This window comes from Tachyglossus aculeatus, chromosome 10 (assembly GCF_015852505.1).
Source record: "Tachyglossus aculeatus isolate mTacAcu1 chromosome 10, mTacAcu1.pri, whole genome shotgun sequence".
Classification (NCBI taxonomy): Eukaryota; Metazoa; Chordata; class Mammalia; order Monotremata; family Tachyglossidae; genus Tachyglossus; species Tachyglossus aculeatus.
In genome coordinates this window covers 17,448,024-17,577,500 of record NC_052075.1, presented here as the reverse complement: position 1 = coordinate 17,577,500, position 129,477 = coordinate 17,448,024, and the positions used below count along the sequence as shown (strand labels likewise).

Here is a 129,477-nt window from a genome sequence, read left to right as displayed (position 1 = left end):
TATATGTATATATATTTGTACGTATTTATGACTCTATTCAACCTGTATATATGTATATATGTTTGTACGTATTGATTATCTATTTTATTTGTACATATTTACTTTATTTTGTTAATATGCTTTGTTGTCTGAAGGGGGAGAAATCAGTGGCTGCCTGTCAATATGTATATATGTTTGTACATATTTATGACTCTATTTTATTTGTACATATTTATTCTATTTATTTTATTTGTTTTATATGTTTTGTTGTCTGAAGGGGGAGAAATCAGTGGCCGCCTGTCAACCTGTATATATGTATATATGTTTGTACGTATTTATGACTCTATTCAACCTGTATATATGTATATATGTATGTATTTATTGCTCTATTTATCTATTTTATTTGCGCATATTTATTCTATTTATGTTATTTTGTTAATATGTTTTGTTGTCTGAAGGGAGAGAAATCAGTGGCTGCCTGTCAACCTGTATATATGTATATATGTTTGCACGTATTTATGACTCTATTTTATTTGTGCATATTTATTCTATTTATTTTATTTGGTTAATATGTTTTGTTTTGTTGCCTGTCTCCCCCTTCTAGACTGTGAGCCCGCTGTCGGGTAGGGACCGTCTCTATATGGTGCCAACTTGGACTTCCCAAGCGCTTAGTCCAGTGCTCTGCACACAGTAAGTGCTCAATATATATGATTGAATGAAGGAACCTACGAATCTATGTTTATATGCTTGTACATATTTGTTACTCTATTTTATTTGTACATATTTATTCTATTTATTTTATTTGGTTAATATGTTTTGTTGCCTGTCTCCCCCTTCTAGACTGGGAGCCTGCTGTTGGGTAGGGACCGTCTCTATATGTTGCCGACTCGTACCTCCCAACGCTTAGTACAGTGCTCTGCACACAGTAAGCGCTCAATAAAGACGATTGAATGAGTGAATTGAGCGCTCACTGTATGCAGAGCACTGTCATAAGCTCTTGGGAGAGTACAAAAATAACAGAATTGGGAAGCACGTTCCCTGCCCACAATGAGCTTACAGTTTGGAGGAGGAGACAGACATTAATATAAATAATTACGGATATATATGTAAGTGCTGTGAGGCTGAGGGAGGCATGGATAAAGGGTAAAAATCCGCTTGGGAGAATACAAAAATAACAGAATTGGGATCACGTTCCCTGCCCACAGTGAGCTTACAGTTTGGAGGAGGAGACAGACATTAATATAAATAATTACGGATATATATGTAAGTGCTGTGAGGCTGAGGGAGGCGTGGATAAATGGTAAAAATCCAAGTACAAAGGTGAAGCAGAAGGGAGTGGGAGAAGAGCAAATAAGGGCTTAGTCGTGGGAGGAGGAGACGTGTTTTTAATAATAAGGCTTGTGGACTCAACTCTGTTATAGCGTACTCTCCCAAGTGCTTAGTACAGTGCTCTGCACACAGTTAGAGCTCGATAATAATTATAATAATGGCATTTGTTAAGTGCTTACTATGAGCAAAGCACTGTTCTATTCTGTTCTATATATTCTATTCTATTTATTTTATTTTGTTAATACGTTTTGTTTGGTTTTGTTCTCTGTCTCCCCCTTCTAGACTGTGAGCCCACTGTTGGGTAGGGACTGTCTCTATATGTTGCCAACTTGTACTTCCCAAGCGCTTAGTACAGTGCTCTGCACACAGTAAGCGCTCAATAAATACGACTGACTGATTGCTTGATGAGTAGCATGATGATACATGATACATTGCTGGATGATACATGAATGAGATGGATGGGTGTAAATAAAGTGCTAAGGGCCGCAATTTGTTGGTCATTCATTCAATCAATCGTATTTCTAGACTGTGAGCCAGTTGTGGGTGGGAATTGCCTCTCTTTGTTGCTGAAATGTACCTTCCAAGGGCTTAGTACAGCGCTCTGCACATGGTAAGCGTTCAGTAAATATGATTGAATGAAAGGATGAATTTATTGAGCGCTTAAGGTGTGCAAATCACTGTACTAGCACTTGGGTGAGTACCATGATGTTGGGATGTTTGGAATATTCTCTGGGGAATATTCCTCCTTCCTCTCCCCCTCCTTCCCTTCCCCACAGCACCTGTATATATGTCTATATGTTTGTGCATATTTATTACTCTATTTATTTCGCTTGTACATATCCATTCTATTTATTTTATTTTGTTAATACGTTTGGTTTTGTCCTCTGTCTCCCCCTTCTAGACTGTGAGCCCACTGTTGGCTAGGGACCGTCCCTATATGTTGCCAACTTGGACTTCCCAAGCGTTTAGTACAGTGCTCTGCACACAGTAAGCGCTCAATAAATACGATTGACTGATTGATTGCTTGATGAGTAGCATGAAATAACCTGATGATACGTGAATGAGATGGATGGGTATAAATAAAGTGCTAAGGGCCGCAATTTGTTGGTCATTCATTCAATCAATCCTATTTCTAGACTGTGAGCCAGTTGTGGGCGGGAATTGCCTCTCTTTGTTGCTGAAATGTACCTTCCAAGGGCTTAGTACAGCGCTGTGCACAAGGTAAGCGTTCAATAAATATGATTGAATGAAAGAATGAATTAATTGAGCGCTTAAGGTGTGCAGAGCACTGTACTAGCACTTGGGAGAGTACCATGATGTTGGGATGTTTGGAATATTCTCTGGGGAATATTCCTCCTTCCTCTCCCCCTCCTTTCCCTCTCCATCCCCCCCACCTTACCTCCTTCCCTTCCCCGCAGCACCTGTATATATGTCTATATGTTTGTACAGATTTATTACTCTATTGATTTATTTTGCTTATACATATCCATTCTATTTATTTTATTTTGTTAATACGTTTGGTTTTGTCCTCTGTCTCCCCCTTCTAGACTGTGAGCCCACTGTTGGGTACCATCTCTATATGTTGCCAACTTGGACTTCCCAAGCTCTTAGTACAGTGCTCAGCACACAGTAAGCGCTCAATAAATACGATTGATTGATTGATTGATTGATCTTCAAAGACCTGAAATTCTACCTTTTTCAGAAGGCCTTTCCATAATTAATTTTTCTGCTTCCCAGGCCGTAGTCTCCTAACTCCAACATCAGCACTTCTGTGTCAATTCTGCTTTTGTGCCATCACGGCCACCTGCAAGACGGCTCTTCGGTAAATACTGACTCAGAGACTTTACTATTTAAACACTTGGATATTTGTTTTCCATTCTCTTCTACCTCTGCCAGTAATAATTTATTTCCCGTCTCAGCTCTTCCCTGGTGGACTGCAACCTCCTTAAGGACGTGGATTGTGCTTTCTGATACAACCGTACTCTCCTAGGCACTTTGCACAGTGTTGTACAGAGTGGAAGCCCAATCAGTGGTATTTACTGAGTGATTAACTGGGTGCACAGCACTGTATTAAATCAATCAATCAATCAATTGTATTTATTGAGTGCTTACTGTGTGCAGAGCACTGTACTAAGCGCTTGGGAAGTACAAGTTGGCAATATATAGAGATGGTCCCTACCCAACAGTGGGCTCACAGTCTAAAAGGGGGAGACAGAGAAGAAAACCAAACATACTAACAAAATAAAATAAATAGAATAGATATGTACAAGTAAAATAGAGTAATAAATATGTACAAACATATATCCATATATACAGGTGCTGTGGGGAAGGGAAGCAGGTAAGATGGGGGGGATGGAGGGGGGGCGAGGGGGAGAGGAAGGAAGGGGCTCAGTCTGGGAAGGCCTCAACTTCCCAAGAATACATACAAATAAAATAAATAAATGCATTCATTCGTTCAATCATATTTATTGGGCGCTTACTGTGTGCAGAGCACCATACTAAGCGCTTGGGAAGTACAAGTTGGCAACATATAGAGACGGTCCCTACCCAACAGCGGGCTTACAGTCTAGAAGGGGGAGACAGACAATGAAACAAAACATATTAACAAAATAAATAGAATAAATATGTACAAATAAAATAAATAAATGCATTCATTCAATCATATTTATTGAGCGCTTAGTGTGTTCAGAGCACTGTACTAAGCGCTTGGGAAGTACAAGTTTATAGTCTATAAATAAATAAATAATTGTTATGTATAACAAGCAGCGTGGCTTAATGGAAAGAGCCCGGGCTTTGGAGTTAGAGGTCATGGGTTCAAATCCCTGCTCCGCCACATGTCTGCTGTGTGACCTTGGGCAAGTCACTTAACTTCTCTGGGCCTCAGTAACCTTGTCTCTAAAACGGGGATGAAGACTGTGAACCCCATGGGGGACAACCTGATCACCTTGTATCCTCCCCCCAGCGTGTAGAACAGTGCTCTGCGCGTAGTAAGCGCTTAACACATGCCATCATTATTATTATTATTGGGAGTCAGAGGTCGTGGGTTCTAATCCCGCCACATGTCTGCTGTGTGACTTTGGGGCACGCAGTGTAAAGTGCAAGTACGCTGGCACCGGTGCAGCATGCTGCAAGTTGCTTGGGTGGTCTTCTCCCACATGAGTGGGAGAACTCCTATGTTGCCAACTTGTACTTCCCAAGTGCTTAGTACAGTGCTCTGCACACAGTAAGTGCTCAATAAATACGATTAAAGCTAGCTCTCTTCCTTCAAGGCCCTACTGAGAGCTCACCTCCTCCAGGAGGCCTTCCCAGACTGAGCCCCTTCCTTCCTCTCCCCCTCGTCCCCCTCTCCATCCCCCTCATCTTACCTCCTTCCCTTCCCCACAGCACCTGTATATATGTATATATGTTTGTACATATTTATTACTCTATTTATTTATTTATTTTACTTGTACATATCTATTCTATTTATTTTATTTTGTTAGTATGGTTTTGTTCTCTGTCTCCCCCTTTTAGACTGTGAGCCCACTGTTTGGTAGGGACTGTCTCTATATGTTGCCAACTTGTACTTCCCAAGCGCTTAGTACAGTGCTCTGCATACAGTAAGCACTCAATAAATACGATTGATTGATTGATTGATTGAATGAGTCAACTTCAGGCAGACTCAACTTCCCAACTCTTTACATTGGACCAGCCAGAGAGAAAAGCCCTAAACCTCATTTGGGTGGGGGATTGTGTCTCCCACACCTACTGCGTTGCTCTCCACCTCACCAGCTGTGCTCAGTAACAACATCCAGGGTTTTTATTTTATTTTTTAACGGCATTTGTTAAGCGCTTACTAGGTGTTTTGTTGTCTGTCTCCCCCTTCTAGACTGTGAGCCCGCTGTTGGGTAGGGACCGTCTCTCTATGTTGCCGACTTGTACTTCCCAAGCGCTCAGTACAGTGCTCTGCACACAGTAAGCGCTCGATAAATACGATTGAATGAATTGAATGAATGTCAAACACTGTTCTAAGCACTGAGGTGAGTATGAGTTAATTTAGATGAGACACAGTCCCTGTCCCTCTCCTCCTTCCCCTCCCCGCGGGCACTTGTATATATATTTGTACAGATTTATTACTCTATTTTACTTTTACATATTTGCTACTCTATTTATTTTGTTAATGAGGTGCATATAGCTTTTATTCTATTTGTTCTGACGATTTTGACAACCCGTCTCCATGTTTTGTTTTATAGTCTGTCTTCCCCTTCTAGACTATGAGCCCGTTATTGGGTAGGGACCGTCTATGTTGCCGACTTGTACTTCCCAAGTGCTCAGTACAGTGCTCTGCACACTATAAGCGCTCATTAAATACGATTGAATGAATTGAATGAATGTCAAACACTGTTCTAAGCACTGAGGTAAGTATGAGTTAATTTAGATGAGACACAGTCCCTGTCCCTCTCCTCCTTCCCCTCCCCACGGGCACCTGTATATATATTTGCACGTATTTATTACTATATTTTACTTGTACATACTTACTACTCTGTTTTGTTAATGAGGTGCATATAGCTTTTATTCTATTTGTTCTGACGATTTTGACACCCGTCTCCATGTTTTGTTTTATAGTCTGTCTTCCCCTTCTAGACTATGAGCCCGTTATTGGGTAGGGACCGTCTATGTTGCCGCCTTGTACTTCCCAAGCGCTCAGTACAGTGCTCTGCACATAGTAAGTGCTCGATAAATGCGATTGAATGAATTGAATGAATGTCAAACACTGTTCTAAGCACTGAGGTAAGTATGAGTTAATTTAGATGAGACACAGTCCCTGTCCCTCTCCTCCTTCCCCTCCCCACGGGCACCTGTATATATATTTGCACGTATTTATTACTATATTTTACTTGTACATACTTACTACTCTGTTTTGTTAATGAGGTGCATATAGCTTTTATTCTATTTGTTCTGACGATTTTGACACCCATCTCCATGTTTTGTTTTATTGTCTGTCTCCCCCTTCCAGACTGTGAGCCCGTTATTGGGTAGGGACCGTCTATGTTGCCGACTTGTACTTCCCAAGCACTCAGTACAGTGCTCTGCACACAGTAAGCGCTCAATAAATACGATTGAATGAACTGAATGAATGTCAAACACTGTTCTAAGCACTGAGGTGAGTATGAGTTAATTCAGATGAGACACAGTCCCTGTCCCTCTCCTCCTTCCCCTCCCCACGGCACTTGTATATATGTTTGTACAGATTTATTACTCTATTTTACTTTTACATATTTACTACTCTATTTTGTTAATGAGGTGCATATAGCTTTTATTCTATTTGTTCTGACGATTTTGACACCCATCTCCATGTTTTGTTTTATTGTCTGTCTCCCCCTTCCAGACTGTGAGCTCGTTATTGGGTAGGGACCGTCTATGTTGCCGCCTTGTACTTCCCAAGCGCTCAGTACAGTGCTCTGCACACAGTAAGCGCTTGATAAATACGATTGAATGAATTGAATGAATGTCAAACACTGTTCTAAGCACTGAGGTGAGTATGAGTTAATTTAGATGAGACACAGGCCCTGTCCCTCTCCTCCTTCCCCTCCCCACGGCACTTGTATATATATTTGTACATATTTATTACTATATTTTACTTGTACATATTTACTACTCTATTTTGTTAATGAGGTGCATATAGCTTTTATTCTATTTGATCTGACGATTTTGACACCCATCTCCATGTTTTGTTTTATTGTCTGTCTTCCCCTTATTGTCTGTCCTCCCCTTATACCATTATTGGGTAGGGACCGTCTATGTTGCCAACTTGGACTTCCCAAGCGCTTAGTACAGTGTTCTGCACACAGTAAGCGCTCAATAAATACGATTGAATGAATGAATGAATGAATGAATGAATGAATGAATGAATGAATGAATGAATGAAAAGCCACCCTGCTTCCTGTCAAGGGCAGTGGGTGTCAGTGCGCATGCGCGGGAGCGCCCGGGTGGAGGGGCGGGGATGGGGGGCGCGCATGTGCAGAAGCGCCGGGGGCGGTAGGGGGCGGTAGGGGACTGTGAGGTGCGCGCATGCGCGGGAACGCCCACGGACTCGGGGGGTTCTGAGAGGCGCGCATGCGACCGGGGAATCGGGGCGGGCTCTGAGAGGTGCGCATGCGCAAGGGCGCCTGGGGGCGCTCGGGGCGGGCTCTGAGAGGTGCGCATGCGCAGGGCCACGTTGGGGCACTCGGGGCGGGCTCTGAGAGATGCGCAAGCGCCCGGGGATTAGGGGCGGGCTAGGAGAGGTGCGTCCGGGAACTAGGGGGCGGGCTATGAGATATGCACATGCGCGGGAGCGCCTGGGGACTCAGGGTGGACTTTGAGGGGTACGCATGCGCCGGACCTCCCGGGGATTCGTGGAGGGCTCTGAGAGGGGCGCATGCGCGGCAGAGCCCCGGGACACGGGGCGGCGAGAAGAGCGCAAGCGCCCGGGGACTAGGGGGGCGGTCTATGAGAGATGCGCATGCGCGGGAGCGCCCGGGGCGGACTTAGAGAGGTGCGCTTGCGCGGCGGCGCCCAGGGACTGGGGGGGTTATACGAGGGGGCTCCCCCTCGTCCCCCTCTCCATCCCCCCCATCGTACCTCCTTTCCTTCCTCACAGCACCTGTATATAGGTATATATGTTTGTACATATTTATTACTCTATTTATTTATTTACTTTACTTCTACATATCTATTCTATTTATTTTATTTTGTTAGTATGTTTGGTTTTGTTCTCTGTCTCCCCCTTTTAGACTGTGAGCCCACCGTTGGGTAGGGACTGTCTCTGTATGTTGCCAACTTGTGCTTCCCAAGCGCTCAGTACAGTGCGCTGCACACAGTAAGCGCTCAGTAAGTACGATTGATTGAGAAGCAGCCTGGCTCAGTGGAAAGAGCCCGTGCTTTGGAGTCAGAGGTCGTGGGTTCAAATCCCGGCTCCGCCACTTGTCAGCTGTGTGACTTTGGGCAAGTCACTTCACTTCTCTGGGCCTCAGTTACCTCACCTGCAAACATGGGGATTAAGACTGTGAGCCCCCCGTGGGACAACCTGATCACCTTGTAACCTCCCCAGCGCTTTGAACAGTGCTTTGCACATAGTAAGCGCTTAACAAATACCATTATTATTATTATTATTATTGATTGCTTGTACATATCTGTCCTATTTATTTTATTTTGTTAGTATGTTTGGTTTTGTTCTCTGTCTCCCCCTTTTAGACTGTGAGCCCACTGTTGGGTAGGGACCGTCTCTATATGTTGCCAATTTGTACTTCCCAAGCGCTTAGTACAGTGCTCTGCACATACATAGTAAGCGCTCAATAAATACGATTGATTGATTGATTCTCCCCCTTTTAGACTGTGAGCCCACTGTCGCGTAGGGACTGTCTCTATATGTTGCCAATTTGTACTTCCCAAGCGCTTAGTACAGTGCTCTGCACATAGTAAGCGCTCAATAAATACGATTGATTGATTCTCCCCCTTTTAGACTGTGAGCCCACTGTTGGGTAGGGACTGTCTCTAGATGTTGCCAACTTGTACTTCCCAAGCGCTTAGTACAGTGCTCTGCACATAGTAAGCGCTCAATAAATACGATTGATGATGATGATGATGATTGAGAAGAGCGCAAGCGCCCTGTGACTAGGGGCTGGTCTTTGAGCGATGCGCATGCGCGGGAGCGCCCAGGGATTCAGGGCGGGCTCTGAGAGGTGCGCATGCGCCCGGGGACTGGGGGCGGCCTATCATCATCATCAATCGTATTCATTGAGCGCTTACTATGTGCAGAGCACTGTACTAAGCGCTTGGGAAGCACAAATCGGCAACACACAGGGACAGTCCCTACCCAACAGTGGGCTCACAGTCTAAAAGGGGGAGACAGAGAACACAACCAAACATACTTTCCCAGACTGAGCCCCTTCCTTCCTCTCCCCCTCGTCCCCCTCTCCATCCTCCCCACCTTACCTCCTTCCCTTCCCCACAGCACCTGTATATATGTATATATGTTTGTACATATTTACTACTCTATTCATTTATTTTACTTGTACATATCTATTCTATTTATTTTATTTTGTTAGTATGTTTGGTTTTGTTCTCCGTCTCCCCCTTTTAGACTGTGAGCCCACTGCTGGGTAGGGACTGTCTCTCTATGTTGCCGACTTGTACTTCCCAAGCGCTTAGTACAGTGCTCTGCACAAAGTAAGCGCTCAATAAATACGATTGATGTTGATGATGATGATACTATGGCCTATGAGGCCACGTGACACACAGCACATATCACAGGCCTATGAGAGATGCGCATGCGCGGGAGCGCCCGGGGATGACTCAGGGGGGTGCGCGTGCGCGGGAGCGTAGGGGCGGGGACACGGGGGGCGGCGCATGCGCAGTCGCCGTGCGCGCCCCCGACGGAGCGGCGGCGTTCGGTTACGCGCCCACATCCGGGTCCCGCCGCCAGCGGTGACGTGGGCGGCGGTGGCGTCGCCCTCAGCCCGGGCGTCCAGTACAGTCCCCCACCACAGCCCGTGGGGTTTTAAAGGCGGGCCTCTTCGGGCGTCTGTCTCTCATTAGGCGCCTACTACGTGCCAGGCACCGTACTAAGCGTCGTGACGGCCTCGTCGGTGGGGACCCCGCCGTCGTCGTCACAGGTGAGGAAACTGAGGCAGGAAGACTGAGGGGGGGCGTTAAACGCTGACTGTGGGCGGACCATTCCTTCAGTCGTATTTATTGAGCGCCTACTCTCTGAGGACCACTGGACTGAACGCTTGGGAAGATCATTCAGTCAGTCAGTCGTATTTACTGAGCGCCTACTGTGTGCAGAGCATTCATTCATTCAATCGTATTGAGCGCCCACTGTGTGCAGAGCACTGGGCTAAGCGCTTGGGAAGATCATTCATTCAATCGTATTGAGCGCCTACTGTGTGCAGAGCAGTGGACTAAGCGCTTGGGAAGATCATTCAGTCATTCAATTGTATTTATTGAGCGCCTACTGTGTGCAGGGCACTGGACTAAGCGCTTGGGAAGATCATTCAGTCATTCAATTGTATTTATTGAGCGCCTACTCTGCAGAGCACTGGACTAAGCGCTTGGGAAGATCATTCATTCATTCAATTGTATTTATTGAGCGCCTACTATGTGCAGAGCGCTGGACTAAGCGCTTGGGAAGATCATTCATTCGTTCAGTCGTATTTATTGAGCGCCTACTGTGTGCAGAGCAGTGGACTAAGCGCTTGGGAAGTTCATTCATTCGTTCAGTCGTATTTATTGAGCGCCTGCTGTGTGTGCAGAGCACTGGACTAAGCGCTTGGGAAGATCATTGATTCATTTAATCGTATTGAGCGCCCACTGTGTGCAGAGCACTGGACTAGGCGCTTGGGAAGATCATTCATCAATTGTATTTAATGAGCGCCTACTGTGTGCAGAGCATTCATTCATTCATTCAATCGTATTGAGCGCCCACTGTGTGCAGAGCACTGGACTAAGCGCTTGGGAAGATCATTCATTCGTTCAGTCGTATTTACTGAGCGCCTTCTGTGTGTGCAGAGCACTGGACTAAGCGCTTGGGAAGATCATTCATCAATTGTATTTATTGAGCGACTACTGTGTGCAGAGCATTCATTCATTCAATCGTATTGAGCGCCTACTGTGTGCAGAGCACTGGACTAAGCGCTTGGGAAGATCATTCGTTCATTCAGTCGTATTTATTGAGCTCCTGCTGTGTGCAGAGCACTGGACTAAGCGCTTGGGAGGATTACTCATTCATTCAGTCGTATTTATTGAGCGCCTACTGTGTGTGCAGAGCATTGGACTAAGTGCTTGGGAAGATCATTCATTCAATCGTATTGAGCGCCTACTGTGTGCAGAGCACTGGACTAAGCGCTTGGGAAGATCATTCAGTCATTCAATTGTATTTATTAAGCGCCTACTCTGTGCAGAGTACTGGACTAAGCGCTTGGGAAGATCATTCGTTCATTCAATCGTATTTATTGAGCGCCTACTCTCTGCAGAGCACTGGACTAAGCGTTTGGGAAGATCATTCATTTAGTCGTATTTATTGAGCACCTACTGTATCAGAGCACTGGACTAAGCGCTTGGGAAGATCATTCGTTCATTCAATCGTATTTATTGAGCGCCTACTGTGTGTGCAGAGTACTGGACTAAGTGCTTGGGAAGATCATTCATTCAGTCGTATTGAGCGTCTACTGTGTCAGAGCACTGGACTAAGCACTTGGGAAGATCATTCATTCGTTCAGTCGTATTTATTGAGCGCCTGCTGTGTGCAGAGCACTGGGCTAAGCGCTTGGGAAGATCATTCATTCGTTCAGTCGTATTTGTTGAGCGCCTACTGTGTGTGCAGAGCACTGGACTAAGCGCTTGGGAAGATCATTCATTCATTTAGTCGTATTTATTGAGCGCCTGCTGTGTGCAGAGCACTGGACTAAGCGCTAGGGAAGATCATTCGTTCCTTTAGTCGTACTTATTGAGCGCCTACTGTGTGCAGAGCACTGGACTAAGCGCTTGGGAAGATCAGTCATTCAATTGTATTTATTGAGCGCCTACTATGTGCAGAGCACTGGACTAAGCGCTAGGGAAGATCATTCGTTCCTTTAGTCGTACTTATTGAGCGCCTACTGTGTGCAGAGCACTGGACTAAGCGCTTGGGAAGATCATTCAGTCAGTCAGTCGTATTTATTGAGCGCCTACTGTGTGCAGAGCATTCATTCATTCAATCGTATTGAGCGCCCACTGTGTGCAGAGCACTGGGCTAAGCGCTTGGGAAGATCATTCATTCATTCAATCGTATTGAGCGCCCACTGTGTGCAGAGCACTGGGCTAAGCGCTTGGGAAGATCATTCATTCATTCAATCGTATTGAGCGCCTACTGTGTGCAGAGCACTGGACTAAGCGCTTGGGAAGATCATTCAGTCATTCAGTTGTTTTTATTGAGCGCCTACTCTGCAGAGCACTGGACTAAGCGCTTGGGAAGATCATTCATTCATTCAATTGTATTTATTGAGCGCCTACTATGTGCAGAGCGCTGGACTAAGCGCTTGGGAAGATCATTCGTTCATTCAGTCGTATTTATTGAGTGCCTACTGTGTGCAGAGCAGTGGACTAAGCGCTAGGGAAGATCATTCATTCCTTTAGTCGTATTTATTGAGCGCCTACTGTGTGCAGAGCACTGGACTAAGCGCTTGGGATGATCAATCATTCAATCGTATTGAGCGCCCACTGTGTGCAGAGCACTGGGCTAAGCGCTTGGGAAGATCATTCGTTCAGTCGTATTTATTGAGCGCCTACTGTGTGTGCAGAGCACTGGACTAAGCGCTTGGGAAGATCATTCATTCATTTAGTCGTATTGAGCGCCTGCTGTGTGCAGAGCACTGGACTAAGTGCTTGGGAAGATCATTCCTTCAATTGTATTGAGCGCCCACTGTGTGCAGAGCACTGGACTAAGCGCTTGGGAAGATCATTCAGTCATTCAATTGTATTTATTGAGCGCCTACTATGTGCAGAGCACTGGACTAAGCGCTTGGGAAGATCATTCGTTCATTCAATCGTATTTATTGAGCGCCTACTGTGTGCAGGGCACTGGACTAAGCGCTTGGGAAGATCATTCATTCGTTCAGTTGTATTTATTGAGCGCCTGCTGTGTGCAGAGCAGTGGACTAAGCGCTTGGGAAGATCATTCATTCGTTCAGTCGTATTTATTGAGCGCCTACTGTGTGTGCAGAGCGCTAGACTAAGCGCTTGGGAAGATCATTCATTCAGTCAGTCGTATTTATTGAGCGCCTACTATGTGCAGAGCACTGTAGTAACACAGTAAGTGCTCATTAAATGCGATGGAATGAGTGAATGCACTGCACACAGTAGGCGCTCAATAAATACGAATGAATGAATGAATGACATTCCCAAGCTTTTAGTCCAGTGCTCTGCACACAGTAGGCGCTCAATACGACAATGAACGAATTATCTTCCAAAGCACTTAGTCCAGTGCTCTGCACTCAGTAGGCGCTCAATAAATATGGCAATGAACGAATGATCCTCCCAAGCACTTAGTCCAGTGCTCTGCACCCAGTAGGCGCTCAATAAATAGGACTGAATGAATGAATGATCTTCCCAAGTGCTTAGTCCAGTGCTCTGCACACAGTATGTACAAATATCACAAGTGCTGTGGGGAAGGGGAGGGGAAGAAGAGCAGAGGAAAAGAGGGAGGCCCAGTCTGGGAAGGCTTCCTGGAGGAGGGCCTTAAATGACTTGGCCAGGGTTACACAGCTGAGAAGTATGTGTATATATATATATATGTATGTGTGTGTGTATATATATATATATATATTTGTACAGATTTATTACTCTATTTTACTTGTAGATATTTACTATTCTATTTATCTTGTTAATGAGGTGCATATAGCTTTTATTCTATTTGTTCTGACGATTTTGACACCCATCTCCGTGTTTTGTTTTATTGTCCGTCTCCCCCTTCTAGACTGTGAGCCCACTGTTGGGTAGGGACCGTCTCTATATGTTGACGACTTGGACTTCCCAAGCGCTTAGTACAGTGCTCTGCACACAGTAAGCGCTCAATAAATGCGATTGAATGAATAATAATAATAATAATGGCATTTATTAAGCGCTTACCATGTGCAAAGCACTGTTCTAGGGGAAGTTACAAGGTGATCAGGTTGTCCCACGGGGGGCTCACGGTCTTAATCCCCATTTTACAGATGAGGGAACTGAGGCCCAGAGAAGTGAAGTGACTTGCCCAAAGTCACACAGCTGACAGTTGGCAGAGTAGGGATTTGAACCCATGGCCTCCGACTCCAAAGCCCGGGCTCTTTCCACTGACCCACGCTGCTTCTCTAATGAATGAATGAAGTGGCGGAGCCGGGATTAGAACCCACGACCTCTGACTCCCAAGCCCGGGCCCTTTCCACGGAGCCAAGCTGCCTCTCAGAGAAGTGACGTGGCTTGCCCAAGGCCACACAGCAGACGAGTGGCAGAGTCAGGATTAGCACCCAGGCCCTCTCGATCCACTAGGCAGCCTCTTTAAGCCCTCACCGTGTGTCAAGCCCCGGAGAAATGTAAATTGATCGGGTTGGACAATCAATCAATCGTATTTATTGAGCGCTTACTGTGTGCAGAGCACTGTACTAAGCAGTCCCCGTCCCCCCCGTGAGCTCACACTGTAATCAATCATTCGGATTAACCGAGTGCTAAACTGTGGGCAGAGCACTGTGCTAAGTGCTGGGGAAAGCACCATACGGCAGAGTAGGAGGAAGTAGGATTTAAGCCCCATTTTACAGTAGAGGAAACTGAAGCCCAGAGAAGTGAAACGACTCGCCCAGGGTCACACAGCAAGCGGTTTGGCCGAGCCGGGAGTAGAACCCAGGACCTTCTGACTGCCGGGCCCGGGCTCTTTCCACAACGCCACACTGGTTTTCAAGGAATCGACAACAGAGAAGAGATCGGGAGAACAGTGCTCTGCACATAGTAAGCGCTCAGTAAATAGGCATGAATTAATTTGCCGCTCAACTCCGGTTCCAGATTGTACTGTGACAGCTTGCAACTGTCTGAGCGGTCGGGTTTAAGATAACAACAACAACAATAATAATAACAATAATAATGCTGGTATTAAGCGCTTACTATGTGCAAAGCACTGTTCTAAGCGCTGCGGGGGATACAAGGTGATCGGGTTGTCCCTAGCTTTTCTGGCCCTCTGCTTACTCCCTGCTTGTGTCTTCTCCCCCTCTTGTGCTCGTTGTGGGCAGGGAATGTGTCCTTCCAACTCCGTTGTCGTCTCTTCTAAGCGCTTAGGACAACGTTCTGCGCGCAGTGAGCGCTCCGTAAATACCATGGATTGCTTGCTCGATTGCGGAGGCCTGCTAGGAGTTGGACACCTCAGCGTGAACCCAACCGTTCCCCGAAAACTGGATTTTATTTGGCATGTGGGGCAAATCTAGCGCCAGGGCTTGAGTTGAGCACAGGTTGTAGCCGCGTTGCCCCTATTATGTTTACTTGCGGAAGATTGATTTCTTAATAATAGTAATAAAATAATAATAATAATAATGGCATTTATTAAACGCTTACTATGTTCAAGGCACTGTTCTAAGCGCTGGCATGAGTAATAACTCAGTCATCATCATCATCAATCGTATTTATTGAGCGCTTACTATGCTGTACTAAGCGCTTGGGAAGTACAAATTGGCAACATATAGAGACAGTCCCTACCCAACATTGGGCTCACAGTCTAAAAGGGGGAGACAGAGAACAAAACCAAACATGCTAACAAAATAAAATAAATAGAATAGATATGTACAAGTAAAATAAATAAGTAAATAGAGTAATAAATATGTACAAACATATCCAAAATTGGCCTGATGTTTTGACTTCAGCTTTCTTGTATGCCGTGCCTTGTAACTGATTTTTTAATCCTTGTCATCTTGCTTCTCCTTCCACCGTGCACTGTAACGGACTTTTTGATCCTTGTTTTGATTCCTAAATCTTCCAGAGTGCACCGTAACTGTGACTTTTTGATCCTGTTGTCTTTCTTCTCCATTTATCTTCCACAATGCACCGGACTTGAGTTTTTCATCCTTGCCATGTTGCTTCTCCTTATATCTTTCACAGTGCACCCTGACTTAACAGGCCGTTGTTGTCCTGCTTCTCCTTATACCTTCCACAAATCTGGCAATACTTTTTTTCCTTCTGTACCACATAAGGAGCAAAATCTTAGCCTTGAATGTCAGAGTATTCTTACAGATTCTCAGAATAATTAAAAAAAACCATGAAATCCCCATTGTAGGTAAAAGAAATATGAAAACTAAATCAGAAAGCTCTTGAAGTGAACGTGAAAGTTCACAAGATCGTGCCAGAGCAGCAGACTTATTGTGAAGTTACTTTCCAGCCGTAGAAGAATGATTCCTGTGGTGCTTTCAAACAGATCGGTAATTTAATGATTGACTTTTCCTTGAATGAAATTTAGGATAATAAGCTCGAGCAAGAGAGGGAAATATGCGGAAAGAGTTCACCCAGTCTCACTGGGCTTTAAATGGATTTTGCGCATCGTAATGTTTTTTTAAATCACAAAGTTGCAGAGCTAGCCAAGTTAGTGGATGTATTTACAATAGTGTAGTGATTGTAATATCGCCAATTTACTTTGGTTTTTAGAGAGTCCTTTGAATAAAAATACTGAAGTGTATGACTTTGGAATTCTGACTCATGAAAGCATAGCCGTAATAACCACTTTAATCTGCTAGAGTTGTCAGAGAATGTTTTAAAGCAAATAATGACCTCAGACCAAAAACCTTGGCTTTCATCTGATCAGAGTTAAGTTTGTTACAGAACAGTAGGAAATATCAGTCTTGCTTTGGAAGATCAGAATTATTAAAAATACTTTGGGGAAATGTTTTATTTATTTTTCATTGGTTTTTCAACCGAGCAACGATATTGAGTACTTGTCCAGAAGACTGCACTAAATGCTTGGGAGAGAACAGCGGAATTAGACGTAATTGCTGGGGATGTGAACTCTAAAATAAATTAGAGGTAGGAGGAAGAAAGAAAATGGGTTAAGGAATAGAAGTATAAAAATGCCCTTGAGTGGCACAGAAGCGCTCAAAAGGCAGTAGGGAAGAGGTAAACTGGGGAGATTCGAAGTTAATCGTGGAAGGCCTCCTGGAGGAGATGTGATTTTAGAAGGGTTTTGAAAACGGGGAGAGCTGTGGTCCCTCGAATTCGAAGGGAGAAGGACTGTGGGCTCATGGGCAGGGAACGCGTCCACCAATTCTGTTCCGTTGTACTCTCTTGAGTGCTCAGTATAGTGCTCTGCACGAAGTGTGCGCAGGTCAATCGTATTTATTGAGCGCTCAACAAATCAATCGTATTTATTGAGCGCTTACTGTGTGCAGAGCACTGTACTAAGCACTTGGGAAGTACAAGTTGGCAACAGGTCGGCAGCAGGAGAGATGAGAATGAGGCACAGAAGTAGGTAAATTTGAAATTACTGGATTGACTGCCTCATTTTTAATTTATAGTGTATTTGTAAGCTTATCAAGCTCAGGGACCATGCCTAACTATGGTTCTTTCAAGTGCATAGTATGGTGCTCTTTCAAGTGCCTATGAAGTATCATCGATGGATTCACACTCTTATAATTATTGCATTTGGGTTCATCAGTTTTCCTTTTCTTTTCCTTCAGATTCTGATGTCCTCGAGGACAGGGTTCATGCCTTAACCTTTTTCCGTACGTCCTCCAAGTCATTTAGAATAGCAGTAGTAGACAGCGGGTGAATCTTATTAATGAATATTCCATTCTGAAGTGGCGATTAATCTTGACTGTTCGAAACCTAGAAATGAGGCTGATGTTAAACTATTTGCTTTCATATATATTGCTTTTTCCTAATTCCCGTTTGCAAATATTTTTGTCTCCCTGAAAACAAGAAGTAAGACTGCTGTTAAACTGTTTGTGCTCATATATATATATATATATATATATATACACGTATATATAATATATATACACGTATATATATATAATATATATATGTATATTCCACTCTAACTGCAGGGGGAAAGACTAGAAATAGGAATATGTATGTATATATACATATATATTCCTGATTCTAGTCTTTCCCCCTGCCATTAGAGGGAAAGCTCTTTGTCGGCTGGGAAAGTGTTTTGTGTCTTGATCTGAGAATTTAATACAGTGTATTTGCCTCAGTAGCTCTGACGTTGCTGCTACTACTACCACCATCACTAGAGCCCTTAATTGGCCCTGTACTTAGAGTATACCATCCATGGGGTTCTCATTTTAGAGAAAGTCGATGACTTTTTTTTCCCCTCATTTTCGTATCGTTTTGGAGAAAGTCGATTTCTCGTTGTTTTTCATTTTCATACTGATTTTTCACTTCCTATTTTGTACGTTTAGCCCTTGGGCGCAGATGCGAGCATCAGTTAAGGTAAAAAGAAGTACAGGGAACCGACGATCACGCTCAACTGCATTCCCTGCCAAGCGCTACAGGTGCAGGGCTACTTATTAGCTTGCAGCCAACCACTATGACCTAAGCCAAGTTAAAGTAATCCGCAAATAACTAGTCAGTTCTCCCATATCACAGGGATGGCATTCTTCCTGTTTTCAAGGAGAACTTGGGTCATAGCGTGTGCTCGCTCGCGCGCACGCGTGCACACACTGATAGCCGCAGGCATTCACGCGTCTGTTTCTCCTGACGTGGCATCACAGTCTAACGAGACGTGGATTAAATGGTTTTTGTTAAGCGCTTACTATGTGCCAGGCACACAGTGTCGGTCACTAAGAATCGATTGATGAGGCAGAGTGGACCATTGTTGTCCTGGCGAGAAGATGAGGGAAGTGGCAGAAAGCTCTTGAACGCATAAAAATTCTTCCTAATAGGTGTTTTAGTATTTTGGAGGGTTTTTTTTTTAGCATTGGAAAGGAATGAAATAATCACATTTTCCAGAAACCTAGGTTTGAGCGACTGAACTATGCGGTAGTAATTAAAAAGTTAATTTTTACTTCTTCGAACCCTTGTGGTGACTTTCAAACTGGTAAATTATGGTTATACAAAGTCTGAGTGGCATATTGGATAAAATATTTATGCAATATATTTATATTAATCTATTTTATCCAGTAATACTCATTGTTAAGTGTCTTCTGTGTGCCAACCACTGTTCTAAGCCCTGGCGTAGATGCAGGGTCATTAGTTCTCGCATGGGGCTGGCAGTCGAAGCAGGAGGGAGAAGAGATGATGAATCCCCATTTTACAGATGAGGGAACTGAGGCACAGAGAAGTTAGGTGATTCACCCGAGGTCACACAGCAGGTAAGTGGTGGAGCTGGGATAAGAACCCAGGTCCTCTGGTTCCCGGGCTCTTTCCAACTTGGCTCCACTGCTTCCATCGATGGGGTTTTTTTTCTCTTTTTACAGATTGCAGTGGGACACAAAGGGAATCAGAGGAGAGGAAATGGAAGCAGTGTGTGTATACAAGTCCGTCTGAGGAATTTGGATAGGATTGGCGGCAGGGAGATGGGATGATAGATAAGGGTCATGCAGTGAGGTCCACAAGAGTATTTTTTGTTTTGTTTTGTTTTTTTCCCTAACATAGAGGAGCCCAGAGCATGTTTAAAGAAGGCTCAGTGGAAAGAGCATGGGCTTGGGAGTCAGATGTAATGGGTTCAAACCCCGGCTCTGCCACTTGTCTGCTGTGTGACTTTGGACAAGTCACTTCACTTCTCTGGGCCTCAGTTCCCTCATTGGTAAAATGGGGATTTAAGACTGTGAGCCCCATGTGGGACAACCTGATCACCTTGTAACTTCCCCAGTGCTTAGAACAGTACATAGTAAGGGCTTAATAAATGCCATTATTATTATTATTATTATTTTTTTTTTTTTTTGTCCGAAGCAAGGAGCCATCTGAATGTGAGTGGTTGAAGATGGGCATCAGGGTAGAGTCAGGATATAGTAGCAATATTGAAAGTGGAGCCCGCACACAGAGTCTGCCCCTTTTCATGGTTGATTGGTTGAAAACCCCAGAAACTTTTTTTGTGGTATTTAAAGTGCTTACTATGTGCCAGGCAGTGGACTGACCCCTGGAGTAAACACAAAGACACGGTCCAGATGTCCCACATGGGGCTCACAGTTTTACAGATGAGGGAACTGAGGCTCGGAGAAATGAAGTGACTTGCCCCAGGTCACACAGCAGACAGTTGGGAGAACCTGAGATTGGAAGCCAGGTCCTTCTGATTCCCAGAGCCGGGTCCTATCCACTGGGCCATGCTGCGTCTTGATTTTTGGGATATTCACGATTTTCGGCCAGGTAGGAATAGAAGCAGGTATCCTCTGGAATCCTTTTGCTTCTCTCCTCTCTCCAGCGTAGTCTCAATCCCCCTTTTACCAATGAGGAAACGGAGGCACAGAGAAGTGAAGTAAGTGCTTAACAAGTAACTCACTCTCTCCCTTCCCTACTTCCCTCTCCCCCACCCCAGCTTGGAAAAGTCCAGTCTGATTGCTTAGGTGCTCAGGCCCCATTGGTGACTTCTGAAAATAAGATGGGATAAAAATGCCAATTTTCTTGGAAAGAGGTGAGAGAAAGTAGGTGTGCCTAGTATCAGCCATTTCAATTATCTGCTGAATCATCATCATCAATCGTATTTATTGAGCGCTTACTGTGTGCAGAGCACTGTACTAAGCGCTTGGGAAGTACAAGTTGGCAACATATAGAGACAGTCTCTACCCAACAGTGGGCTCACAGTCTAAAAGAATGAAACCTTACCGTTATTAGTGATTATTCAGTATACTGTGTCAGTGATACAGTGGCACTTCAAGTCCCTTCAAGGTAATGGAATCATTCAAGACCGGACATTTGATTTTCAACTTCTGCTTCTATTCAGGAGCAATATTGGCCGTCACTTCATCGTTTCATGGAGCTGAAACTGTCCTGTGTTTAGTAACAGCCTCCTTTTAGGGTCTCCCTGGAAATTTGGCTTTTTCTCTGAGAAAGAGGAATCGGTTGAGGTGGAAAGACAACCTCAGCACACAGTTGGTGGTGGGGAGTTCTGAGTTACAATTCAGTTGGGACAACGTGCTGGGATTGAAGAAGCACACGGAACCTGCCGTTCTAGTAGAAAGTGCAGAGGAAGATTGTGTTCCTAGCATGATTGTTAGGCAGAAGAGAGGGTTCAACTTGGGGGCTGTGATTGGGTGTGTTTGAGCAAACTGAAAGCTGACGGATGGTGTTTGGTGGCCAAAAACTGCCAAGCCAGGACTCATTAGGGTTTGTGTAGGGAAATAAATGCCAATCTGGGGTAAATGATAGGTTCCTGAGTCTCGCCCCCAACCCCCCGTGAGCTCCAAGACTGCCTGCCTTCTTTTTTTTTTTTTATGGGAGTTTAAGTGCTTTCGGTGTCAAGCACTATTCTACGGTGTCAAGCACTGTTCTACGTGCTGGAGAAACAGCGTGACCTTGCCGATGGAAGATCATCATCATCAATCGTATTTATTGAGCGCTTACTATGTGCAGAGCACTGTACTAAGCGCTTGGGAAGTACAAATTGGCAACACATAGAGACAGTCCCTACCCAACAGTGGGCTCACAGTCTAAAAGGGGGAGACAGAGAACAAAACCAAACATACTAACAAAATAAAATAAATAGAATAGATATGTACAAATAAAATAAATAAATAAATAAATAGAGTAATAAATATGTACAAACATATATACAGGTGCTGTGGGGAAGGGAAGGAGGTAAGATGGGGGGGATGGAGGGGGGGACGAGGGGGATGGGCCTGGGCGTCAGAAGGACCTAGATTCTAGTGCCGGCTCCACCACTTGTTCGCTGTGTGACCTTAGGCAAGTCATTTCACTTCTCTGGGCATCAGTCACCTCCTCTGTAACAGGGGGATTAAGACTGAGCCCACTGTGGGACAGGGACTGTGTCCAACCTGATGAGCTTGTGTCTACCCCAGCGCTTAGATCAGTGCCTGGCACATAGTAATAATAATAATAATAATAATAATAATAATGGTATTTGTTAAGCGCTTACTATGTGCAAAGCACTGTTCTAAGCGCTGATAGTGATAACAGTACTTGTTAAGCTACTACTATGTGCCAGGCACTGCTGGAAAGAGCCTGGGCTTTGGAGTCAGAGGTCATGGGTTTGAATAATAATAATAATGGTATTTGTTAAGCGCTTACTATGTGTAAAGCACTGTTCTAAGCGCTGAATCCCGGCTCCACCACATGTCTGCTGTGTGACCTTGGGCAAGTCACTTCACTTCTCTTGGCCTCAGTTCCCTCATCCGGAAAATGGGGATTAAGACGATAGTAAGTGCTTAATTAACGTTAAAAAAAAATCCAACAAGATAATCAGGTTGGACAGAGTCCCTGTTCCACATAGGGCTCTCAGTCTTCAGTCGGAGGAAGGAGAATTTAATCCCCATTTTCCAGATGAGGTAATTGAGGTCCACAGAAGTGAAACGACTTGCCCAGGGTAACGCAGCAGACAAGTGGTGAAACCAGGATTAGGACCCGGGACCTCTGACTCCTGGCCCGGGCTCTTCCCACTAGGCCATGCTGCTTCACACCCCATCCTTAAAAAATATATGTACATATCGGCCCTTGGGCGATTTAGCACATCCGAAAGACCTTCTGCAGCGAAGAGTGGAGGAAGGAAAGGAAGTTTTAAAACAGAAATGCAAATGCTTCCACCCACAGCAGCTTCTCTGTGGCCAGGAGGCGAAATCAGGTAACTCTCCCGAGATTAACGGCAAGCACAACCACTGACTGTCCCCGGGGAGGCCCAGAGCCAGTTGAGAGCAGGCAGAAGGAGCCGCGCTTGTATGAGAAGACTGCCGTGGCCTAGCGGATCGGTCTGAAGGACCCGGGTTCTAATCCCGGATCTGCCACTGCCTCCATTTTCTCATCTGTAAAACGGGGATTCAGCGCATAGTAAGCACTTAACAAATACCTGTATTATTATTAGCCTATAATGTAGGGGATCCAGAACTGAGGACTTGCAGGACAACCCCATTTAGGGAAGGAGAGAGGCGAGAGGCGCCCACCACTGAGATGGCAAAGGAGCAGTCGGAAGGGGGAGGAGGAGACTTGGCGCGTGGGACGTCAGCGAAACCGAGGTCTGAAAGTTTGGGGGAGGAGGGAGGGCTCCGGGGAAGAATGGCCCCTTTGCCGACAGCGATCCTGCTCGTTGGCGAACGAACCCCTTAAGGGTCTGCGGCCATAAGAGAAGAGAAGCAGCGTGCTTAAGAGAAGCAGCATGGCTCAGTGGAAAGAGCATGGGCTTTGGAGTCAGTGGTCGTGGGTTCAAATCCCGGCTCCGCCATTTGTCAGCCGTGTGACCTTGGGCAACTCACTTAACTTCTCTGGGCCTCAGTTACCTCATCTGTAAAATGGGGGTTGACTGTGAGCCCCCGGTGGGACAACCTGATCACCTTGTATCCCCCCAGCGCTTAGAACAGTGCTTTGCACATAGTAAGCGCTTAATAAATGCCATTATTATTATTATTATAAAGGCCGATGGAGCGGGCAGGCCTAATGGCTGGGTACGTGGGTCTTCATTTCAAAATGTCCAACCGGGTCCGAGCGGGCAGCGGGGGCCTCCCGACACAGTTCGGATTCAAAGTCTGCCCCCCGGGCGGGCTGCCAGTCAATCATATTTATTGAGCGCTAACCGCGTGCAGAGCACTGACCTAAGCATTTGGAGAGGACAATTTAGCAAATATGCCACCACCACGGCGGGTGCAGCTTTTGCCGAGAACTTCCTCTTTCATAATCTAAAATGTCCTAGGAACCTGAACGAAGCAGCGTGGCCTAGTAGATGGAGCCCCAGCCTGGGAGTGAGAAGGACCTGGGTTCTAAAGCCGGCCCCACCGCTTGTCTGCTCTGTGACCTTGGCCAAGTCACTTCACTTCTTTGGTCCTCAATTCCCTTGTCTGTAAAATGGAGATTGGCACCGTGAGCCCCACGTGGGACAGGGACTGTGTCCAACCTGATTAGCTTGTGTCTGCCCCAGTGCTTAGTACAGTGCCTGGCACAGCGGAAGCACTTAAAAAAGGCCACAAAAACGTCACTTCATTTATCTGTGCTATAGTTCCTTCTCCTATAAAATGGGGATTTGATACCTGTTCTCCCTCCTACTTAGACTGTGAGCCCTGTGTGGAACCTGCTTATCTTGTATCTTCCCCAGCGCCTAGTCCAGAGCCTTAGTAAATGCTTAACAAATACCATTATTATTCTTACAGCGCTTGGAACATAGCAAGCGCATAAAATATACAAACGCCCCAGTTGCGGTTGTGGAAAAGCAAACATTCGTAAGCTTCGCCACTGTGTCACGGTCCGCCTCCTGTACATACAAGGATAGATCATATTAACCTTCTTGCCCCCTGTGTTATTCCCCGAACTAATAATAATAATAATAATGGCATTTATTAAGCGGTTACTATGTGCAAAGCACTGTTCTAAGCGCTGGGTTAGGCTTACTTTGCTCCTTGATTGAAAAGCACATTTTCCCGGAAAGAATAACTTCTAAAGAGTGAAACTGGAAATTGAAATCTCTCTTCCTTAAAGAATTACTGAAAAAGAATGGAATTTTACGCGCCGGGTGTCTTTTCTGAATTTTGGATGCTGTAAATTTACTGCGTACAGAGTACCCTACAAAGTTCTCTAGGTACTTCTGTGTTCTTCATTTTGCTCCCTTCTTGCCAAGGAGATCGTTCTGGTTTGGGTGTTTGCTTGTGTAGAACGGGCGGACCTGGTCTCTCACAATCTTCCTGCTCTTCTTTTTTCCAGGCCTAAGTATAAGCCGTCAAGTTTAAAGACGATCTGGACAATCATGGCAGAAGGCGGCTTTGATCCCTGTGAATGCATCTGTTCCCATGAACACGCGATGAGGAGGCTTATCAATCTGGTAAGGAATACATTTGTACCTGAAGCTCATGGTGGGTCTTCCACCATGTGTTTTTTCTACAGGGCGACGCAGGTTTTCTGGAGGTGTCTAGCGGGAATTTTCAAATAATAATAATAATAATAATAATGGCATTTGTTAAGCGCTCACTGTGTGCAAAGCACTGTTCTAAGTGCTGGGGAGGATACAGGATGATCAGGTTGTCTCACAAATGGAACTAAAGGTTTAGTGCTGACAGTTAAAAAGTCAAAAAGCCCCCCAAAGCGGTTTGTGAACCTCAGTGGTAGTTGCCACCTTCACACTCACCCCTCTGGTCTCTGGGTGATCTATTCTAAGTTCCAGCTCCCACATAGCCAAGGCTGGAGCTGGAGCCTCCTCCTTGCCCAAACTGGGTTCGAATCCCAGCTCCGCCACCTGTCTGCTCCGTGTCCTTGGACAAGTCACTTGACTTTTCTGTGCCTCACTTTCCTCAACTGCCAAAAGGGGATTCAATCCCTGTTCTCCCTCCTGCTTAGACTGTGAGCTCCGTGTGGAATAGGGACTGTGCCCGACCTGGTTAACTTGTATCTACCTCAGCATTTAAGAATCTGATCTCCCATCCTCTTGTCTCGCCCCACTTCAGTCTATACTTCACTCTGCTGCCCGGATTATCTTTGTACAGAAATGTTCTGGGCATGTCACTCCCCTCCTCAAAAATCTCCAGTGGTTGCCCGTCAACCCACGAATCAAGCCACAACTCTTCACTCGCGGCTTCAAGGCTGTCCATCCCCTCGCCCCCTCCTACCTCACCTCCCTTCTCTCCTTCTCCAGCCCATCCCGCACCCCCCGCTCCTCTGCCACTAACCTCCTCACTGTACCTCGTTCTCGCCCGTCCCGCCATCGACCCCTGTCCCCCGTCCTCCCCCTGGCCTGGAAAGCCCTCCCTCCACCCATCCGCCAAGCTAGCTCTCTTCCTCCCTTCAAATCCCTACTGAGAGCTCACCTCCTCCAGGAGGCCTTCCCACCTCCTCCCCATCCCCCGCAGCCCTACCTCCTTCCCCTCCCCACAGCACTTGTATATAATAATAATGGAATTTATTAAGCGCTTACTATGTGCAAAGCACTGTTCTAAGCACTGGGAAGGTTACAAGGTGATCATGTTGTCCCATGGGGGGCTCACAGTCTTAATCCCCATTTTACAGATGAGGTAACTGAGGCACGGAGAAGTTATGGCTCAGAGGAAAGAGCACAGGTTTTGGAGTCAGAGGTCATCCCTACTCTGCCACTTGTCAGCTGTGTGACTTTGGGCAAGTCACTGAACTTCTCTGGGCCTCAGTTCCCTCATCTGGAAAATGGGGATGAAGACTGTGAGCCCCCCGTGGGACAACCTGATCACCTTGTAACCTCCCCAGCTCTAAGAACAGTGCTTTGCACATAGTAAGCGCGTAATAAATGCTGTTATTATTATTATTTTATTAAGTGACTTGCCCAAAGTCACACAGCTGACAATTGGCGGAGCCGGGATTTGAACCCATGACCTCTAACTCCAAAGCCCGTGCTCTTTCCACTGAGCCACGTATATATTTGTACAGATTTACTACTCTGTTTATTTTACTTGTACATATTTACTATTCTATTTATTTTGTTATTGATGTGCATACGGCTATAATTCTGTTTGTTCTGACGATGTTGACACCTGTCTACATGTTTTGTTTTGTTGTCTGGCTCCCCCTTCTAGACTGTGAGCCCACTGTTGGGTAGGGACCGTCTCTACATGTTGCCGACTTGTACTTCCCAAGCGCTTAGTACAGTGCTGTGCACACAGTAAGCGCTCAATAAATATGATTGATTGATTAGTACAGTGCTCAGCACACAGTGAGCACTCAATAAATACGATTGGCTGAATGAACACAAAGAAAGTGCTTAACAAATACCATTAAAAATGCAAAGGAATGATTTACCCGTAGATTTTAATGAACCCTCATGGTCATTAAAACTACCATGAAGTGAGGGATTGGAATTGAGACGGAACCAAAAAAAATTCCAAAAATCTGTTTTAGAGGAAACTGGACTGTAATGCTATACTTAATGATTTGGTTTAGTATCAAACAAATTTGCTCATAAGTGTCAAGGACACCTATTTTTGTGTGTAGAAGTTGTTAATAGCATTTCTTTTGCACCTACTGTGTTGGGTGCACGTACTCGGTGCTTGGGAATATACATTGGGAAGTGAAAAGTTATTCCTGTCCTTGAGGAGCTTAAAAACTCTTTGGAGACAAACCCTAATTCCAAATATACAAGGAGAGTATATCAAATGATAAGAAAAGAAAGTAAATATAATGGCAGTAATAACATGTATATAAGTGGAAATAGCAACGGGCTGGGCGTCCCACCTCTGCCACTTGCCTGCTGTGTGACCTTGGTTAAGTCACTTGACTTCTCTGTGCCAAAGCCTCCTCATCTGTAAAATGGGAATGAAAATGGCTATTCTCCCTCTGTCTTAGACTGTGAGCTGTGTGTGGGACAGGGTTTGGATACAAGCTCATCGTGGGCAGGGAGTGTGTCTAACAAGCGCCTAGTACAGTGCTCTGCACATTGTAAGCGCTCAGTAAATATGAATGATTGATCGATTGAGCGATCAGACTGTCTTGTGTCTACCCCAGCGATTAACAGAGTGCTTGTCACTTGATAAAGATGATCATGATGACAGCATGATAATCACGATGACGGGGAAGCAGTGTGACTTAATGGAAAGAGCCCGGGCTTTGGAGTCAGAGGTCATGGGTTCAAGTCCCGGCTCCGCCACTTGTCCGCTGTGTGACTTTGGGCATGTCACTTAACTTCCCTGTGCCTCCGTTCCCTCATCTGGAAAATGGGGATGAAGACTGTGAGCCCCAAGTGGGACAACCTGATCACCTTGTAACCTCCCTAGCGCTTAGAACAGTGCTTTGTACATAGTAAGCGCTTAATAAGTGCTATTATTATTATTATTATTATAAATGCTCAGGTGGCTGGCTGGGTGGCAGCCCCGCTAGGGAATGGGTCTAGGAGGAGGAATTGGAAAATGGCACGACGTGTTGGTTGGTGAAGCTGAGAGATGACTGGTCCCTGACGGGAAAAGCGGTGTGGCTTCCTGGATAAAGCGCAGGCTTGGGAGTCAAAAGGACCTGGGTTCTACTCCCAGCTCTATCACTTGTCTGCTGTGGGGCCTTGGGCAATCACCTCACCTCTCTGTGCCTCAGTCACCTCATCTGTAAAATGGGGATTAAGACTGGGAGCCCCGCGTGAGTCGTGCACTTGTCCAACCTGGTTAGCTCCTATCTACCCCAGCGCTGAATACAGTGCCTGGCACTTAATGAGCACTTAACAAATACCACAATTATTATTATTATCGCAGAAAGGATTGAGCAGTGGGTCAGCGACAGGAAAATCAGGAGCCAAGTACAGTTAGGTGGCTTGGGAGGAGCAAGCTGGACTGAAGCGGGAGAAGAGACGGGCGTTTATTCGGAGATTTTCTCCTGTTAAAGCTGGTGTGTCTGGAGCAGAAAATGAGTTTAAATGCAGTTTAGTTGTTTTAAGTACTGTATTCCCAAGATGGTGCACCATTTCTCCTGGCAAAGTTTCCTCTCCATTTCCACAAACACATTATGAGTGTCTTTTTCTGTCTGAACTCGCTCTTCAGTCATGGTGTATATGGTAGCCTTTATTTTGAAGTCGGTGGGAATTCCATCAAGAGGCCACTGAAACAATGCTATCCTTAATGCTCCTGGATTTTTTTACATCCCCTTGGTAAGTTTTAGAATGTCAATCAATCAATCAATCGTATTTATTGAGCGCTTACTGGGTGCAGAGCACTGGACTAAGCGCTTGGGAAGTACAATGTGGCAACATGTAGAGACAGTCCCTACCCAACAGCGGGCTCACAGTCTAGAAGGGGGAGACAGAGAACAAAACCAAACATATTAACAAAATTAGAATAGATATGTACAAGTAAAATAAATAAATAGAGTAATAAATATGTACAAACATATATACAGGTGCTGTGGGGAAGGGAAGGAGGTAAGACGGGGGGATGGAGAGGGGGACGAGGGGGAGAGGAGGAGGAGAGTCAGGCTGATTAGACTCACCCTTTAGAAAATAGACATTATGGTTTGTTAGTACTTGGTGGTGTCTGCACACAGCAAGCAGATTTTTGTAAGGTTTCTTTTTTCTGCAGAAGAAAGTGTTTTTTTTATGTTAGAGAAGCAGGGTGGACTAGTGGGTAGAGCATGCCCTGGGACTCAGAAGGGCCTGGGTTCTAATCCCGGCTCGGCCTCTTGTCTGCTGGGTGACCTTGGGCAAGGCATTTCACTTCTCTGTGCTTCAATCAATCAATCAATCGTATTGAGCACTTACTGTGTGCAGAGCACTGTACTAAGCGCTTGGGAAGTACAAGTTGGCAACATATAGAGACAGTCCCTACCCAACAGTGGGCTCACAGTCTAAAAGGGGGAGACAGAGAACAAAACCAAACATACTAACAAAATAAAATAAATGGAATAGATATCTTCAGTTATCTCCTCTGTCAAATGGGGATTAAGACTATGAGCTCCATGTGGGACAGGGTCTGTGTCCAACCTGATAGAAAAGCGGCCTGGCTCGGTGGAAAGAGTACGGGCTTTGGAGTCAGAGGTCATGGGTTCAAATCCCGGCTCCGCCAGTTGTCAGCCGTGTGACTCTGGGCAAGTCACTTCACTTCTCCGGGCCTCAGTTCCCTCATCTGTAAATTGGGGGTGAAGCCTGTGAGCCCCCCGTGGGACAACCTGATCACCTTGTATCCCTGCAGCGCTTAGAACAGTGCTTTGCACATAGCAAGGGCTTAACAAATACCATCATCATTATTATTATTTGCTTGGATCCATCCCAGCGCTTAATACAGAGCCTGGCACTTAGCAAATGCCACAGTTGTCATGATGATGATCCCTACCTGCGTTGGGGATTTTCCTAACTGGTGCCAATCCAGGAGGCACACCACAGATGAGGTTGGCCTGAGTAGAGTCTTGTAATAATAATAATAATAATAATAATAACAATAATAATGGTAGCGTAACAATTCCGTGTCCCCACTTGATCGGCAACCCCTAACAAAACATTCTCTATATTTGGAATTTTTCAAATATCGTTGGGCGGGGACCTCTCCCAGGATTTGGCATGTGGGTATTCTTTTGAGAGAGTTAATTTTTTGAGTGGACTCACCCCACAGGTAGCCCAGTTCACATGCCACAGATCAATCAATCAATCATATTGAGTGCTTACTGTGTGCAGAGCACTGTACTAAGCGCTTGGGAAGTACAAGATGACAAATTATAGTAAATAAGAAGAACAAGAATACGGGCCTCAGAGTCAGAGGACCTGGATTCTGATCCCAACGCTGCCAAGTGCCTGCGGTGTGACCTTGGGCAAGTCACCTAGCTTTCCTCAACTGTAAAATGGGGGTTCAAATCCTGTCCTCCCTCCTGCTTAAACTGTGAGCCCCGTGTGGGACAGGGATTAGGTCAATCAATCAATCAATCAATCGTAATTATTGAGCACTTACTGTGTGCAGAGCACTGGACTAAGCAGTTGGGAAGTACAAGTTGGCAACATATATGTTTGTTCATATCTATTACCCTATTTTATTTGTACATATTTATTCTATTTACTTCATTTTGTTAATATGTTTTGTTTTGTTGTCCGTCTCCCCCTTCTAGACTGTGAGCCTGCTGTTGGGTAGGGACCGTCTCTATATGTTGCCAACCTGTACTTCCTAAGTGCTTAGTACAGTGCTGTGCACACAGTAAGCGCTCAATAAATACGATTGAATGAATGAATGAATATAGGGACCGTCTCTATATGTTGCCAACCTGTACTTCCTAAGCGCTTAGTACAGTGCTCTGCACACAGTAAGTGCTCAGTAATTACGATTGATTGGTTGATTGACCTAATCCGTATCCCACATGGGGCTCACAGTTTAAGCAGGAGGGAGGACAGGTTTTGAACCCCCATTTTACAGTTGAGGAAAGCTAGGTGACTTGCCCAAGGTCACACCGCAGGCACTTGGCAGAGTTGGGATCAGAATCCAGGTCCTCTGACTCCAAGGCCCATACAGTGCTCTGCACACAGTAAGCGCTCAATAAATATGATTGAATGAATGAAGGGACCGTCTCTATATGTTGCCAGCCTGTACTTCCTAAGCGCTTAGTACAGTGCTCTGCACACAGTAAGCGCTCAATAAATACAATTGAATGAATGAATGAATATAGAGACGGTCCCTACCCAACAGTGGGCTCACAGTCTAGAAGGGGGAGACAGAGAACAAAACAAAACATATTAACAAAATAAAATAAATAGATTAGATATGTACAAGTAAAATTAATTAATTAATTTTTTATCTACCCCAGTGCTTAGAACAGTGCCTGACGCAAAGTAAGCACCAACAGGTACCTTGATCGTCATCAACATTCCCTGTTCCTGATGGTCCAAAATGTGTCAGAGTATTTTTTATTCATTCATTCAATAGTATTTATTGAGCGCTTACTGTGTGCAGAGCACTGTACTAAGCGCTTGCACTTATTATGTGCCAAGCACTGACCTAAGCCCTCGGGTAGATCCAAGCCGATCAGTTTGGACAACAGTCCTTGTTCCACAGGGGGCTCGCAACCTTAATCCCCATTTTACAGGTGAGGTAAGGGGCCAAGACAAGCGAAGTGACTTGCCCAAGTGGCGGAGGCAGGATTAGAACCCAGGTCCTCCTGGCTCCTAGTCCCAGGCTCGACCCCCCGGGCCTTGCTGCTGAATGACTGTCTTTTCCAAACACGAGCGGTCGGCTGAACGGTTTTTCAGTCAGTCCATTTCAGCGCCTTTTGGGCGCCGATAACGGGGGGGCGGTGAGCCCGCCGTGGGACAACCCGATCACCTTGTAACCTCCCCAGCGCTTAGAACAGGGCTTTGCACAGAGTAGGCGCTTAATAAATGCCATTATTATTATTATTATAACAAATAATCCGTCCCGAAGCGTATAAAGAAAGATAAAGAAGCAGCCCCGGCCAGATAGGCCTGGGCCAAAAATGCCTGCATGGCGCTCAGACAGTAGGAGTCACCCGAGCGCTTTGGAATGCTGTTCGCTGCTCGCAGTGGCCAAATCTTACTTAAGAAGGAAAAGACTGAAACAAGGAAGACCAGAAGCAGTATAATAATAATAATAACGGCATTTATGAAGCGCTTACTATGTGCAAAGCCCTGTTCTAAGCGCTGGGGAGGTTACAAGGTGATCGGGTTGTCCCACGGGGGGCTCACGGTCTTCATCTCTATTTTGCAGATGAGGGAACTGAGGCCCAGTTTTGTTCTCTGTCTCCCCCTTTTAGACTGTGAGCCCACTGTTGGGTAGGGACCGTCTCTATATGTTGCCAACTTGGACTTCCCAAGCGCTTAGTACAGTGCTCTGCACACAGTAAGAGCTCAATAAATACGATTGATGATGATGATGATGAAGTGACTTGTCCAAAGTCACACGGCTGACAGTTGGCAGAGCGGGGATTTGAACCCATGACCTCTGACTTTTCCACTGAGCCACGCTGCTTCTCTAGTCACTAGTATGACCTAGTGGAAAGAGACCAGGCCTGGGAGTTGGGGGACCTGGATTCTAATCCTGGCACCTCCACTTGCCTGCCGCGTGATCTTGGGCAAGGCACTTCACTTCTCTGAGCCTCAGTTTCCTCAGCTGTAAAATGGGGGGCTTACTACCTATTCTTCTTCCTACTTAGACTGTGAGCCCCACGAGGGACCTGATGATCTTGTATCTACTCTAGCACTTAATACAGTGCTTTGCACTTAGTAAGCGCATAACAAGTTGTGGGCAGGGAATGTGTCGGTTTATTGTTGTGTTCTACTCTCCCAAGTGCTTAGTACAGCGCTTTGCACACAGCGAGGGCTCAATAAATACGACTGAATGAGTGAGCTATCATAATTATTGTTAAATATGACTAAACCCAAGCAGACTAGGTAGAACGGATCGGATGCTTCCTTAGGTAAAGACAGTATCTCATTCAGTATCTCATTAGAGAAGCAGCGTGGCTCAGTGGAAAGAGCCCGGGCTTTGGAGTCAGAGGTCGTGGGTTCAAATCCCGGCTCTGCCAATAGCCAGCTGTGTGACTTTGGGCAAGTCACTTAACTTCTCTGGGCCTCAGTTACCTCATCTGTAGAATAGGGATTAAGACTGTGAGCCCCCCGTGGGACAACCTGATCACCTTGTAACCTCCCCAGCGCTTAGAACAGTGCTTTGCACATAGTAAGTGCTTAATAAATGCTATCATTATTATTATTCAGGATCATCTTATTACATAAAGCCACTCTGGTGAGAAACCGAATCCAAAATACCAGTGAACTCCAATGACGCATCCTTTACTTTACATATTTATTACTTTACATCCTTTCCATATTTATTAATCTATTTTATTTATTTTACTTGTACATATCTATTCTATTTATTTTATTTTGTTAGTATGGTTTTGTTCTCTGCCTCCCCCTTTTAGACTGTGAGCCCACCGTTGGGTAGGGACTGTCTCTATATGTTGCCGACTTGTACTTCCCAAGCGCTTAGTCCAGTGCTCCGCACACAGTAAGCGCTCAATAAATACGATTGATTGATTGATTGATTTACTCCATTTAGGATTCCGATGCCTTTTGGGTGGAAAAAGCCCAAGTGCCACGCTGCACAAAGAAAAAAAAAATGTGCCCAGAAAAACTGATCCCTTTAAACCTCATCACCATCTTCATAGCTCAGGGCTAGATAGCCAAGAAGGGTTTTCCGTAACTAGTTTAACATGAATTAACCAGTGGTGTTTATTGAACCTTACCCAGCCCTTGGGAGAGTACAATACAACAGAATTAGCATATCAGTCAGTCGTTAGTATTTGTTGAGCAATTACTGTGTGTGTGTGCTGAGCTCTAAGAACTTGGGCAGAGTTCAGTGCAATGTAAATGAAGTTAATAGTCATAATAAAATAATCTTTTGTTCTGTCCTCCATTAACTGATAGGACAAAGCACCCCCCCCCCAAAAAAAAAAAAACAAACCCACAGATTGTTTTGTTGTCTGTCTCCCCCTTCTAGACTGGGAGCCCACTGTTGGGTAGGGACTGTCTCTATATGTTGCCGACTTGTACTTCCCAAGCGCTTAGTACAGAGCTCTGCGCACAGTAAGCGCTCAATAAATACGATTGATTGATTGATGTTGCCGACTTGTACTTCCCAAGCGCTTAGTACAGAGCTTTGCACACAGTAAGTGCTCAATAAATACGATTGATTGATTGATGTTGCCGACTTGTACTTCCCAAGCGCTCAGTACAGTGCTCTGCACACAGTAAGCGCTCAATAAATACGATTGAATGAATCCCTGTGTCTGGCTTCTCACTTAGGTCATGAGCTTGCTTTTTTTTTATATATAAGATTAAAAGTTTGCTCCCACTTTATGATGAGCACTCTACCACGGACTTGATAGAGTATAGTACTCAACAGATCCGATTCCTGTCTTCAAGTAGCTTGGATTGTGTCCAGCCCAATTTGCCTGTATCTACCCCAGTGCTTAGTACAGTGCCTGGCACATAAGAAGTGCTTAACAAATACCACAATAATAATTAACTGTACTAAACGTTTGGGAGAGTGCAGTAGAGACAGATGGCCCGATCCCTGTTTTTGTTAGGGCACAACTGTCTCTTTCCTTTTGCATTTTAAAATTACAATTCACCTGAAGAAAAGCAGGAGTGCCTGTTCCAAAATAGAGCTCACCCTGAAGGTGGGATGTAATTCTACCCATGCATCGGAGATTTGGCAACCCGCAGCGGCCACATTTTCAAAAAGGAAAAAAGAAAACCTCAGGAATCCACCTTGCAAAAGTCGTCCAGCTTGTTGGAGCCTCGGCACTAACCGGCTTTTCCTCTTTCTTTCAGTTGAGGCAGTCCCAGTCTTACTGCACAGACACCGAGTGCCTTCAGGAATGTGAGTAGTGGTGGAGGAGCTGCCGGGACACAGATGGGAAGGGGCGTTTGGGGAATAGCAAATGGATCGGGACAGATATTTCAGAGTGGTAGCCCCGAGAGATTCAGGCGCTAGAAGCTGGCTCGTGAAGAAGACTCGCTGGACTTCCGTCCGCTACACCTAGTTCTCCGTTAGTTCAAGGGCCCGGTTCTTGCCAAACCTCTCATTAAGAACAACCCGGGCTGCAATTCAGAGCCACCCGCGGGAGCGGTTTCTTCTGATCAAACGGCCCGCCGAACCCGAACGGGCCCACTTGGTCGGAAGGACGTCCTTTCGATCCTTGACGGCATCCTAGTCAAAACGGGATTTGAAAACCCACGTTACGGCAGAACCGAGCGTATATCGGTCACTTGGGCCCCCGAGGAGGCAGCAGGGCGGGAGGGTTGACGAGGGCTGGCAGATGTGGCTCAGTGGAAAGAGCCCGGGCTTTGGAGTCAGAGGTCATGGGTGCCAGTTGTCAGCTGTGTCACTTAACTTCTCTGTGCCTCAGTTACCTCACCTGTAAAATGGGGATTAAAAGTGTGAGCCCCCTGCGGGACAACCTGATCACCTTGTAACCTCCCCAGTGCTTAGAGCAGTGCTTTGCACGTAGTAAGTGCTTAATAAATGCCATTATTATTATTATGTGTGGGGGGAAAGGGAGTTCCAGGCCCTAGGGACAGCGTGAGTTGTGGGTCAGAGATGGGCAGGGTGAGAGCGGGGAACAGCCAAGACGGGGGCTTGGGAGGAACAGAGAACTCAAGGAGGGGAGTAGTGGATGAGGTGAGCCGGTAACCAAAGGGAAGAGGACCGGTGGAGTGCCTTGAAGCCAGTGGGAAGCAGCATGGACTGGTGGAAAGAGCAGGGGCCTTGAGAGTCAGAGAATCTGGGTTCTAATCACGGCACCGCCACTTGTCTGCTGCGCGACCTTGGGCAAATCATTAAACTTCGGAGTCTGGAGGTTCAATGCCTGTCCTCCCTCCACCTTAGACTGTGAGCCCCGTGTGGGGCAGGGACTGTGTCCGGCCTGATTCACTTGTTCCTACTCCACCACTTGGTACAGTGCTTGGCACAAAGCAAGAGCTTAGCACATACTATCATTATGATTACAATTGTTGTCATCAGTGGTAAGGAGATTTTGCTCAGTGCAGTGGGAGCCGTGTGCTGAATAATGTTTCAAAAAGATGACGCAGGCGGCAGCAACGTGAGAAGCAGCGTACTTTCATGGGTAGAGCACGGGCTTGGGGATCAGAAGGACCTGGGTTTTAATCCTGAGTCTACCACTTGTCCGCTGGGCGACCTTGGACAAGTCACTTCACTTTTCTGGCCCTTATCCACCTCATCTGTAAAATGGGGATTAAGACTGTGAGTCCCATGTGGAAAAATGGACTGTTTCCAATGTGATTAGCTTGTATTCTATCGAATTTGAGTGCTTTCTGTGTGCAGAGCACTGTACTAAGCCTTTGGAAAGAACAATTCAGCAACAAATACTTAGTACAGTGCCGCATGCATAGTAAGCGTGTAACAAGTGCCATTTTAAAAAAGAGAGAGAGACAGCTAAGAGAACCATTAAGAAGGTCAGAGAGGAGCACACCTGTTGGTTTCTTATTTTACTAACAAAAGTAGTTGGCAAAGTCATCGGGGGTTAACGAGGGTGTGGCAGGAGAGGTACCAGAGGTTTCACAAGGAGATAATAATAATAATTGTATTTAAGCGCTTACTCTATGCCAGGCAGTCCCTGTCCCACATCGGGCTCACGATCTTAATCCCCATTTTACAAATGAGTTAACTGAGGCCTAGAGAAGTGAAGTGACGTGCCCAAGGTCACACAGCAGACAAGTGGCAGGGCTGGGATTAGAACACATGACCTTCTAACTCCCGTGCTCAATCCACTAGGCCATGCTGCTTCTCTAAAGTTAAAGGGTTGGAATTGATTCATTCATTCAGTCGTATTTATTGAGCGCTTACTCTGTGCAGAGCACTGTACTAAGCGCTTGGGAAGTACAAGTTGGCAACGTATAGAGACGGTCCCTACCCAGCAACGGGCGGACAGCCTAATAGTATGATTGGGTTGTAGGCTTGGGAGCCTGTAAGAGTGGAAGAGGAGAAGAGTAATTATGCAGAGGAAAATTGAATTATGGCAGCAGAGCACGGACTGAGAAACCTCCATCTTCTCCTCAGTGCCCACCAAGCCCACCCTGACCATCCTTCAGTTATCTTACAGGGAACCTGGGCCTGAGGGAGTCTGGTCTTTTGCCCTTCTCCTTCAGTGGGCATAAGGTAGCAGCGGGCCCCAGCTACTGGACCACCAACCACCCCCAGCCATATAGCCGAAGGACCACCAACCACCCCCATCCATATAGCCGAAGGATAGCCCCAACTTACTGTGCCGCCCCCCACCCCCCTGGGACCCCTCCCACCTCAGGGCTTTGGAGCAGGGGTCCCCTGAAAGGTGGGTAAGGGAAGCAGGCTTCTGAATGCCCTGGGGAAGGGGGAAAAATACGTCATTCTTCTCCACCACCCCCCTTGATGGAAAGCCCCTTTTCCAGCCAAGGCCCATGGTCCCCTTTTTCACACCCCTGACTCCCCCCAGCAGACCTCTTTCCAAAGAGTAGGCGTTCAGTCATAAAAATCGTTTTAAGAAGCCCCAGATTACATGAAATGATAAAACGGCTGCCCTTGGATATAAGGCCGGATGAGTCTGTAGATTGGAATCGGCGATTCCGGTGACATAGGAATCCAACAAGGTGGTAATAAGCAACAACATTATGGAACAGAGAGGAGTAGTTAGTCTCCTGTTAAAGAAAAACAGTTTCCCTCAGGATCCGGCTACAGGAAATGGGCCAAGGAATGCCCCCAGGAATCACCTTACCAAGTATCAGTAGTGAAAACATACAAAATAAAAATAAAAACATACATAAAATAAACATAATAAATAAATAAAAATAATAAATAATAATAAAATAAAAACATACATAAAATGTTTTACATAAAAATAAAGAACTTCAGGAAGAGCGTCTTGATTTCAAGTCTTTGCCAAGTATGAAATCGCGATAGCAGATGAAGGACTAAAGATAAATTACAAAACTTTGGCTTAAAATACCGTAGGATTAGCACATGCTATCTTGGGGCACAATTTATGGGAAACACACCACGGATGAAAGACCACTTAAAACATGTGGAAAACAGTTGAAGTAATGTAATGATCTCAGTCATGTCCCAGGCCCGGAGACCAAACCTATGTCATTCGTAAATGGGCTCTCTCCCAATCGTTTCCTTCACTGCCAGATTCAGGAAGCTTCCCATAGCTCTTTGAGTGACTCCCTAGCCGACGGAGAGGGAATTGTGAGGAGAGAGGCCTGAATCCCCCCCTCAGTAGAAATGGAAACGGCTGTTGCGTTTCTAAGAACGAAGGAGCTGCTTCTGTCAGCTAAATGGGAGAACACTTAGGGATTTGTCTTTGTCAGGGAATACATTTGCCTACTCCTGAATCAAAATTCAGAATTAAGGAAATTCTAGGTGATTTCTTGGGAGCTCAGGACCCCAAGTCCTTAGAATCAGGGGGATCCCGAGCATCAGTGAAGTCTCTTAAGGTGGAGATACAGGGCTTGTTGCTGAAATCCTGAAGCAAACCAGTGGAGTACGCAGCCCCGCAACTCACCCCCAGCCTCTCGCCCACGTCCTGCCTCTGGCCGGGAATGCCCTCCCTCCTCATATGTGACAGACAATTACTCTCCCCCTCTTCAAAGCCTTACTGAAAGTCCATCTCCTCCAAGAGGCCTTCCCTGACTGAACCCTCCTTTCTTCTTCTCCCACTCCCTTCTGTGTCACCCTGATTTGCTCCGTTTATTCATGCTACCTCCCATCCCCACAACACTTATGTACACTTACAATTTATTTTGTATTTATATTAATGTCTGTCTCCCCCTCTAGAGTGTAAGCTCATTGTGGGCAGGGAATGTGTCTGTTTATTGTATTGTACTCTCCCAAGTGCTTAGCTCTGCACACAGTAAGCACTCAATAAATATGATTGATTGACTGGATAAGAGTTGTTCTCCTTCATAGTGCTGTAGGGACTGTAGTTCTCCCACCCGGATTAACCAGATCTGAGGGGAGCTGTACAGTGTTTTTCCATTTAAGGTAGGGAAATTCACTCTAGGTCCAGGAAGAGAGTTACTTCTTTGTCAATGGGATCTGAGGCAAGTCAGGTAAAGAAGTACTTAGTACAGTGCTCTGCATCATCATCATCATCAATCGTATTTATTGAGCGCTTACTGTGTGCAGAGCACTGTACTAAGCGCTTGGGAAGTACAAATTGACAACATATAGAGACGGTCCCTACCCAACGGTGGGCTCACAGTCTAAAAGGGGGAGACAGAGAACAAAACCAAACATACTAACAAAACAAAATAAATAGAATAGATATATACAAGTAAAATAAATAAATAAATAGAGTAATAAATATGTACAAACATATATACATATATACAATACATTGATTGATAATCAATCAATCGTATTTATTGAGCGCTTACTGTGTGCAGAGCACTGTACTAAGCGCTCGGGAAGTAAAAGTTGGCAACGTATAGAGACAGTCCCTACCCAACAGTGGGTTCACAGTCCAAAAGATCAATCAATCAATCGTATTTATTGAGCGCTTACTGTGTGCAGAGCACTGTACTAAGCGCTTGGGAAGTACAAGTTGGCAACATATAGAGACAGTCCCTACCCAACAGTGGGTTCACAGTCTAAAAGATCAATCAATCAATCATATTTATTGAGCGCCTACTGTGTGCAGAGCACTGTACTAAGCGCTTGGGAAGTCTAAGTTGGCAACATATAGAGACGGTCCCTACGCAACAGTGGGCTCACAGTCTAGAAGGGGGAGACTCTGCACACAGGAAGCGCTCAGTAAATACAATTGCATGGGAAACTCGCTGTTGGGAGCCAGAGGGAGGCAGAATTGTGAGCCCACTGTTGGGTAGGGACTGTATATGTTGCCAATTTGTACTTCCCAAGCGCTTAGTACAGTGCTCTGCACATAGCGCTCAATAAATACGATTGATGATGATGATGATGATTACAGGGAGCATGAAGAGATAAATTGGATAATCAAGGTATTTCTAGGATAGACTCATGAAGCTTGTGTTGCTTTTGCTATGAAGAAAAGTTAGAAAACCGTATTTGTTATAGCTTCAACTGAGTGGTGGGGAACCTTCTGTGACATTTTTTTTAAATGGTATTTGTTAAGCGCTTATTACATGCCAGGCACTATATTAAGCGCTGGGGTAGATACAAGCCAATCACACTGGACACAGTCAGTGTCCCACATGGGACTCTCAGTCTTAATCCCCATTTTACAAATGAGGTAACTGAGGCCAATAGAAGTGAAGCGACCTGGCCAAGGGCACACAGCAGACAAGTGGCAGAGCCAGAATTAGAACCCAGGTCCTCATGACCTCCAGGCCCGCGATCGGTCCACTAGGCCACACTGCTTCTCTGCCATTGGGCATGAACGGCTGTTCATTCATTCAGTCGTATTTATTGAGCGCTTACTGCGTGGAGAGCGCTTGGGAAGTATAAGTTGGCAACGTATAGAGATGGTCCCTGCCCAACAACGGGCTCACGGTCTAGAAGACTATGTCAGGCTGTTTCTGAATTTAGTCTTCAGTCATTTGGCAGAGAAGTTAAAGTGTTTATATTAGTGTCTGTCTCCTCTGTAGACAGTAAGCTCTTTGAGGGCAGGGAACATGTTTACCGACTCCGTGGTATTTTAGTCTCCCAAGAACGGAGTACAGTATTCTGCACGCAGGAGGCTCTCAGTAAATAGCATTGAAGTGTGAAAATCAGCGGCCAACCTGAATGCCATCTGATACACGTCTTTCAGCAACTAGTGCCGAAAGCAGAAACCCAGGATAAAATAGAGTCTGACGGAAATCACTGTGCGAAGGTACGTGTTGATTTCACTGGCAGGCTCACCTATAATAGAACAATAAGCTCAAATTCAGAGCCCTCAATCAACGGAGAACCAGCATGGCTTAATGGATAGAACACAGGCCTGGGATTCAGAAGGCCCTGAATTCTAATTCCACTCCAAAACCTATCTGCTGTATGACCTTGGGCAACTCACGTCATTTCTCTGGGCCTCATCTGTAAAATGGGGATTAAAACTGTGAGCCCCGTGCAGGGCACGGACCGTATCCAACCCAATTAGCTCGTAGATACCCCAGCATTTAGTACAGTCTCTGGCACATAGTGAGCACTTAACAAATACCATAAAATAAACGGTATTTACTGAGTGCTTACCGTGCAGTGCACTGTATTAAGCGCTTGGGAAAATACTGAGTTGGTGGACACAGTCCCTGCCCACAAGGTCTATCGTAGTATGCCACAGTGGAGCAGCCTTGCGTTGTCAGATGAATATTCTCCAATTCCCTAAAACAACATTCTAGTCGAAAAGCATAGTAAAAACACGTTTTGGGACGGGATTGAGCGTGTCCTCCTTTCGTCCTGCTGAACATTTAAAATTAAAATTACGGAATGAGGTCATTATTGCAGGAAAGGCCAATGAATTTACCTCCGCCAGCTTCCTAGCCCTTTTTTCAATGAAATATGTTTATGGTATTTGGAGACAGAGTGATCAGTTACCAGATATTATGAACTTCCTTTCATGGAGCATTAGCAAATTTACCGAAATGAGGTTTTCCTTCCCAACCCCCTCTTTCTCTCCCGGTAATTTTGTTCCCGGAAGGACATCTTTAGCCATTGACATCTTTAGCGATTGACTGAGTGCCAGTGGATGTAGGGGAGGCTCTCTAGAAAGCTAGAAGGTTGTTTTGCTACAACAGGCGTGAAGAAAGCAAAAACTGGGAGATTTAAACCGATCCACAGAAACACAATAGAATCCTTCATCGTGTAGGTGAGTGACTTCCAAAGAATGATTCGGAGCAGAGTGTCTCTCTGAAATTAGAAAACACCTGGTCCTTAACTCCTGAACAGTGGCGATGCGATCAAAGATTAGGTGTATACGACGTTAATTTCCCATTTTCATTGAATTGTTTAGTCTAGTCCTGGTGTAGTTTACAAAGCCTGAAGTTTCAAGTATGATTTTTAAAAGTATGATTTAACACTACACTGCTTCCCTTTTTGCTCAAGGTTGTATTTTCCTTCTAAACCTCGGTCCTGGTTGCGAAACTTTGTGATTATTTGGATTTTATTAACCAGATTCACCTCTGCCTCTAGACAACATTGAAAACAACATGCCAGAGACTTGAGCTTTTTCGGCACCATGATGAATGTTCTTGTCTTAGTGTTCACTGCTCTTCCTGCCACTTTTTTTCCTCGGTATTTTTAAAGCCAAGAGGGGTGAATTTCATCTTTTTTCTTTCTTTCTTCTTCTTTTTTTTAATGGTATTTGTTAAGCGCTTTCTACGTGCCAGGTACTGTTCTAGGCACCGGAGTTGATACAAGATAATCAGGTTGGACACAGTCCCTGTCCCGCGTGGGGCTCACAGTCTTAATCCCCATTTTGCAGATGAGGTAACTGAGGCATAGAGAAGTGAAGTGACTTGCCCAAGGTCAGGCAGCGGACAAGTGGTGAAGCCGGAATTAGAACCCAGGTCCTTTTGACTCCCAAGCCCGTGCTCTACCCACTGGGCCATGCTGCCGCTTGTTTTGACGATCGGGTGCTTTTGAGACATGGTTGCCGGGTGGGTTGCCTCTGTCAATCAATCAATCAATCATTCAGAGGTATTTATTGAGAGCTTATCATGTGCAGAGCTCTGTATTAAGTGCTTGGGAGAGGACACTGTAACGGAGTTGGTAGACATATTCCCTGCCCAAACAAGTTTATAGTCTCGAGGGAACCATAGGGTAGTAACAGTGCTGGATTTTTGTTTTGTTTTGGGTTTTTTTAATGATATTTGTCAAGTGCTTACCATGTGCAATACATTGTAGTAAACAAAGGGGTTGATATAAACTAGTCAGATTGGACATTTGGCTCACGGTTTTAATCCCCATTTTACAGGTGAGATAAGTGAGGCCCAGAGAAGTGAAGCGACGTGCCCAGGGTCACGCAACAGACAAGTGGCGGAGCTGGGATTTGAACCCAGGTCCTTCTGGCTCCAAGTACTGTGCTCGTTCCACTCTGGAAAAGAAGAACTAGACACTCTAAGCTCCCCTCGTGAGGTCTTTAAAATAAAGGTTGTTTTGTCCTGAAAGGGAGGGCCTCAGCATCTGTAAGGGAGAAGTTTGATCTTACCTTTTGTTTTTATGCCGGTGCCCAAATCTTACGTCTTCTCTTTGTTTGTCTTCAGTGCCGGGACCAAACTCATCTGGAGAGAATGGCATTGGTCTTACCATGATCATGATGGCCTGGGTAGTTGTCGCGTTGATCTTGTTCTTGCTGAGACCTACTAATCTAAGAGGATCCAGCTCAGCTGGAAAACCAGCCAGTCCACATAATGTAAGCGGATTTTCAAGAAACCTATTCTGTAAAGTTCCACCGTTCCAAGGTATTTACGGAGCCCTCACTGGGTGCCGAAACATCGTACCGGGCACAGGGAAAAGAGTCAAATGAAAGATTAAAAAAAGCCCCTCCCGATCTAGAAGCAGGGTTGGGGGGTCAGCGATTCGCTCCTAAGGAAGGATTTAATATGTAAAGGCAAAGCAATGTAAGAAGGCCAATGCAACGGTAAACATTCATTTATTCAGTCGCATTTATTGAGCGCTTACTGTGTGCAGAGCACCGTATTGAGTGCTTGGGAGAGTCCAGTACTGCAGTAAACAGTCACGTTCCCTGCCCACAGCAAGCTTACAGTTTAGAGTAGGGGAGGGAGACAGCAACACAAATGTGGCAGTTGGAGGGCTGTTCACAGACTCCTCCTAACTCTTGAATAATAATAATAATTACTGGTATTATTATTATGGTATTAAGCGCTTACTATGTGTCAAGCACTGTTCTAAGCGATGGGGGTAGATACAGGGTAATCAGGTTGTCCCACTTGGGGCTCGCAGTTTTAATCCCCATTTTGCAGATGAGATAACTGAGGCACGGAGAAGTTAAGTGGCTTGCCCAAGGTCACACAGCAGGCAAGTGGCGGAGCCAGGATTAGAACCCACGTCCTCCGACTCCCAAGCCCGTGCTCTTTCCACTGAGCCACCCTGCTTTACTAACTTCCAGATGCTCCTCTCTCAAAAGAAGGTTTTAGTGTTCGGGCGGTGGTCTGCATTTCTTAACAGACATTTGCCTCTCGCAATTCAGGTCAATTCAGTCATTTCTTGAGCTCCGACTGTATGCAGAGCAAGCCGACAAGGGGTTTCATCGGCCCATTTTATCCCCACAAACCTGCTGCATTCTCCTTCTTCCACCCCACCTCTCTCGCCACAACGACTTCAAAGGCCTGGAATTGAAGTCCAGGAGTAGCAGCCTCCCGAATTGTTCAGAGTCACTGAGCTGAATCAGTCAGTCATATTTATCGAGGGCTTGTTGCGTGCGGAGCGTTGGGCTGAACACTTGGGAGAGTACACCGTAACGATATGAGATACATTCCCTGCCCGGCCAGACACAGTAAGCGCTCAATAAATACGATTGATGATGACATGCCTCTCGGCCCAGGTGGCAGGGGGCTGGAGGGGGGATGCCAAAAATGACAGTGATTAGGGGCTTCAAGTTGGCAAAGCCCCAGTCTCTGTGACATTAATCCATTCGGGGTCATGGTCCGTAAGACTTCAAAGGGAACGCGTCTGCCAATTCTGCTGTATTGTACCCTCCCAAGCGCGTAGTGCAGTCCTCTACATGCAGCAAGCGCTAAATAAGCACCATTGATTGAGGAAAAAAGAAAAGACACATAAAGCAGCTTGGCCTAATAGAGCACGGCCCTGAGAGTCAGAAGGACCTGGGTTCTAATCCTAGCTCCGCCGCACGTCCACGGGTGACCGAGGGCGAGTCACTTCACTTCTCTGTGCCTCAGTTCCCCCCCCTTTTTAAAATGGGGATTGAGGCTGTGAGCCCCGTGTGGGACATGGACTCTATCCAACCCAATTAGCTTGTATCTACCCCAGCGCTTAGTGCAGTGGCTGGCACATAGTAAGGGCTTAACAGATACCATTAAAAAAAAAAAAGGAAGAAAATCAGTGACAACAACAGGGACAGTAACAATTGGTTGCAGCCCTCGCTGTCCTTAGTGCCTTGCTGCTCCAATTCAGTCCCCCCGGTCCCAACTGCGACAAACCGCCCAACGTTTTCCATGTTGTTCCGGAGCTTCGGGCCTCCCTGCGACGATGGTCCTTTGCTCCTAGGCGTCAGGCGGGAGGATGGGGTTGCCATGGCTACCTGGGGGACTTTGGAGCCCCTCAGTGGGACCCGGCTTCTGCCCATCAGAAGCAGTGAGTCTTCTGGGAAGTAGCACAGGCTTGGGGACTCCAACCCCGGCTCCGCCAGTTTAATCAGTCGGTTGTATTTATTGAGCACTTACTTTGCTAAGCACTTGGGAGAGTACACTGCAACAGAGTTAGTAAACACGTTGCCCTGCCTACATTGAGCTTACAGTCTAGAGGACGGGCTTACAGCCAGTTGTCTGCTACGTGACTTTAGGCGGGTCACTTCTCTGTACCTCAGTTTCCTCACCTATACTGGGGATTCGATGCCTGTTCTCCCTCGCCTTTAGACTGTCAACCCCGTGTGGGACAGGGCCAGTGTCCCATCTGATTAACTTGTTGACTCCCCCAGCCCTTGAGCAGTGCTTGACACATAGGATGTGCTTAACAAATACCATTTTTTTAAAAAAGAGCGAAGCAAAGGCCTCCGTCCCCCTTTTCTCCGTCCAACAGTCCATAGTTCTCCCTGTCAGAGGTGGTTCGTGGCCGGTCCAGGCCATTCCCATTCCTGCAGATTCTGGATTGTTCGTGGCTGAAGGTCACTCAGAGAAGGGGCGGCTATGAGGTTCCCTTCTCCGCCCTCCATCTCCTGATGAATTCTCCTTTCAAAAGGTCATCCCCAGGTCAGCTGGTAGGAACTTTGTGTTTGGACATTTCCCCTTATCTGACTGCCCTGTTAGGGGTGTCCTCCTCCCTTTCACTCCATATATTTAACTTGGTGCCTGCTGAAAAGTCTCCTCCCTTGCCATCTGCCCAACCCTCCCCACTCTTCGAAAATCTCAGATGATTTCCAGTGTTTACTGTAACAAGCAGAAACACCTCCCCCTCCCCGATTATTGGCTTGAAGGCTCTCCATCTGCCTTCTTCCTCTTCAGAGAACATGTCCGCCCACCCTGTTGTATTGCGCTCTCCCAAGCGCTTAGTACAGTATTCTGTGCGCAGCAAGTGCTCGATAAATACCTCTGATGGAATGATTACTTATCCACTGTCCTCTCCCAGCCTAACATCTTCAATCCTCTAAGCCTCATTCTCTCATCTCCCACTGCTGAGTCCTTTCTCAGACCCTTCAGCACTCCCTCCCCATGAGAAGCAGCGTGGCTCAGTGGAAAGAGCCCGGGCTTTGGAGTCAGAGGTCATGGGTTCAAATCCCGGCTCTGCCAACGGTCAGCTGTGTGACTTCGGGCAAGCCACTTAACTTCTCTGGGCCTCAGTCACCTCGTCTGTAAAATGGGGATTAAAACTGTGAGCCCCCCGTGGGACAACCTGATCACCTTGTAACCTCCCCAGCGCTTAGAAGTGCTTTGCACATAGTAAGCGCTTATCAAATACCATCATTATTATTGTAATTATTATTATTATTCACATCCCAGAGACCGCGGTTGCCCCCGCCCCCAGCATTTTCAAAGCCCCTCTGATATCACAGTTCTTAAATAAAATCTCCAGGAGGCCTTCTGGGCCTCTCTATTCTTCTCTCAATGCTTAGCACAATGCTTTGTACTCCGGAAGGGCTTAATACTATTCCTCCTGCTACTAAGCACCAAAGTATTAGCTCCAGACTGGTGCACTTTGTACATATGACTTACTCTGTTCGTTAAGCATTAACCCATATTTGTATTCTCTTCTCCTTCCTCCTATCTGGGGTTTATCCTAGCTTCTGCTCCTTGCTATATCCTAGGCTCCTTAAGGGTAGGGATCATGTCTGCTGATTCTCTTGTTCTCTCCTAAGCACTTTCTACAGTTTTCCACACACATTAGGTGCTCAGTAAAGAGCACTGACTGCTTGATTTGGTTGAAATGTTTTCGAGGGAAAATCGGCAGGTCGTAACGGTAGATGGACTGTGAGGAGTAGAGGCCGATACCAAGTTTGTGGGCTAGGGTCACGGGGAGGATGGAGAAAAAGTTGGGAGGAGGGGAGGGTTTAAGAGGGAAGACGATAACGGCTTGGAAGGCTTTCGTTGAGGTAACCAGTTTCCCAAATAGCAAGGCCAGCTGGGCTCTAAAGCCGTTCTGGTCTTTCGGATGGAGTTACGAACATTTATTGGCCGGCTGAACCGGGAGGAGAGGGATTCAGAACCAGGGTGGAAATGGTCTCGTAACCCAGGGAGTCTCCCCACGGGCTCCCTCGGAGCAAGTGTTGATTTCAGGCTGGGTTTGTTTTGACTGTCCTGAGAAAGTTGGGTTAGGTAACGCTTCGCTCTTTCTCCGTCCTCCCCGCCCTCCCCCATTTCCTAGGGACACGAACCACCCGCTCCTCCCGTGGACTAGACTTTGCACAGTGGAAAATGAAGACCAGCCAACCCCCCGCACGACCAAACGGACAGAAGCGACCTGAGTACTCCAAGCCCCTCTAAGCGCCATTGTCTTCTCGCGTTTTGCATTTACATTTCAGGACGGCATCGTTTCACGAGCTCGTAGAAATTTCACGTATCTGGTTTCCTCTGTGAGATCGGATCCGAGTAGATGATCTCACGAAAGCTGGGGGTCTTTGGGGTTTTCGGGGTCCGCCATACCTTTAAACATTCCTCTCTTCTTTTTGCTTTGGGTGGTTTGTAGCCTCACTGAAGGACGGTTGTGATTTCTACGTTGTACTTAAGAAGTGATTTTGAGTCTCAGGCGGATGCCTTCGTGTTTTGCACCGTTGTATTTTTAAGTTCTCTGGATTCAGCTGGGATTATATAGAGGAGAGCTAGCATCGGATTTTTACTGACACTGACCCCCGTTGCTCGTAGAGGAGTCCCCCCCCCCCCCCCCCCCCCGCCCCGTTTGGACTCGTGTTAAGCTGTTGATCTTCTTCTCGCGGAAGTTGGCAGAAACCTGCATCAGTTCTCAGGTGACGTAGACGAGAGAGAAGGGTGGCGTGGCTGTAATAAAGATAAAACCATCCAAAAGGCATTGTTTTCCGTCAAGACGGTTGTTCCGTGACCCAGACAATCACCAGTGAGGTGTTTGTTGGAGCCAGCACACTATAGAAGACAGTTATTAAATATGAGCCACTCAATACCAACCATACAAAACTCACAATCCGTGTGAAAAAAACGTAGACAATTTCCTGGCAATAGAGACTGTAAACTCTAAAATTGATCATTTTAAACTATAAGTCATTGAACAAGATAAGAACACTGTTACTCAGGAAACCTGACTTCTGTCCTCAGATTTTCCTACCAGAAGTTTCCGACTATTTTGACCTCTTAGTAATAAAGTTTTTAGCGTTCAAACTTGGTTTACCATCTTTCCTTCCATGAGCAAAAACCTTTAAGCTTTGCAAGGGGCCCTGTCGGGCCCCCGATCCCTGGATATCTTTTTCCTTACATCCCTGGACGATTCTCTCCATCTGAAAATCATGCTGCCACCAACCTCCGTGGCCTGGCTTCAACACCAAGTTTCCTAGTCTGCTCCAGGTACACAAGGCAAGCCATTCTCCCTTCTTGAAGCATCGGTCCAGTCTTAGCTAACAGGAGGGATGTTTGCGAACGTAGCATTTTTGAGATGAACAGAAAAGTAAGACGATACGTTTTCCGTGGTCCGTTTGAAACCCGAGAATAAGACGAACGTAATAACCCGGATGGGATCGGGTGGCTAAGGGGCTTCTTTCCTAGCATATGGTTTTGCAGAGACTAGCGCCAGCCCCCGAGACTCTTGGCGATCTGCTGGATCAGAGAAAACGGAAGGGTCAGACTAGCCACTTTGATTGAACAGACACGAGACGACATTCGTGTCGGTGTAATGCATCTCTCAGTATCTTCGCTGCTGTGCAACACGGTCTCTGATGTAACGCTCTAAATTCAAGGAAGTGTTCCCTTTTAAAACAGATATAATTGCCACCAACACTGTGAAAGGGTAGTGTTTAAAGACCCAGGGAGATTTCTCACTCGCGTTCGCCCGTGAGCTGGTCGGCTTTCCCAGCTTCTGGAGGGAACGCAGCCAGCTCTCAAATATCTGTGCCAACGGGAAGCCGTAGGGGTTGGGGGTGGGAGAAGACGGGGAGAGAAGAGCAAAAAAGAAGCCACGAGTCGGGGGGCTCCCTTCTCCGGGGCCGGAAAGATGCCGGGCTATTGACTTGATAGGAAAATCTGAGGAGGTGGGGGGCCGCAGCATCACAGAGGATGCCAGAAATGTCCTCTGTTCCTTCCGTGGCCCTTGGGTATCCCTCTCCCTGGAAGGGATAATCTGTCCGCGGATCATTCCACGCCCAAATAGTGGAGAGCCAACTGGGCTGTGGACCAAATAGGTAACGTGAACCCAGGGCGGTGCCGGGTTTGCTTGAGAACTGGAATTCGGACTCTTGGGCTTCACTGGTGGCGTCTTAACACCCGATCCCGGGCAAGTTCCCCGTCCACCCCCCGCCATCCGATGACTCCGTCCCGGGGAATTGGGAACCATAATCCGTATTGAAAAGGAGCAGCGTGAGACTGGTTTGGCTGCTCGTAAAACCGCTTCAGCATTCCCGTGAACCCGTACGGAGTGTTCTTACCACAGCCAATTATTTACAGGGGACAGGCCCATGTCTAAAGCTGCTGTTCTTTCAATGGACACACTAAGCACTTCTGCCTTGGAAGCTTTTCCCTGAGATTATTGAATTTTCTAGGTTGAATAAAAGATTGACGCCCCCCCCCCCCGTATTTTAATCACCAATGGCTCTTAAACATTCTTTTTTTATATATATATACACACACATTTAACGTGCTTTTAGGTAAAATAACGTTTTGATTTTTCCATATGGGGAAAGTTAACATTGGAAATGTTTTATAGTAAAATGTCTTACGGCGTAACAGAGCTCAATTCCATTGTTATTCTGTCTCTCTTTAAGCTTACAGAGATACTTTGAAGGGACTTCAGATGGTTACTTTTAGAGACATCATTGTGATTTCTGTTGAAAACCATCCCATGCCTGTGTATGAAATCACGTGTTGGAACGGTTCTCGGAAGAGATTAAGAACCGGAAGTTTTATCTCATGCTATTTGGAAATGCGCTAAAACTTGAACAGCTGAATTTAAAGCGAACCATAATGGAGCAACCCGAGGGAATCAGTCAGTGCAGTGGTCGGTTTCGTTTCTTAGCCTTCTATTCCATTATATGAAGAAATCACACCCGAACCGTGTTTGAAGATCGCTTCGTTAAAGGGCAAAGTGGTCGCGTGTTGTTCTCAACGTTAATTGCTGATTTCAAATGGTTAAATCATGCCAAATTATGTTTGTGCCATTTGGCGTTCTGTTAATCTTTTACTGAGTACTTGGATTGGGATAAAGGGCTTGTACTATGCACTTTTTATTAATGAATAAATAGAATACGTTAGTAACACTTGAGTTTCAGTTTGGCTTTTTGGAAGGATGGAAGTCTCGGCTTTTTAAGTTAATTCTCCTTTGTTCATACGTTGTACTATGAGAAAGTAAATATCTGCTTTCCTTTCGCTGAGGTCCCTGCGGACAGTGAGATGAGCAGAGCTAATAGGTTGGAAATTTTGGGTCTGATCTCTTACAGAAGCAGCGTGCTACAGTGGATAGAGCCCAGGAGTCAGAAGGACGTGGGTTCTAATCCTGGCACCACCATTTGTCTACTGTGTGACCTTGGGCAAGTCACTTCTGGTCTCTAGGCCTCAGTTACCTCATCTGTAAACTGGGAATTAAGACTGGGAGCCCCATGTGGGACAAGGGACTGTGTCCAACCCGATTTGCCTGTATCCACCCCAGTGCTTAGCAGAGTGCCCGGCACATAGTAAGCGTTAAACATATACCATGATGATTATTAATTATCATACCGACGCTTGAACGGCGGGACAGCCATCTTTCCCAGGACGGACACCCACGGTCCAAATTCCTCGACTGAAAACGAATTTCTCTCGGTAGAAAACTTTCCTGGGGGTCCAAGCCGATCAAGAGAGAGTTGCTTTCCGAAAGAAGGATGCGAGAAAAATAAAATGTTCACATCAATCCGATCCCATTGTACTAAATCAGAGCCTTGGCAACCAGGGAAGAAAACTCACCTTTCACGGCTGCTCCCGTATAAAGCCTTGCTCTGGAAACGCCTCCGTGGGATTGGAAGCAGAGGTGAAATGAATAGGATTTCGAGGGAGATGTGCCAGTCTGGGGGTTGCAGAAGAACTGAAATCTTATTCTAAGCCTGGAGATAGAAGTGGCAGGGAGGAGGAAAGTAATCCATCGGACAGAGGCAGTGAGCTAAAAAAAACAACAAAGCTCTGTCCTGTAGTAAATCAGGCGGAATGTCAGGAAAGAAAACGAACAGTCCTGACTGTCATTTGCTTTTTCCTGCCCTGGGGGAAGACAAAGCACAACATATACTGACTTGAATTTTGCTGGGGGCCTTGTGGTTCTTAACAGCTAATCCTAGTGCTAAAGACTGGTAAAATAGGTAAAATACGTTCTGTAAAACCTTCTGTAAAATAGGTTCTTCTTTACGTGAATTCAAAACTCTCTCCAGCCACTTCCATATGTACCAGAACACGAGCTTCTTGCTGCTTTGCAACCTGCTGAGGTAAAGTTAACAATAATAATAATAATAATAAATGATGGCATTTGTTAATAATAATAATAATGGCATTTGTTAAGCACTTACTATGTGCAAAGCACTGTTCTAAGCGCTGGGGAGATACAAGGTGATCAGGCTGTCCCACGTGGGGCTCACAGTCTCAATCCCCATTTTACAGATGAGGGAACTGAGGCTCAGAGAAGTTAAGTGACTTGCCCCAGGTCACACAGCAGACATGTGGTGGAGCTGGGATTCGAACCTATGACCTCTGACTCCAAAGCCCGGGCTCTTTCCACTGAGCCACGCTGCTTCTCTAAGAATGATAATTTTGGTATTTGTTAAGCACATACTATGTGCGAAGCACTGTTCTAAGCCCTGGGGAGGATACAAAGTGATCAGGTTGTCCCATGTGGGGCTCACAATCTTAATCCCCATTTTCCAGATGAGGTAACTGAGGCCCAGAGAAGTGAAGTGACTTGCCCAACGTCACACAGCTGGCAAGCGGCAGAGCTGGGATTTGAACCCATGACCTCTGACTCCCAAGCCCGTGCTCTTTCCACTGAGCCACGCTGCTTCTCTGCCGCACTTACTATGTGTAAAGCACTGTTCTAATAATAATGGTATTTGTTAAGCGCTTACTCTGTGCCAGGCACTGTTGTGAGCGCTGCGGTAAATACAGGTATTCAGGTTGGACACAGTCCCTGTCCCACATGGGCTGTCAGTATTAATAATTATAATAATAATGATGGCATTTGTTAAGCGCTTACTATGTGCAAAGCACTGTTCTAAGCGCTGGGGGGGGATACAAGATGATCAGGTTGGCCCACGCAGGGTTCACAGTCTTCATCCCCATTTTACAGATGAGGGAACTGAGGCTCAGAGAAGTCAAGTGACTTGCCCAAGGTCACACAGCAGACAGGTTGCGGAGTCGGGATTCGAACCCATGACCACTGACCCCCCAAGCCCGGGCTCTTTCCACTGAGCCACGCTGCTTCTCTAATCTAATCTAAGCTGAGTCACTTAAACCCCACTTTTCCTCATCTCCCAATCCCTTCCGCCTCACCCTGATTCGTCCCCTTTGCTCTCCCCCAGCCCCGCAGCCCTTATCTATACATTTGTAATTTTATTCATTTGTATTGATTGGTATGTTGCTAACTTGGACTTCCCAAGCGCTTCGTCCAGTGCTCTGCACACAGTAAGCGCTCAATAAATACGATTGAATGAACGAATGAATGAATGTCTGTCTCCCCTCCTCTAGACTGTGAGCTCACCGTCTTACAGATGAGGTAACTGAGGCCCAGAGAAGTGAAGTGGCTTTCCCAAGGTCACACAGCAGACAGGTGGCGGAGCCGGAGTTAGAACCCAAGACCTTCCGGCTCCCAGGCCGGTACTCTTCTATGCCATGTTGTTTCTCAGGTTAATGGTTACCCCATAAACTTGGACTTTTAACTTCACAGAAAACTGCATGAGTTGACCCAGGGTGAAAGAGAATTTCTGTGATTTTTTTTCTTTTATTTGAGAGGGACCGTTAGGTAACTTAGAATAGGAAAAACTCAACCTTCAAGTTACTAGGTTTTGTTGGCACCAGATGGGACTGCACATAGATATATACTGTATATATACTACACACACACACACACACACACACACGTATAGTATATACATATAGTATATATATACTACATGTATAGTATATACATATAGTATATATATACACTATAGTATATATAGTATATGCATATAGTATATATATACTATATACTATACTATATACTATACTATAGTGTATATATTTACACTATACACTATAGTATGTATGTACATATAGTATATATATACACTATAGTATATATAGTACATGCATATAGTATATATATACTATACACTATACTATATATACTATATGCTATACATACTATATATGTATAAGTATATACGTGTGTATATATGTGTATGTATATACTATATATACTATACTCTATACTATACTCTATACTATATATCTGTATATAGTATGTGCGTGTGTGTGTATGTATATATATATATATATATATATATATATATATTTATGAGAAATAGCATGGCTTAGTGGAAAGAGCCCGGGCTTGGGAGTCAGAGGTCGTGGGTTCTAATCCCCGCTCTGCCACTGATCAGCTGTATGACCTTGGGCAAGTCACTTGACTCCTCTGTGCCTCAGTTCCCTCATCTGTAAAATGGGGATTAAGACTTTGAGCCCCACGTGGGACAACCTGATTAACTAGTAGAGAAGCAGCGTGGCTCAGTGGGAAGAGCCCGGGCTTTGGAGTCAGAGGTCATGGGTTCAAATCCCAGCTCCGCCACTGGTCAGGTGTGTGACTTTGGGCAAGTTACTTAACTACTCTGTGCCTCAGTTACCTCATCTGTAAAATGGGGATTAAGACTGTGAGCCCCCTGTGGGACAACCTGATCACCTTGTAACCTCCCCAGCGCTTAGAACAGTGCTTTGCACATAGTAAGCGCTTAACAAATGCCATCATTATTATTAGTAATAGTAGTAGTAGTAGTACCTACCCCAGTGCTTAGAACAGTGCTTGGCACATAGTAAGCTCTTAACAGATGCCATCATCATCATCATCATTATTATTATTAGTCACTGTCAGGAAATTCTGCTCTGCCACATCCTTGCAGGGTATAGGGGCAATAATAATGATGATTTTTTAATGGTACTTAATAATAATAATAATGGCATTTATTAAGCGCCTACTATGTGCAAAGCAGTGCTCTAAGCGCTAGGGAGGTTACAAGGTGATCAGGTTGTCCCACAGGGGGCTCACAGTCTTAATTCTCATTTTACAGATGAGGTAACCGAGGCACAGAGAAGTGACTTGCCCAAAGTCACACAGCTGACAATTGTCGGCGCTGGGATTTGAACCCCTGACCTCTGACTCCAAAGCCTGTGCTCTTCCCACTGAGCCACGCTACTTAAGCGCTTACCACGTGCCGGGCACTGTACTAAGTGCTGGGGTAGATGGAAGATAATCAGGTTGGAAACAGCGTGTGTTTTACATGAGGCTCATAGTTTTAATCACCATTTTACAGACGAGGTAAACAGGCACAGAGAAGTGAAGCGTCTTGTGCAAGGTCACACGGCAGATAAGTGGAGGAGTGAGGATTGGAACCCAGGTCATCTGACACCCAGGTCTGTGTTCTTTCCCCTAGGCCTCGCGGCTTCTTATTCTCCTTAAATGTTTACTATGTGTCAGTAACAGTTTTAAGTGCCAGGGCAGATACAAGGTAATCGGATCCAGCGCTTAGAGCAGTGCCTTGCACATAGTAAGCGCTTAACAAATGCCATCATGATTATTATTATCATAAGCCCCAACCCCTGTCCCACCTACGGCTCATGGTGTAAGATGATTGAGTAATAATTGCCCCTCGAGTTTACACTCTTCTTTTCTCTCCAGCTGTCTACTCTTTTTTTTTTTTAATGGCATTTATTAAGTACTTAACTATATGCAAAGCACTGTTCTAAGCGCTTTTCTCCGTTCCTCCCAACCTGCTCACTGGACCTCATCCTCATCTTCCTCATCTCCGCCTCCCTGCTGATGTCCTTCCTGCTTGGAACTCCCTCGCCTTTCCCAGACCTCCCCATTTGAAATGACACTTCCACTGGGAGACTTCCTCGATTAATTTTTCGTCCTTCCCAGATTATAGTCTCCCAACGACCCCTTCTGCACCTATGCACTTAAAAGCACCTAATAATAATAATAATAATAATACTTGTTAAGCACTTACTATGTGCCAGGACTGTTCTGAGCACCGGGAAGGTGGAGGTTGGACACAGTCACTGTCCTATATGTAGGATGGAGTAGGATTTAATCTTCATTTTACAGATGTGGTAACTGAGGCCAGGAGAAGTTAAGAGACTTGCCCTAGGTCGCACAGCAGACAAGTGGAAGGGCAGGGATTAGAACTCAGGTCCTCTGAGCCCCAGGCGCAGGCTCTTTTCATTAGGCCACGCTGCTTTACCTGTTGTATTTCTGAACGTATTCATCATCAATCGTATTTATTGAGCGCTTACTATGTGCAGAGCACTGTACTAAGCGCTTGGGAAGTACAAATTGGCAACATAGAGAGACGGTCCCTACCCAACGGTGGGCTCACAGTCTAAACGTATTGGCTTGCAACCTCTCCAGTTTAAGATCTACTCATCCCAACTTTATAATCCCTTCTTCCTATCATCATCAGTCATATTTATTGAGCGCTTACTATGTGCAGAGCACTGTACTAAGCGCTTGGGAAGTACAAATTGGCAACATAGAGAGACGGTCCCTACCCAACAGTGGGCTCACAGTCTAAACGTATTGGCTTGCAACCTCTCCAGTTTAAGATCTACTCATCCCAACTTTATAATCCCTTCTTCCTATCATCATCAGTCGTATTTATTGAGCGCTTAGTGTGTGCAGAGCACTGTACTAAGCGCTTAGCACTGTACTATTGTGATTTATTTTGTGTCCATCTCTCCCTCAAGACTTGCCAGCTCCTTGGGGGCAGATGTCACGTCTTCTAACTCCAGAGCGCTTTCCCAAGTAGTAGTACATTGCTCTGCCCCAAGTAGGCCCTCAATAAATACTATTAAATCAATCAGTGGTTTTTATTGAGCACTTACTATGGGCAGAGCACTGTACTAAGCGCTTGGGAGAGAGCAAAAGAATTTGCCACTCTCCCTGCCCGTAAGGAGTTTACAGTAAATGCTATTGAACGGCAATTCCACCTCCTCTGCTCTAACAGAGCTGTAATCTCCTAAGTGGAGGGGCCGAACTAGTGTATCCCATAATGGTTCTCCCTTTTCCCAAGGAATGGCAGCCAGACGGAACGGGAGCGATGGGACGACGCTGAAGAACCAGGAAAGGAAGTTATAAGGAACCAAAGGTTTCCGCCTAGAAGGCTTCGTTATTGGTGGCGTTTACCTCTGACCGTGAGTAGTTGAAAGGGCCCGTGTCTGAACTAATCAATTGTGTTTATTGAGCACTTACTGTGCGAGAAGCAGCGGGGCTCGGTGGAAAGAGCACGGGGTTGGGAGTCAGAGGTCGTGGGTTCGAACCCCGCCTCCCCCACTTGTCTGCTGTGTGACTTTGGGCAAGTCACTTAACTTCTCTGGGCCTCAGTTACCTCATCTGTCAGATGGAGAGTAAGACTGTGAGCCCCATGGGGGACAACCTGATTAACTTGCATCTCCCTCAGCGCTTAGAACGGTGCTTGGCACATAGGAAGCGCTTAACAAATACCATCGTTATTATTATGTGTAAAGCACCGTATTAAGCACTTGGGAAAGTATAATACAGCAGAATTAACAGACACGTTCCTTGCCCATAATGAGCCGTGTTGGGCTATCTGGTAGTTGTCTCCCCATTTTCATCTGTGATCCATCATTGATATTTATTGAGCACTTATTCATGCTTATTGAGTGCTTACTGTGTGCAGGGCACTATACTATAATAATAATAATGGCATTTATTAAGCGCTTGCTATGTGCAAAGCACTGTTCTATTTATTTTATTTTGTTATTTTATTTTATTTTGTTAGTATGTTTGGTTTTGTTCTCTGTCTCCCCCTTTTAGACTGTGAGCCCACTGTTGGGTAGGGACCGTCTCTATATGTTGCCAATTTGTACTTCCCAAGCGCTTAGTACACTGCTCTGCACATAGTAAGCGCTCAATAAAAACGATTGATGATGATGTTCTGAGCGCTGGGGAGGTTACAAGGTGATCAGGTTGTCCCACGGGGGGCTCACAGTCTTAATCCCCATTTTACATGCTAAGCAGTTTGGAGAGTACAACACAACAGTGCAACACATTTCCCTGCCCACAGTGAGTTTACAGTCTAGATTACCTTGTGCAGAGCGCTGTACTAAGCGCCTGGGAGAGTACAATGCCAACAGAGTTGGTAGACTCGTTGCCCCATTGTCCCATTGTCTGAAGCTTGGCTCTCCTCGGTATTTCAATTGTTTCTTCCATCACCCGTCAAATGGCCCATCTGGTGAAACTGTACTGAGAAGCACGCAGCTTCAGGGCTAAGAAAAGGACAGTACAACTCTGTTGTGTGTGTGAGTCTTCCTTGGCACCCGTTGTGAAGTTTGGCTCATAAATGAAGCTGGAGGAGTCCTACACAGAGTCAGGCGGTGGGGCTGGGCGATCCAGACAGCGGTGTTACATTCCCCCAGTCTGATGCCCAAGCTTTTCTTTAATAGTATTTATTAAGCGCTTACTATGAACCACACACTGAACTAAGTACTGGGGGAGAAACAAGCCAATCAGGTTGGGCACAGTTCCTGTCCCGCGTGGAACTCAGTCTTAATCCCCATTTTACAGACACGGTGACTGAGGCACAGAGACCTGAAATGACTTGGGTCACCCAGCTGGCAAGTGGCGGAGCCGGGATTAGAACCCAGGTCCTTCCGAGGCCCAGGCCCGTGCTCCATCTACTATCAATCGATCAATCGATCGTATTTATTGAGCGCTTACTGTGTGCAGAGCACTGTGCTAAGCGCTCGGGGAGTCCAAGTTGGCCACATATGGAGACGGTCCCTACCCAACAGTGGGCTCACAGTCTAAAAGGGGGAGATGGAGAACAAAACCAAACATACTAACAAAAGAAAATAAATAGAATAGATATGGACAAGTAAAATAAATAAATAGAGTAATAAATACGCACAAATAATAAATAAATAAATAATAAAATAAATGAATGAATGAAAATAAATAGAGTAATAAATATATACAAATAATAAATAAATAAATAATAAGTAGATGATGAAATAATAAATAAATAAATAATTGATAAATAAATAAATGCACAAATAATAAATATGTACAAACATATATACATTTCCCTTTCTGCCTCCTACTCAGAGGGAGTTAATAATAATAATACAGGTGTATATATGTATACTAGGTGTATGTATACTATATGTATATAGGTGTATACTAGGCCGCGGCCTTCCCGCAAATAGCCTGGCCTTCTTCATTTAGTTTTCTACTTATTTGTTATTGCTGCAGTGTCGTACGGGAAACTGAACTGCGGCAGTCTATTTCTGCTTGGCCAATGATGCTTTTCTTACTGCGTTTAAGATTCCCCTGGTACAGGCTGATACATCCAGTTTCTTCAGATGCGTTGGCAGTCCAAAGGGCCGGGCTGACTCCACAAAGGAGTTACTACCACTTTGCATGTCTTAAGGCACAATTCTTTGCACAGAGCAAATCATGATTGACGGTCCGCAGTACTTTGGGGTGTTGCCCATAGCTTGGAGAGAAGGAGGAGCTTCCCAAAGAGCCGCAGTGTATACACAAAGGACTTCTTGCAAAATCGGTGTGTTCAGAAAAACTCACCATTCTGACACATTCCCACAAAGCAAGTAACAGGGTCAGGGTTGGGTTCAGGCTACCCTGAGGCAGGGAAAAATTTGCCTCTCCCAAATATTCTCCTCGTCATTATCATAGAGAAGCAGTGTGGCCTAGAGGATAGAGCACGGGCCTAGGAATCAGAGCACCCAGGTTTCTAATCCCTGCTCTGCCACTTGTCTGCTGTGTGACCTTGGGGAGGTCACTTCAGTGTGCCTCAGTTACCTCTTCTATAAAATGGGGATTAAGACTGTGAGCCCCACCTGGGACGCGGACTGCGTCCAACCTATCCACCCCAGTGCTTAATACAGGGCCTGGCACAGAGTAAGTGCATAACAAATACCATTTAAAATAAAATGTGGAGTGAAAACTTTTGTTTATAGCAAAGCTGGGTCTCATCTCTTACCAGAAGAATACACTGAACATTTGGGGGTAATGACCCTTTGATTTGGGGATGGGCTTCAATGAAATGCAACAACACAGACTGGCCTAATGTCAATGATGCTCCACTTGGGAAATATTCCCCTTTGGAACTTATTTCCCTTTCTGCCTCGTACTCAGAGTTAATAATAATGCTTGGGCATTCAGTACACTCTTATTACTGGCCAAAGCACTTTGCTAAGCATAAAATAATCAGGTGGGGCATAGTCCCTGTCTCATTTTTATGGTACACAAGGGGTGACCTAACCTAAGAGCCTGTATTTTATTGATTCTCCGAAGGCGATACTTCAGGCCAGGGGTAGAACTAGAACCCAGGCCTTCTGACTCCCAGACTCTAGCTCTTTCTACTAGACCACACTGCCTCCTTCATGGATTAGGGGTAAGCATATAGCTAAGGTGCATCTTCCTGAAAAGGAGCTGTGGTTTCCACCTCAAAGGCACGGCTGGAGAAGATAAGCTGCTCACAAAGACCCTTCAGGTGCCCATTTAGGTTCCTATTAATTTGGTGCTCATTATGGATAGGAAACATGTCTGCGTATTCTGTTGTACTCTCCGAAGCGATTAGTACAGTGCTGTGGTAAGCGCTCAAGAAATAGGATTGATTGATTTGGTGCCAAAGGGCTAGTGCACAATGTTGGGAGGGAGGGGGCATCTCATTCATCAGTCATTTTTGGCTACCACTCAGGAAAGAGGGGCTAGCATGTTGAAGCAACCACAACTAGGGTAAGTAGGCTTTTAAACCAGCAGGACTTTTTTAAAATAATGTATTTGTTAATAATAATAATAGTGATGGCATTTGTTAAGCGTTTACTATGTGCAAAGCACTGTTCGAAGCGCTGGGGGGGATACAAGGTGATCAGGTTGTCCCACGTGGGGCTCACAGTCTTCACCCCCATTTTCCAGGTGAGGTAACTGAGGCCCAGAGAAGTGAAGTGACCTGCCCAAAGTCACACAGCTAACAAGTGGCGGAGTCAGGATTAGAACCCACCACCTAAACCCGGGCTCTTTCCACCAAGCCAAGCTTCTGTTCATCGCTTACTACATGCCTGGCGTTCTACTAAGCACTAGCATAGATACAAGCTAATCAGGTTGGGCCCATTCCCTGTCCTACATGGGATTTGCAGTCTTAATCCCCATTTTGCAGATGAGGTAACTGAGGCGTGGAGAAGTTAAGTGACTTGACCAAGGTCACACATCAGACAGTTGGCAGAGCTGGGATGGAAACTCAAGTCCTTGTGACTCCGAGGCCAGTGCTGTATCCGCTGGGCCACTCCCCAGTTACCTCATGTGCCCCAGTTGCCTCAGTTGTAAAATGGGGATTAATATTACGAGCCCTATGTGGGACATGGACTGGAGCCAATTTGATTAGCTTGCATCTACCCCAGCACTTAGTAATAATAATAATGATAGCATTTATTAAGCGCTTACTGTGTGCAAAGCACTGTTCTAAGCGCTGGGGAGGTTACAAGGTGATCAGGTTGTCCCACGGGGGACTCACGGTCTTCATCCCCATTTTCCAGATGAGGTAACTAGGCCCAGAGAAGTGAAGCGACTTGCCTCAAGTCACACAGCTGGCAATTGGCGGAGCCGGGATTTGAACCCATGACCACTGACTCCAAAGCATTCATTCAGCTGTATTTATTGAGCGCTTACTGTGTGCAGAGCACTGTACTAAGCGCTTGGGTCTGGCACATAATACGCCCTTAACAAATATCATTAAAGAAAAAAAATGGTCAGTTCTGCTAGCGGAGCTCACTGTGGGCAGGAGTCATGTCTACCTACTCTTCCAAGTGCTTAGGTACGTGCTCAGCTCACAATAAATCAATCAATTAATTAATTCATTCATTCATTGAGCACTTATTGTGTGCAAAACACTGTATTAAGCACTTAGGAGAGTAAAATTTAACAATAACAGACACATTCCCTGCCCACAACCAGCTTGCAGTCTAGAGGGGGAGACAGACGTTAATATGAATAAATAAATACCACCGATTGATCAATATGCCAAAGAGGCCGTACGGCCTCTGGCAGTCGTTTGGCTTGTTCTCTAGCCCACTGTCACTAGGGCCTTGGTGATATTGATTGTTATAGGTATTGGTCCACACAGCTGTGGCCGAAGTCTGCCGTAATCCCAGATTGTGGCATCTGATATGCTGTGGGAAATTCAGCAGCCTCACACATAGGCAGTTTTCTCCTTGTATTTTCCTTCCTGGACCAGTTCCAACCTTTGGAAGAAACACGATACGCTACAGCTCCAGAGACTGGGCAAATCCACCGCAAAAGCTGAGCTGAAAGTAAAATTTCTTTTAAAGTTGTTCAGAATTGGTGACGAGAGTAAGGAGCTAAGAGCAATTTAGTCCAGAAGAACTATAGTTGGAGAATAATCAATTAATCAATTGTATTTATTGAGCGCTTATTGTGATAATTCTAACTCCTTAAGTATGTATTTTAGTTGCCCACGAGAGTAAGGAGCTAAGAGTGATTTAGTCCAGAAGAGCTATAGTTTGAGAATAATCAATCAATTGTATTTATTGAGCGCTTATTGTGATAATTCTAACTCCTTAAAGTATGTATTTTAGTTTCCCACGAGAGTAAGGAGCTAAGAGCGATTTAGTCCAGAAGAACTATAGTTTGAGAATAATCAATCAATTGTATTTATTGAGCGCTTATTGTGATAACTCTAACTCCTTAAGTATGTATTTTAGTTTCCCACGATAGTAAGGAGCTAAGAGCGATTTAGTCCAGAAGAACTATAGTTTGAGAATAATCAATCAATCAATTGTATTTATTGAGCGCTTATTGTGATAATTCTAACTCCTTAAGTATGTATTTTAGTGTCCCATGAGAGTAAGGAGCTAAGAGTGATTTAGTCCAGAACTATAGTTTGAGAATAATCAATTGTATTTATTGAGCGCTTATTGTGATAATTCTAACTCCTTAAGTATGTATTTTAGTTTCCCATGAGAGTAAGGAGCTAAGAGCGATTTAGTTCAGAAGAACTATAGTTTGAGAATAATCAATCAATTGTATTTATTGAGCGCTTATTGTGATAATTCTAACTCCTTAAGTATGTATTTTAGTTTCCCATGAGAGTAAGGAGCTAAGAGTGATTTAGTCCAGAAGAATAATCAATCAATTGTATTTATTGAGCACTTATTGTGATAATTCTAACTCCTTAAGTATGTATTTTAGTTTCCCACAAGAGTAAGGAGCTAAGAGCGGTTTAGTCCAGAAGAATAATCAATCAATTGTATTTATTGAGCGCTTATTGTGATAATTCTAACTCCTTAAGTGTGTATTTTAGTTTCCCACGAGAGTAAGGAGCTAAGAGCGATTTAGTCCAGAAGAATAATCAATCAATTGTATTTATTGAGCGCTTATTGTGATAATTCTAACTCCTTAAGTATGTATTTTAGTTTCCCACGAGAGTCAGGAGCTAAGAGCGATTTAGTCCAGAAGAACTACAGTTTGAGAATAATCAATCAATCAATTGTATTTATTGAGCACTTATTGTGATAATTCTAACTCCTTAAGTATGTATTTTAGTTTCCCACGAGAGTAAGGAGCTAAGAGCGATTTAGTCCAGAAGAACTATAGTTTGACAATAATCAATCAATTGTATTTATTGAGCGCTTATTGTGATAATTCTAACTCCTTAAGTATGTATTTTAGTTTCTCATGAGAGTAAGGAGCTAAGAGCGATTTAGTTCAGAAGAACTACAGTTTGAGAATAATCAATCAATCAGTTGTATTTATTGAGCGCTTATTGTGATAATTCTAACTCCTTAAGTATGTATTTTAGTTTCCCACGAGAGTAAGGAGCTAAGAGCGATTTAGTCCAGAAGAACTATAGTTTGAGAATAATCAATCAATCAATTGTATTTATTGAGCGCTTATTGTGATAATTCTAACTCCTTAAGTATGTATTTTAGTTTCCCACGAGAGTAAGGAGCTAAGAGCGATTTAGTCCAGAAGAACTATAGTTTGAGAATAATCAATCAATCAATTGTATTTATCGAGCACTTATTGTGATAATTCTAACTCCTTAAGTATGTATTTTAGTTTCCCACGAGAGTAAGGAGCTAAGAGCGATTTAGTCCAGAAGAGCTATAGTTTGAGAATAATCAATCAATGAATTGTATTTATTGAGCACTTATTGTGATAATTCTAACTCCTTAAGTGTGTATTTTAGTGTCCCACGAGAGTAAGGAGCTGAGTGATTTAGTCCAGAACTATAGTTTGAGAATAATCAGTTGTATTTATTGAGCGCTTATTGTGATAATTCTAACTCCTTAAGTATGTATTTTAGTTTCCCATGAGAGTAAGGAGCTAAGAGCGATTTAGTTCAGAAGAACTATAGTTTGAGAATAATCAATCAATCAGTTGTATTTATTGAGCGCTTATTGTGATAATTCTAACTCCTTAAGTATGTATTTTAGTTTCCCACGAGAGTAAGGAGCTAAGAGTGATTTAGTCCAGAAGAACTATAGTTTGAGAATAATCAATCAATTGTATTTATTGAGCGCTTATTGTGATAATTCTAACTCCTTAAGTATGTATTTTAGTTTCCCATGAGAGTAAGGAGCTAAGAGTGATTTAGTCCAGAAGAACTATAGTTTGAGAATAATCAATCAATTGTATTTATTGAGCGCTTATTGTGATAATTCTAACTCCTTAAGTACGTATTTTAGTTTCCCACATCACTTTCCCAGCCGTTACCGCGTTCCATTTGCACATCCCTCGAGGTGGTTTGCCCAGCATTAAGAGGTAACGGGACCTCTGGTCTGGAAAATCACTCTTTAAAGAAATGGGACTCATTTTTCCCAGCAACACGTCTAGAAAACATTACTGTTTCCTGAATGAAGCCATGGCGGTGGGGTGGAGTGAGGATGCCCTGTCCTGTGGAGTGCTGGGGGAAAGAAAAAGTCAGAGAGGAGTTAGTCAGAGAGGAGTTTTCCAGGATGAAGTAACCAAGGGCAGGGCCGGAATGACCATAGCGAAGACGGCAAACACGACTCCCTGCGATGTCTCTCTATTTCTCATCCTGCGTCATCTTCCTGCCTGCCTTACTTAATGTCTCATATGGCTCTTTTCTTGCTAGACACCCGAAATTAATCTTCCCCCCCAATCTGACACCTCCCTTTGGCACTCAGCCTTCCTTCCTCTCCCCCTCGTCCCCCTCTCCATCCCTCCCATCTTACCTCCTTCCCTTCCCCACAGCACCTGTATATATGTTTGTACATATTTATTACTCTATTTATTTTTTTATTTATTTTACTTGTACATATCTATTCTATTTATTTTATTTTGTTAGTATGTTTGGTTTTGTTCTCTGTCTCCCCCTTTTAGACCGTGACCCCACTGCTGGGTAGGGACTGTCTCTGTATGTTGCCAACTTGTACTTCCCAAGCGCTTAGTACAGTGCTCTGCACACAGCAAGCGCTCAATAAATACGATTGATGATGATGATGAAGACAGCTCATTTTGAATGCTCTGCCGCCCGTTCCCCTGCTGACCTGATGTCTGATGAGTGTGGATCACTGTACCCCTTGGCGTCATCCTTCATTCATTCATTCAGTCGTATTTATTGAGCGCTTCCTGTGTGCAGAGCACTGTACTAAGCACTTGGGAAGTCCAAGTCGGCAACATATAGAGATGGTCCCTACCCAACAGCGGGCTCACAGTCTAGAACGGGGAGACAGACAATAAAACAAAACATGGAGGCGGGTGTCAAAATCGTCAGAACAAGTAGAATAAAAGCTATGGGCACATCATTAGCAAAATAAATAGAGTAGCAAATATGTACAAGAAAAATAGAGTAATAAATCTGTACAAATATATATATATACAAGTGCTGTGGGGAGGGGAAGGAGGAGAGGGACAGAGACTGTGTCTCATCTAAATTATCCTTGAATCCTATCTCTCATTCAACCCACATAGTCATTCATTCATTCAATCGTATTTATTGAGCGCTTACTGTGTGCAGAGCACTGTACTAAGCGCTTGGGAAGTACAAGTTGGCAACATATAGAGACGGTCCCTACCCAACAGTGGGCTCACAGTCTAAAAGGGGGAGACAGACAATAAAACAAAACATGGAGGCAGGTGTCAAAATCGTCAGAACAAATAGAATAAAAGCTATATGCACCTCATTAACAAAATAAATAGAGTAGCAAGTATGTACAAGTAAAATAGAGTAATAAATCTGTACAAATATATATATATATATATATATATATATATATATATATACAAGTGCTGTGGGGAGGGGAAGGAGGAGAGGGACAGAGACTGTGTCTCATCTAAATTATCCTTGAACCCTATCTCTCATTCAACCCACATAGTCATTCATTCATTCATTCATTCAATCGTATTTATTGAGCATTTACTGTGTGCAGAGCACTGTACTAAGCGCTTGGGAAGTCCAAGTTGGCAACATATAGAGACGGTCCCTACCCAACAGTGGGCTCACAGTCTAGAAGGGGGAGACGGACAACAAAACAAAACTTCACTTCTCTGGGCCTCAGTTTCCTCATCTGTAAAATGGGGGTTAAGACCTTGAGCCCCCTGTGGGACAACCTGATCACCTTGTAACCTCCCCAGCGCTTAGTACAGTGCTTTGCGCATAGTAAGCGCTTAATAAATGCCATTGTGAAGCAGCGTGGCTCAGTGGAAAGAGCACAGGCTTTGGAGTCAGAGGTCATGGGTTCAAATCCCAGCTCTGCCAAATGTCAGCTGTGTGACTGGGCAAGTCACTTAACTTCTCCGTGCCTCAGTTACGCCATCTGTAAAACGGGGATTAAGACTGTGAGCCCCCCATGGGACAACCTGATCACCTTGTATCCCCCCCAGTGCTTAGAACAGCGCTTTGCACATAGTAAGCGCTTAACAAATACCATCATCATTATTATTATTCTATGGGCCTCAGTCATCTCATCTGTAAAATGGGGATTAAAACTGTGAGTCCCCCATGGGACAACCTGATCACATTGTAAACTCCCCAGCGCTGAGAACGTTGCTTTGCACGTAGTAAGCGCTTAATAAATGCCATTATTATTTTATTATTATTTATTATTATCCGTAAAATGGGGATTAAAACTGTGAGCCCCCCGTGGGACAACCTGATCACCTTGTAAACTCCCCAGCGCTTAGAACGGTGCTTTGCACGTAGTAAGCGCTTAATAAATGCCATTATTATTTTATTATCATTTATTATTATCTGTAAAATGGGGATTAAAACTGTGAGCCCCCCGTGGGACAACCTGATTACCTTGTAAACTCCCCAGCGCTTAGAACAGTGCGTTGCACATAGTAGGCGCTTAAGAAGTGGCATCATTATTAGTGCAGTGTAGACTGACCCTGCTGTTGGGTAGGGACCGTCTCTATATGTTCATTCATTCATTCAATCGTATTTATTGAGCGCTTATGTGTGCAGAGCGCTGTACCAAGCACTTGGGCAGTACAAGTTGGCAACATATAGAGACGGTCCCTACCCAACAGTGGGCTCTCTGTGCCTCAGTTACCTCATCTGGAAAATGGGGATTAAGTCCGTGAGCCCCCCTCCGTGGGACAACTTGATCACCTTGTATCTACCCCCAAGCGCTTGGTGCAGTGCTCTGCACACAGTGAGCGCTCAATAAATACGATTGATTGATTGATTGTAACCGCCAAACTAGCTCTCTTCCTCCCTTCAAGGCCCTACTGAGAGCTCACCTCTTCCAGGAGGCCTTCCCAGACTGAGGCCCTACTGAGAGCTCACCTCTTCCAGGAGGCCTTCCCAGACTGAGCCCCTTCCTTCCTCTCCCCCTCGTCCCCCTCTCCATCCCCCTCATCTTACCTCCTTCCCTTCCCCACAGCACCTATATATATATATGTATATGTGTTTATACATATTTATTACTCTATTTATTTTACTTGTGCATATCTATTGTATTTATTTTATTTTGTTAGTATGTTTTGTTTTGTTCTCTGTCTCCCCCTTCTAGACTGTGAGCCCACTGTTGGGTAGGGACCATCTCTAGATGTTGCCAATTTGTACTTCCCAACAGTGGGCTCTCTGTGCCTCAGTTACCTCATCTAGAAAATGGGGATTAAGTCCGTGAGCCCCCTCCGTGGGACAACTTGATCACCTTGTATCTACCCCCAAGCGCTTAGTACAGTGCTCTGCACACAGTAAGCGCTCAATAAATACGATTGATAGATAGATTGACTGATCGATTGTAACCTCCCCAGCGCTTAGAACAGTGCTTTGCACATAGTAAGCGCTTAATAAATAACCATTGTTATTATTATTACTACCCCAGCGCTTAAAACAGTGCTTTGCACATAGTAAGCGCTTAGGAAATGGCATCATTATTTGGGCAGTGTACTGAGCGCTCGGCAACGGACAATTCGCGCCACGGAGCCCCCTACCGGCCGGCCGCCGCGCCGCACCGCGCCGCGCCACGCACGCAGCCGGACGACTGCGCCTGCGCGGGGGAGGGCGGCCCGGAGCGCGGGGCCAGCTGGCCGGCGCTCATTGGCCGGCGGAGGCGAGGTGGGCGGGGCTTGGGGCGTGGGGGGCGTGGCTTCTGGTGACCGCGCCCCCCGGTCGGGCCGCGCCCCCTGCAGGCCGCGCCCCCTCGGTGCGGCCCGGCCCACCGCGGCTGGGAATGGGACGGGGGAGCAGCGGGAACAACGGGAAAAACGGGAACAGCGGGAGCAGCTGACGTTTCCCGCGCCCCGGGGAGGACGGAGCCCAGCCCAGACCAGCCCACCACCACCACCACCCCCCGGCTGATGCCCGGTAGGTGCCCGCCAGGCCTGGGCACCTGCGGGTCTGGCTGTTTGTGTGTGTGTGTGTGTGTGTGTGTGTGTGTGTGTCTGTTTGGGGGGGTGTATGTGTGGCTGGGTGGGGGTGGGTGTTTAGGGGTGTGTGTGTGGGGGTGTGTGTGGATGTTGGTGGGTGGGTGGGGGGTGTGAGTGTTTGTGTGTGGGTGCTTGTGGGGGTGGGGTGGGGGTTGAGTGTCTGTGTGTGGGTATGTGTGGCTGGGTGGGTGTGGATGCTTGTGTGTGGGTGTGTGTGGGTGAGTGGGTGGTTGTGTGGGTGGTGGGGGGGGTTTGGGGGTGTGTGAGTGTTTGTGTAGGGGGGGTGTTTGTGTGGGGGTGTGGATGTTCGTGTGTGGGTGTGTGTTTGTGGGGGGGGTCGGGGGTGTGAGTTGTGTGTGTGGGGGGTGGCTGGGTGGGTGTGGGTGTTTGTGTGGGGGTGGGTGGGTGGTGGGGGGGTGTGAGTTTGTGTGAGGGGGTGGGGGTGTCTGAGTGTTTGTGGGGGGCTGGGGGGGTGGCTGGGTGTGTGGGGGTGTTTGTGTGGGGGGGTGTGGGGGTGGGTGGGTGGATGGGTTTTTGTGTGGGGGGGTCGGGGGTGTGAGTGTTTTTGTGTGTGGGGGGTGGCTGGGTGGGTGTGGGTGTTTGTGGGGGGTGGGTGGGTGGGGGGTTGTGAGTTTGTGTGAGGGGGTGGGGGGGTGTGAGTGTTTGTGTGTGGGGGTGTTTGTGTGGGGGTGGGGGTGTGTGGCTGGGTGTGTGGGGGTGTTTGTGTGGGGGTGGGTGGGTGGATGGGTGTTTGTGTGTGGGGGGGTCAGGGGTGTGAGTGTGTGTGTGTGTGTGTGTGTGTGTGTGTGGCTGGGTGGGTGTGGGTGTTTGTGTGGGGTGGGTGGGTCTCTGCTTGTGGGGGGGTGGGGGGTGAGTGTGTGGGGGTGTTTGTGTGTGGGGGTGTGCGGGTGTGTGTGTGTGTGTGTGTGTGTTTGTGTGGGGGGGATGGGGGTGTGTGAGTGTTTGTGTGGGGGTGTGTTTGTAATAAATAATAAATAAATAATGATGGCATTTAAGTGCTTATACTGTGTGCCAAGCCCTGTTCTAAGCGCCGGGGAGGTTACAAGGTGATCAGGTTGTCCCACGGGGGGTGGTTCACAGTCTTCATCTCCATTTGACAGAGGAGGGAACTGAGGCCCAGAGAAGTGAAGTGACTTGCCCAAGGTCACACAACAGACACGTGGCGGAGCTGGGATTCGAACCCACGGGCTCCCACTCCAAAGCCCGGGCTCTTTCCACTGAGCCCCAATGTGTGTGGGGGGGTGGGTGTGTGGGTGTTAGTTCCCTCATCTGTAAAATGGGGATGAAGACTGTGAGCCCCCCGTGGGACAACCTGATCACCTTGGAACCTCCCCGGCATTTAGAACAGTGCTTTGCACATAGTAAGCACTTAATACATGCCATCATTATTATTATTATTAATGAGGGGGGTGTGTGTGTGTGTTTGTGTGTCCCCCAGGGCACGGGCCCAGGGAGCACTGGGGGGCTGGGGGGGGGATGTGCCTAAAGGATAGAAGACACACTCTGTGGGTCTGGGGGTGTTGTGGGGGACACACCGGGGGGCTCTGGGGCTGTTGGGGGGGGGGGACACACTGGGTGGGCCTTGATAGGGGTGGGAGACACACTGGGTGGGTGTTTGGAGGGGGTGTAGGGGTGGGACACACTGGGTGGGTGTTGGGGGGGTGAGACAGTGGGTAGGGGTGGGAGACACACTGTGTGGGTGTTTGGGGGTGTGTGTAGGGGTGGGAGACACCCTGTGTGAGTGTTTGGGGTGCGGAGACAGCGGGTGGGGGGGTGTAGGGGTGGGAGACGCACTGTGTGGGTGTCTGGAGGGTGAGACACGGGGTGTGTAGGGGTGGGAGACACACTGTGTGGGTGTTTAGGGGTGTGTATAGAGGTGGGAGACACCCTGTGTGAGTGTTTGGGGTGCGGAGACAGCGGGTGGGGGTGTGTAGGGGTGGGAGACACACTGTGTGGGTGTTTGGAGGGTGAGACACGGGGTGTGTAGGGGTGGGAGACACTGTGTGGGTGTTTGGGGGTGTGTGTAGGGGTGGGAGACACCCTGTGTGAATGTTTGGGGTGCGGAGACGGCGGGTGGGGGGGTGTAGGGGTGGGAGACACACTGTGTGGGTGTTTGGGGGTGTGTGTAGGGGTGGGAGACACCCTGTGTGAGTGTTTGGGGTGCGAAGACAGCGGGTGGGGTGTGTAGGGGTGGGAGACACACTGTGTGGGTGTCTGGAGGGGGTGAGACACTGGGTGGAGGTGGAGGGGTGGCCAGACACACAATGTAGGTGTATAGGGGGGCACGAGAGACACTGTGTGGGTGTGTGGGAGGGCAACATTCATTCATTCCTTCATTCAGTCGTATTTATTGAGCGCTTACTGCATGCAGAGCACTGGACTAAGCGCTTGGGAAGGACAGGTCGGCAACATATAGAGACGGTCCCTACCCAACGGCGGGCTCACAGTCTAGAAGGGGGAGACGGACAACAAAACAGAACATATTAATAAAATAAATGGGATATGTACAAGTAAAATAGAGTAATAAATATGTACAAACATATATGCTGATATAGTCATTCATTCATTCAATCGTATTTATTGAGCACTTACTGTGTGCAGAGCACTGAACTAAGCACTTGGGAAGGACAAGTCGGCAACATCTAGAGACGGTCCCTACCCAACAGCGGGCTCGCAGTCTAGAAGGGGGAGACGGACAACAGAACAAAACATGTTAATAAAATAAATGGATAAATATGTACAAGTAAAATAGAGTAATAAATATGTACAAACATATATGCATATTCATTCATTCAATCATATTTATTGAGCGCTTACTGTGTGCAGAGCACTATAATAAGCGCTTGGGAAGTCCAAGTCGGCAACATATAGAGACGGCCCCTACCCGACAGCGGGCTCACAGTCTAGAAGGGGGAGATGGACAACAAAACAAAACATATTAACCAAATAAAATAAATAGAATAAATATGTACAAGTAAAATAGAGTAATAAATATGTACAAACATATATGCATATATATATTCATTCAGTCATATTCATTGAGGGCTTACTGTGTGCAGAGCACTATACTAAGCGCTTGGGAAAGACAAGTTGGCAACATGGAGAGACGGTCAATCAATCAATCAATCGTATTTATTGAGCACTTACTGTGTGCGGAGCACTGTACTAAGCGCTTGGGAAGTACAAGTTGGCAGCATATACAGACGGCCCCGACCCGACAGCGGGCTCACAGTCTAGAAGGGGAAGATGGACAACAAAACATATTCACAAAATAAAATAAATATGTACAAGTAAAATAGAGTAATAAATACGTACAAACGTATATACATATATCTATTCATTCAGTCATATTTATTGAGTGCTTACAACAAAACATAACATATTAACCAAATAAAATAAATAGAATAAATATGTACAAGTAAAATAGAGTTACAAATCCGTACAAACATATATACATATATAGAGGTGCTGTGGGGAGGGGAAGGAGGTAAGGCGAGGGGGAGACAAAGGAGGGGGCTCAGTGTGGCAACAAACATTGTGTGGGTGTGTAGGGGGCCAAGACACACTGGGTATGTACGCGGGACGAGACACACTGTGTTTGTAGGGGGGCAACACACACTGTAGGTGTGTAGGGGGGAGATGACACTGTGGGTGTGAGTTTAGGGGGAGCGAGACACTGCGTGTATAAGGGAGCAAAACATTGGGTGTGCGTAGGGGGACAAGACATACTGTCGGGTGTAGAGGGAATGAGAAACACACAATGTCTCTGTGTTGGGGGGAGCAAGGCACTGTGAGTGTGAGTAGGGGGTGAGACACTGTGTGTGTTGTGAGGGGAGACACAAAGGGTGTGTGTCTCGGGGTGGGGGGGCTCTGCACACAGTAAGCGCTCAGTAAATATGATTTAAATATTGTAACCTCCCCAGCGCTTAGAACAGTGCTTTGCACGTAGTAAGCACTTAATAAATGCCATCATTATTATTATTATATAATAACCAAGCTAGCTCTCTTCCTCCCTTCAAGGCCCTACTGAGAGCTCACCTCCTCCAGGAGGCCTTCCCAGACTGAGCCCCTTCCTTCCTCTCCCCCTCCTCCCCCTCTCCATCCCCCCACCTTAACTCCTTCCCTTCCCCACAGCACCTGTGTATATGTATATACGTTTGTACATATTTATTACTCTATTTTACTTGTACATATCTATTCTATTTATTTTATTTTGTTAGTGTGTTTGGTTTTGTTCTCTGTCTCCCCCTTTTAGACTGTGAGCCCACTGTTGGGTAGGGACCATCTCTATATGTTGCCAACTTGGACTTCCCAAGTGCTTAGTACAGTGCTCTGCACACAGTAAGCGCTCAATAAATATGATTGATTGATTATTATTATAAGTGATTGACAGTTGCCCCAGGCTGAAAGAAGCTCCCCTCTGTTCAAAGGGGCCTCTTTCTCCTGTTATTCATTGGACTGCTTTCATAATCTCTTCTTCCCCCACCCCTTCCTTAAACTTCTAGCCTGTGAGCCCACTGTTGGGTAGGGACCGTCTCTATACGTTGCCAACTTGGACTTCCCAAGCGCTTAGTCCGGCCCTCTGAACACAGTAAGCGCTCAATAAATACGACTGATTGATTGATTGATTAAACCTTCCTTCCAAACCTTCAAATAAACCAAAAAAAAAAAATCGGCCCACGTCCTCCCCCGGGCCTGGAATGCCCTCCCTCTGCCCATCCGCCAAGCTAGCTCTCTTCCTCCCTTCAAGGCCCTGCTGAGAGCTCACCTCCTCCAGGAGGCCTTCCCAGACTGAGCCCCTTCCTTCCTCTCCCCCTCGTCCCCCTCTCCATCCCCCCCATCTTATCTCCTTCCCTTCCCCACAGCACCTGTGTATATGTATATATGTTTGTACATATTTATTACTCTATTTATTATTTATTTTACTTGTACATATCTATTCTATTTTGTTAGTATGTTTGGTTTTGTTCTTGCTCTGCACATAGTAAGCGCTCAATAAATACAATTGATGATGATGTCTCCCCCTTTTAGACTGTGAGCCCACTGTTGGGTAGGGACTGTCTCTATATGTTGCAAACTTGTACTTCCCAAGCGCTTAGTACAGTGCTCTGCACACAGTAAGCGCTCAATAAATACGATTGATGATGATGATGATGATTTGAGGGCGTACTATGTGCAGAGCAGAACAGAATCAGTGGGCACGTTCCCTGCCCACAACAAGCTTACTGTCTAGAGAAGAAAAAGGACGAAAACCTCGGAAGACTCTTGGAATCCGCTTGATCCCGTCTCGGTGTCATCCAGGACCCGTCACCCTGGCTCAAAACGGTTTGGCCGGTGATGATCTTTCCCGTGGCGGATCACCCCTGCCCGGGCTTTTTTCCTTCCCCTTGCTGCAGGTACTGAGAGCCTCTTTGTGTCGGCATCTTTCTGGCTTCAGGAAACTCCCTGGGCCTCTCCGTGTTTGTGGTAAGAAAACCCAACAGAGCCGCATCTGCTAGCCTAAAAGGAAAAAAAAAACCTGAGGTGTTTTCAGTAGGGGTAACCCGAACCTAGAGAAAGAAGGTTTTGATCCGTATAAACAGTAGGCGCCTTGACGGATCTCAATGAAGGTCTTTGAGTTTCCCGAATTCCCTCTGCTCCTTAAAGAGGACTGTAGAAATGACTCGACTCTGGATGAATGGACACACACAGTGAGCGCTCAAGATGTACAACTGATTGATGGAGGTTAATCAATCAGTCAATCGTATTTATTGAGCGCTTACAACGTGCAGAGCACTGGACTGAGCGCGTGGGAAGTACAAGTTGGCAACGTATAGAGACGGTCCCTACCCAACAGTGGGCTCACAGTCAAAAAGGGGGAGACAGAGAACAAAACCAAACATACTAACAAAATAAAATAGAGAAGAAGAAGAAGCAGCGTGCCTCAGTGGAAAGAGCCCGGGCTTTGGAGCCGGAGGTCATGGGTTCAAATCCCGGCCCCGCTACTTGTCAGCTGTGTGACTTGGGGCAAGTCACTTAACTTCTCTGCGCCTCAGTTACCTCATCTGTAAAAATGGGGATTAAGACTGTGAGCCCCCGTGGGACAACCTGATCACCTTGTAACCTCCCCAGCGCTTAGAACAGTGCTTTGCACATAGTGAGCGCTTAATAAATGCCATCATCATCATCAAATAGAATAGATATGTTCATGGCTGGCATCCAGGTGAGGCGACTGGAAGGAAGATAGGAAAGGTCTAAGAAAGAGACGGTGCGTGGTTTCGTTTTCCAAAAATGCCATTTTTGCCTGCTCAGTACCATCCATCTTCCCTCTGCGGTGGCTTTTGGAAAAGTCAGAGTAAAATCCCCCTGGTCTCAATCAATCAATCAATCTCGTATTTATTGAGCGCTTACTGTGTGCAGAGCACTGTACTAAGCGCTTGGGAAGTACAAGTTGGCAACATATAGAGACAGTCCCTACCCAACAGTGGGCTCACATTCTAATAGGGGGAGACAGAGAACAAAACCAAGCATACTAACAAAATAAAATAAATAGAATAGATATGTACAAGTAAAATAGATAGAGTAATAAATATGTGCAAACATATATACATATATACAAAAATGCCATTTTTGCCTGCTCAGTACCATCCATCTTCCCTCTGCGGTGGCTTTTGGAAAAGTCAGAGTAAAATCCCCCTGGTCTCAGTCAATCAAACAATCAATCAATCAATGTATGTCCTATTTATTGAGCGCTTACTGTGTGCAGAGCACTGTACTAAGCACTTGGGAAGTACACGTTGGCAACATATAGAGACAGTCCCTACCCAACAGTGGGCTCACAGTCTAAAAGGGGGAGACAGAGGACAAAACCATACTAACAAAATAAAATAAATAGAATAGATATGTACAAGTAAAATAAATAAATAAATAGAGTAATAAATATGTACAAGCATATATACATATATACAGGTGCTGTGGGGAAGGGAAGGAGGTAAGATGAGGGGGATGGAGAGGGGGACGAGGGGGAGAGGAAGGAAGGGGCTCAGTCTCAGTCTGTCTCCCGCCTCTCCACACGCTAGTCCGCGCTTCTCTCTGCGGCTGAGATAATTTTGCAAAAAAAGACGTTCAGTCCACATTAGAACAGTGCTTTGCACATAGTAAGCGCTTAACAAATGCCAACATTATTATTATTATTATTATTATCTCCAGTAGTTGCCCATCCACCTCCGCATCCACCAAAAACTCCTCACCATTAGCTGTAAAGTCTTCAATCAGCTCGGGTCCCCTCCTACCTCATCCCACTGATCTCCTATTTCAGCCCAGCTTGCTCACTCTGTTCTCCCGAGGCCAACTGGGGACCGTCTCTATATGTTGCCAACTTGTACTTCCCAAGCTCTGAGTCCAGTGCTCTGCACACAGTAAGCGCTCAATAAATACGATTGAAGGAATGAATGAATGAACTTGGCCTGGATTTCATCTTTCTTGCTGCCACCGTGTTGCTCACCTCCCCCCTCTGTCCTGGAACTTCCTCCTTGATATGCTCCCACTCTCCCCACCTAGAAAAACCTTAAACTCATCATCATCAATCGTATTTATTGAGCGCTTACTGTTTGCAGAGCACTGTACTAAATGCGTGGGAAGTACAAGTTGGCAACATATAGAGACAGCCCCTACCCAACAGTGGGCTCACAGTCTAAAACTCCTCCAACAAACACCATTAAAAAACAAAAAAGCCTTCCCTGATTAACCCTTCTCCCCCCCCACCCACTCCTTATCCCTTATGCATCACCTCTGCACTTTGATCCGTACCCTTTTAAGTAGTTGATATTCATTCAATCGTATTTATTCAGCACTTCCTGTGTGCAGAGCACTGTACTGAGCGCTTGGGAAGTACAAGTTGGCAACATATAGAGACGGTCCCTACCCAACAGCGGGCTCACAGTTTAGAAGGGGGAGACAGACAACAAAACAAAACATATGAACCAAATAAAATAAATAGAATAAATATGTACAAGTAAAGTAGAGTAATAAATATGTACAAACATATACATATATACGTGAATATATATATGTATGTATATATTAATCCCAGCAGCACTTACAAACATCCATTATTTGTTTTAATGTCTCTCTCCACGTCTAGGCTGTAAACTCCTTGTGGGCAGGGAACATAATAATAATGATGATGGCATTTATTAAGCACTTACTATGCGCAAAGCACTGTTCTAAGCGCTGGGGAGGTTACAAGGTGATCAGGTTGTCCCACGGGGGGCTCACAGTCTTAATCCCCATTTTACAGAGGAAGTAACTGAGGCCCAGAGAAGTGAAGTGACTTCCCCAAAGTCACACAGCTGACAATTGGCGGAGCTGGGATTTGAACCCGTGACCTCGGACTCCAAAGCCCGGCCTCTTTCCACTGTGCCACGGGTCTTCCAACTCTGTTGTATTCATCCTTCAAATGTATTTATTGAGCACTTACCGTGTGCAATGCACAGTACTAAGCGCTTGGGAGAGTACACTATAACAACAAACGGACACATTCCCTGCCCACAATGAATATATTGTACTCTTCCAAGTGCTTAGTGCGGTGCTCGGCACGCTATAAGTGTTCAATAAGTAGATTGATGGTCAAGTAGTGCTTTGTTTTCCTTCAATTTTTTTATATGGTTACTTTTATACGGTTATGATTTGACAACCAATGCTATCGCTTTCGATTAAATAGGCGCTAGGTAATCTGACTATGCCAAAGTCCAGATCTGGGATTGACATTTTATTTTAATCATCATCAATCGTATTTATTGAGCGCTTACTATGTGCAGAGCACTGTACTAAGCGCTTGGGAAGTACAAATTGGCAACATATAGAGACAGTCCCTACCCAACAGTGGGCTCACAGTCTAAAATATTTTAATGGTATTTATTAAGCACTTTCCATGTGCCTGGTACTGTATTAAATTCTGGGGGTAGCTGCAAGATAGGACACAGTCCATATCAATCAATCAATCAGTCATATTTATTGAGTGCTTACTGTGTGCAGAGCACTGTACTAAGCGCTTGGGAAGTACAAGTTGGCAACATATAGAGACAGTCCCTACCCAACAGTGGGCTCACATGGGGCTCACAGTTTTAATCCCCAGGCCGGGATTCTACACTCACTCCCTTGGTGACCTCATTCGCTCCCACGGCTTCAACTATCACCTCTACGCTGATGACACCCAGATCTCCATCTCTGCCCCTGCTCTCTCCCCCTCCCTCCAGGCTCGCATCTCCTCCTGCCTTCAGGACATCTCCATCTGGATGTCCGCCCGCCACCTAAAGCTCAACATGTCGAAGACTGAGCTCCTTGTCTTCCCTCCCAAACCTTGTCCTCTCCCTGGCTTTCCCGTCTCTGTTGACGGCACTACCATCCTTCCCGTCTCACAAGCCCGCAACCTTGGTGTCATCCTCGACTCCGCTCTCTCGTTCACCCCTCACATCCAAGCCGTCACCAAAACCTGCCGGTCTCAGCTCCGCAACATTGCCAAGATCCGCCCTTTCCTCTCCATCCAAACCGCTACCCTGCTCATTCAAGCTCTCATCCTATCCCGTCTGGACTACTGCACCAGCCTTCTCTCTGATCTCCCATCCTCGTGTCTCTCGCCACTTCAATCCATACTTCATGCTGCTGCCCGGATTATCTTTGTCCAGAAACGCTCTGGGCATATCACTCCCCTCCTCAAAAACCTCCAATGGCTACCGATCAATCTGTGCATCAGGCAGAAACTCCTCACCCTGGGCTTCAAGGCTCTCCATCCCCTCGCCCCCTCCTACCTCACCTCCCTTCTCTCCTTCTACTGCCCAGCCCGCAACCTCCGCTCCTCCACCGCTAATCTCCTCACTGTACCTTGCTCTCGCCTGTCCCGCCATTGACCCCCGGCCCACGTCATCCCCCGGGCCTGGAATGCCCCCAGTCCCTCTGCCCCTCCGCCAAGCTAGCTCTCTTCCTCCCTTCAAGGCCCTGCTGAGAGCTCACCTCCTCCAGGAGGCCTTCCCAGACTGAGCCCCTTCCTTCCTCTCCCCCTCGTCCCCCTCTCCATCCCCCCCTTACCTCCTTCCCCTCCCCTCAGCACCTGTATATATGTATATATGTTTGTACATATTTATTACTCTATTTATTTATTTATTTTATTTGTACATATCTATTCTATTTATTTTATTTTGTTAGTATGTTTGGTTTTGTTCTCTGTCTCCCCCTTTTAGACTGTGAGCCCACTGTTGGGTAGGGACTGTCTCTATATGTTGCCAACTTGTACTTCCCAAGCACTTAGTACAGTGCTCTGCACATAGTAAGCACTCAATAAATACGATTGATGATGATGATGATGATGATAATAAATGCCATTATTATTATTATTATTATTATTACAGTGCTCAATAAATAGCATTGATTGACTCACTGATCTCCCTGTCTTCAGCACCTCGCTTTTCTAGTCCATGCCACTCCTCAAAAGCCTTCCATCGTTGCTTCAAGTAGAAAGCGCCTGGCCACTGCCTCTCCGTCAGCACTCTCCCTCTTATGCATCCACTCTTCTTCTCCCATTCTCCCAGCCGCACCCTCCATTCCTCCGAAACTAACCTCACGGTGCCTTGTTGTCATCATCATCAATCGTATTTATTGAGCGCTTACTTGTTGTCATCTCTTCCACTTCTGACCTCGGCCCTCACCCCTCCACTTGCCCGTAACTCCATCCCTCGTCAAATCCCTGAGACCACACACAGCTCTCCCCATCTTCCAAATTATTATTATTATTATTACTGTGTTAAGCACTTACCGTTCCAAGCATTGTTCTAAGCCAAATCCTTCTGAAATCCCTTCTCCTCCGAGATGCGTTCCCCAGTTAGTTTCCTCTTCCCTAGATCTTATCCTCCTCAGTTTACCTGCATGTTGGCGTACGTACTCTACTATATAAGCACATCTTTATTCCCCCATTCATCTTTCCATTCTCTTTTTCCTCTCATCTGTAAAGTATTTTGTGTCTGTCCCCTCCGCGGGATTAAGCTGAAGCGACGTGGTCTAGTGGAAAGTGCACGGGCTTTGGAGTCAGATTCTGATCCCAGCTCTGGGTCAAGTCACTTCACTTCTCTGTGCTTCGGTTTCCCCATCTGGAAAATGGGGATAAAATATGCTTTCCTTCCTTCTTCGACTGTGTTCCCCAGGTGGGACGAGGAACTGTGCCCATTGACTGTGAGCCCACTGTTGGGTAGGGACCGTCTCTATATGTTCCCAACTTGTACTTCCCAAGTGCTTAGTACAGGGCTCTGCACACAGTAAGCGCTCAAGAAATACAATTGAATGAATAAATAAATGAATCTGTAAAATGGGGATTAAGAATGTGAGCCCCCACCCGTGGGACAACCTCATCACCTCGTAACCTCCCCAGTGCTTAGAACAGTGCTCTGCACATAGTAAGCGCTTAATAAATGCCATTATTATTATTATGCCACACATAGTAAGCGCTTAATAAATGCTGTTATTATTATTATTATGCCCATTCTGTTCATCTTGTGTCTACTCAGCGCCAACTATGGCGCTTGGCTCAAAGTAAGCTCCTAACAAATACCGCGGTTATTATCATCATCGCCATCATCATCATTGTTATTATTACTACTACAGCCCATGTGGGAATTTACTAGTTGCCCAAATGGCTTCCAGATTTTCCTAAGGGTAGTCATTCACAGGATTTATGTGATTCCTTCCATCAGCCAACCTCATTAACGTTTCACAGTAGGGGCGAAAGGACCCGCTGGTTTTTCTCGAACATTTCAGGCGGTTTGCGGTGAAGCTGGATGTTCTCTCTTCTTCTCTTCCCCCTCCAGTGCAATCATGGTGGAAATTAAGAAGATCTGCTGCATTGGGGCCGGCTATGTAGGAGGACCCACCTGCAGCGTCATTGCCCAAATGTGCCCCAAAATCCAGGTGACTGTCGTTGATGTCAACGAATCCAGAATCAACGCGTGGAACTCCAGCACGCTCCCCATTTATGAGGTAAACTTTTGTTAAATGAATACTTCCCTGCTGTATCGTACTCTCCCAAGGGCTTAGTACGGTACTTTGCGCACAATAAGCACTCAATAAACAAATGAATGTGTGGTAGCCCTGATTCGACTCTGACAGTTACCCACGAGATAGGCATAGTCTTTGCGACAATCTTATTGTTTAGCTATTGTGGGCCTCTAATCTATCAACTTAATAGAGGACCCTGATTCTCAGGCCCCGTTTATGTCCATTTTCCTCTGGGATAGGCACAAGCAGGAAGTATTCCAAGAGAATTTTGTGCTTTATAGTTTCGAGGAAAACTATTGGAAAAGCCAAATCAGGCCTTCTGCGTGTTTAGACCTTAATACGTTGTATTTTTAGTAGAATTAATCTTCAGTGAGGTGCTCTCAGAACATGGGCAATCAAGCAAACAGCTAAAAAATGGTAGGACAGTGCTTTTCTGAATCTCAAAGCATTGGGTTGGTGACCTACATTTTTTTTCTTTAATTATATGACTGCAGTCTTCTAGGTAGTTAGTGTTTGATTCTGGGGTCCCCCTGATTCTCAGCTGATGCTTTAGAGGGCTGGCATGATAACTATACTACTCGTTAAGTGCTTACTATGTGCCGTGCACTATACTAAGCACCGGGGTGGATATACCTGTATATATGTATATATGTTTGTACGTATTTATTACTCTATTTATTTTACTTGTACATATTCTATTTATTTTATTTTGTTAATATGTTTTGTTTTGTTCTCTGTCTCCCCCTTCTAGACTGTGAGCCCGCTGTTGGGTAGGGACTGTCTCTATATGTTGCCAACTTGGACTTCCCAAGCGCTTAGTACAGTGCTCTGCACACAGTAAGTGCTCAATAAATACGATTGATTGATATACAAAGTTAATCAGGATTCATTCATTCATTCAATCGTATTTGTTGAGCGCTTACCGTGTGCAGAGCACTGTACGAAGCGCTTGGGAAGTACAAGTTGGCAACGTCTAGAGACGGTCCCTACCCAACAGCGGGCTCACAGTCTAGAAGGGGGAGACAGATGACAAAACAAAACATATTAATAAAATAAATAGAATAAATACGTACAATTAAAATAGAGTAATAAATATGCACAAACATATATATATATATATATATAGGTGCTATGGGGAGGGGAAGGAAGTAAGGTGGGGGGGATGGGGAGGAGGAAAGGAAGCATGTTGGACACAGTCTAACTAGAAGGAAGGAGGACTTAATCACTGCCCTCTTGAAAAATGTAGACTTTTCATCCGTAAACCAACCGTATTGGAATTGACTGAGGAGGCCTTTATTTTCCAGCCAGGACTGAAGGAAGTGGTAGAATCCTGTCGAGGGAAGAATCTCTTCTTCTCTACCAACATTGACGATGCCATTAAAGAGGCCGACCTTGTATTCATCTCAGTAAGTGTCGTCTTAGCTGTTGGACATCCTTAGCCGTGCCCAAGGTTCCGGGTTGCGGGGCTGGGAAGGGTCTCTTGATTTTCCACCTCTATTTCTGATAGTAAAGGGCCTTAAAGTGGGTGTCAGTGGAAAGGACTGAATGTATCTACCAACTCTGTGGCATTGCATGTACCCTCCCGAGCGCTTAGTGCAGCGCTCTGCACCCAGTAAGCGCTTAATCCATCCAATTGATCGATTGATTTGTTTCCCTCCAGACAAGAAGCCATCCCTCGTCTCATTCGGGGGTACCTTTTCCTCATGCCCATCCTTAACACCAGCCCCCCCACAAAGCTTAGTTAGGACCTGTCCCTTCGCTTTCCGGGACCCTAGGACTGTGTCTTCATATGGGGCTCTTCTCCCGTCCAAGTTAACACCCCACCAAGAAACAGAAGCCATAGTTAAAACACGTTCCTTCACGTTCTGTGACCCTAGGATCGTGTCTTCATTAGGGACTCTTCTCCCCTCCAAGTTAACACCCCAACAAAACACAAGTCTTCGCCAGAACGGGCTCCTTCCCTTTCTGTGACCCTAGGACTGGGTTGTCATTTAGGGGCCCTCCTCCCTCCAGGTTAACACCCCAAGAAAAACGCAAGCCTTAGCCAGGACCCGTTCCTTCACTCTGCACGACCCCAGGACCGTGTCTTCACTGGGGGCTCTCCTCTCCTCCAGGTTAACACCCCAACAAAAACTTACGGGATGGGGAAAGGCCGGGCCGCCGATCTGAAGTACATCGAAGCGTGCGCCCGGCGGATCGTGCAAAACGCCAACGGCTACAAGATCGTGACGGAGAAAAGCACGGTCCCGGTACGGGCGGCCGAGAGCATCCGCCGGATATTTGACGCCAACACCAAACCCAACTTGAACCTGCAGGTGAGCGCCTCGTGGGCCGGGATCGCCTCCGCCAACTCCGCCATACCGGGCGCTCAGTATAGCGCTCAGTACGTACCGTTGACGGGTCGATTCAGAACTCGGGTCACGGCGACTCGGTCAGCGGTTCCTTTGACCCTTTCTTCTCTGTGGGGAGGCCAGGTGCTGTCCAATCCCGAATTCTTGGCGGAAGGGACAGCCATTAAGGATTTGAAGAACCCGGATCGAGTACTGATCGGCGGCGACGAGACCCCGGAGGGACAGAAAGCAGTCCGTGCCCTTAGTGCCGTCTACGAACACTGGGTTCCCAAAGAAAAGATCCTCACGACCAACACCTGGTCTTCAGAGCTTTCCAAACTGGTTGGTGACCTTTCCCTTCCCGCTGGCGGCATCTGACAGTGACCTGGGTGAAAACACACCGGGTTGTTCCGACACAGAAGCGTCGACTTTACTATCGGGGTGGTTAAACTTCCTCACTTGACACAACTTAGGTTGCAGAAATTAGGAGAAGGAGCGAGCCCTCAGTACAGTGCTCTGCACACAGTAAGTGCTCAATAAATACGATGGATTGAATGAATGAATGATAGAGCATCTTGGATTCTAATCCTGGCTTCACCACTTGTCAGCTGTGGGACTTCGGGCAAATCACTTCACTTCTCTGGGCTTCAGTTGCCTCATCTGTAAAATGGAGATTAATCGATCAGTGGTATTAATTGAGCACTTAGCCAGTTGTATATATTGAGTGCTCACTATGTGCAGAGCACTGTAGTAAGCACGCAGGACTCATAGTCCATTCATTCAATCATTTATTGAGCGCTTACTGTAAGCACAGCGCTGTGCTATGCGCGTGGGAGAGTACAACAATAAACAGACACAGCCCCTGCCCACAACGAGCTTACGGTCTCCCTAAGTAGGAGGGAGAATAGGTATCCCCGTTTTAGAGTGGAGGGAACCGAGGCCCGGAGAAGTGAAGAGACTCGTCCAAGGTCACACAGCAAGCAGTTGGCGGAGCCGGAAATTAGAACCCAGGTCCTCCTGATTCCCAGGCCCAAGGTGCCTTCACTAGGTCAAGCCGCTTCTCTGTTTTTCCCTCCGATCTCCCCGTCGGAATTCTTCGCGGTCCATCCACAAAACTTTTCCTAGCATTTGCCCATTCTTCTTGAACTCCCGGGGAGTGGCTGGGGTTGGTTCTACCCAGGGAGACTGTTCGGACGTGGCCACGGAGGGACACACGACCCGTTGGTTCATTGCTTCCATTTCTGGTTTTCCCAGGCAGCAAATGCTTTTCTGGCCCAGAGGATCAGCAGTATTAACTCTATCAGCGCCTTGTGCGAGGCTACGGGCGCTGACGTGGAAGAAGTGGCAACAGCCATCGGGATGGATCAGAGGATCGGGAATAAGTTTCTGAAAGCCAGTGTCGGTAAGCGACAATTCGGGTTGAACCGCAGAACTGGGCCATCGGCGGTGTTTATTGAGCGGCTACTGTGCCGAGCTCTTGGGAAAGTACATTAAAACAGAGTGGGTAGACGTGCTCCCTGCCCATCATCATCAATGGCATTGAGTACTTACTGTGCACAGAGCACTGTACTAAGCGCCTGGAAGAGTACATTACAACAGAGTTGACCCATACGATCTCTGGCCTCAGCAGCCTCACAGTTTAGCGGGGAAAGATGGACAAAAATATAAAGCAATAGATGGTCATCATCATCATCATCATCATCAATCGTATTTATTGAGCGCTTACTATGTGCAGAGCACTGTACTAAGCGCTTGGGAAGTACAAATTGGCAACATATAGAGACAGTCCCTACCCAACAGTGGGCTCACAGTCTAAAAGGGGGAGACAGAGAACAAAACCAAACATACCAACAAAATAAAATAAATAGGATAGATATGTACAAGTAAAATAAATAAATAAATAGAGTAATAAATATGTACAAACATATATACATATATACAGGTGCTGTGGGGAAGGGAAGGAGGTAAGATGGGGGGATGGAGAGGGGGACGAGGGGGAAAGGAAGGAAGGGGCTCAGTCTAAAAATATGGAACGCTTCACGAATTTGCGTGTCATCCATTTGGTCAATTTAAGGGCTCAATAAATATCATCGTTGGATTAGTATGTTCTGAAAGAAAAGACTGTTTAATCCAATGATAGTATTTATTGAGCCCTTACATTGAAAATAAGTATGTTCTGAAAGAAAAGACTGTTTTATTTTCTTGTCATTGTTGTTTTTAAATGGCATCTGTCAGCACTTACTACGTGCCAGGCACAGTACTAAGCGCTGGAGTAGATACAAGCGTATCTTAGCTTAGAATGATAATTTGTCCATGTTTCCCAGTCGCATTATGAGAGGGCGTTGGGGTCTTGCCATGGCTCCACAGCGGACGGGAAGAGGAAGCGGTTGGGAATGACGTGCCTCCGGGAACTCACGTCAGGCGGTAACCACACATGCAGCTCCAGGAGAGAAACGAGTTGTGCGGCCCCAGGGAGAGCAGGCAGAATTGTTTCTTGCTCCCATTGTACCTCTGTCAGAGAAAGCGCTCTGTAGGAGATACCTCCTTAAGAATCAATCAGTCGTATTTATTGAGCGCTTACTGTGTGCAGAGCACTGGACTAAGCGCTTGGGAAGTCCAAGTTGGCAACATATAGAGACAATCCCTACCCAACAGTGGGCTCACAGTCTAAAAGGGGGAGACAGAGAACAAAACCAAACATACTAACGAAATAAAATAAATAGAATAGATATGTACAAGTAAATAAATGAATAAATAGAATAATAAATATGTACAAACATATATACATATGGTGCTCTGGGGAAGGGAAGGAGGTAAGAGAAGAAGCCTTCCCTGAGTAGGCCTTCATTTCACTGACCCGTCCTTCCTTCCGCCTAGACGATGCACATGATTGTGAACTCCTTAAGCTCCTTTTCATCCCTTCATTCATTCATTCAGTCGGTCATATTTATTGAGCGCTTAATGTGTGCAGAGCACTGTACTAAGCGCTTGGGAAGTACAAATCGGCAACAGAGACGGTCCCTCCCCAACAACGGGCTCACCACAGTCTAGAAGGGGGAGACAGAGAACAAAACAAAACAAGTAGACAGGCATCAATACCATTAGAATAAATAGAATTATAGTTGTATACACATCATTAATAAAATAGAGTAATAAATATGTACAGATAAAATAGAGTAATAAATATGTACAAATATATACCCACCCCAGCCCCATGTTGTTTATATATGTATGCTTATATAAATTCATTCATTCATTCAGTCATATTTATTGAGCGCTTACAGTGTGCAGAGCACTGTACTAAGTGCTTGGGAAGTACAAGTTGGCAACATATAGAGACGGTCCCTACCCAACAACGGGCTCACAGTCTAGAACGGGGAGACAGACGACAAAACAAAACATGTGGTCAGGTGTCAAGTCATCAGAATAAATAGAAGTAAAGCTAGACGCACATCATTGACAAAATGAATAGAATAGTCAGTATGTACAAGTGAAATAGAGTAATAAATCTGTACAAACATATATACAGGTGCTGTGGGGCTCTCCACCCCTACCGCCTTACCTCCTTCCCTTCCCTACAGCACCGTTATATATGTATATATGTTTGTACGTATTTATTACTCTATTTATTTTACTTGTACATATCTGTTCTGTTCATTTTATTTTGTTACTATGTTTTGTTCTCTGTCTCCCCCTTCTAGACTGTGAGCCCACTGTTGGGTAGGGACCGTCTCTATATGTTGCCAACTTGGACTTCCCAAGTGCTTAGTACAGTGCTCTGCACACAGTAAGCGCTCAATAAATACGATCGATTGATTGATTAGGGTCGGGGGGATGGGGCGGGGGAGAGGAAAAATAACCTTATGTTATACAGTATTTCCCCTGTCTGTAATTTATTTAAATATTCGTCTCTCCCTGTAGACTGAAAACTCCTTAAGGGCAGGAATCATGTCCACCAACTCTCTTACACTGTGCTCTCCCAAGCATTTAGTACAGTGCTCCACACACAGTAAGAGCCGTGGGGAGAAAGAAAGGACCCTCTATCGTATTCGACAATGACTCTGTTGTGAAAGCCACTGGCTTAGTCCCGAATGAAATCTCTTCCTTCGGCCGCAGTGGGCAATTCAGGGTCATTTCTCTTTCATTCATTCATTCATTCATTCATTCATTCATTCATTCACTCACTCAAATCTCTTCCTTCAGGCCGCAGTGGGCAATTCAGGGTCATTTCTCTTTCATTCATTCATTCATTCATTCACTCAATCGTATTTATTGAGCGCTTACTCTGTGCAGAGCTTGGGAAGCTAAGCGCTCTTCTTAAAAAGCAAATTACGTGACCATCACTTTGACAGGACATACTTAATTCTGCGCACCAGACCCTGAAGGAGTTGGTGGTGTACAGTCTGATATTAACCGGGCGCTCTGACATACAGGCAGACCTCAGGCTCTGGGTTCAGAATCCAACCTGAATTGCTTGTATCCTCTTCAGCGCTTAGTACAGTGCCTGGCACATAGTAAGCGCCTAACAAAGTACCATTATTCTGTTCCTCTGACCACAAGCAAGTTGCGAATCAGCATCTAAGTTGGCTGGCTTCCCAGTCCACAGTCCACTGAGTTCTGAGAACCAAGAGGTAGATTGCACGTAACTCCAAGATTTCCCAGAGTTTTGTGATTCCCCATATTTCCCAAACCCGGCCCCTTCATTTAGAGAAGCAGCGTGGCTCAGTGGAAAGAGCCCGGGCTTTGGAGTCCGAGGTCATGGGTTCAAATCCCGGCTCCTCCAATTGGCAGCTGGGTGACTTTGGGCAAGTCACTTCTCTGTGCCTCAGTTCCCTCATCTGTAAAAATGGGGATGAAGACCGTGAGCCCCCCGTGGGACAACCTCATCACCTTGTAACCTCCCCAGCGCTTAGAACAGTGCTTTGCACATAGTAAGCGCTTAATAAATGCCGTCATAATTATTATTATTATTATTATTCACTCAGCTTCCCGGCCCACCTACCTACCCAGGTGGGCGGCCCGGGTCCTGGACTGAGTCAACAATTATCACGGGACAATTCTCCGGATTTTACTCACTCACTTTCACTCATTCATTCATTCAATTGTATTTATTGAGCACTTTCACCTGAACAGGGTTCGGCGGGAGCTGTTTTCAGAAAGACGTCCTGAACTTGGTTTATCTCTGTGAGGCGCTGAACCTGCCGGAGGTAGCGCGTTATTGGCAACAGGTAGGAATTCTTCCTCGGAGGCTTTTCTAGGAGGAGCCAATCACTGTTTCGGTCGTGACTCCTTTTTTTTTTTTTTTAATGGTACTTGTTAAGCACTTAATGTGTGCTAGGTACTGTACTAAGTCGATAAAAGCTAATTAAGTTGGACATAGTCCGCGTAGAGCTCACCGTCTTAATCCCCGTTTTACAGGTGAGATAACTGAGGCTCGGAGAAGTGAAGTGAGTTGCCCAAGGTCACCCAGCAGACAAGTGGCAGGGCCAGGATTAGAACCCAGGTCCTTCCAACTCCCAGGCCGTACGAGGCCGTGCTGCTTCCCTTACTTCCGCAGCTTTATGGAGACCTTGAACCTGTGTTTCTGCTGGTCGTGCTGGGAATCTTGGGTGCACTGGGACTGGCCCTTAGTTATACATGGGAAGCGATCCAAAAATGATCAAACCGGACCCCAAAGCCAGATCCATCTCCATTGGAGACTGGACCTAAGCATGGGCGAGCTTTCCCGATTCTGGTGCGGAACCAGTCGCTTTCTTCGTCCTTTAGTTCGGGAGCTTGTCCGCGGCCTGGGGCTACTGAGTTGGTTCCGTTAGCCGGGTATCTGTGGGGTCCGTTCATTCATTCATTCAATCGTATTTATTGAGCTCTTAGTGTGTGCAGAGCACTGTACTAAGCGCTTGGGAAGTACAAGTTGAGCCTGACGCCAGACTCCGCGAGTCCGGATGACAGAATCTTCTGGAGCAGATATGGATGTAGGAGACATTAACCTGTCTCTATTCAGGTTAGGTTTTTCTCCTCTTTTCTTGACACTTCTCCCTCTCTCTTCTTTTTCTCCCTGTTTCATTCAATCATATTTATTGAGCACTTACTGTGTGCAGAGCACTGTACTAAGCACTTGGGAAGTACACGTTGAGCCTGACTCCAGACTCCGCGAGTCCGGATAACAGAATTTTCTGGAGCAGTCATGCTGCTCCTTTTCTGGAGCAGACACGGATGTAGGAGACACTAACCTGTCTCTCTTCAGGTTAGGTTTTTCTCCTCTTTTCTTGACACTTCTCCCTCTCTCTTCTTTTTCTCCCTATTTCATTCAATCATATTTATTGAGTACTTACTGTGCGCAGAGCACTGTACTAAGCACTTGGGAAGTACAAGTTGAGCCTGAGTCCAGACTCCGCAAGTCCGGATAACAGAATCTTCTGGAGCAGTCATGCTGCTCCTTTTTTGGAGCACATGTGGATGTAAGAGACACTAACCTGTCTCTATTCAGGTTAGGTTTTTCTCCTCTTTTCTTGACACTTCTCCCTCTTTCTTCTTTTCCTCCATATTTCATTCAATCGTATTTATTGAGCACTTACTGTGTGCAGAGCACTGTACTAAGCGTTTGGGAAGTACAAGTTGAGCCTGACTCCAGACTCTGTGAGTCCGGATAACAGAATTTTCTGGAGCAATCATGCTGCTCCTTTTCTGGAGTAGACATGGATAATAATAATAATAATGATGGCATTTGTTAAGTGCTTACTATGTGCAAGGCACTGTTCTAAGCGCTGAATGTAGGGGACACTAACCTGTCTCTATTCAGGTCAGGTTTTTCTCCTCTTTTCTTGACACTTCTCCCCCTCTCTTCTTTTCCTCCCTATTTCATTCAATCGTATTTATTGAGCGCTCACTGTGTGCAGAGCACTGTACTGAGCGCTTGGGAAGTACAAGTTGGCAACTGTCTCCCCCTTTTAGACTGTGAGCCCACTGTTGGGTAGGGACTGTCTCTATATGTTGCCAGTTTGTACTTCCCAAGCGCTTAGTACAGTGCTCTGCACATAGTAAGCGCTCAATAAATACGATTGATTGATGATGATGATGATGATTTGCCAACATATAACACTTCCCCCTCTCCCTTTCCTTTCGTACCCCTTCAATTCTCCCCTTTCTCCTCGGTTTTCTTGCTCTTCCTCCCACTAGATTGTCAGCTCCTGGAGGGCAGGGCTCAGATTTATTAACTCTGTGGTACTCTCCCAAGTCCCTCCGTCCGTTGCTCTGCAAACCGGAGGTGTTCAGTCCATACTGTTGGTTGATCGCTACTCTTTCCATCTCCCACCCTCCTCCTCATCATCAATCGTATTTATTGAGCGCTTACTGTGTGCAGAGCACTGTACTAAGCGCTTAGAGAAGCAGCGTGGCTCAGTAGGAAAGAGCCCGGACTTTGGAGGCGGAGGTCATGGGTTCAAATCCCGGCTCCGCCAGTTGTCAGCTGTGTGACTTTGGGCAAGTGACTTCACTTCTCTGGGCCTCAGTTACCTCCTCACTTCCTTTTTCTTCTCATTTTGTCTTTTGATACTCCCGCTTATCTCCTTTCATTTCCCATTCTCACTTCCCTTGTGTCCAGGACCAGTTGAACCCCAGCCTCTCAACCCCCCGCCCCCTTCCTTTTGGACTTCAGGATGTCCTCATCTTTGCCTTCCATTCCCTAAGGAGCATTTCCCTCTCCCAGGGGAGAGGAGGGTTTTGATCTCCATCATCTGGCTGGAGGTCGGCGAGGGGAGTAGGAATTCTGTGAAGGAGAAAGGGCAAATCCTGATTTTTGCCAAGCAGAGTGCCTAGTGGAAAGAGCCTGGGCTCTTCCGAAGGACCTGAGTTCTAATCCCAGCTGTGCCGATTACTTGCTGTGTGACCTTGGACAAGTTTGTTTTTTTTTTTTTAAAGTATTTGTTAAGCACTCACTACATGCCAGGCAGTGTACTAAGCACAGGGGTAGAGACAAGATACATGGGGCTCACAGCTTTTCCCCTCATTTTACAGATAAGGTAGCCAGGGCACAGTGAAGCGACTTACCCAGTGTCACACAGAAGGCATGTGGCACAGCGGAGGATTAGAACGCAGATCCTCAGATTGCCGGGCCGGTGGTCTTTCCACTGCTTCTTCAAGTCACTTCTTTGTGTCCAAGTTCCTCAACTGTAAAATGGGGATTAAATCTGTTCTCCCTCCTGCTTAAACAGTGAGCCCCATGTGGGACAGGGTCTGTGTTCTACCAATCAATCGATCAATCAATCGTATTTATTGAGCGCTTACTGTGTGCAGAGCACTGTACTAAGCGCTTGGGAAGTACAAGTTGACTTGTACCTACCCCAGTGCTTAGCACAGTGTTTGACACATCATAGGAAGCAGCGTGGCTCAGTGGAAAGAGCCCGGGCTTTGGAGTCCAGAGGTCATGGGTTCAAATCCTGGCTCTGCCAGTTGTCAGCTGTGGGACTTTGGGCAAGTCACTTCACTTCTCTGGGCCTCAGTGACCTCATCTGTAAAACGGGGATTAAGACTGTGAGGCCCACGTGGGACGACCTGGTCACCTTGTACCCTCCCCAGTGCTTAGAACAGTGCTTTGCACGTAGTAAGCACTTAATAAATGCCATGATTATTATTATTTTAGTAAGCACTTAGCAAATACCATAAAAAAATAACAGGGGGCCCAGACTCCCACCTTCCCATATAGCATGGCTCAGTGGAAAGAGCCCGGGCTTTGGAGTCAGAGGTCATGGATTCAAATCCTGGCTCCGCCAGTTGTCAGCTGTGTGACTTTGGGCAAGTCACTTCACTTCTCTGGGCCTCAGTTCCCTCATCTGTAAAATGGGAATGAAGACTGTGAGCTCTAAGTGGAACAGGGATCGTGTCCAGTCTTCTAGACTGTGAGCCCACCGTTGGGTAGGGGCCGTCTCTATATGTTGCCAACTTGTACTTCCCAAGCCTTAGTACAGTGCTCTGCACACAGTAAGCGCTCAGTAAATACGATTGATTGATTGATTATCTTATATCTACCCTAGTGCATAGTACGGTGCCTGGCCGTTGGTAACAGCAGAACCAATAGCATAAAAAAAACCCTCTACTCTGATCGTAGCAGTGAAGACAGTGGAGGCGTCTGCGCATGGGTCTGGTCACGGAGCACCAAAATGCAGGAAAATGGGCCTGGGTGTGATGTCCCCTCTCCATCGTCCTCTTCCTCGTCCCCCTCTCCATCCCCCCATCTTACCTCCTTCCCTTCCCCACAGCACCTGTATATATGTATATATGCTTGTACATATTTATTACTCTATTTTGCCTGTACATATCTATTCTATTTATTTAATTTTGTTAGTATGTTTGGTTTTGTTCTCTGTCTCCTCCTCCTAGACTGTGAGCCCGCTGTTGGGTAGGGACTGTCTCTATATGTTGCCAACTTGTACTTCCCAAGCGCTTAGTACAGTGCTCGGCACACAGTAAGCGCTCAATAAATACGATTGATGATGATGAACTGCTGGTGGGGAGGCGAGAGATGAACGTGGGAAGACGTAAGCACACTGGAAACTCTGCCGTAGACCAGGCAAAGTTGTAATTCAAAGATTGGGCCTCCCGTTCTCACCTGACTGCGGAGCTGCCTCGGGGCCCCCAAGGTGTTTCTGAATCCTCATCGGAGGCTCCAATCTTCCCAGACTGAGCCCCTCCACCCTTTTCCTCTCCTCCTCCCCTCTGCCCTCCCCTCTTCCCCTCCCCACAGCACTTGTGCGTATTTGTACAGGTGTATTACTCTATTAATGCCGTGTATCTAGCTATAATTCTATTTATTTTGATGGTATTTTTTTATTATTATTAAGCGCTTACTCTGTGCAAAGCACCGTTCTAAGTGCTGGGGAGGTTACAAGGTGATCAGGTTGTCCCACATGGGGTTCACAGGCTTCATCCCCATTTTCCAGATGAGGGAACTGAGGCCCAGAGAAGTGAAGTGACTTGCCCAAAGTCACACAGCTAATTGGCGGAGCCGGGGCTCGAACCCATGACCTCGGACTCCAGAGCCCGGGCTCTTTCCACTGAGCCACGCTGCACCTGTTTGTTTTGTTCTGTAGTCTGTCTCTCCCTTCTAGACTGCGAGCCCGTTGTTGGGGAGGGACCGTCTCTATATGTTGCCGATTTGTACTTCCCAAGCGCTTAGTACAGTGCTCTGCACACCGTAAGCACTCAGTAAATACTGTTGAATGAATTCGATTTTTTTTTCCAATGGTTTTTATCAAGTGCTTACTCGGTGCCAGGAGCTATACTAGCTGCTGGAGTAGATACAAGGTCATCAGGTTGGTCCCACGTGAGGCTCCCAGTCTTAATCCCCATTCTACAGATCAGGGAACTGAGGCCCAGAGAAGGGTGACTATCCTAGAGTCACGCAGCAGACAAGGGGTGGGTGTGGAATTAGAACCCAGGTCCTTCGGGCTCCTGGGCCATGCTACAGATTAGGGAACTGAGGCCCAGAGAAGTGAAGTGACTATCCTAGAGTCACGCAGCAGACAAGGGGTGGGTGTGGAATTAGAACCCAGGTCCTACGGACTCCCGGGCCGTGCTACGGATTAGGGAACGGAGGCCCAGAGAAGTGAAGTGACTATCGTAGAGTCACGCAGCAGACAAGGGGTGGGTGTGGAATTAGAACCCAGGTCCTTCGGACTCCCGGGCCATGCTACGGATTAGGGAATGGAGGCCCAGAGAAGTGAAGTGACTATCCTGGAGTCACACAGCAGACAGGGGGTGGGTGAATTAGAACCCAGGTCCTTCGGACCCCCGGGCCATGCTACGGATTAGGGAACTGAGGCCCAGAGAAGTGAAGTGACTATCCTAGAGTCCCGCAGCAGACAAGGGGTGGGTGTGGAATTAGAACCCAGGTCCTTCGGACTCCCGGGCCATGCTACGGATTAGGGAATGGAGGCCCAGAGAAGTGAAGTGACTATCCTGGAGTCACACAGCAGACAGGGGGTGGGTGAATTAGAACCCAGGTCCTTCGGACCCCTGGGCCATGCTACAGATTAGGGAACTGAGGCCCAGAGAAGTGAAGTGACTATCCTAGAGTCCCGCAGCAGACAAGGGGTGGGTGTGGAATTAGAACCCAGGTCCTTCGGACCCCCGGGCCATGCTACGGATCAGGGAACTGAGGCCCAGAGAAGTGAAGTGACTATCGTAGAGTCACACAGCAGACAAGGGGTGGGTGTGGAATTAGAACCCAGGTCCTTCGGACTCCCGGGCCATGCTACGGATTAGGGAACTGAGGCCCAGAGAAGTGAAGTGACTATCGTAGAGTCACGCAGCAGACAAGGGGTGGGTGTGGAATTAGAACCCAGGTCCTTCGGACTCCCGGGCCGTGCTACGGATCAGGGAACTGAGGCCCAGAGAAGTGAAGTGACTATCGTAGAGTCACGCAGCAGACAGGGGGTGGGTGTGGAATTAGAACCCAGGTCCTTCGGACTCCCGGGCCGTGCTACGGATTAGGGAACTGAGGCCCAGAGAAGTGAAGTGACTATCCTGGAGTCACGCAGCAGACAAGGGGTGGGTGTGGAATTAGAACCCAGGTCCTACGGACTCCCGGGCCGTGCTACGGATTAGGGAACGGAGGCCCAGAGAAGTGAAGTGACTATCGTAGAGTCACGCAGCAGACAAGGGGTGGGTGTGGAATTAGAACCCAGGTCCTTCGGACTCCCGGGCCATGCTACGGATTAGGGAACTGAGGCCCAGAGAAGTGAAGTGACTATCATAGAGTCACACAGCAGACAAGGGGTGGGTGTGGAATTAGAACCCAGGTCCTTCGGGCTCCCGGGCCGTGCTACGGATTAGGGAACTGAGGCCCAGAGAAGTGAAGTGACTATCCTAGAGTCACACAGCAGACAAGGGGTGGGTGTGGAATTAGAACCCAGGTCCTTCGGGCTCCCGGGCCGTGCTACGGATTAGGGAACTGAGGCCCAGAGAAGTGAAGTGACTATCCTAGAGTCACGCAGCAGACAAGGGGTGGGTGTGGAATTAAAACCCAGGTCCTTCTGACTCCCGGGCCATGCTACAGATTAGGGAACTGAGGCCCAGAGAAGTGAAGTGACTATCGTAGAGTCACACAGCAGACAAGGGGTGGGTGTGGAATTAGAACCCAGGTCCTTCGGACTCCCAGGCCATGCTACGGATTAGGGAACTGAGGCCCAGAGAAGTGAAGTGACTATCGTAGAGTCACACAGCAGACAAGGGGTGGGTGTGGAATTAGAACCCAGGTCCTTCGGGCTCCCGGGCCGTGCTACGGATTAGGGAACTGAGGCCCAGAGAAGTGAAGTGACTATTGTAGAGTCATGCAGCAGACAGGGGGTGGGTGTGGAATTAGAACCCAGGTCCTTCGGACTCCCGGGCCATGCTGCTTCTCCTTTTTGAGACATTGGGCGGGTAGCCAACCCTTGGGCCCGCTCAGAGCACCCAAAGCGGAGAACCAGGGCGGAGGATGGCAATGCCCGAGTTGCCTGATCTCGCTGGCACGGTTGCCTTCTTGGCAATAGTGAGGCCGCCGTCCTTCCTTTCCTGCCCAATTTACCCGCTGCATTTGCAGGTGATAGACATGAACGACTACCAAAGAAGGAGGTTTGCATCTAGGATCATAGACAGCCTGTTCAACACAGTCACGGACAAGAAGATCGCTATTTTGGGATTTGCCTTCAAAAAGGACACCGGAGACACAAGGTAGGTTTCAGACTCACCGACCGGAATAAAAATCCTCGAGGCCCCAGTCTGGCCCTTCCTTCCTCCCCACCGTCTCCTCGCGTGGATTCCTGGTTTGCAAATAACCTGCAGAGCGGATGAGGGTTTCTGCCGCGACCTTGGGTTATTTTTTGCTCTTTTTTAAAAATGGTATTAAGAATAATAATAATAATAATGGCATTTGTTAAGCGCTTACTATGCGCAAAGCACTGTTCTAAGAACTGGAGGGGGATACAAGGTGATCGGGTTGTCCCAGGTGGGGCTCACAGTCTTCATCCCCATTTTCCAGATGAGGTAGCAGAGAAGTTAAGTGACTTGACCAAGGTCACACAGCTGACAATTGGTGGAGCCGGGATTCATTCATTCATTCATTCAATCGTATTTATTGAGCGCTTACTGTGTGCAGAGCACTGTACTAAGCGCTTGGGAAGTACAAGTTGGCAACATCTAGAGATGGTCCCTACCCAACAACGGGCTCACAGTTTAGAAGGGGTAGACAGACGACGAAACAAAACGTATGACAAAACAAAAACGGGATTTGAACCCATGACCTCTGACTCCCAAGCCCGGGCTCTTTCCATTGAGCCACGCTGCTTCCGTGCCGAGCACTGTACTAAGTGACGGGTAGACACGAGTTGGCAGGTTGGACACAGTCCGTGTCCCACATGGGGCTCACAGTCTTAAGAGAAGCGGCGTGGCTCAGTGGAAAGAGCCTGGGCTTTGGAGTCAGAGGTCGTGGGTTCGAATCCCAGCTCCGCCGCATGTCCGCTGGGTGACCCTGGGCAAGTCACTTCACTTCTCGGAGCCTCATCTGCCAAATGGGGAGGATGGCTGTGAGCCCCACGCGGGACAACCTGATCACCTTGTATCCCCCCAGCGCTTAGTGCTTTGCACAAAGTAATCAATCAATCAATCGTATTTATTGAGCGCTTACTGTGTGCAGAGCACTGGACTAAGCGCTTGGGAAGTACAAGCTGGCAACATAGAGAGACGGTCCCTACCCAACAGTGGGCTCACAGTCCCCAGTGCCATTATTATCATTATTATTAACCCCCGTTTTGCAGGTGGGCGAACTGAGGGCGGGAGAAGTCTTCCCGGGCCCTTGCTCTACCCACTAGGCCACCCTGCTTCTCCACCTCTTTTGAATGTGTTCCCTTGGCGTCCTGGGAGCGTGGCTGCTGTTGCCCCGGGGAGGCGGGCCGCCCGAGAGAGGCCGAGGCCCGGCGGGGTGGGTCGGCCCGCCCGCCTCCACCGGCTCCGTGGCCGCGGTGGGCAGGCGGGCGGGCGGGCGGTGCCGGGGCCGGGCCCACTGACCGCGGTTGCCTTCGGCGCTAGGGAGTCGTCCAGCATCTACATCAGCAAGTACTTGATGGACGAGGGCGCTCACCTCCACATCTATGACCCCAAAGTGCCCCGGGAACAGATCGTGGTGGATCTGTCGCACCCCGGCGTCTCCGAAGACGACCAAGGTGAGGCTCCCGCTTCATCCGTCGCACCCCTTCCAAGGGGCAGGCCTGCCCCAACTAAGTCTTCCTTTCCCCGACTCCCTCTCGGTCAATCAGTGGTATTTATTGAGCACTTACCATGAGCAGAACACTGCACTGCTCTTAGAACACTAAAGCGGAATAATAATCATGGTATTTGTTCAGCGCTTACTGCTTACCAAGCGCCGGGGTAGATACAAGATTGGTTCCTGGTCCACTGAGGGCTCACAGTCTTAATCCCCGTTTTACAGATGAGGGAACTGAGGCTCAGAGAAGTGAAGGGACTTGCCCAAGTTCGTGCAGCAGGCAAGTGGCAGAGCTGGGATTAGAACCCGGGTCCTCCCACCCCCCGGGCCGGCCCGTGCTCTAGCCCCTAGGCCAGGCTGCTTCTCCGCGGAGTTGGCGGACACGTCCCCCGTCCGTGACGGGTTTACGGTGTAGCGTCTTCCGCATCGCCTAAGCACTTGGATCTGGCCTCTGGAAACACTTCCTCAATCGTATTTATTGAGCGCTTACTGCGTGCAGAGCACTGTACTAAGCGCTTGGGAAGCACAAGTTGGCAACATATAGAGACGGTCCCTACCCAACAGTGGGCTCACAGTCTAAAAAACACTTGATATTCCCCCCACCCTCAGCCCCACACCACTTATGTACGTATCCCTGAGTGATTTTATTTTCTGTCTTCCACTGTATAAGCACTCAATAAATACAACTGACTGACTGACTTGCCCAGGGTCCCGCAGCAGGCAAGGGGCAGAGCCAGGATTAGAACTCGGGTCCTTTGACTCCTAGGCCTGTGCTGTCTCCGCTAGGCCATGCTACTTTGATTATTATCAAATATTATTAACATGATAATATTAATTAATAATGATAATCAATTAGAAACAATAATAAGTTAATAAATAATGGATAAATTAATAATGGTGTTTATCTATATATTATGTATAATATATGCAATAATATTTCATGTTAACGATATTGTATAATTATATAATAATTTATTGTGTGTGATAATATATAACGATTATTATATAGTACATCAATATATAATGATTATATTATAATAATGGCATTTGTTAAGCGCTTGCTATGTGCGAAGCACTGTTCTAAGCGCTGGGGATAATATATAATTGTTATATAGTATATTAATATGTAATGATTAATAATAATGGCATTTGTTAAGTGCTTGCTATGTGCGAAGCACTGTTCTAAGCACTGGGGATAATATATAATTATTATATAGTATATCAATGTATAATAATTATATAATAATAATGGCATTTGTTAAGCTCTTGCTGTGTGCGAAGCACTGTTCTAAGTGCTGGGGCTAATATATGATTATTATATAGTATATCAATATATAATAATTATATAATAATAATGGCATTTGTTAAGCGCTTGCTATGTGCGAAGCACTGTTCTAAGCGCTGGGGGGATACAAGGTGATCAGGTTGTCCCACACAGGGCTCACAGTCTTCATCCCCATTTTAAAGATGAGGTGACTGAGGCCCAGAGAAGATTAACAGTGCTTTGCACATAGTAAGCACTTAATAAATGCCATCAAAAAAAAAAAGTGATTTGCCCGGGGTCACACAGCTGACAATCGGCGGAGTCGGGATTTGAACCCATGACCTCTGACTCGAAAGCCCGGGCTCTTGTGGCTGTTTTTAGTCCTCTCTGCCTCCCGTAGCTTGTGAAGAAATTAAAGAAATACATAGCTAACCCCAGCGGGAGGTTGGGTGGGGAGAACGACCATCCTCTTCTTCCTGTCCTTCCTCTCCTCTTTCCCGTCATCTTTCCCCTCCCTCGCTGTCCCTTCCCTGCCGCAGTGGCTCGCCTGGTGACCATCTCAAAGGATCCCTACGAAGCTTGCGACGGGGCCCACGCCGTAGTCATCTGCACCGAGTGGGATATGTTTAAGGTGAGGAGGGCGGACATGGATCCTGCCTGCAGGAATCCATTCATCAGGGGGTACTTATTGAATAATAATAATAATGATGCTGGCATTTATTAAGCGCTTACTATGTGCAAAGTATATCTCTTCCTCCCTTCAAGGCCCTGCTGAAAGCTCACCTCCTCCAGGAGGCCTTCCCAGACTGAGCCCCTTCCCTCCTCTCCCCCTCGTCCCCCTCTCCATCCCCCCATCTTACCTCCTTCTCTTCCCCACAGCACCTGTATATATGTTTGTACATATTTATTACTCTATTTATTTATTTATTTATTTTACTTGTACATATCTATTCTATTTTATTTTGTTAGCATGTTTGGTTTTGTTCTCTGTCTCCCCCTTTTAGACTGTGAGCCCACTGTTGGGTAGGGACTGTCTCTATATGTTGCCAACTTGTACTTCCCAAGCGCTTAGTACAGTGCTCTGCACACAGTAAGTGCTCAATAAATACGATTGATTGATTGCAAAGCACTGTTCTAAGTGCTGAAAAGGAAGTTTGCAGGGGTGGGGTTCAAACCCACAAGGAAACACACACAGTAGGTTTATAAGAACAGCGCCTTAACCAGTCAGCCATCCTGATGTATTGAGCGCTTACCAGGTGCAGAGCACCGGACTACTAAGCGCTTGGGAGAGTACAGTTTGAAAGTTAACGGACCCGTGCCCTGCCCGCAGTGGGTTTACGGTCCGTGAGAAGCAGCGTGGCTCGGTGGAAAGAGTCCGGGCTTTGGAGCCAGAGGCCATGGGTTCAAATCCCAGCTCTGACAGTCATCAGCTGCGTGACTTAACTTCCCTGTGCCTCAGTTCCCTCATCTGTAAAATGAGGATTAAGACTGTGAGCTCCCCACCCCCACCCCCCGCGTGGGACAACCTGATCACCTTGTAACCTCCCCAGCGCTTGGAACAGTGCTTTGCACATAGTAAGCGCTTAATAAATGCCATCATCATTATTATTATTATTATAGAGGAGAGGGGGAGGGTTGGGATGGGGGGTTCAGTCGTTCAATCAGTAGTATTTATTTATAGTATATGGGTGGATTACTGTTCTTAAGTGCTTGGGTGAGGACAGGAGAGTTCGTGGACCCCATCCTTGGGGAACTTACAGTCCAATGGGTAACTGAGGCACAGAAAAGTTAAGTGACTTGCCCGAGGTCACACAGCAGGCACGTGGCGGAGCCGGGATTAAAAACCAGGTCCTCAGTTAGTGGACCCCATCCTTGGGGAACTTACAGCCCAGTGGGTAACTGAGGCACTGAAAAGTTAAGTGACGTGCCCGAGGTCACACAGCAGGCACGTGGCGGAGCCGGGATTAAAATCCAGGTCCTCAGTTAGTGGACCTCATCCTTGGGGAACTTACAGCCCAGTGGGTAACTGAGGCACAGAAAAGTTAAGTGACTTACCCAAGGTCACACAGCAGGCACGTGGCGGAGCCAGGATTAAAAACCAGGTCCTGTGACTCCGAAGCCTGGGCTCTGTCCCCCCAAGCCACCCTGCTCCTCTTAGATAAAACCAAGGGAGCGCAGAAATTAAATTGGGAAAGATCTCCCAGTGAAGGTGAGACTTTCCAAGGACCTTGAGGCTGGGGAGGGCTGGTCTCTGGCAGCTGGGAAGCGGGAGGCAGTTCAGGGCCGGAGGAAGGGCGGGAGCGAGGCACAGGAAGAGGAGAATCCTGAGGGTTTTTTTTTTTTTTAATGGTTCTTTCAGGAGCTGGATTATGAACGCATCCACAAAAAGATGCTGAAGCCGGCCTTCATTTTCGACGGCAGACGGGTCCTGGATGGACTTCACAATGAGCTCCAGGCCATTGGCTTCCAGGTATCGTGGCCCGTAACTAAAGTCCGATGTCCGCTCTGCCACTTGTCTGCCGCGTCACCTTGGACAAGTCACTTGACTTTTCTGTGCCTCGCTTCATGCATTCAGTTGTATTTATTGAGCGCTTACTGTGTGCAGAGCACTGTACCAATTGGAAAGTACAATTTGGCAACAGATACTCCCTACCAAATAACAGGCTCACAGTCATCCAAAATAATGTTGGTTCATAGCTTGACTATCGTCAGCTTTAAATCACTTTGACCTCCTCTATCTTGGCTTGCCGACTGAGCTACAACCGTCTACAACCCAGCACATGAACTTCACTCCTCTAACACCAATCTACCCACTGTACCCCAGTTTCATCTATTGTGCTATCAAACCCTCGCCCATGTCCTGCCTCCTTCCCGTCACATAAAACAGACCATCGTCGCTCTCTCCACCTGCCAATTTGTACTTCCCAAGCGCTTAGTACAGTGCTCTGCTCATAGTAAGCGCTCAGTAAATACGATTGATGATGATGATGATGATTAAAATTGCAAAATGGGGATTAAGACTGTGAGCCCCAGCGCTTAGTACAGTGCCTGGCACATAATGAGTGCTTAACAAATACCGCAGTTGTTATTATTATTAAAGTCCTAGCCCGTTGCCCGCCGTGGTTTTGCTCAAGGGGAAAACCAGTGTCGTAGGCTCGTTACTCCTGGGAAAAGGGGAAATAGCGCTCTACTAATCCCCCCCGCGCTTACAACAGTGCTTTGCACATAGTAAGTGCTTAACAAATTCCATCATTATTATTAGTACTGCAGAAACTTAGCACAAAATGGGTCTGGCTGGGCCTTCCAACCTGCCTTTGAATCACTAGACTCAGGCAAAAGTCCTGCCACCCCCGGCGCTCTCTGAGTGGTTCCTTCCATCCTTTATTTCTGTTCCCCTCCTTTTTTTTTTAATGGTATTTTAAAAATGGCATTTAAGTGCTTACTATGTACCAAGCACTGGAGTAAATACAAGCTAATCAGGCCGGACACAGTCCGTGTCCCATCTGGGGCTCGCGGCCTTAATCCCCATTTTACAAGGTGAGGAAACTGAGGCCCAGAGAGGTTTCTCCTTCTGGGATGAGGAGCTTTATGAGCAAATTTCAGAGCAAACCTGGTTGAGGGAAGACCACCCCCACGCCCTCCTTCCTTTCCCCCACCTCATTCCGGCGCCGCCTGACCGCCTTCGCTTAACAGATACCGTAAAACAAGCACAGTGTCTTGACTAAGTGATCCGAGGCCATTTGGCAAAGTACGACTACCAACGTGTCTTGGTTTCCTTGTTAGATTGAAACGATCGGCAAGAAGGTGTCGTCAAAAAGAATTCCCTACGCTCCTTCAGGTGAAATTCCCAAGTTCAGCCTTCAAGACCCGCCGAACAAGAAACCCAGAGTGTAGGGCTTATCAAGAGCACCTCAATGTGTCTGGTCTGTACGACGGGATCGTGAATTCCTCCCTGTCCCCTCCACGCCCACCTCCATTAGGTAGCAAAAACCACGCGCTTTAGGGAGGCTATTTTCGAGTCGTTAACCCACCTTTTCCCTAGCTGTGGCAGCAGACGCAGTAGTTCTTTCTATATCTAGTCTCTTTTCTATTTTTATAATTCCGTTCAATTATCGAGACAGAGGGCGAGCCCTAGTGATTTTTAATGGTCTTTTTAAAAAATAAAAGTGCAACTCTTTGCTTTCGAAAAATGTCCAGAAGCTGCTGCTTCATTCCCCCCGCGTTAAAGAGCACAAGACCTGTAGAGTGATGAGTACGGAGTCAACTGTCTCCCCCCAGCCCCTCCATCCCGCCCGCAAACTAACCCAAAGAGTCAAAAGACACCTCCGGGTGCACGGCTAAGTGGATGTGTCCGACCAAAGTCTCCCGAGGAGAGGGTCAGAGTGGACCCCAAGTTGAATAGGAATCATCAGTGTGGATAAGAAACGGGACTGGGCGAGAGTGGCAAAAATATCGCACGCCCGGATTAATCGGACCGTACCCTGCTCGGATCAGCGCGATCGCTGGCCTCTATTCGGGTCTCGACCCTCTAAGCCGGATGTGGAGACGTTGGAGAGTCTTAATCAATCAATCAATCGTATTTATTGAGCGCTTACTGTGTGCAGAGCACTGTACTTAGCGCTTGGGAAGTACAAGGAAGTCCTAAGTAACTTGAGTGATGAGATGGGAAGGGAAAAAGCAGTCCTCTGAGGAAAGGCTAAAGGAAGTGGGACTGTTTTAGCCTGGAGAAAGAGCCGGCTGAAGGGATGAATTACTGCCTTCAGCTGTCTGAAGGGTTTCGGTGAAGAGATTCTGACTCGCTTTTCTCAAGGGAACACGGGTTTTAATGGCAGGGGAAGAGGGGGGAGAGAAGGAAGAACTTCCAGGCTCGCGGGATGAATGAAAACCAGAATGGCTGACTGAGGGAGGGGGTGGTGGTTCCTTCATCATCATCATCAATCGTATTTATTGAGCGCTTACTGTGTGCAGAGCACTGTACTAAGCGCTTGGGAAGTACAGATTGGCAACATATTCCTCAGGTTCCTCATATCCTCAGGTTCCTTCCCTGAGGAAAGATAATACTACTAATAATGATGGCATTTATTAGGCGCTTACCATGTGCAGAGCGCTGTTCTAAGCGCTGAAAGATCAGCCAGGCATCCTCGAAATCTTATTCATTCACCTGTGAGGAGGTGGGAGGTTGGCCCAGATGACCTCCCAAGGTCCCTGCCAGCCCTGGGGCCCTTTGTCTGTCTGCTGTGTGATCCTGGGTAAGTCACTTCCCTTTTTTTGTACCCCAGTTACCTCATCTATAAAATAGGGATTGAGACGGTGAGCCCCATGTGCGACATGGACTTTGTCCAGCCAGGTTATCATCTTGTACCTACTCCGGCACCTTGTTGGACCCCTATTTGGGTCTAGAGAAGCAGCGTGGCTCAGTGGAAAGAGCCCGGGCTTTGGAGTCAGAGGTCATGGGTTCAAATCCCCGCTCCGCCAACTGTCAGCTGTGTGACTTCGGGCAAGTCACTTCACTTCTCTGGGCCTCAGTTACCTCATCTGTAAAATGGGGATGAAGACTGTATACCCCCCGTGGGACAACGTGATCACCCTGTAATCTCCCCAGCGCTTAATACAGTGCTCTGCACATAGTAAGCGCTTAATAAATGCCATTATTATTATTATTCAGCTCTGAGGAGGACATCTGTCCCAGGTCGGCTCAAAGGCAGAATCCACCAAGTCTGCCCTGTGTGGCAAACTTGGCTTCTGGAACGAAGCGTTATTTTCATAGCCCTGTCCCCAGTGTCAGGTAGTCTAAATTGGGGTAAAATGAGTAATGAGGGGAGAAATTGTGTGGCGGGATGGGGAGGGAAGGCCCTCCTCCCCCCTCCAAGTCGCCCTTCCTATGCCAGGGATTGCACTGCTACGAAAAAGGGAATCATTTCCATTTCCCTGGGGCTAACCCGTCAGTCACCTGGATCCCGTGACTTCCGATCGTCTGCCATTCCTGTCGTGCTTTTTAAAAAAAAATCGTCCTTCTGTTGTTCGAGCTTCAATGCCTCCAGATGTGTAAAGAACCGAGGCTCTTCTAAGACTCGATCCAGGTGAGCACAGACAACTGTAAGACAATGGACCCTTCGAATAAAATATTTCCCTCGTGTCTTCCCGCTGTGCAGATATCTTCTCTGGGGATGAGGGGAATGGAGGGTTGGCGGAGGAGGCCTCAAGAAGAGCTGTTTGGGTTAAACACCAAAGCCAACAGACGGACTGTCGGCTCTTTTCTTAGAAAAGCAGTGCAGTCTAGTGGCTAGAGCACGGGCCGGAGCGTCAGAAGGACCTGGGTTCTAATCCCAGCTCTGCCTCTTGTCAGCTGTGTGATCTTGGGTAAGTCACTTCGCTTTTTTTGTACCCCAGTTACCTCATCTATAAAACAGGGATTGAGACGGTGAGCCCCACGTGCGACACGGACTTTGTCCAGCCAGGTTATCCTGTACCTACTCCGGCGCTTAACACAGTGCCTGCCACATAGTGAGCGCTTAATACCATTGGGGGAAAAAAAAGTTCCCCAGCACTTGGTGGGTGAAGGAAAGCAGTGGCCTGACGCAGAGTCCTTAGCCTAAGGACCTAACTGCTTCCCCGTCGCTAATCACTATGCTATCTGTTAAGCGTTTACCGTGTGCCAAGCACTGTGTGAAGTGCTGGGCTGAATACAATCAGCTCGGTCACAGAGCCTGTCCCATGTGCAGCTCACAGACCATTATTCTTGTCTCCAGGAAATTTCCACGCGACTGGCTTGCCGGCGCTTCAGATTCACCGTGCCCCAAACCCTCTCCCTTCCTCTCAGTTGCGCAGGCCACCGTCTCCCCCGCGACAGAAGCCTGTAAACGCGGTACCGTCCTCGACCCCTCCCTCAGTTCGGGCTTCCCCCTCCACCCGACCGCTAAAGTTCAATCTGTTTTTCCTCAGAAGCTTTTCACGGCTCCTCTTCTTCCTCCCCGCTGTAGGCAGCCATCGCCTGGTTCAAGCCCCCGTCCCCTCACCCACCACACAAAGCAAGCATAACATCACCATCCCAATGGCTCCAACCGGCCCGGCGTCGGTGAGGGGAAACCGCCGTCTCACCCATCCACACGGCGTTATTGCCCCACACGGATTTCAAAAATCTGTCTTTGCTTTTTCCCTACTCTCCTTAGTAACAGTTGCAACCGTTCTTCACCCTAGGTGACAGTTGCATTTCAATTTGCTTCACTGTAGTCCTCTATTTAGAAAACCACTTCCTGACAAAATACTGTATCCTTTTCTAATAGGTTAAGTAAAGTTTGTGTTCTGAAATCAACTTGTACAGGGCCCGTCAACTCATTAAAAAAAAAAAAAAAAAGGACAAAATTATTTGGGTCATATGCTTTTCCGTCTATCCCCCCCGCCTTACTTCCCCTCCCCACAGCACCTGTATATATGTTTGTACAGATTTATTACTCTATTTTACTTGTACATATTTACTATTCTATTTTCTTTTGTTAATACAGATTTATTACTCTATTTTACTTGTACATATTTACTATTCTATTTCTTTTACTTTGTTAATATGTTTCGTTTCGTTGTCTGTCTCCCCCTTCTCTAGAAGGGGGAGCCCGCTGTTGGGTTGGGACCGTCTCTAGATGTTGCCAACTTGGACTTGCCAAGCGCTTAGTACAGTGCTCTGCACACAGTAAGCGCTCAATCAATACGATTGAATGAAGGCATGAGTTTACTACAGAATCTGGCCCGAGTCGTAGAAATGGGGTCACCGTTATATTCCTTTCAAGGAATAGGAAGCTTCTTCCTCTGGAGCCAGGGCCCCCCTCCAGGAGGTGTTCAGCAAACCCTAGAGCCCTACCCTCCTGGAGTGCCGTAGGCCAACTAAAACCTGGTCTGCTCATCTTCTTCCTGCTCTTTTTTAGTCATCATCATCAATCGTATTTATTGAGCGCTTACTATGTGCAGAGCACTGTACTAAGCGCTTGGGAAGTACAAATTGGCAACATAGAGAGACAGTCCCTACCCAACAGTGGGCTCACGGTCTAAAAGGGGGAGACAAAACCAAACATACTAACAAAATAAAATAAATAGAATAGATATGTACAAGTAAAATAGAGTAATAAATATGTACAAACATATATACAGGTGCTGTGGGGAAGGGAAGGAGGTAAGACGGGCAAGATGTTGCCGCCTGATGGCTTCGCTTTCACCACCCCCAATCTGGACCTGCTGGAAGCTGGTTTGCCCGGCTTTTGATACCACCGCCATCCTGCTCCCCTACCTCCTCCGGGCTCTCCGATGGCCTCCTTTTCCAGTGACTGCATAATCAATCCATCGTATTTATTGAGCGCTTACTGCGTGCAGAGCACTGGACTAAGCGCTTGAGAAGCACAAGTTGGCAACATACAGAGACGGTCCCTACCCAACAGTGGGCTCACAGTCTAAAAGGGCATAACCCACTCTTCTAACCCTCCTGAGCCCACCTTCTCTTCCTAGAAATTCACTGGCCCCGGTTTCAACCCCACGATGCTCTCGGTTAACTGTTCCTACCTCTCCGACCGCCGCTCGGCCTCCTTTGCTGATTCTTCGACTCCCCTTGACTGTGGGCATCTCTCAAGGCTCTTTTCTGGGTCCTCCTTTGTCGACAGGGCTTCAGGCCGGCTTCACTAGTGTTTTTTTTTTTTCTTTGAATGGTATTAAGCCCTTACTATGTGCCCGGCACTGTATTAAGTGCTGGGATAGATACAAGGAAGGTGACTTTTTACCTTAGTAGCAAAACTCCCCCAAACCCCAGGGACACCTTCCTTAGAGGCATCTTGGAACTGCCCAGTGCTGTGTGTTGGTATCATCCCCTTGGGAGGCTTTGAGAAATCACCGAGACTACAGGGATATTATATTAATGTCTGCCTCCCCTTCTATACTCTTAAGCTCTTTGTGGGCGGGGAATGTGCGTTTATTGTTACATTGTACTCTCCCACGCACTTAGTACAACAGTAAGCACTCAATAAATACAATTACTTGGCTGACTGCGACCCTCCCTTAGGGCCCAAAACCTTGGTTTTTTTATTTAAATGGCATTTGTTAAGCGCTTACTATGTGGCAGGCGCTATATTCAAGAGCCAGGGCGGATACAAGTTAAGAAGGTTGGACGCAGTCCATGTCCCACGTGGGGCTGAGTCTTTATACCCATTTGCCTTAATACCCATTTTAAAGATGAGGCCACTGAGGCACAGAGAAGTTGACATTACTTTGCCAGGGTCCCAGAGCATTCATTCAAGTTAATGAGGTTGGACGCAGTCCATGTCCCACATGGGGCATGGAGAAGAGAAGCAGCATGGCTCACTGGAAAGAGCCCGGGCTTTGGAGTCAGAGGTCATGGGTTCGAATCTCGGCTCTGCCACATGTCTGCTGTGTGACCTTGGACAAGTCACTTAACTTCTCTGAGCCTCAGTTCCCTCATCTGTAAAATGGGGATTAAGACTGAGCCCTGCGTGGGACAACCTGATCACCTTGTATTCCCCCCCAGCGCTTAGAACAGTGCTTTGCACATAGTAAGCGCTTAAGAAATGTCATCATTATTATTATCATTATTATGGGGCTGAGTCAATACCCATTTGCCTTAATACCCATTTTAAAGATGAGGCCACTGAGGCACACAGAAGTTGACATTACTTTGCCAGGGTCCCAGGGCATTCATTCAAGTTAATGAGGTTGGACACAGTCCATGTCCCACATGGTGCTGAGTCTTAATACCCATTTTAAAGATGAGGCCACTGAGGCACACAGAAGTTGACATTACTTTGCCAGGGTCCCAGAGCATTCATTCAAGTTAATGAGGTTGGACACAGTCCATGTCCCACATGGGGCTGAGTCTTAATACCCATTTTAAAGATGAGGCCACTGAGGCACAGAGAAGTTGACATTACTTTGCCAGGGTCCCAGAGCATTCATTCATTCATTCATTCAATCGTATTTCCTGAGCTCTTACTGTACTAAGCGCTTGGGAAGTACAGACATGTGGCGGAGCCTGGATTAGAACCCAGGTCCTTTGACCCCCAGGCTTGTGTTCTACCCACTAGGCCACACTCCTCAAATCCTAGTCCAATTTGGCCTCTAAGGTCACCCTAGGCATTCACCTGAGAGTCCAAATTGGGTCTGTCGCTCTCTGATGGGGCAGACTATTGAAGCAATTCGCACCCATGTCACAAGGGGTGTTGAGAAGTCAACTCTGCCAAGAGCCTGTAAAGGCCTGAGGCCATTAGATGCTGGGGAGACGTTTCATAAGAAAAATCAAAATTGTTTCATTACAGTTACCTTTGCCTCGGTTCCAATAGTCTCCCTAATCTGAAAGGCCACCTTAACCGATCGTATTTACTGAGCGCTCCTTGTGTCAACTTGTACTTCCCAAGCGCTTAGTACGGTGCTCTGCACAAGGTAAGCGCTCAATAAATACGACTGAATGAATGCGGAGCACCGTACTAAGCGCTTGGGAGGGTACACTATAACAGACACCTTCCCTGCCCACAACTCACGTAACAGTCTTTAAACTACTCCACAGCTCAATGGGAAAAAGCTTAATTGACTATTCTGTTCATCTGGTATACATACGTTTCCTATTTTTCTCTCTGTGCTCTGAACCGAGAGACCCGCGGTCGACAAAGTCTCCACATGGGTTAACGTGTAATTGCATTTTGCTACTGAAGCAATTCGCACCCATGTCACAAGGGATGTTGAGAAGTCAACTCTGCCAAGAGCCTGTAAAGGCCTGAGGCCATTAGATGCTGGGGAGACGTTTCATTAGAAAAATCAAAATTGTTTCATAACAATTACCTTTACCTCAGTTCCAATAGTCTCCCTATCTGAAAGGCCACCTTAACCGATCGTATTTACTGAGCACTCCTTGTGTCAACTTGTACTTCCCAAGCGCTTAGTACAGTGCTCTGCACACGGTAAGCACTCAATAAATACGATTGAATGAATGAATGCAGAGTACCGTACTAAGCGCTTGGGAGGGCACACTATAACAGACACCTTCCCCGCCCACAACTAACGTAACAGTCTTTAAACTACTCCACAGCTCAATGGGAAAAAGCTTAATTGACTATTCCGTTCATCCAGTATAAATACGTTTCCTATTTTTCTCTCTGTGCTCCGAACCGAGAGACCCGCGGTCGACAAAGTCTCTACGCGGGTTAGTGTGTAATTGCATTTTGCTACTGAAGCAATTCGCACCCATGTCACAAGGGATGTTGAGAAGTCAACTCTGCCAAGAGCCTGTAAAGGCCTGAGGCCATTAGATGCTGGGGAGACGTTTCATAAGAAAAATCAAAAGTGTTTCATTACAGTTACTTTTGCCTCGGTTCCAAGTCTCCCTATCTGAAAGGCCACCTTAACCGATCGTATTTACTGAGCGCTCCTTGTGTCAACTTGTACTTCCCAAGCGCTTAGTACGGTGCTCTGCACACGGTAAGCGCTCAATAAATACGATTGAATGAATGAATGCAGAGCACCATACTAAGCACTTGGGAGGGTACACTATAACAGACACATTCCCTGCCCACAACGGTCTTTAAACTACTCCACAGCTCAATGGGAAAAAGCTTGACTATTCTGTTCATCCGGTATAAATACGTTTCCTATTTTTCTCTCTGTGCTCCGAACCGAGAGACCCGCGGTCGACAAAGTCTCTACGTGGGTTAATGTGTAATTGCATTTTGCTCAGAGCCCAAAGTCCTCCCGCCCGTCTACCAGAATCGTCCCTCAAACCCGGCGCCACAGCCAAAGGATGGAGTGACGCTGCAGCCATCGCCCACGTCACCCGTTAACTGCGTGAACCGATCACGCTCTGCTGAACGTCCCTCCACGACCCACCGCGTCCACAATTCCCAAATGGAACGTCTCCCTACAATCCACCGCGTCCACAATTCCCAAATGCGACGGTGCCGGTGAGGCCGACGTCCGGAAGCTCCGGCCTTACTCATTTTCCGCTACAAATTTTTCAAACTGGGGCAGGCTTGAGAGTCCCAGTGACCACGGGGCCAGTGGACAAAGCCAAATGACAACAGCCCCAACAATTACATAAATCCCAAACGGACACAAAAAAGCAGGGAGCGGGGTTGAAGATCAAATGCCTGGCTGGGATCCTCGAGCTCCATTACGCTAGTGAAGTCGGCTTGTCGCTTTCCACTGGCGTCTTTCGTTTGGTCACTAGATTCTTCAGGAAGAATTCACCTGAGGGGAAACAAATGTAGGTTACCAAGATGCGCGAGTTTTTTTTGGGAAGACGACAGGCTAGTCTGGGTCCTTAGTAACCGGCTGCACCAAATCCCATCTTGAATTCCTTTGGAACATCCGGGGCTCCTGTGTCCGCGGGGCCAGACTCCCGGTGGAATTCCCACCTGGTGCCAGGAGATGCCCGCGTCTCCGTCCCCCCAGCTCAGAAAAAGGAAGGAAGGCCCGCTTGCTTCTGGTTTTGCGGTATCGTTCGGGCCGGGAGCCGAGGAACTAACGGAGGAGGTGCCGCGGGCTCCGGCTGAGACCGTCGGGATTGTGACCCGCTGACTCGGTTCCCGGTCCTGCAGGATGGCTTGTAACAGAGATTCCTGGCGGTCACCTCTGTAAGACCGACCGTTTGTCCCAATTTATTCGCACGCGGCGGTAACGAGGAAGACAAGCAGGAAGGAGCGGATGACCAAAGCCCCCGGTTACCGGCGGTGTCCCCCAAAATCCCCGAGGGGAAACTGACGCCCACCCGGACGGGCAGCGACGATGGCTGGGTCGCCGAGGAACGCGTCCCGGAGAAGAAATCCCGATTCCTCAGCGATAGTGGCTGTCCGCGGCCCCCCCACCCCCAAGGAAGAAGCGGCTTCGGCTGCCGGCGGGAGCGGTGGGTGGTCCTCACCTGCTTTGTAGGAGGAGCGTACCAAGGGTCCGCTGGCGGTATAGTGAAATCCAAGCTCCTCTCCCACCTTTTCCCAGTGTTTAAACTTGGCAGGCGTTATATACTCCTCCACCTGGAAGGACAGGACCCATTTGACAGATGAGGTAACTGAGGCCCAGAGAAGTGAAGTGACTCGCCCGAAGTCGCACAGCTTAGTGCAGCTTAGTACAGTGCTCTGCACATAGTAAGCGCTCAATAAATACGATTGATGATGATGACTGGCGGGCTCGGGATTTGAACCCATGACCTCTGGCTCCAGAGCCCGTGCGCTTTCCACTGAGCCACGCTGCTTCTCTTAATCATCATCATCAGCAATCGTATTTATTGAGCGCTTACTGTGTGCGGAGCACTGGACTAAGCGCTTGGGAAGTACAAGTTGGCAACATATAGAGACAGTCCCTACCCCGCAGTGGGCTCACAGTCTTAATCTGGTGCTTAGTACAGAGCCAGGCACAGTAAGCGCTTAATAATAATAATGGCATTTGTTAATCAATCAATCAATCAATCGTATCTATTGGGCGCTTACTGTGTGCGGAGCACTGGACTAAGCGCTTGGGAAGTCCAAGTTGGCAACATATAGAGACGGTCCCTACCCAGCAGTGGGCTCACAGTCTTAATCTGGTGCTTAGTACAGAGCCAGGCACGGTAAGCGCTTAATAATAATAATGGCATTTGTTAATCAATCAATCGTATTTATTGAGCACTTACTGTGTGCAGAGCACTGGACTAAGCGCTCGGGAAGTCCAAGTTGGCAACATATAGAGACAGTCCCTACCCAGCAGTGGGCTCACAGTCTTAATCTGGTGCTTAGTACAGAGCCAGGCACGGTAAGCGCTTAATAATAATAACGGCATTTGTTAATCAATCAATCAATCGTATTTATTGGGCGCTTACTGCGTGCAGAGCACCGGACTAAGCGCTCGGGAAGTCCAAGTTGGCAACATATAGAGACAGTCCCTACCCAGCAGTGGGCTCACAGTCTTAATCTGGTGCTTAGTACAGAGCCAGGCACGGTAAGCGCTTAATAATAATAATGGCATTTGTTATCAATCAATCAATAGTATTTACTGAGCGCTTACTGTGTGCAGAGCACCAGACTAAGCGCTCGGGAAGTCCAAGTTGGCAACATATAGAGACAGTCCCTACCCAACAGTGGGCTCACAGTCTAAAAGAAGCGCTTACTATGTGCAAAGCACCGTCCTAAGCGCTTAGCAAGTACCACGACTAAATACCACAGCTACTTCCGTGCCACGAGGCTCCGAAGCTCGGGGCGTTTTGCGGAAATGTTCGGAAAACAAATCTTCAGGGCAGGCGCGGTGCGGGTGTCGAGAGCTCAGTCAGTCAATCGTATTTACTATGTGCAGGGCACTGTACTAAGCACTTGGGAGAGTCCAAGAGAGCAATTTAACAGTCGCAAGAAGCGGGGCCCCCCACCCCGTGACGAGCCCCGCGGTACCTTGAGGTGACGCCTCGTCGGTTGCATGTACTGGCCCAGAGTCAGACAGTCCACGTCGGCCTCCCGCAGAGCTTCAGGGAAGGAAGCAGAAACCTGAGAAGTGACGCCTAAAGCTCTGAGCCCAGTCCTGCCTCTATATATTGCCAACTTGTACTTCCCAAGCGCTTAGTACATCATCATCATCATCATGATCAATCGTATTTATTGAGCGCTTACTGTGTGCAGAGCACCGGACTAAGCGCTTGGGAAGTACAAATTGGCAACATATAGAGACAGTCCCTACCCAACATCATCATCATCATCATCGATCGTATTTATTGAGCGCTTACTAGGTGCAGAGCACCGGACTAAGCGCTTGGGAAGTACAAATTGGCAACATATAGAGACAGTCCCTACCCAACATCATCATCATCATCAGTCGTTATTTATTGAGCGCTTACTAGGTGCAGAGCACCGTACTAAGCGCTTGGGAAGTACAAGTTGGCAACATATAGAGACAGTCCCTACCCAACATCATCATCATCATCATCAATCGTATTTATTGAGCGCTTACTAGGTGCAGAGCACTGGACTAAGCGCTTGGGAAGTACAAATTGGCAACATATAGAGACGGTCCCTACCCAACAGCGGGCTCACAGTCTAAAAGGGGGAGACAGAGAACAAAACCAAACATACTAACAAAATAAAATAAATAGAATAGATATGTACAAGTAAAATAAATAAATAAATAGAGTAATAAATCTGTACAAACATATATACATATATACAGGCGCTGTGGGGAAGGGAAGGAGGTAAGATGGGGGGGATGGAGAGGGGGACGAGGGGGAGAGGAAGGAAGGGGCTCAGTCTGGGAAGGCCTCCTACAGTGCTCTGCACACAGTTAAGCGCTCAATAAATACGACTGATTGATTATGCCCGGTTACCGCGGCGGCTCGGGTGACCGCTCAATCGGGACACCGTTCAATCGATGGCATTTATTGAGCACTTATTACGGGCAAAGCACTGCACTAAGCACCTGGAAGGGTACAGTACAACAGAATTTGCAGGCGCGGTCCCTGCCCACAGTGAGCTTACGGTCCAGACGGGGAGGCTAATCCCGGTTCTTCCACTGGTCTGCTGTGTGGCCTTGGGCAACTAACTTCACTTCTCTGTGTCTCAGTTACCTCATCTGTAAAATGGGGACTGAGACCTTGAGCCCCGCGTGGTTGGGGCCGACCCAATTGGCCTGTATCGCCTAGCACAGTGCTCTGCACACAGTAAGCGCTCAATAAATACGATTGATTGATTGTATCCATCCCAGCGCTCAGTACCGTGCCTGGCACATAGTAAGCGCCCACAAATACCGCAATTATTATTCTGTCTGCCTCTTGAGCGTCCAATCCCAAGGCAGCACCTACAGGTCCTCATCCCCCTTTTAGACTGTAAGCCCACTGTTGGGTAGGGACTGTCTCTATATGGTGCCAACTTGGACTTCCCAAGCGCTTAGTACAGTGCTCTGCACACAGTAAGCGCTCAATAAATACGATTGATGATGATGATGATTTGAAGAGCGTTAAGTGCCCCCACCCTTTTCCTTAGGCCCCCAGCAAGTCTCCCCAGCAAATGAAAAGCAGCATGGCCTAGTGGATAGAGCGCAGGAAGTCAGAAGGCCCTGAGTTCTAATCCCAACTCCTCCCCGTGCCAACTATACCACCCTGGGTAGGTCACTTCACTGTGCCTCAGTTCCTTCATCTGTAAAATGGGGATTAATCAATCAATCAATCAATCAATCGTATTTATTGAGCGCTTACTGTGTGCAGAGCACTGTACTAAGCGCTTGGGAAGTACAAGTTGGAGACAGTCCCTGCCCAACAGCGGGCTCACAGTCTAAAAGGGGGAGACAGAGAACAAAACCAAACATACTAACAAAATAAAGATGAAGAGAAGCAGCGTGGCCCAGTGGGAAGAGCCTGGGCTTTGGAGTCAGCGGTCATGGGTTCGAATCCTGCTGTGTGACCTTGGGCAAGTCACTTCACTTCTCTGAGCCTCAGTTACCTCATCTGTAAAATGGGGATTAAGACTGTGAGCCCCACGTGGGACAACCTGATCACTTTGTATCCCCCCCAGCGCTTAGAACAGTGCTTGGCACATAGTAAGCGCTTAACAAATGCCAACATTATCATTATTATTATTATTATTATTATTATTAAGACCATGGGCCCCATGTGTGTCCAACCTGATTAATTTCTATCTACCCTAGTGCTTAGTACAGTGCCTGGCACTTAGTAAGCACTTAACAAATACCACTATGAAGCAAAAAGGGTGATTAAGGTATTAGGTTGTAGGGGCCTTAGCCCGGCCTGTCCCCCCGACCTGTTGACCCAGACGCTCCCATCATCATCATCATCAATCGTATTTATTGAGCGCTTACTATGTGCAGAGCACTGTACTAAGCGCTTGGGAAGTACAAATTGGCAACATCTAGAGACAGTCCCTACCCAACAGCGGGCTCACAGTCTGAAAGGGGGAGACGGAGAACAAAACCAAACCCACTAACAAAATCAAATCAAATAAATAAATATTCCTCCACCGCCGGTCCTTCCCAGCCGGCACAGGGCGTTCCCCCTGTTCCCGAAATTCCCGCTCCGGAGTGGCCGCTCGTTACCTCGGAGGGTCGAGTACACCTGCCGGTCCGTCTCGCCCAAGCCCAACATCAGGGACGTCTTGGAGACGAGTCGAGGCTGAACGTCCTTGGCGTGCTTCAGGACCCGCACGGACTGGGCGAAGCTGGCTCGCGGATCCCGGACCTGCCTGCAACGGCCCGGCGCCGCGTTCAGAACCGGTACCCCGCGGGAGGGGGGGGGCCTGGGTTCGAATTCCGGCCCCACCACCCGCCTGCTGGCTGGCCTCCGTCAAGCGTGGCCCGGCGGATAGAAGCCGGGCCTGGTACTCAATCGATCGTATTTATCGAGCGCTTACTGTGTGCAGAGCACTGTACTAAGCGCTTGGGAAGTCCAAGTCGGCAACATATAGAGACGGTCCCTACCCAACTACATAGTCTAGAAGAAGGAGCTGGGTTCTAATCCTGGCTCTGCCACTTGGCTGCTGTGGGACCTGGGGCAGGTCACTTCCTCTGTGCCTCGGTTACCTCATCTGTAAAACGGGGATTAAAGCTGCGGGCTTTAATGTGGGGTACCCTTCCCTTCCCCACAGCACCTGTCTATATGTTTGTACATATTTATTACTCTATTTATGTATTTATTTTACTTGTACACATCTATTCTATTTATTTTATTTTGTTAGTATGTTTGGTTTTGTTCTCTGTCTTCCCCTTTTAGACTTAGTATGTTTGGTTTTGTTCTCTGTCTCCCCCTTTTAGACTGCGAGCCCGCTGTTGGGTAGGGACTGTCTCTAGATGTTGCCAATTTGTGCTTCCCAAGTGCTTAGTCCAGTGCTCTGCACACAGTAAGCGCTCAATAAATACGACTGATGATGATGATGATGATGATGATGATGATGATATCACCTATCTACCTCAGCACTTAGTACAGTGCCTGGCACATAGTAAGCACCAAATAAATCCCAAAAGGCAAAACAAAACCCTAAACCTGAGTCCCATCAGCGTTTAGAACAGTGCTCAGTGCTTACCTCCTTCCCCTCCCCACAGCACCTGTATGTACTTCCCAAGCGCTTAGTACAGTGCTCTGCACACGGTAAGCGCTCAATAAATACAATTGATTGATTGATATATGTTTGTATGTATTTATTACTCTACTTTATTTGTACATATTTATTCTATTTATTTTATTTTGTTAATATGTTTGGTTTTGTTGTCTGTCTCCCCCTTCTAGACTGTGAGCCCGCTGTTGGGTAGGGACCGTCTCTATATGGTGCCAACTTGGACTTCCCAAGCGCTTAGTACAGTGCTCTGAACACAGTAAGCGCTCAATAAATGCAACTGAATGAATGAATGAAGGCTTGGCCAGAGTAAAGTGCTTAGCAAATATCAGCAGCATGGCTCAGTGGAAAGAGTCCGGGCTTGGGAGTCAGAGGTCATGGGTTCAAATCCCGGTTCTGCCAATGGTCAGCTGTGTGACTTTGGGCAGGTCACTTCACTTCTCTGTGCCTCAGTTCCCTCACCTGTAAAATGGGGATGAAGACTGTGAGCCCCCTGTGGGACAACCCGATCACCTTGTAACCCCCCCAGCGCTTCGAACAGTGCTTTGCACATAGTAAGCGCTTAACAAATATCAGCAGCGTGGCTCAGTGGAAAGAGCCCGGGCTTGGGAGTCAGAGGTCATGGGTTCAAATCCCAGCTCTGCCAGTGGTCAGCTGTGTGACTTTGGGCAGGTCACTTCACTTCTCTGTGCCTCAGTTCCCTCACCCGTAAAATGGGGATGAAGACTGTGAGCCCCGTGAGATAACCTGATCACCTTGTAACCCTCCCCAGCGCTTCGAACAGTGCTTTGCACATAGGAAGCGCTTAATAGGTGCCATCGTTATTATTATCATTTTATTATTATTATTCTTAGAGACGCTTTGCACACAGTAAGCACTTAATAGGTGCCATCGTTATTATTATTATTATTCTTAGAGAAGCTTTGCACATAGTAAGCGCTTACTAGGTGCCATCATTATTATTATTATCATGTGCACCGTTCTAAGCGCTGGGGAGGTTACAAGGTGACCAGGTTGTCCCATGCGGGGGGCTCACAGTCTTCCTCCCCATCTTACAGGTGAGGGAACAGAGGCCCAGAGAAGTGAAGTGACTGGCCCAAAGTCACACAGCTGACAGTTGGCGGAGTCGGGATTTGAACCCATGACCTCGGACTCCAAAGCCCGGGCTCTTTCCACTGAGCCACACTGCTTCTCAATGCCTCCGCTCCCTCATCTGCGAAACAGGGAACTCGATATATCTGTTCTCCCTCCTACTTATAATGCGAGCCCCACGTGAGGATCTCGTATCTACCCCGGCGCTTAGTACAGCGCTCGGCACCTAGTAAGCGCTGAACGGACACTACAATTATAAGAAGGGATCACCTCTGCAGCTCTGGAACCGTCTCCACATTGTGGGCGAACACGTCCAAGCCCGAAAGGGCGACCTTCTCAACGGCCTGCAGATCGCCGCGGAAATCGGGGGTCAGGCATTCCACGAGGATTTTTGAATTCCTGGGGGATAAGACCAGCCAAAAAGATGGGAAAGGCACTGAAGAACGGTGTCCATCCTGCTTCTGCTCCGAAGAGCTATTCCAAGACAATTCACTCGCATCTTCAAAGTGGTCAATTCTGGTTTCCCGAAGTGGCTTGTAAATGCCCAGGAAGGCTCAGGACAAAGCCAGGAAGCTAGGTTTCCTCCAAAAATAGTTCGGCTGGACCGTCTCTGTATGTTACCGGCTTGTGCTTCCCCAGCGCTTAGTCCCACGGTAAGCGCTCAATAAATACGACTGAATGAATGCATGACTGCTCCTCCTCATCCAGTGACAAAACCCCAGCAGGGAGATGGGATTTTTAAAGGCGGCTCTCCGGTGCGGAGTCAAGTCGACTGGGATTTAAAAGACTGCTCCGACTGAGGCTCCTTGTGGGAAATTCAAAAAGCCAGCGGAAGCTGGACGCGAGAAAGACGAGCGCGAGGCCCAAGCGAGAGGTGGGTTTGGGGTTTCTATCCTGCGAGGAACTTAGGAGATCTCACCTCGGAGCCTTCTGGAGTGGGAATGGCTCAACCGATGGAATTTACGGAGCGCTTACAACGTGCGGAGCACTGTAGTAAATGCTCCGGAGAACAACCAATGGAATTTACATAGCGCTTACAACGTGCGGAGCACTGCGGCAAGTGCTCCGGAGAACACGAGGGCAGGGAACGTGCCTGCTAATTCTGTCGTACTATCCTGTGAGCCCGCTGCTGGGTAGGGACCGTCGCTATATGTTGCCAACTTGTACTTCCCAAGCGCTTAGTACAGTGCTCTGCACACCGTAAGGGCTCAATACGACTGAACGAATGAATGAACACTGTCCCAATGCTTAGTACAGTGCTCTACCCATAAGAAGCGTTCAATAAATGCCATGGTTTGACTGATTACAAGAGAAAAGACTCCCGCCCTCAAGAAGCTAACAAGCTGGCAGGGCTTCTCCTCACCCTCCCTGGGCCTCCACAAGCCCAAGACCCGTGGGCTGGGTCGGAAACAGCGTGGCTTCAGTGGACAGAGCCCGGGCCTTGGAGTCAAAAGGACCTAAATTCTAATCGCGGCTCCGCCACTTGTCTGTTGTGTGACCCTGGGCAAGTCACGTCACTTCTCTGGGCCTCAGTTCCCTCATCTGGAAAACGTGAGCCCCACGTGGGACAGAAACTCTGTCCAACCCGATTTGCTGTACCCACCTGAGCACATAGTCACTTCTCTGGGCCTCAGTTCCCTCATCTGGAAAACGTGAGCCCCACTTGGGACAGAAACTCTGTCCAACCCGATTTGCTGTACCCACCTGAGCACACAGTACAGTGCCTGGCACATAGTAAGCATTTAACAAATAACATAGGGGGGAAAAGAATAAAAAACAATCAGGACAGCCTCCAGGGAGGGGTTGCCGTAACCCTTCCTGTCTGGACCTCTTCAACCCTAAGTTTTTCCCGACCCCTCAAATCCACCAGATCCCAGCAGCCTTGGCCTTCCCAGCTTCCTGAAATCCTCCAGAATTCACCATGGAAACAGGAACCATCCGTTTTTTATTTTTAACGGTACTTTTTAAGCACTTACTCCGAGCCTGTTCTAAGCGCTGGGGTGGATACGACGAGGTAATCAGTTGGACCCAGCCCACGTCCCACACAGGGCTCACAATCTTAACCCCTATTTTACAGATGAGGGAACCGAGGCCCAGAGGAGTGAAGTGGCTAGCCAAGGTCACCCGGCAGACTCGTGGTGGAGCCAGGATTAGAACCCAGGTCCTTCTGACTTGCAGGCCCGGGCTCGATCTACTAGGCCCCGCCGCTTCTGCGTATTATTAACTGGAAACAGGCCGGGTTCACCAGGACGGGTCCCCTACCTTTCTTTCAAGTGCGACACCGTCCTCGCGAAGTGCTCGGCTCCTCCGTCCGGCAGATCTGGGGACAGGGAGGGACGCGTGCTTCAAGACGGGGCCCGGGGGAACCCGCCGGGGGAGCCGGGCTTCCCTCGGCCAGGAAGCCCACTCACCGTCGCGATCCACAGACGTGAGAACCACGTAGTCCAGGCCCCACTCGGCGACGGCCTTGGCCGTGTTGTACGGCTCCTCGGGGTCCAGGGGCGGCGGGTTCCGGGCCGTCTTCACGGAGCAGAATCTACAGCCCCTCGTGCACGTGTCGCCCATCAGCTGGAGACCAAGGACAGCCCCGAGGCCGAATGTTACCGAGTTCCCGCCTCATCATTCCCGAGCCCCTTCCCAGCCCGGCCCGGAGCGCAAGAGGCGGGCCGGCCCCAGCCCCACATCGGGCCCTGAAATGCACCACAAACCAATCAATCCTAATAATAACAATAGCAGTAATAATACCTGTGGTATTTGTTAAGCACTTCCTATGTGCCAGGCACCGTGCTAAGTGCTGGGGAAGTTTGTCAGTCTGCTCTGCATGGGGCTCACAGTCTCAATCCCCATTTTACAGATAATAATAATAATAATATTCTAGACTGCGAACCCACTGTTGGGTAGGGACCGTCTCTATACGTTGCCAACTTGTGCTTAGTACAGTGCTCTGCACACAGTAAGCACTCGATAAATACGACTGAATGAATGAATGAATGGATAATAATAATAATGGCATTTGCCAGCTGTGTGACCTTGAGCAAGTCACTTCACTTCTCTGCGCCTCTGTTACCTCAACTGTAAAATGGGGATGAAGACTGTGAGCCCCACGTGGGACAACCTGATCACCTTGTAACCTCCCCAGCACTTAGAACTGTGGTTTGCACATAGTAAGCGCTTAATAAATGCCATTATTATTATTATTACTATATGTGAAGCACTGCTCTAAGTGCTGGGGGGGGGGGGGGGGATACAAGGTGATCAGGTTGCCCCACGAGGGGCTCACAGTCTTAATCCTCATTTCACAGATGAAGTAACTGAGGCCCAGAGAAGTTAAGTGACTTGCCCACAGACACACAGCTGACAGGTGGCAGAGGCGGGATTAGAACCCATGACCTCTGGCTCCCAAGCCCAGGCTCTTTCCACTGAGCCACGCTGCTTCTCTACTGAGCCACGAACCACTCTGATCGTCAAGAAGGACGATGCCACAAATGAAGGTAAGGGAACTGAGGCCCGGGGAAGTGAAGTGACTTGGCCAGGGCCACACAGCAGACAAGTGGCCCTGGCCCCCTTTTAGACTGTGAGCCCACTGTTGGGTAGGGACTGTCTCTATGTGTTGCCAATTTGTACTTCCCAAGCGCTTAGTACAGTGCTCTGCACATAGTCAGTGCTCAATAAATACGACTGATGATGATGATGAAGTGGCGGAGCCGGGATTAGGACCCAAGCTAGCTCTCTTCCTCCCTTCAAGGCCCTACTGAGAGCTCACCTCCTCCAGGAGGCCTTCCCACACTGAGCCCCTTTCTTCCTCTCCCCCTCTCCATCCCCCCCATCTTACCTCCTTCCCTTCCCCACAGCACCTGTATGTATGTATATATGTTTGTACACACTTATTACACTATTTATCTATTTATTTTACTTGTACCTATCTATTCTATTTATTTTATTTTGTTAGTATGTTTGGTTTTGTTCTCCGTCTCCCCCTTTTAGACTGTGAGCCCACTGTTGGGTAGGGACTGTCTCTATATGTGGCCAAATTGTACTTCCCAAGCGCTTAGTACAGTGCTCTGCACACAGTAAGCGCTCCATAAATACGATTGATGATGATGATGATGATGACCCAGGTCCTTCTCCCAGGCTCTACCCACTAGGCCACGCTGCTTCCCGGTCATATTTCTGGTGCGTCTGCTGTGTGCCCAGCGCCGTACTAAGCGCTTGGGAGAGTGCAGTGTAAGAAGGCAGCGGACTCGGTAGACGCGTTCCCCGCCCGCGACGAGCCAGAGACGTAGGCCTCCCTTACCATGATGGTGGCCGTGGCGGTAGCATTCTCACCCCCGCCCCAACACTCGCCGATGTTGGGGCAGCGGGCTTCCTCGCACACCTGAAATCGAAACCCAGAGGCGTTGACTAGCGCCGTGAACGGGGTCAAACCCAAACCGGCCTGGGGAGGTTTCCTCGGGAACGACAGGATCAATCAATCAATCTTTATTGAGCGCTTACTGTGTGCAGAGGACTGTACTGAGCGCTTGGGAAGTACAAGTTGGCAACATATAGAGACGGTCCCTACCCAACAGTGGGCTCATTGGGAACATTTAATACGGCTACTATGTTAAGCACTTACTACGGGCCAGGCACTGTGAGCCCGCTGTTGGGTGGGGACCGTCTCTATATGTTGCCAACTTGTACTTCCCAAGCGCTTAGTACGGTGCTCCGCACACAGTAAGCGCTCAATAAATACGACAATGAATGAATGAATGTTCTAAGCGCTTGGGAAGATACGAGATAATCGGGTTGGATACAGTCCCGGTCTCACAGAGGGCTCGCAGTCTCGCTCCCCATTTGACAGACGAGGGCACTGAGAAGTGAAGTGACCGGCCCGAGGTCACACAGCAGAGAGGTGACAGAACCCGGGATTAGAATCCAGGTCCTTCTGATCCCAACCCAGGCTCTAACCACTAGGCCGTAGCCGTCCCTTCAGCGACACTCACTTCCCCAATGGCAGATTAAATGACAACAGTCAAAAATTTGTTCTGGAAAAAGATTCCAGAAGCAGCTGGCAGTAAAGTCGGGGTTACGTCCTCTACCTAGTTCTGGACTCTTTTTTGCAGCAAAAAATGCTTTCCACTTCTCCCCATTCCAGAGCAGGAACATGAAACTGAATATTTATCCTCTTTACTTACCTTCTTAATGGGTCTTAACCCTAGAAACACAACACCCTTATGGAGGAAAGAGTAAATGACCTTAATATACTTACCGTGTGAAGGTTTAAATTCCGCAGCGAACTTTTCAGCTTGTTGTAGTTCTTGCCTATTGGAATCTCGGTTTTTAGCCACGGAGGTAGTCTCAGCCTGAGAAGTACCGGATGTAAATCGATTTAGACCTGCTGTGACCATAACAGATAGCGCTAAATCGATAGCACTAAACTTCAGCTTGGGGTATCACTGAATATAGGGTTTTGAAAAATCTTTTAAAATATTTCATCAGCAGATGGAACCCGCATTAATACCGATAGGCCCTTAAAGGGCCTTCCGTGCCACTTATTGCTCGTTTTTTGTTTTTTTAATGGTTTGATTAAGAGCTTACCACATACTCTCTATACTAAGCGCTGGGATAGATAAAAGAAAATCAGGTTGGACACAGTCCCTGTCCCACATGGGGTTCACGGGCTAAATAGGAGGGAGTGGGGTTTAATCCCAATTTTCCAGATGACGTAATTGAAGCAGAGATTCATTCAATCGCATTTATTGAGCGCTTACTTTGTGCAGAGCACTGTACTAAGCGCTCAGAGATGTGAAGTCACTTGCCCAAGGTCACACAGCAGGCAAATGACAGAGCCAGGATTAGAACCCAAGGCCTCCGACTCCTTCTGCTGTTTCGGGGGCTAAGCGGCCTGAGCTCCTGGCTAAGCCGGTGGGGAGGGATTGGGATCGTGTGGAATCGCAATTACCTCTCGCCCTTCTGGCGTTTCAAGTTCTCCTTATAATCAGCCCAGGCACTCTTGTCTGACAAACCTCCAGATACAAAATCTTGAAGGTCTGGTCCATTTTTCAGGTATTCCTTCTTTTCATCCGGCAAAGAACTTAATCCTCTGAATCGGTAACCTAAACGGCTCCCAAACACCTAGAAGAGAGTGAGTTTTATTATTATTCAGCCACCAAGCTACTGCCGTCCATCTCTTAGGACAAGGTCTTCCTCGTCGCACATGGGGCTCACAGTTTTGGGGGTTTTGCCCTCCATTCATTCATTCGTACCCAGCACTTTACTAAGCGCTTGAGAGACTAAAGTAGGAGACAGAATGGGTAGCTGCGCTTAGTACAGTGCTCTGCACACAGAATGATTGCAAGCGCTTAGTACAGTGCTCTGCACACAGTAAGCGCTCAATAAATACGATTGATGATGATGAATGAGTGAATATTGAATCCCCGTTCTGCAGATGAGGGAACTGAGTCACAGAGAAGTGACTTGTCCAAGGTCACCCAGCAGACACGTGGTAGAGCCGCGTTTAGAATCCAGGTCCTCGGGTTCCCAGGCCCAGGCTCTTCCCACTTGGCCGTGCTGGTTCTTGGGAATGACAGGGCGTGTCGTTAGCTGGCAGAGAACCCACTGGGAATTCTGATCAGAAGCCACTTAATAATAATAATAATAATAATGGTATATGTTAAGTGTTTACTATGTGCAAAGCACTGCTCTAAGCGCTGGGGAGGTTACACGGTGATCAGTTTGTCCCACGTGGGGCTCACAGTCTTCATCCCCATTTTCCAGATGAGGTCACTGGGGCACAGTTACTATGTGCTTGGCACATAGTAAGTGCTTAACAAATACCATCATTATCATCATTACTATTAGTTATCAATAATAATAATAATGATGGCATTTATTAAGCGCTTACTACGTCAGTATTTGTTAAGCGCTTACTATGTGAGCCCACTGTTGAGTAGGGACTGTCTCTATATGTTGCCAATTTGTACTTCCCAAGCGCTTAGTACAGTGCTCTGCACATAGTTAGCGCTCAATAAATACGATTGATGATGATGATGATGATGTGCAAAGCACTGTTCTAAGCACTGGGGAGGCTACAAGGTGATCAGGTTGTCCCACGGGGGGCTCACAATTTTAATCCCCATTTTCCAGATGAGGTAACTGAGGCACAGAGAAGTTAAGTGACTTGCCTGAAGTCACACAGCTGACAGTTGGCAGAGCTGGGATTTGAACCCATGACCTTTGACTCCAAAGCCCAGGCTCTTTCCACTGAGCCACAGTAGCTTCTCCAGCTTCTATGTGCCAAGCACTCATTCATTCATTCATTCAATTGTATTTATTGAGCGCTTACTGTGTGCAGAGCACTGTACTAAGCGCTTGGGAAGTACAAGTTGGCAACATCTAGAGATGGTCCCTACCCAACAGTGGGCTCACAGCGGAGCCACGCTGCTTCTTAGAACAGTGCTTGGCACATAGTAAGTGCTTAACAAATACCATCGTTACCATCATTACTATTAGTTAATAATAATAATAATAGGAGAAGAAGCGTGGCTCAGTGGAAAGAGTACGGGCTCTGGAGTCAGAGATCGTGGGTTCGAAACCCGGCTTCACCACACGCCTGCTGTGTGACCTTGGGCAAGTCACTTCACTTCTCTGAGCCTCAGTTCCCTCATCTGTAAAATGGGGATTAAGACTGTGAGCCCCGCGTGGGGCAACCTGATCACCTTTGTATCCCCCCAGCGCTTAGAACAGGGCTTTGCACGTAGTAAGTGCTTAACAAATGCCATCATCATCATCATCATCATCATTTATTAAGCTCCGCCAATTGTCAGCTGGGTGACTCTGGGCAAGTCACTTCACTTCTCTGGGCCTCAGTGACCTCATCTGTAAAATGGGGATGAAGGCTGTGAGCCCCAAGTGGGCCAACCTGATCACCTTGTAACCTCCCCAGCGCTTAGAACAGTGCTTGGCACATAGTAAGCGCTTAATAAATGCCATCATTGTTATTATTATTATTATTACTAAGTGTGCCAAGCACTAGGGAGGTTACAAGGTGATCCGGTTGCCCCACGGGGGGCTCAATCTTCATCCCCATTTGACAGATGAGGGAACTGAGGCCCAGCGAAGTGACACGTTGCCGACTTGTACTTCCCAAGCGCTTAGTACAGTGCTCTGCACACAGTAAGCGCTCAATAAATCGTGGCTCAGTGGGAAGAGCCCGGGCTCGGGAGTCAGAGGTCATGGGTTCGAATCCCGGCTCCGCCACACGTCTGCTGTGTGAACTTGGGCAAGTCACTTCACTTCCCAGCTCCCCCAACTGTCAGCTGTGTGACTTTGGGCAAGCCACTTCGCTTCTCTGGGCCTCAGTGACCTCATCTGTAAAATGGGGATGAAGACTGTGAGCCCCCCGTGGGACAACCTGATCACCTTGTAACCTCCCCAGCGCTTAGAACAGGGCTTGGCACATAGTAAGCGCTTAACAAATATCATCATTAGTATTCTCTGCGCCTCAGTGACCTCATCTGTAAAATGGGTGTTAAGACTGTGAGCCCCACGTGGGACAGTCTGATCACCTTGTCGCGCTTAGAACAGTGCTTGGCACATAGTAAGCGCTTAACAAGTGCCATTATTATTATTATTATTAATAAGTACGATTGAATGAATGACGTGGCTTGCCCAAAGTCACACAGCTGATAAGTGGCTGAGGCGGGATTAGAACCCATGACCTGTGACTTCCAAGGCCCGGGCTCCTCCCACTGAGCCACGCTGCTTCCCTATTATGATTATTATTATTATTATTAATTAGTGATTATTATTATTATTATTATTAATTAGTGATGATGATGATGATGATGATCACAGGTCCGGGCCCGAGACTCACCCGGAGCCCGAGGCCCGGGCATCGGCCCGCCATGACAGCTCGGCCCGTCCTGCCGCTCGACGCCTCGGCGATCGACTCGTCGGCCTGCAGCGCGGCCGCCACATCCGGGCACTTCGCCCTCACACGGCGCATGCGTCCCTCCCTCCTCCTGTCTTTCCCCCCCTCTACTTAATAATTCATTCATTCAGTCGTATTTATTTAGGCCGTACCATCCGGGCACTTCGCCCTCACATTGCGCATGCGTCCCTCTCTCCTGCTTTCTCTCCTCTGCCCCCCACACTCTCTACTTAATAATTCATTCATTCAATCGTATTTATTGAGGCCGCCCCATCCGGGCACTTCGCCCTCACTCGGCGCATGCGTCCCTCCCTCCTCCGGTCTCTCTCCCCCCTCTCTACTTAATAATTCATTCATTCAATCGTATTTATTGAGGCCGCGCCATCCGGGCACTTCGCCCTCATACGGCGCATGCGTCCCTCCCTCCTCCTGTCTCTCCCCCCCCCCCACTTACTAGGGACCGTCTCTATATGTTGCCAACTTGTACTTCCCAATCGCTTAGTACAGTGCTGTGCACACAGTAAGCGCTCAATAAATACGATTGATTGATTAATAATTGATTCATTCAATCGCATTTATTGAGGCCGCGCCATCCGGGCACTTCGCCCTCACTCGGCGCATGCGTCCCTCCCTCCTCCTGTCTCTTCTCCACCCCACTTAATAATTCATTCATTCAATCGTATTTATTGAGGCCGTGCCCTCGGGGCACTTCGCCCTCACTCGGCGCATGCGTCCCTCCCTCCTCCTGTCTCTTCCCCCCCCTCTACTTAATAATTCATTCATTCAATCGTATTTATTGAGGCCGTACCATCCGTGCACTTCGCCCTCACACTGCGCATGCGTCCCTCCCTCCTCCTTTCTCTCCTCTCCCCCCCACTCTCTACTTAATAATTCATTCATTCAATCGTATTTATTGAGGCCGCGCCATCCGGGCACTTCGCCCCCACTCGGCGCATGCGTCCCTCCCTCCTCCTGTCTCTTCCCCCCCCCCACACACACACACCCTCTACTTAATAATTCACTCATTCAATCGTATTTATTGAGGCCGCGCCATCCGGGCACTTCGCCCTCACATGGCGCATGCGTCCCTCCCTCCTCCTGTCTCTTCCCTCCCTTAATAATTCATTCATTCAATCGTATTTATTGAGGCCGCGCCATCCGGGCACTTCGCCCTCACTCGGCGCATACGTCCCTCCCTCCTCCTGTCTCTCCTCCCCCACTTAATAATTCATTCATTAATCGTATTTATTGAGGCCGCGACATCCGGGCACTTCGCCCTCACATGGCGCATGCGCCCCTCCTCCAGTCTCTCCCCCCTCTACTTAATAATTCATTCATTCAATCGTATTTATTGAGGCCGCGCCATCCGGGCACTTCGCCCTCATACGGCGCATGCGTCCCTACCTCCTCCTGTCTCTCTCTCCCCCCCCCCCCCCGCTTACTAGGGACCGTCTGTATATGTTGCCAACTTGTACTTCCCAATCGCTTAGTACAGTGCTCTGCACACAGTAAGCGCTCAATAAATACGATTGATTGATTAATAATTGATTCATTCAATCGTATTTATTGAGGACACGACATCCGGGCACTTCGCCCTCACACGGCGCATGCGTCCCTCCCTCCTCCTGTCTCTCCCCCCCCACTTAATAATTCATTCATTCAATCGTATTTATTGAGGCCGCGCCATCCGGGCACTTCGCCCTCACTCGGCGCATGCGTCCGTCCCTCCTCCTGTCTCTCCCCCCGCCACTTAATAATTCATTCATTCAATCGTATTTATTGAGGCCGCGACATCCGGGCACTTCGTCCTCACATGGCGCATGCGTCCCTCCCTCCTCCTGTCCCCCCCCCCGTCACTCTCTACTTCATTCATTCTAATTCATTCATTCATTCAATCGTATTTATTGAGCGCTTTCTGTGTGCACAGCACTGTACTAAGCGCTTGGGAAGTACAAGCTGGCAACATATACAACAATGGGCTCAACAATGGGCTCGCAATCTATAATAATGTTGGTATTTGTTAAGCGTTTACTATATGCCAATCACTGTTCTAAGCACTGGGGGGGGGGGGGGAATACAAGGTGATCAGGTTGTCCCACGGGGGGCTCACGGTCTTCATCCCCGTTTTACAGATGAGGGAACTGAGGCCCAGTGAAGTGATGATGATAATGATGGTATTTATTAAGTGCTTACTGTGTGCCAAGCACTGTTCTAAGCACTGGGGGGACATACAAGGTGATCAGGTTGTCCCCTGTGGGGCTCCCAGTCTTCATCCCCATTTGACAGATGAGGGAACTGAGGCCCAGAGAAGTGATGATGATGGTGATGGCATTTGGTAAGCACTTACTATGTGCAAAGCACTGTTCTAAGCGCTGGGGAGGTTACTAGGTGATCAGGTTGTCCCCCGGGGGGGCTCACAGTCTTCATCCCCATTTTACAGATGAGGTCACTGAGGTACAGAGAAATGAAGTGACTTGCCCAAAGTCACACAGCTGATAGTTGGCAGAGCAGGGATTTGAACCCATGACCTATGACTCCAAAGTCCGGGCTCTTTCCATTGGGTCACGCTGCTTCTCTGAATCAGTTAATGAAAGGGAGAATGAAAGAAAGAGTGAGAATGAGTGAATGAATGAATGAAAGAAAGAGAGAATGAATGAATGAGAGAATGAGTGAATGAAGGAATGAAAGAGAGAATGAAGGAATGAAAGAGAGAATGAGTGAATGCATGAATGACAGAGAATGAATGAATGACAGAGAGAACGAATGACAGAGAGAATGAATGAATGATAGAATGACAGAGAGAATGAATGAATGACAGAGGGAATGAATTAGAATGAATGAATGAATGACAAAGGGAATGAGTAAGTGACAGAGAGAATGAATGAATGACAGAGGGAATGAATGAATGAGAGAATGAATGAATGACAGAATGAATGAATGAATGAATGACAGAGGGAATGAATGGATGAGAGAATGAACGAATGACAGAGGGAATGAATGGATGAGAGAATGGATGAATGAATGACAGAGGGAATGAATGAATGACCCATAGAATGAATGACAGAGGAAATGAGTGAATGACAGAGAGAATGAATGAATGAATGACAGAGGGAATGAATGAATGACCCATAGAATAAATGACAGAGGAAATGAGTGAATGACAGAGAGAATGAATGAATGAATGAATGAAAGAGATGAATGAATGACAGAGAAATGAATGAATGACAGAGAGAATGAATGAATGAGAGAATTAATTAATTACTGAAAGAGAAGGAATGAAAGAAAGTGAAG

The 129,477-nt window shown here is 47.1% G+C and overlaps 3 protein-coding genes across 6 annotated transcripts; 2 read left to right on the top strand and 1 right to left on the bottom strand.

Annotated features, from left to right (window-relative positions):
• The first annotated feature begins 9,748 nt into the window (after window positions 1-9,748).
• Window positions 9,749-47,868, top strand: SMIM14 (small integral membrane protein 14). 2 transcript variants are annotated; one of them, XM_038752513.1, is made up of 5 exons: window positions 9,749-9,944; window positions 24,613-24,730; window positions 34,670-34,718; window positions 43,052-43,249; window positions 47,346-47,868. In XM_038752513.1, exons 2-5 carry the CDS (start codon window positions 24,656-24,658, stop codon window positions 47,462-47,464), a joined length of 441 nt encoding a protein of 146 aa, XP_038608441.1. In that variant the 5' UTR covers window positions 9,749-9,944; window positions 24,613-24,655; the 3' UTR covers window positions 47,465-47,868. The 2 variants fall into 2 exon arrangements, with proteins under 2 accessions (XP_038608441.1, XP_038608442.1); XM_038752514.1 differs by having other exon boundaries at window positions 9,760-9,944; window positions 43,052-43,200.
• An 8,663-nt stretch (window positions 47,869-56,531) lies between these two features.
• UGDH (UDP-glucose 6-dehydrogenase) lies at window positions 56,532-102,326 on the top strand. Of its 3 annotated transcripts, none has more exons than XM_038752512.1 (12): window positions 56,532-56,554; window positions 80,120-80,288; window positions 81,611-81,712; window positions 82,421-82,621; window positions 82,781-82,978; window positions 83,891-84,038; window positions 87,770-87,864; window positions 95,214-95,344; window positions 96,698-96,831; window positions 98,676-98,767; window positions 100,496-100,606; window positions 101,920-102,326. In XM_038752512.1, the coding sequence occupies exons 2-12, from the start codon at window positions 80,127-80,129 to the stop codon at window positions 102,028-102,030; spliced, it is 1,485 nt and encodes a 494-aa protein (XP_038608440.1). In that variant the 5' UTR covers window positions 56,532-56,554; window positions 80,120-80,126; the 3' UTR covers window positions 102,031-102,326. The 3 variants fall into 3 exon arrangements, with proteins under 3 accessions (XP_038608440.1, XP_038608439.1, XP_038608438.1); XM_038752511.1 differs by lacking the exon at window positions 56,532-56,554 and adding an exon at window positions 68,038-68,177 and having other exon boundaries at window positions 80,116-80,288; XM_038752510.1 differs by lacking the exon at window positions 56,532-56,554 and adding an exon at window positions 68,039-68,202.
• Window positions 102,327-109,826: 7,500 nt separating this feature from the next.
• LIAS (lipoic acid synthetase) lies at window positions 109,827-126,261 on the bottom strand. Its single transcript, XM_038751950.1, has 11 exons — window positions 126,130-126,261; window positions 123,217-123,389; window positions 122,524-122,617; window positions 121,570-121,650; window positions 119,687-119,843; window positions 119,538-119,595; window positions 117,546-117,674; window positions 115,171-115,316; window positions 112,527-112,597; window positions 111,032-111,143; window positions 109,827-110,361 (listed from the first exon to the last, which is right to left on the bottom strand). Exons 1-11 carry the CDS (start codon window positions 126,259-126,261, stop codon window positions 110,285-110,287), a joined length of 1,230 nt encoding a protein of 409 aa, XP_038607878.1. The 3' UTR covers window positions 109,827-110,284.
• Between the last annotated feature and the right edge of the window lie 3,216 nt (window positions 126,262-129,477).

What these genes read in the sequence shown, in the direction of transcription:
- SMIM14 (XM_038752513.1), top strand. Translation starts at nt 24,656, where the DNA reads ATGGCAGAAGGCGGCTTTGATCCCTGTGAATGCATCTGTTCCCATGAA. An exon ending in CACCGAGTGCCTTCAGGAAT is followed by an intron (nt 34,719 to 43,051) that starts GTGAGTAGTGGT and finishes GTTTGTCTTCAG; the next exon opens with TGCCGGGACCAAACTCATCT. An exon ending in TAAAGTTCCACCGTTCCAAG is followed by an intron (nt 43,250 to 47,345) that starts GTATTTACGGAG and finishes CCCATTTCCTAG; the next exon opens with GGACACGAACCACCCGCTCC.
- LIAS (XM_038751950.1), bottom strand. Translation starts at nt 126,261, where the DNA reads ATGCGCCGTGTGAGGGCGAAGTGCCCGGATGTGGCGGCCGCGCTGCAG. An exon ending in CCGCCACGGCCACCATCATG is followed by an intron (nt 119,844 to 121,569) that starts GTAAGGGAGGCC and finishes CTTGGTCTCCAG; the next exon opens with CTGATGGGCGACACGTGCAC. An exon ending in CACGTCTGTGGATCGCGACG is followed by an intron (nt 119,596 to 119,686) that starts GTGAGTGGGCTT and finishes CCCTGTCCCCAG; the next exon opens with ATCTGCCGGACGGAGGAGCC.
- UGDH (XM_038752512.1), top strand. Translation starts at nt 80,127, where the DNA reads ATGGTGGAAATTAAGAAGATCTGCTGCATTGGGGCCGGCTATGTAGGA. An exon ending in GCACGCTCCCCATTTATGAG is followed by an intron (nt 80,289 to 81,610) that starts GTAAACTTTTGT and finishes TTTATTTTCCAG; the next exon opens with CCAGGACTGAAGGAAGTGGT. An exon ending in TCCAGGCCATTGGCTTCCAG is followed by an intron (nt 100,607 to 101,919) that starts GTATCGTGGCCC and finishes TTTCCTTGTTAG; the next exon opens with ATTGAAACGATCGGCAAGAA.